This window comes from Rhagoletis zephyria, unplaced genomic scaffold, assembly GCF_001687245.7.
Source record: "Rhagoletis zephyria isolate East Lansing unplaced genomic scaffold, Rhagoletis_zephyria_1.1 Rzeph_scaffold_00111, whole genome shotgun sequence".
In the NCBI taxonomy this organism is placed as follows: domain Eukaryota; kingdom Metazoa; phylum Arthropoda; class Insecta; order Diptera; family Tephritidae; genus Rhagoletis; species Rhagoletis zephyria.
Window position 1 is genome coordinate 63289 of NW_016157195.1, and position 144179 is coordinate 207467.

Consider the following 144179-nt stretch of genomic DNA (forward strand, 5'->3'; position numbering starts at 1 on the left):
GAGGATCAAAATCATTAGACTGGCATTTAATTCCAATCTGTCATTTTTTCCAAATGTTGACAAAGAAAAAAAATTTAAGAAGCAAAAAAAACGAAATCTATCCAATCTGCTTGAAATGATTTCCCTTTTCCTTGCTGCACGCTGCTCGCTGGCATACCCTTGCACCATCAGCAACAGCAGCAGCACCACCATTGGAGGCGCTACCTTTTGATGATGCTAAAATTATTACGGATTTATTATGATTATTATATTAAAAACATACACAGCAGGATCAGATGGCCGGAGTAGCGTGACACATTTTCCTTTTTATTTAGGGACGAGAGAATGAAGACAAAGAATAGCGCACACGCACACAAACGCAGCGAAGATTTGCGTTGTCGTTTGTAGAAAATTGTCGGTGACAATGATGAAATCAAATTAAGTAACAACAACAACAACAACGAAAGCAAAATACAATGGCGGTTACTTGGCGCTGTCACACACGCACACGTACACACACATACACAAACTCGGCGAAGATTTGCGTTGTCGTTTGTAGAAAATTGTCGGTGACAAAGATGAAATCAAATTAAGTAACAACAACAACAACAACGAAAGCAAAATACAATGGCGGTTACTTGGCGCTGTCACACACGCACACGTACACACACATACCTTTCTGGTTTATTTATAATTTTATACGCATATTTGTAAACCTTGAATTACCTTGACATACACACACACATGCATATGTGCATTAGGGTGGTCCAAAAATGCATGTGGAAAAAGTAAAGTCGGAATTTTTTTGCTCTCATCCCCTAGGATTGTTCTATACCTAGAAAATATAACCCTATTTTTTTATTTTGTAAAAATGTTTAGAGGTCGCTCAAAGCGCCCAACGCTTTCCATGTATTTTATATGAAAAAATCAATACTTTTCTATCCGAAAACTCTGTTTATCTGCACAAGATTGCCAGTAAGAATACCAAATTGTTTATTTAACCATTTTTTTATCGCAATTTTAATTTATAGGTCCGCCAAAAATCAAAAAAAAACCCGAAAAATGCAAAAGGGGGACCAATAATAAAATCTTAAGTAATAAAAAAATGGTTAAGTAAATAATTGGGTATTATTATTGAAAGACTCCTGAAGAGAACCAAAAACCAAAAACCGATCGAAAAATATTTGTTTTCAAGAATTCTATACGATTTCTATGAAAAGTTTTTTCCCCCCTACATATATAAAAATGGAAAACTTTGAGCACTTTGAGCGACCTCTAAATATTTGTTGATTTTTAAATAAAAAAAAATTGGGGTATACTTTTTTCGATATCGAACAATCCTAGGGGGTGAGAGCATTACAATTCCGACTTTACTGTTTTTGAACCACCCTAATGTACATGCATACATAGACGCATACGCGTACCTTCATCTTTTCCCTTAAATGGGGTTTTTAAAACATAAATGTCAACGATGCAGAAATATGTACTTATGTCATTAGATCAGTTATGCGCACACACATATTAATTTCGTTTTACGTTTTTTTTTTTTGTTCACAAATATTTTATATTTTCCCGCTTTGCTTTCATGTCGAAATATTATTTTACATATCAATTATTTCATTGTTTCTTGCGGCTTTTTGTATATGCAATTTTCCGCATTGTCTCTTTACAATTCCATTATGAAATGTAAAATAAAATTTGTCGTTTTGAAGATATGGGGTAATTGCATTAAATTGTCGGTTTTGGTTGACAATTTTGGGTTTTTTGCTGTTTCCTCTGCAAGTAGCAGGAGCTCAAATTCGCTATGTAATTATGTACTTAATCTTCATGCCATTTTTGTGGTTGCCATGAAATATGATATTTAGTTTACTAAAAATTTAAGTTATTAATTGAAAGGAGATTAGGATTCGCTGCTCCCACGCAAATACACGTATTGTCTCAGAAGTGGTCTTTTGAAAATGTGGAATTTTTTCGAATTGCGCTCACATAAACTATCGTACACTCAGAAAAAAAAAGATTCCTTGATGCTGGGAAAAAAGTAAATATATTATTGTAAGGAAATATTACCTTGAAATGGCTCCAATGACATGGCTGCCTTAATATGAGTAAACGATTTGACTCAGTTTAAGGAAAACACAATTCCTTAGTTTTTAGGAAAAATTTACTTGCCACATTTCATCCCCGTGAAAGGAATAAGTATGTCATTTGGCTCGTGGCGTTTAAGCAGTGGCAATGGCCGTAAGAGCAAAGCTCTTGAATGCTAGTCGAGAGATGCAAAGTTCGAGTCCCAGACCAGGAAATTTTTTATTCTTAATAATTTTTTATTTTTTATTAATTTTTTTAATTGTAATTTTTAAAAATGTTTTTTAAAAAAAAAGGTATCTAATTTATTTTTTATGGTATTTGAGTATTCAGTTTTTCCATATATAAAATTTATTTTACAATTTGTAATTTATATTTAAATTTAAATAATTGACTTACCTTACTCTAACCACCTCCAACGGGACTCGAACCTGCGATCTCAGAACCAGAAACAGTAGTCTTCACGCGACACCGCGGCCGACATTTGCCAGGAAAGCAATTAACTTTGTCTTAACAGTGGCTCCAAAATAGAATTTACTGTTCAAAAACAGTCCAGCGCATTCATTTTTCAACCGAATTGAAAACCACTATGTCTAGGGCTATCTCAAAACCAAATACATTGCCACACGTAAATTCTTAAATGTTTTAAAAAATATTCAAAATATGTTTTTTTTTACTTTGGAGAAAAATATAGATACGCCATTTTATAACCTACTAAATTTTAATACAATAAAATTTAAGTTAGCGTTGATTTTTGGTGTTTTATTTTTTTTTTTTTGTGACGGTGCAAGGCATTGTCTTTCATATACATTCTTACATAAAAAGTGTGCTCGAAATGTCAAAAAAAAAAAAATATATTAAATTTTATAAATATTTTCTTAAAAATATTCACATTTAACTTGTGCATTTTTTTTGTTTTGGAGTAACCCTATAATTGCTACTTTCTCTGCACTTTGCACTTAAAAATTTAATATAAACAAATATAAATCCAAAAGTCGTGCTCGACAACTCTTTTCTAAATTTTATTAGCATTCTTTATAAAAAAAAAAATCTGGTCAAATCGGTTGAAGAAATGAAGGCTCTGAACTGTTTTGAACAGGAAACTGCAGTTTGGAAATACTGTGCAACAACTCTTCGCCTTCTCACTGGTCATGTCAATCTGTTATATGTGAGGCCGTAGATTGTCAGGACCGTTTACGTAATCATTAGGCAACCTGATATTGGCTCCTTTCATAATTTAGGATATCCGAAAATCTTAGGCTGACTGAGTCTCTCTACTGCTCCACAGTACTTACTGCTTGCTATGTAACCCAATGGGTAATTGTATTTCTCGAGGGAGAATTTGTCAGTGACCTCGTTTCCTTTGTTGCCACAGTGAACCAGCATAGTGTTGCATGCTGCGAAGAGAGCACTCCTTTGACAAACTTGGAGTTGACATTCTGTTTTGTACGGCACTCCGATACCCGCTTGGCCGTCGGAAAAAGTTACTACGAACGCGCCTTTCAAACTGGATTCAAGGCTTGCCTGGCACTGGCTAAGATTGCTCGCACCTGGGGCTAAACGACTGCCCTGCCCATTGCAGTAGAAAGTTTAGTCCATGGTCCATAAACTCAGAAACACCGTCCTTGACCCATCGTCTGAGTACCAATGTATCAATGAACATATCAGAAATCCAAGAGCGGCGATCTACTTGACCATACCTCTCTGTTTTGGATTTTGTATGGAGTTGGAAAACCCGTTAACGTTACTTATTCTTAGGAATAATATTACCAAATACTTGCATTTGCAGCTGTAGCGAAGCTGCTGATATTTGACCCATCTAGACCCGCGCCTGAACAAGTTCCCGTTGATCCTGTGCCCAAGAAAACAGCCAGCCTTTGAAGCTTGTTAAGACGTTGCATGGTAGTTGTCTATAGTGTTTTTGGCCGTCAGACTACGGAGGCTTAAGCGATAAGCGGACGGGCTAGAAAATGCCGTTTCGACGGGATTGGACCAGAGGGAGAGGGGATCTAGCTTAGTAGGCGGGATTGGGCATGTAAAAAGGTGGTTGGTGTAGTGGTGGAATCTACATATGCTGGATACTCATTTGGTATATGGAGGTCGAGTCCGGATAGGAAGGTGTCCAGTAGAGACAGCTACAGCAGCCAGACCATAACTGGGCCAGAGAAACGCGAGTCTCTCTGGGCAGGTGGAGATTGGGCACCTACACTGAGGGAAAAAAATATTAAAATCAAATAGAAACGTAATTGATCTTACTATAGACGTCAACGAAAGTACTGTATATTGGTAAATATTCAATTCAATTACGCGCATATTAAAATGACCGCGTTCGTACTGAAAAAGCATCCGCGAAGTGAATAATCAAGACAAAAACTAAAAAAAAAAAATTATTTAATTTGCATGTTGCCTGCAGTGGAATTCGAACCCGACCATCTCCGGATATCAACAACTTGTGGCAAGCATCTTTGCGCACTCAGCTACACCCAGCCATATAAATTTGCTTTCAAATGTTGAATATCCATCAACACCACAGCACGCGATTCGTACTATGTATGAATGTGTGTGTTGTCGCCGCTCTCAGAGCGGCGCTCTGCATGCTTGGGGTGCGTATGTACACTCATATACATACTCAGATGTGAACAGTCAAATACGTGCGTAATAAATTTTGTATGAAAATATTATTTTTAAATACGAACATTTTTAAACGATAATCAAATATAAAGTATTCATTTTTACTATGCATTATTTCCCTCAGTGTATCATGGCATTCATGAGGCGAGAGTCACAGAAGGTGGTGACGGACTTTCTAAAGCCTGGTTTTCATTAGGTCATATTTGACGCCAAATGTTGTCAATAATGAAAACGGGTTGTCATCTGGTGTCATTTACGTTTGTTGTCATATATCACCACGCACGGTCATATAAAACGACATCCCAATGAAAACGGCTCTCGCCGCTGATGTGGCAGCATTTGACAACCAAAATGTATTTGCCAACATGTTGGCAATCATGATTTCGTTTGCCATGCGAACAGCTGATTCTAGCTACAATACGGACCGTTTAGCTACCAAAAACCAAAAATGCAGATCGATAGAGCTTTTCACGCTGATTTCAACCATACCAAAATTATTTGGGGCAAGTAAAAACCAAAGAAAATATAACAGGTTGAACTTCAACTTTCCTATTTCTTATATGTTAAATATCTCGGAAACGACTTGACCGATTAGAAAAGTATTGAATCCAACTCAAAGATAATTTTAATAGCTTTTCTACGACGTATTTAGTATAACAATTTTTTAAAACAAATTTTTGGTAAACGATATTTAAAGAAAATATATATACTATTTCGATTTTTTCCACTACTTTCGTTAAATTTTGCCCTATAACAAACCTTTCTATATAAGGTAAAAACTTGTACTTTCTAAATAATATAAATTTCTGTGGCATATTATAAGCAATTTTCTTCAAAAAAGGCAATTTAATGAAAAAATTAAATTTTTTTGTTTTTTTGTATTTCTGACTCAAAAATATAAAAAATCAGAAAAATTATGTACATCAACTGAAAGATAAACTAATCATCTTCATTTTGACATCATTAGTTATTTAATCGGTTATGTAGTTCATATGATACTGATATTTCAAAATATCGAAAAATTTAACTTAACCTACTATATCTTCTTAATTTTTTACTTGCGCTAAATAATTTTGGTAAGGTTAAAATCAGCATGAAGAGTTCTATCCAATTACATTTAGGGATGTTGCGATACAAGTAAATACAAGTAGGTACTCGATACTTTCATCTTGAAACCAAGTACTTTTGGCATCGATACTTTCACCAAATACAATAAGTAAGTATCGGATGTAAGTACTTGGTATCGGCAAAAAGTACTCATACATAAACTCCCATCGCTTGTAAAGCAAAAGTACAAATGCCAAAATATAAGGTAGAGCAATAAGTGAGAGCACAATATTCGATCAACTCAAAGCCATTTGAGCAACAGAGCAAACAAAATTTACCGTTGCTATTGTGGTTTGCCATACCTCATTTCATTTGAATTTCATTTTCTTGGTGGTGTTGCTTCAACTGAAAGTTAAGCTTGTAAAAACAGTTCGTAAACAAATCTTTAAAACAAATGTATTTGTCTTTTTATTATTTGTTTGCTTGACGGTTGTTTAATCGTTCGGATAGAGAGATATCATTTTGCACATGCTTTAATTGGATCTTCACGGTTAACCTAAAATTTTTGAGTAAAAGTAGCAAGCTAGCTGGCGGCAAATGAGTAAATAAAAGTACATACTCGATACTTTTTGGTTGGTATCGGCTTGGTATCGATGCCTTTTCAGCAAAATTCTTCCAAGTATAAGTATCGATACTAAAGGTTATTTCCACATCCCTAATTACATTTTTGGTTTGTCTATGGCCAAACGGTCGGTATTCTGCACTTTTTGTAATAATTTAACATCACATTTGACATCAGTAATGAAAACGGAATGTCAATCATCTGACACCGAAATTTGACGACAGTCGTTGACATGCACTGCGGTATCGACATTTGGTCAGTTTTTAAAATGTAATGAAAACCCATTTGACATCAAATGAACAGCTGTCAGATGAAGGCAGTTTTTGATGTCAGTGATCTTGACCTAATGAAAACCAGCCTTAAGAATGTCGTTGATAGCTTGTCTGCACGCCGTCGCTTCCATTGGACATCCGTCCTTTTACTCGAAAAGATATCTTCAGATGTGCTTGAATGAGGCTTATCCTCAAGCAGGGGCCTGTGCAGTTGCTTGCGTCTGTACCTAACTGGTATAGTAAGAGATGCCACCTGTTTAACAAGTTTAAATTAACAGCACTGATCAAATATCGCAATATCGGGGTATCAGATAGAAAAGAGCTCATTGAGAAAATATTTTTGAAGTGGGTTGCCACCCGTTTGAAAAATTAAATTCCACTAGCTTGATTAGACAAAATAATTATTACAATATGTGTGTTAAACTCAAGAGATATAAGAAAGCTAACTATAATGAATACTTTGGAAGAAGGTTGCCAGCCGTTTGAAAAATTAAATTCCATTAACTTGATTAGATAAAAGAAATATGGGTATCGAAGGAAAGAGATTTAAGAAAGCTCACTTTCCAAAATATTTTAAAGAAGGCTGCTACTGGTTTCATTAATTAAATTCGGTCAAATCTGTATATGTATGTATGTATATAAGGGAAAGTTGCTTAAAGTTTTACATCGATAGACTCGGACCACGGGAACAGTCCGATTGTAGATAAACGCAAACCTGTTTCGTCTCGGCAATTAGAATGTTTATATATGAGTTAGAACATGCAAAGAGTTGTCACCTGTTAAAAAATCTAATTCAGTTAAGTTAGATGTCTTAATGCAATATGAGTATCAATCTAAATGGTTTCCAAAAACCTTTATTTCTAAAAGCAATGTGGTAGGGTGGCCACTTATTACAAAAAAAAAACAAATTCAACTTAAATTAAGCGAATTAAATACACAATTTAAATACGTACCGCACTATGGGTGTCAGACGAAATAGGTTTTAGAAGGTTGTGGTTTAAATATAGTTTGAAGAGGGTTGCCATTTGTTTGAAAACTTGAATTTAATTCAATTTTGCACAAGTTATATGAAATATTAAAATATGTTTGTCAAACGAAAAAGCGTTGAGTAATTTAATAAGTTAAATGAAACATTTAAAGAGTGGTATTTAAAAAGTCAAATTCAACCAGAATTAATAAAATTAGGTAATTGAAATGGGTGCCAGATGAAAGAACTTTAGGTATGTGGTAGTTTCAAAATATTTTGAAGAGGGTTGCCACCTGTTTTAAAAGTCGAATTTAATTTAATTTTACACAAGTTATATGAAATATTAAACTATGAGGCTAAGAAAAAATGGGAAAATCTCTATGTTATTCAGTTTTATTTAAATAAATTACATCTAATATACCGCGTAGAAGCTTCATTCACTCGCGAAGTGGATTCTTCATCTTTGATATTGAAATCTCTATGAAGGTCGATACAAATACATGTATGTATGAATGTATTTACATATATCTAGTCTATGGTTTAGAAAACTAGCGCTTTCGTGAAAACAATTTTAACTAAAAGCAAACTGAGTTCAGGAATTTAGGCAAACTAACAAAAAAGTCACACAAATTCCAATAATAATGAAAAGCGCAAGTAAAATTGACTGGACATTCAAATTGTATTCATATAAATAGTAGTTACATTTAGGCTTTAAGAAACTTTAAGCATGCTAACAAAAACAACAGAAGAACACAACACCGGCAGACATGCGATACAACTTTCGCAACCAGACAGTGGTTGTTGTATGTACATATGTTGTATTTGTAATTGCTTCCGTTGCTGCTGATGCTATTGTACTTTGCAGCCTTCATCAGGAAGTAAATACTACATACATATATATATATATGTATATATATATGTACATATATGTTTATGTATGCATTGATATGTAATGGTTGTTGTCTGGTCCATGTGACATGCCAATTGTTGCGTTCACCATTTTCTAAATTTGTGTGTCCAAAAGGGAAAATCGATAATTTCGCAAAGCTATTGGGTACAGAGTGTTAGCAAACGTCCAGAAGTACATAAATAAATAAGATACATATGTATGTAGGTACATACATATGTATGTATGTATAGGTGTATTTATGCAGCTATTCAGCCAGACAAGAGACACAACTAACTCCTCGACTGCACACAGCTGACTGCGAGATTCCTCGACTCATTTGAGTCATTTGGTCGAAACGCGGCATCATGGGAGCTATGTACTCGTATGTATGTACATACATTAGAGTGGTTCAAGAAACACACACTTTTTCGAAATTCATAAACGCTACATCGAAATATTGTTATTTGTGATAAAAAAGAGAAACTCGAATTTTTCTTATTTTGAAATATTTATATGGATATTTATGATTGAATAAAAAGTTATTTAAAAGATTTGGTGCATTTTAGAGTAACAATATGGGAATCAGTTAAAAGGAAAAGTTATGTAGAATTTGAAAAAAGATTTAATTTTTGTTGCGCCAGGACAAATAAATGGTGAAAATGTCCTTTTAAAACTTTATCCTTGAATATCCTTGGAAATTTCCAATATTTATTTTTGAAAAAAATATATGTCACGGACTAATATGTAAACTATCACATCCTCGAATTTCGTCCTTCTCACTTTATTAATTTAAGTAAAAAAAATTTTACACTATCAATATCTTATAAAGAGAAGTGTACATTTTTTTTTAATCTAAAACTAAAGTTAGAAGGACGAGATTCGAGGATGTGGAAGTAAACATATTTTCCTTGACATATATATTTTTTTTAAATAAATATTGGAAATTTCCAAGGATGTTTAAGGATAAAGTTTTAAAAGGACATTTTCAATACTTATTCGTTCTGGTGTACCCAAATATTAATTTTTTTTCTATTCTACAGAATTTTCCTTTTTACCTGATTCCCATATTCTTACTCTACAATGCACCGCATCTTTTGAATAATTTTTTTATTCAATCAAATTCTAGAAATTCCAAAGTCCTTTAAAAAAAATCCAGAGAGAAAAACTAAAAACGCAGTTTTACTATATTTTGCCCCCAGTTTTGTGAATATATTGTTTTTTTCGTGTGTAAAATCGACTGTCGCACGGTGCAATAATAATTTGAGATATGCGTTTCAAAAAATCATCTTTTTTTTTAAACCAGTCTAGTAATGTACATACATATATACATATGTACAGTCTGCCACTTCCACCAGCACAAATTTAATGGCAAGCCATTTAAGTGAATTGGCATAGCGTTTGATATGGGTACTATTGGGGTTTAGTATCGTAGTATATGATACAGATGCGGGTAGTTAACAGCGGTTTATGTACTAAATATCTTTATGTATTCAAGCTTTAGCGTGCTCCCCCATGAAACACATACACATGCTCACAGCGCTATTATAGTTTCAATGTATATATGTATGCACATACATGCACACATACATAGTCCGTACGTAAATACGTCTCCCCTTTTCGTGGCGACTTTCTCTTCGATTTTTCCTTGTTTTATAGTTTTCCAGAGTAGTACTTTTAGATATAGTTAGCCTGTCTGCGGTTACAATAACTAAGTGAAAGTGTACGAATTTTCTGCCTTTAATATTGATTGCCCAATTTTGCTAAAAATTTCTAGATACAATTGCCTTCCTCTTCGTGGAGATTAAAATATTTTTGGGTTCATCAACAAAATCAGCATGCCTACCGGAAGATCCCTACCTCATGCAGAGTTGAGCGTAGCTAGCATATTTTAATTAACTTTTTTGAAGAACTTGTAGAACATCTTTAGGCTAGTCTTTGGGACATAAAATTTTTGTAAGAAGAGTGCCATTATATACTTTATTGAATATTGGGTTCATTGCACGGAAAGGCTATTGATTACATATATGGTGAAGGTTAGTTTAGGTTAGGTTGAACTGGCTGCCAATGATCCCAATAGTACACCCAGGCCCATTAATTTTGGGCCCGTTGTGATATCACGCGAAACGTTAGAACTCTCCTACTTAAACCATCGTCAGGAACCTGCGAAACCCAAAAGTTGCCGTATTTCTACTTCGGTTATATAGGTTAAACATTTCTGAAGCAAAGAACCTTCGTCTTCCTTTGCAAAGTGCGGCACATTCGCGTAGTAGGTGACGCTAGGTTTATAACTTTCCTTCCACTCTGCAGCTTCTGCAGAAGTCGTTTTGGGGTACCCCTAACCTCTCCGCGTGCCTTCCGATGACAACATGACACATTAGCAGGCCCACGGCTGTGACTAAGTATCTTTTGCTCAGCATGAGGAGACCCTCCGACCGCTTCTCCTTGCTTTTTGACCACATAAGTTTTGCATAGATACAAGTGGTGAGACTAGCCCAGCTAACCCCTGAGAATGAGCTTACAGGCAGCGCGCGGCATGCTTGAACTCTTCCAGGATTTTGAGAGTGGATCGGATGTGCCCTGCTCTCTTGCAAGTTCGTCGCCCTTTCGTTACCTGGTACCTGGTGTTCTGGTGCTCCGCCACACATACCAAGTGAAGACCATAACTCTCAGTCATCTCGTTTAGAGATCTGCGGCAATCCGCCAAAGGTCGTGAATTGCATGCGTCAGTGCCGCCTGGCTGTCTGAGTACTAAGATGAATGTCAACCGCCTCCTGTATGGCAGCGACTTTAACTTGAAGGGCGCTGCAATAGTCGGAGAGGCAATATGAGGGCTGAGAATACCACCCTCCTATCATGCTCTCTAGTTTATAGCCATTGGTGTAGAAGTGAAGTGATCCCTTTTCATCAGGAGCCAATACTTTCCAAAATTCTCTAACTGCAATGAAGTGAAGTTTAACCTCGTACGCAGTAATCCATGCACGGTATGTCGCGTAGTTTTGCGGCGCAACTACTGGCTGTTTTCCAAAAATTTCGAATGGCATAATATTGAGTAAAATGCACAGAGTAGTGCGTAGAGTACCGCAGATGCAGATCATCGCAGTTAATTGCACCTTTTCAAGTGCTATTGTAGTAGGTTTGTTGTTGAGACTTGGACACCACGCCAAGAGTCCCTTTAAGCAGCATAGGCCTAACAATCACTGTGTGTAGCCAGTGCATTATGCTGGTGGACAACCCCCAGCTACGTCCAATTTTAACTTCACAGCTGTAGAGGGACTCACAGTCGTTCAGTCCGAAGTGATGCCTGTCCCAGCGAAAACCTTGAAAAGTGTTAGAAAGGCGAAATTATAGTTATATTTCACTACACTCAAGAACGGACTGCGATAGCCCTGGCCAAACAGATGATAATCTCCGAATTCGTTAAGAAGTGCTTTGGCACTCTGATTGCCTCGCTCGATATTTTTATCGATTGGTTATCGAATTTGTAATCGATATTTTTAACTATTTTGTTATCGATATTTTTTATCGATGTTTTTATATATTTTGATATCGAAATTTTTGTCGATTTTGTTATCGATTTCGTTATCAATTTTTTTATCTTTATCGATTTTGCTATCGTTATTTGTATCGATTTTGTTATCGGTATTTATCGATTTTGTTATCGATGTTTATCGATTTTGTTATCGGTATTTATTGATTTTGTTATCGTCATTTATCGATTTTATTATCGATATTTATCGATTTTGTATAAAGATAAAAACGAACGTAAAGGATAACAGAATAACATAAATGTAATTAGAACGAACAGGGGCAGAGGTAGGGATCTAAATAGAAACAAGTAAGAAAGTCTAAGTTCGGGCGGAGCCGAACATTAAATACCCGGCGCAAGTATTAAATATATGTTTTCCACCTTTCCGAAAGCTACCGCTACATGATAAGCCGGGGTGTATACATTTTAAGTAAATTAGCGTCCTTAAATTTCGAAATATTGAAATTTCAAGCATATCTGAAATTTACCGTTATATGAAAAGCGGCCTCAATTTTAGTCCGATTTCAACAATTTTCAACGGTTTGCTTTTATGTGGCAAGCACAATAACCATACCGAGCTTGGTACAAATTGCTAGAACGGTTAGCGAGATACATATATGTGATCACAAGTGGGCGGTGCTACGCCCATTTTCCAAAATTTTGTCATAAACGTATTTCTTGGTAAAGAATTGTTGCAATCATCAATTTTGAATAAATTAGCTTCAATATTTACTGATTTATCGAAGATTTTGTATTTCTCGAAATTACCGTTATATGGGATGTGGGCGTGGTTATTGTCCGATTTTAGAAATTTTCGGCCATTTGGTATGCTGTACCAGGACCAACAACTGTGCCAAGTTTGGAAGAAATTGGTGTAGCGGTTACCAAGATATACACATGTAACCATAAGTGGGCGTGGCTACGCCCATTTTCCAAAAATTTATAATATTCTTATTTTTCGTCTAAAAATTATTGTAAATATCAATTTTGAGTGAATTATCTTCAGTAGTTACTAAAATATCGCAGTTTTCGTATTTCTGAAAATTACCGTTATATGGGAAGTGGGCGTGGTTATTGAGCGATTTTAAAAATTTTCGGCCATTTGGTATGTTATGCGAAGGCCAACAACTGTGCCAAGTTTGGAAGAAATTGGTGCAGCGGTTACCAAGATATACACATGTAACCATAAGTGGGCGTGGCTACGCCCATTTTCCAAAAATTTATAATATTCTTATTTTTCGTCTAAAAATTATTGTAAATATCAATTTTGAGTGAATTATCTTCAGTAGTTACTAAAATATCGCAGTTTTCGTATTTTTAAAAATTACCGTTATATGGGAAGTGGGCGTGGTTANTATCTGAATTTTTACTGGAGTTATCGTGTGCACAGACGGACGGACGGACGGACGGACAGACAGTCACCGCTTAATCGATTTTCCTTTTCATTCTGATCATTTATGTATACATTTGTCTATATCTATCTCGATTCGTTTTGCCTGTTACAAACAACCGTTATGTGAACAAAGTTATTATACCCTTGTGCACAAGTGCGCTCGGGTATAAAAAGACAACAAATATAACCCTAAAGGTGTTCTTACACGATATATATTTGCATCTGCAAATGCGACTTTTTCAATACACATGTAATTGCGTATGACTGTCAAAATCGCAGTCTTTATTTAACTATTTAAAAATGCATCCTTTGAAAACGAAATAAACTAAGCTCAGATGATTCTATCTGTGTGTCAGTGCATCCGCTTTGTACGGAAACAAATCTAATTTGCCTTTACACAATATGTTGCCATTTCCATATGTAAAAAGTGACGTGTACACATGCAAATACATATCGTGTAAGAACACCTTAAGCAAAAGCAGATGTATGTATATAGGATGGCTCTTCAGAATTATAGTCATTTTTAATGTTAAATATAATAATAAACTTTATTCACATTAACCGTTTACATCTTTACTTATTAACTACAACTTAATAGGGTTGAAGCCCGTCTAAGTGGTCCGACTTTTCGTAAACGAATCCCACATGTATGTATGTACATATGTATGTACCGATATTGGTTATGAGACAAAATAGATATGTATGTAACGTAAGTTTCAGTTCTCCAGTGTGGCCCAGGCCCACTTTCGGCTTTCGCATGAACCTATTTCCGTAAGCCTAAGGCTTCTACACCAAGAAAATAAACGGTTTTATAGGGAGGGTAGGGAGGTAAGATACAAATTATCGAGTTCGAGTTGGACCCCAACTTTTAAGACTCTTTCGTCACGAAATGTATCGTTAAAGTCTTTGTAGTAAAACACACTGTATATCCAGGACGTTTTTACATCAACATTGCGCTAATAAAGTAATTAAAGAATCAAAACGCTTAACTTAGAGTTTCACAATATGTACATATGTATGTAGATAACAGCAACAAAAAAAAAAATGAAGCAAGCTACTTGCATTAGTCAGCCTTTTAGACGCCGACGATGAAACAATCCGGGCAGAGGGAAGCCAGTTCAAGTATAGCACCCACTGACGGCAAATTATCAGATAGCTATTCTAGTTGCAACTGAACAAATGTATGTATCTACATATGCACATTATAGTACATACTGGTTCTATGTAATGTAGCTACTTATGTATATAAATATGCGTGGATGTATGGCTCTGTACGGTACAAAAGTACATACATACATATGTACATGTTAAATAATTCATTTGTTGTTGAAAATGTCGAAAAAAGGAATCAACTGCAAAAACAAAAGCCGCCTTTATATACACATGCATCTTATGTACATATATACATATGCACCTATGTATATATTTGTATATATGTACATGCAGCACATGCAGGCTTTGACAATTGGAACATCACACGAGCCAAGTAAATTGAAAATAAAACTGCGGGTATTTTATGTTAATCAGGTCAATGGCATTCGTTGGCGTTGCATATCACACGATATTTAAGTGAGTCTATGTATTTTTGGGGTGAAATTTAAAGAGGCTCAAATTTTGTATGAAATTCAATAGAAATTCACTAACTTTATCGAGTTTATACTTGACGTGAAATTTAGAAATCCTGACAAAGAAATCCTTACAAATAAAGTTTGTGAGTGAGTGAGTATTTTTATGGGCGTAGCCAGGTAGGGGCAGGGGACGCTCAAACCCCNTTTCAAATTTTCCTTATATATATATAAAATAGTACCCTGAAATGCCAGCTTAATAGGGTCGCAATGTCAAACGATAGAGTTTAAGAAAGCTTAATTTCTAAGTTTTTTTTTTGTTATTGGATATGAGCATCAAACGGGAAACAGTTTAAGAAAGCTCTATTTTGAAAAAAATATTTTCAATTTAGTTTATAAGTTAAATTGAATATTTTTACATGGATAGCAACCGAGGGAGCTTTAAGAAAGCTTTATTTCGAAAATGCTTTTAATGAGTGGTGCCACCTGCTTAGGAATTCATAATTAATTTAATTAACAAGTTAAATGAAATATTTCAAAAACTTTTAATTTTCAAATATTTTTTCCTTGTTCGAACATTAGTGCAGGGCATGCTGTGCTCGATAGCTCTCCCAAAATTGTATTAACAATTTGCATAAAAGTTACTAAATGGAACTAAAAAAAATGGAACTATTATTCAATAGCAATAAATAATTTACTTGAATAGAATTATGTAAAATAAGATGTTTCCTTAAAGTTAATTTCATATTCATTTAGTAGATAACTTTTTTTGTGACGAGTTAAACTTTTAGAAGTCTGTAATTCATAAAACTGCCGAAATAATAAATTTACATAAAACTGACACTGACAATTTAATTTATGAGATAATTTTATGCCATTAGTGTATGAATAAAATTTCAAGTATGTGGGCGCAGCGGGTAGCTCACATATGATGCATTCTGAGAGGCCCAATTTCGACCACTTTTTCGAGCTACATATTCACTTATGTGAGCTGTATCTCTCCAATGGTTCGTACAATGTTTTGTTCCAAGGCGTCCAAGGTTTCTGTTTCGTTCAAATAAACCAAAAAGAGGCCTTGACTTTTCACGCAATACGCTCCATAGGGTCTTGTATTAAATGCTTAACAAGCTAATGCCGCGTTGGCTGGCGCCAACATCATCACCTCTCCTGTCCAATCAAATTTTATACGACGTGCTTGAATAGCTCAGCTGGAAGGAAGTCAGCTCCGTTTTTGGCAGCCGCGAAATTATTACATATTCGTACCTCGTCATAGATATTAAGATAGGCAGATGTTCAGTCGAGGACCAGGACCTGCGACCAGGCGATCTAGCAAGAGGGCACTTGCTCCTACCATTGGTTTGACAATCACAGAATATGTATACGTCGCCTACTCGACTGCTAACTAAAATTCATCTTCTGTACCTGTTTCATTTGAGCTGGAGGAAGAAATGTTCCCACTATTTTTTATGTGCACTTTAGTGCACTTTACGGACATGGGCAACTAGGTCGGTGTGATTGTTCTAAAACAGGGATCACACGATTTGTACATTTGTACAGATTTGGCTATATCCTCCGTTACAGAGAGGCGTTGTTTGGAAAGCTTTTACTGAGGTCCTCTCGTTCTCGATAAAAATTTCTAGACAACACCACTCTGTGACTGCCAAATGTACAAATCGTGTGATCCCTGCTTTACAGTAGTTTTTCCTAGTTTTGCAGCCTGCCTTAAGTCGGCATACGATCAGTCAAGCCCAAAACCTTTACCACGCGAGAAGCTTTGCAAAGTTTTTTATACATTTTATTTAGACACGCATAGAGCAAAAGCTCTCTACGGCGCAAGAAGAGGAAACAGTGAATTCTAAAGAACTCTCCTTTAGACAAAAAAAAATATCTACATATATTTCTGCTTTGACACCGAGAGCCATCCAATCTATGGAGATATGTAGTTTCAGCAACACTTGAGTAAACAAATATGTAGCAACAATGTCAACTCAAGCGACAATTGCAACTTGTGAACAAATTAAATATAAAAAATAACAATACCCGTAATATCCCATAAAACAAATATTTTTTCTACTTCTACTAGATATTAAATATTACGGTTAGGGAAGATCATGCTACACAGTTATTGGCTAGCTAGCTGAAACCAATGACACTACCGTTGCCAATAAGAAAAACAAGCATGCAATATCCCTAATAATCCTGGTGACAGTTACATGCTCGTATACAAACATACGCACGCTTGCACAAATATAACTGAGCGTCGCACAGTGGTACAGTGAAAAAAAATAAAATAAAAATTGGAGTCGGCGTAGAATCTCAATTTTCCGTATGCAAGATTAATGGACATAAATAAAGAAAAACATTAAAAATTGGCGTAATCGGTTTATTTTAAAGCACACCTCCCGTATAAACCTAACCTCAAAAACGCCTCGAAAAGGCTACAAAAGGCGGACTGATTAACATATCATTACGAAATTGTCCGCACATATTAGTAATAATATTATACCTAAACATATCAATAATGGGAGTAATTGATTTATTTTAATACTTACCTCCCATGCAAACTTAACCTCAAAAGCACCTTAAAAATATCATAAAGGTAATATATATTAGGCATTATTTTTTTCAAAAATCAAATGAAAATATTCCGATCTTTACTTTTTCTATCCACTTATCACAGATGTATTGTTAGAGGCCTAACTTAAAATATAAAGCAAAGAAAAAATAAAGAGTTGCCACCTGTTTGTAAATTGCAATTCAAGTAAATTGATAACATAAAGTAAATATTGCAATGTGGCTGTCAAGAAACGACGTTTAAAAAAGCTTACCGCCGAAAATATTTTTTTTTTGGATAGTTGCCACCTGTTGAAAAATTTTATTTTAATTTAATTGATAAGATAAATTTAATATTTAAATGTGGGTATGAAACTAAAGAGGTTTAGGAAATTGCCCTGTCGAAAACATTTCTGGGAGGGTTGCCACATGTTTGAAAAATTGTATCAAATTAAATTGATAAAATAAATGAAATATTACAATACGGGTATTAAAATAAAGAATTTTAATAAATTTTACTGGTGGAAATATTTTTTAAGCGTGTTGCCACCTATTTGAAAAAATTTAATTCAAATAAGAAAAGGTAGATATTGAATTAGATCACCTTTGAAGAAAATGCTATATAGACTCGAGTTATAAGACTTTAAATTAGGTTCCCATGAGAAAGTCCATACTTTAGATATTATCAAACCCCCTTCCAAAATATGATTACTAAGACCCACATTATAAATCGATTTCGATTTGTTTGAAAATCTCGCTTCATAAAGCTCTTTAAATCTATTTATTTTTTTTTGAATGAGGACATAAGAGCTTTGGGAGGGCGTAAAAACTCAGTACTTTTAAGAAGGTGTATAAAATTTTAAATTTCGTAGAAAGTTATAATGAATTTTTCTTATTCAAAAATAAATTTATAAGATTAAGTCAGCCAAATATAAAAATTGAATGTTCAAAAAAAAAAGAACTTTTTTTTCCGCCGACATCCCACTGTGCGTCGCACTGCAGGCGCAGTCTAGACTTTCCTTGCCCTCTCTAAGCGTAGCGCCTGCAAGTAAATCGCTGTGCGAAAAAATATTTGAGATAAAATATATATAACACACACACGCACGGGAGGGAAAGAATAAAAATAATTGCAAGAAAAACAACAACATGCAAACAGGAGGAATATATTGTGTAATAACATTGATTGCGACAACATGCGCCGGATTTAAAAACAAATAACAAATCTCAGGCGCACAGATACAAAGTGCGCACAAAATAAAAAAAAAAAAACGATATCAACGTTCGTTGGCAGGACAGGCAGGATACGAAATATTAAAGCATAACAGAATCAACCGCAGTAATACTTTTGCGTACGGCGAGTGTTATGTTGTTGCTAGTGCTGCTGCCGCCGTTGCATTGTCTCACCTAAGTAAACAAAGTGATGTGTGTATGTTTGTCATCCAGGCAGCATTGTCCTTGCTTTGCCGCTGCTGTTGTTCTTATTGTAGTTGCATAGTTCAGTTGTCATCAGTTGCATGCCTCTTTGCCTATTTTAGCGTGCTTGGCTACTGTTTTTTTTTGTTGTTTTTTGGTTTTGTTGTGATTCAATTTTGATTTTGCTGGCATCCGTTTTTTGAATTATTTATTTTCATTTCTGTGTTGACAATTTTGTTGCTGCTACTAAACACAGTCACTCCTCCCTGCCTGCTGCACTTCCCATCCCTGCTTCCCTTTCGGCAGTCGCGTTGTTGTTTTGTTTAGTTTTTTGTTTGTGTGTTTGTGTTTGTGTTTTTTACTTGTACTTGTATTGTCAAGTTTACCTTTGCGCAATTCGCTTTTAATTCAGTTGTCCGCAATATGTACTTAATGTGTATTTGTAAATCTGTGGCATGTTGCATGTTGCATGTATGAATGATTATGTGTTTTTTTTCCGTGATTTTTTGTAATCATTCCCTTATTGAAATACGTGAACACAGGCAGGTATGAATGTTTGTGCCAGCTTGTTTGCTTATAAGTCCGCAAAGATGGCTGAAAACTTGTTTCTCACTGACATCTGCAATCATTTATGAAGCCACCAACCACTTTCAGCGACAAAACGATAAATAAAAATAATAAAAAAAACAATGAGACATATAAATATGTATGTATGTATAAAAATATTGTTGTACATGCTGAAAATTATGGGTGCGACCTTGCAACGGATGCGCCTACCTTTTGTATTATTAATTTTTTTTCGTCGCAGATTTGAAGTGCACTCAAGCGTATGCGATTTAAAATAGAACGAAGCTAGATGCGATTTGTTTTTTTTTCTTTTACTTAATATGAATATTCAAATGGGTGAAATATATATGTAGGTGCATTAGGGCAGAGTAATTTAATTTCGGAAAAAAGTGTATGGCATATTCGAATTCTACGTTCGACTGTAAGCAAAAATAGTGAACAAACTATATACCAAAAATGTCGTTTGATCCTCCCAATTTTTAAATAAAAGAAAAATTAGCGTTATAACTGAACGAAGTTAATTTTTCATTTACAAAGTTTTGTGTTTTCTCCATACAATGTAATGCTTTATTTTTTTGAAAATCGCTATGGTCGAACGCCATTTTTGGTATATAGTTTGTTCGCCATTTTTGCTTAGAATTAATCGAGAATTTGATTTGCTATACCCTTTCTTCGAAAATTGCCCCTCCCTAATGTACATAAAGGATGACATGTTTGTTGCCTTACCATCTTAAATGGGAAGGAATCGCGTGGACTCGTAAATTGTGGAGCAGGAAAACAATTTGTGGCTAATAATGAAGGTAACAAGAAGAAATCAATACACTCACAAAACTATGGACAAAAGTTAAAGTTAGGGAGACTAAATTCAAGGATGAGGTCGAGTGTGTTTTAATCTTTAACACATAATATTAAAAAAATAAGTAATGCGAAATTTCAAGTATATTCCAGAATAAAATTTTTAAATGACATTTTTTATACCGTCCGGCGTAATTTTGCAGAGCTACATAGAAAAGGTTTAATTTTTATATTTTTTCAAAAATTTTATTTTTTCGACTTTTTCGAAAAAAGCATTTTTTCAGCGTAATTTTGCAGAACTTTTTTTCATTTTCAGGAACTCTAAAACTATTGAAAAGCTGCTCAGAACAATTTTTTATTTGCCTTTTTTCCACATGTCGTATGCTGCGTGTATCTGGCAAACTTTATTTCGTTTTCAAGAGCTCCAGAACTATCGAAAAGCTATTTGGAACAGGTCCTGTTTTTTTATTTTTTCGTCATACCGGATGCCAGCTTCACATGAGTGAGGGCATTTAAATTCCGACTTTATTTGTTTTGGCTACCCTAGTGTACATACGAGTATAAATTGCATGGCTTATGGATCATCGCTAGAGATAACTGATGCTAAAGCATCCAGCAATATATTTGTCCATTATTCTAATATTTGAAGTAGTGAAGAGAACCTTATACTTTATTTATTATTGATATCCTGCCATCTAAAATTTTTCTCATGCCTGCCCAGATTGAAAACTAGTTTTGTATTTGATGACGCCGATTTGTCTCCCATGACCACTTCAACTATTCACTCAAAACTACATACATATTTGGTTGTTATTGTCAGTATTTGCCGGATCATTAGAAAGAAGTTCTTCGTTTTTTTTTCGTTTATAATTTCCAAACCAATTTTTTATTTTTTTTTTATTTGATTTTTTTCAGATTTGATACTCTATCAACACAACTCATTAGCCCGGGGGGAAAATCACGCACACTTATGTAAGTAAGTGTATTCTCTTGGATGGATACCCATAAGCAGGATTACATATGTATGTAGCATTATGAAGGTTTTTTTTTTAGTTTTTAAATTTTTATGTACATACATAATACATTATTTTCCAGGCGCTTTCCCTGCCTTCTCTGCCTGTCACCTTCTGTCTCCTTCTAAGCATTTTCACTCAAATTAAGTAAAATGGTACTTCATTTTTTATTACGGATATCATTAAAAGTTTTTAGAATAAATAATTACAAATGCTTATAATATTAATGTATGCATGTCCACATACAAACCCATGCACATAAATACATATCTGCATACATACATACAAATGTATAAATGAAAGTATTTAAGTTTTTTTTTTTTTGAACCCAAACGGATTTTCCGAACGATGAGTGAACTTGAATCGGTTTTTATGGTGCGGCAAATGGTGACATTTTTTTTGGAATTGTTGTTGTTGCTTCTATTTTGTTTATAGATATCATAGCACCGGTGTCAGTGTCAATGTCATTGTCGTGCTAGCCGTTGTGGCCACTATTTTTGGCGTTTAGTTGGATATATCCACCAATGTTCATCCGTACATACATATACATACATATACATATCCAACAAATCTAGTTTGCCAGTGTGTGCGCTCTTTAATATCAGATAACAAACGTGATTCGTTACAATAAAAACAACAACAACAACCAAATCATTTGACATTTAACTATTTAGCATTAGCATTTAATATTGGAAAGGTCAGTCCTAGGTTTGTTGGGATCGTCACCACAACCTACCTACATATCTTCGGCTGATTTGTGTTTATTTGATATTTTCCTGCATTTTTCTCCCTTTCTCCTTGGCTTGCTTTACTTTACTTTCCTGTCTACCGCTTTCGGAAAATGAGTGAATTATAATAAAAAGTCATGAAATAATATAGTCAAAAAGTGTATGCATGTAAATTTAAAAGCGGGTCTTCTTCATTAATTCTTTAATATCAACGAGCGCAGTCATAAAATAGCAAATGCACGTTTCAAAATAATTGACTCGCATGAGAAATAAAATTTAATAGATTTTCATGATTTGGAGCGTAAATTTACGACTAGTCGGCGGCGTAGTTCAACGTCGTTGATTTAAGGTGGTAGACTTGTTTGCTTGCCATAAATAAAGAGGGCTGAAGGTTTTGAGACATTGTTCGGCTGTCATTTGAGGCTATTCATAGTTTTGAATAACTAACTGAATATAAAAGACTGCCACGAACGGCATGGTAGAGATTTAATTTCTTTTGGTAAAACGCGCAAAATATCAAACATCTACAATTTTAACAGGCACTCAGTCGTTTAAAAATCTTACGATGAAGGCTAGTCTAATAGTCAATAATAGTATTTTTTTTTTTTCAAAAAGGCTGTTGCTCAAAGTCAAAGTTTTTCCTTTCGTTCGCGAATACTTTCGAAACCGTAAATATCGCATCTCTCAAGTACAGCTTTACAAGCCACTTTGCAACAACAAACGCTGGCCACATACGAGCATTTGATCGATGAAATACGAAAGGTCAGCAATCAAATGGATTTAAGACCGGGACTAGCTTCTACAAAGGCGAAGAAGGGAATGTGGTAACGGACGTTCAGAGTACACTTGAGATATATGTACATGGTGACGCAAGTGGAGCGCATTTAACAAAGACGAACTTAGACCAATGTATAGAAATGAATCTTCCGTCTCTCCACTAGGCCAAGGCAACGTGAGAACAGCCATAATGCGGCGAAAAATCCCCCGAACCGACGGTTTACCATCTGATTGGATTGGTGTATTAATATAATCTGTCCAACCCATAAAAAAGAGTGGCTCTGCTGTTTTCATACGCCACTTTCCGCGGGGTAAGCTTCCTTAGTATTGCATATGAGGTCAACATACTGAAAGGCGCCTTACAGCATAGACAGACGGCAACGTTGATCCGGAATAACGGCGCAGTTGAACTGACAAAAATTGTACCTTGGAAGACGGCATGCATGTGGTTTATTATGTAATTATAGTTTTTTTTTAGACTTTTTATTAAAATAAAACTTATAGTGGTGGATTGGCTTCTATTGGGACAAAATCTACGTTATTCCTTTTAGGCGGGAGTGTGCACCCAGTAACTTAGATGGCTCGCGACAATATTACTGTAACTGGCCTTGGCTCAGCAAACGCATCAATTTTGGAAGCACGATGCACAAAATGATAATCGCAAGCTCACTAAAAAGCCAACGGTACAAATTCACTGCTTTCTATCGCTGGTTCGCATTTTCCCAGCTGTAGATTTTCATCGTTGCTTTGTTGTTAGCTTAGTGCCAAAATAATAAGTTTTGGGTGAAAGAATTGGTTTCTATTCCGGGAATGATGTTATTGTTATTTTTATTGACTTTTTTTTCCTTCAGTCGAGTAAGTTACATTGGTTTAGCCGGTGTTGATTTAAACCAGGGTTGCTCACACAAAACATGCCCGCAGGCTGGAGTTGTGGAGGCGGTAAAAAAAAATAAAAATTCGCAAGTCGAAGGTGAAACAGAGATAGCTGCAGTGATTCACGCGCTAGGGATTCACCATAGCTTAGGTTAAACTACCTCGATTGTAACTAAGTATAGAGAATGTAAAGAGTCTCACTTCAGATAAGCCCCATTGTGATAAATTAGAGTGACTGGATGTGTACCGCATCTACTTTGCCATGCAAAGGATCCATTTATTTTCTCAAACACAACGGAGAAGGCTGTGAAACCCCAAGGACCCCCCCTGGGCAATCGCTCAGGAGGTACTTCAGATTACATTGTCGTATTAAAGACAAGCCAGAGCAGTGACATAAAAAGTTCTTGATGATCTTTACTTTGTCATCGTTGTCCCAACTGCGGTAGAAGTCACTAGAGGGGAAGCCTCTATGCTCTTCGTATATTTCCATTGATAAAACCAACCGCTGAAGTAATGGAGAGATGATCAAGCAGAACTAGAGCCACAAATCCGTTTTCACAAAGCCCATCGGTAAAAAAAGATTTGAGCTCACGATGTAGAGAACAAAGTTGGCGTCCGTCCCGGAACGCAATACCAAACTCAGTGAATTTTACAGAATCGCTGTTTGTATGACGTCACACTTGTGCAACTTGTTTTCGTTTTTCTTGCAAAATTTCCGCTTCTTCTTGCATCCTTGCTCGCGTTTTGACATTTCTCTCTCACAACTGCACCAGTATAACGTCATACAAAAGTTATGTATTCTCAAAAATCCACTCTTATGGGCACAATCTTGTATTCTATCATTCTAAGCCTTTCGGTCGTTTGAATTTACTGACCACAGATTAGTGTTCTTTCGTGTCATATCGTTCACAATGCGGTTTTCAGGCATTTTTCAATGCCCGTCATGGAACCATTCTTCCTTGAATTGCTATCTTCGAAGAGGTATTGTTACCCTGTATAAATACTATATTAAATCGAAGCCAGGGTTCGTGGTGATGGAGTATTGTGTTACCGGATAGTAGCCTTCTTTATACGACTTGATGACTTAATTCAGTTTGGAAGACATCACAATACTCCGATAGAAACATGCTAATGCTAAGAGTAGTTATTGCGAATAAGGTAAGATCCCCAGCAAAATTAAGGGGTATAAGAAATGTTATGTATGTTTAAGAATGTATACACATCTACTTGCTTGGGTAGAAGGCTATTTTACAGGTAGCAGGTAGGAAAGGTGCACAAAAACGCTGGCCACTTTTGTTAAAGTCGAAGTGCTGGTTTTAAACGCGAAATAGAATGAGTGTTGCTGCCAAATTTAATATTTAGCTTAGAGACATCCCTGAAAATTGAAATGGAACTTGGGTCTAGATTTTTACACTGGACCTTTGGCTTCTGAAGAGGATTCTTTTAGAAACCATATTATCAAAGCACGTAGTCAACATTTTTGCATAGTACCATTTCAGTTAGAGTGAAGTTTGTCACAAAAACAACCGAGTGAACTTGATCTGACTGGATCTTTGCTGGGTGTGGAGCCAAAAGCCCTCGTCATAAGCATCCTTTCCGTTTTGTTGTTAGACGTGTTTTTTCCAGCGTCGGAATTCTGAAGAAAAGAACGAGTCTTGCAGCTGTGTATAGCTGATGGGCCATATTTGGCTACGAGCTATATCTTTTTCCTGTATCCTTTTGAATACTACGATTTCGGTAAATCTCGTAGAATGTTAATACATATACTATACATGTGGTGACTATTCGTACCAATTTTGGCGGCACAGTACTGATTTTGAAAAAATTGTTCAGAAATCGACGGTAAGCCTATTTAAGTTTCTTCCAACTTGCACTTTATTATAATTATTATATAAATTTTATTTGGCTACAATAGATAGTAAGATATATTTTCATAAAAAAAATAATAAAAATTTTTAATTTTTTTTCTCTTTCTTCTGTTTTAAATAAAACCGTATTAAGCCTTTTTATTCTAAAAAAAACAAAATTGTATGTTCGGGTTCGATGCTTCAGAAATGTGCCGATTTTTGGCAACGGAAATCTGGTCACCGTAACTATACATAATACAAATTTGTACTTTATATTTACTTAACTTTACTTTTACTTTATTGACCGACTTCATAAAAAGGAGAAAGTTATCAATACGTCAGAATATTTTTTCTTTTATGTATGTTACCGCATAACTTTGGACCACGTCAACCGATTTCAATAGTTCTAAATAACTAAAATCTGAAAGGTGGTACCTTAAGCGTTGTCCCATACTAATTTCATTTAGATCCGATAATTGCATCATGAAGAAATTATGGGTTGTGTTTTTGCTTAAAAATGACTTGTTTTTATTTATAAAATATGGTCACCGTAATAAAACCACATGCGAGTGGGCAGCATATCTGATTTATTTTGAATACACTTTATTCAACGACTTTGTTTTTAGCCTAAGTAGATAACTTTTTCATTTGGTCTCATGTTTCTTTAACAAAATTTATTTTATTTCATTAATGAGTGCTGTAATAAAATTAACTGCATCAAAGTGACGTATGGAATAGTTATTAATCAAATAGGTAAAAACTCGAAAAGAAAAAAGAAACTAAACTAAGAAAGAAAAAAGTCGGAGAAATAAAAAAGTGACGGGCGCGCGGCACTACGAACGCCTTGTTTTGCTTGCAACACGTGCGTAAGCGGCGGCGGGTAAAAAAAAAATAAAAACAAAAAAGACGCACTTTATAGCACTTTAAAGACTGACATTTAACAGCTGATTTATGTGCGTTGAAATTTAATTTCAATTTTTAGGCGTTTGTTTTTCAAGCAGAGACTTTATTTCGATAAAGTGTAACAAAAAGCGTAGACACACAATTTGGAGCCTAAATTTAATACGCGATTAAACAGAAATATACAAATATACATATATGTACATAAAAGACCTACTACTAGCAACATTAAAGCTCAAAAATTCTTGCCTACGCAATTTTAGGTTACAACTTTAAGGGCAACAATTAATTTTCGATTGAAATTTCTAGTTTTACTAGCTGACCTTGTCTGGAACAAGGACAATTATCGCCTCACCGATATACATACATACATACATACATATGTACTAAATGCGTGTGCATACATACATATATGGCATATAGAGCCTGCCATTTAAATCTATTTTAGTGTCTACATGCAATCTGCCCTGCAGCCAGCAGCAGCTGTGTACAACCAACCATACTGGAATTGTGTTGAGCGCTACGAGACGCAAGTAAATAAGTAAGTGAGCAGTTTAGTATCAATGTTTCGATTAAATTTAATCGATTTCTTTGTAAACTCGAAACCAATGTCAACAGCCCATTTATTTACGTCGCTGTCGCTGGCACCAACACACACGTCGTCGGCTGGTTAGAACACAGGAAAAACAAGCGGAATACATGCCAGCTGATATACATATATAGTTTGGCATACATACATACATACCAACAAATGACAATAACCACAGGCGTTCGCTTCTAGGCCAGGAAGCATGTATGCATGTTGGTATCTACTTATGTATGTAGAAACTGAGCAAGAAGACGCCCAAAAGCCGAAGTAGACTATCAGCAGCCAACGACGAGTCCACCCATTAGCCAGCCAGCCAGCCAGCCGCCGCCAAAGAGTGCGGCAGTCATTTGGTCGGTTCGGGTGCTGGCGTAAAGTCCTTTATTTTGCATTTTTTGGTCTCGCCGCCGTCGGCAACTAAGTCAACGACATGCAGGAACTAACGAAAAGGACATTCAGATACGTATGTAGATACATATGTATGCATGTATGCAAGTAGTTAAGCACATACACAGCGTAGATACATACTTGAAATTCAGTGTAGAGAAGAACAAAAAAAACGAACCAAAACAAAGACAAAAAAAAAACATAAAAACAGCATTGGGGCTGACGCCCTCGTCTGCAGCGGAATTCGACATTTGCTTAAATTGGCGCACTATTTACTTAAGTGCATATAAGGCAGCACACACACATGTGCATGCAACCATTTACATACTCATAGACATATATACAAGTACATTTTGTACATAGCCAAATAAGCAAAGTATATAAGCCAAGAAGGTAGACTGCGACCAGCTACTACAATTTTTCTCTATACTTGTATTTGTGTGAAAGCATGTATGCATATTTCTACAAACACACATATACAAATATAAGTTGATGTACATACATATATCGCCCGACTGAGACTTCTCTGTTTAACTATTTAAAGTTTCGCTTTGCAAAAATTGCTTAGAAATCGAGGGAGAACTAATTGCCGTTGTACTTACTTACTTACTTACTTGGCAAGCGTAGCGTCCGAGTTCGCTCGAGTGTTGTAAACTTTAAGCTTTAGTGTTTAAATGGGCATTTTCAGGCTCATTTGCATAGGGGTGAATGAACTGTATGACTGAATTCTTCAATACAAGTGCGAATGCACATATTTTTCCATGTTAGAAATTTAAAGGGAAATGTTGTACTTTGTACTGTTCTATTATAGGGAAAGCAGACAAAATGTTGCCAAAATTCAGTTAAGAAATTTTAATTTGTAGTGAAAAATATTTTAGAAATGCATATCCGGAAAAAATCGATCAATTATTGTACGAGTTTACATGTACCAAGAATGCGGGAGACTTGGAGGCAAGGAGCGAACATAACAGTTATTCATAAAAACTGTCATTGAAAAATTCACTATGCGGAAAATGCTCTACAACCAAGTGACACATACCATTCGATTTCTTTTTTTCACCGATAATTGTTAAAGAGCGATTTTTATAATAAAAGTTGTAACTTTTACGGTCCCTGTTTGTAAGCAGGATAAAGAAGGTTCAGAAGGCAACGTGGTTGGATTTTTGTGATATCCTCGAAAAAACTTCAGAAGTCGTGTCATTACAAAGATGCCTTTCGCAGAATCCTTTTTAGCTTCTTGTAAAAGCCAGAAAAAAGTCACATTGAAGACTATATTGAAGAATCGAACATCGAATGGATGTCAACTTCACGGTACGTGACAATATATAGCAAACAGCTATTATGACAGCGAGGGCTTTCACTTACTTACTTACTTTGCAATCTTTAAAGCTCAAGTTCTAAACGGGCTCGTACCATCCATGCACTAAATAACATTAGCCACAATAATACTAAGAATTTTCTTTATGAAAGACAGAAACTGAAACATTTTCGGCCCTATCAGTATCTCTTCCTCTCTCCTCGAGCTAATGCTGCGACTTTTGAGTGTACAGATTAGGTGACTCCTTATTTCCGATCCTTAGCACAAATATGATTTGGTCGAAAACAGTCTTGCACGAATTGATTGGGAGTATTTAAACCGTTTGTGATGGCAACCCTTCCGGATCGACAATATTCGACAATATATATATTGTGTAAAAGCAACATCAATGACTCATTGGGAATTGCTTCCAAAAGGAGAATGGCTACCCGAGAGATACTCTTCAAAAAGTCGTTCTGTTATGGAATCCTATTATAAACGATTTTCTGCCTGCCATTACATCGAAAGCCGGGAAGGTTGTTGCGTACGAATATATTCCAGCGAGATACTGCGATTTTGGACCCGCAGCAGTAGTCGGCAGTGCCCCGCTGACTCTAAAATGGGCCATACCAATTGGCATTGTCCACTGCGCTATTACACTAAGAAACACTGGGGTTTCCTTTAACATATCTCTGGACATTTGAAAAAACAACTTAAGACTGTTTTCACGGACAATTCTGCAGAGTAGTCTTTTGACCACTTCAAAATTGGATTTAAACACACATGAGAGCCTTTTATCACATAACTTTTCTGTGCTCGCCAGTCAGCCTTTTTTATCATTAACTCAACGTGATTCAACGAATTGCCTGCTTAATCCTCGGCCTGCACTTAGGGAGAAAGAACTTCATCATAAATATGCTTAAGACCTGTAAAGTAAAACTCTCCCTCTTACTGATGAATCTGTTTGAGGTAAAAACAAGATGGACATTTCAAGATGGACATTTCAAAGGAAAATTTACTTCCTTCCATGTGTTCCTTCGCCAATGTTATTAAAGAGTATTTTCATTATCATAGATCTCGATAGTCATATGCACACGGTCAAAAATTTGGGTTTAATTTTTAAACCGCGCTGGGACTACTGCCTTTTTTAAACTTTTATAGTCTACTTTTTAAACCAGTCAATAGTTTTACGCAATTTTTAATATATTCTGGTTTAAATTTTAGCCCAAAAAGTTCGTGGTTTAAAAATCAAACCAAAATGTTTTAATTCTAGTTTCTAGGTTTCATATATAGAAAATTTGGTTTAAAATCTAAACCGAAATAGAATATGTTTGCACAGCGAATTGTGGTGTTGATTCAAACTCAACATATGAAAGCACATTTACATGCGTGGCTGTAGCTGAGTGTGCAAAGATGCTTGATACAATTGGTTGCTACCAAGGCTGTCCGGGTTCAATCCCAACCAGACGGAGCATGAAATTTAAGATTGTTTTTTTTTTTTTTATTCTTTATTATGAAAATGTTTGGGTTTAACATTTAAACCGAAATGTTTAAATTCTAAACCCAACATATGTGCTCTCTTTTTTTTTAAACTTGGAAGGTTTGTATTTGAAACTGAATTTAGTTTGGTCATATATGTAGTCCAAAAAGTTTAAAATTAAAACCGAAATTTTTAACCGTGCATCATTACGCCAAGTTTAGCTGGAATTGAGTACGTCAAAAGAGTAAGAGTAGTTTTTAGATTTGCGGTTTTTCTGTACAGGTCCCAATCCAACAGTTCCATTCAAAGGAGAGTTGAAAAGAGAGCGAAAAGAAGAGTACGTTAGGAACTTTATGGCTCCTAAAGAGTGAACGTGTTTAGTTAAAACAACTGCCTGAAGATGACAAATGCAATATCACAAAAAAATAACGCTAAATTTAGCTATCTGAAGGGCTAAAAACGGCATTTTTGTAGGTAACATTAAAAATGTGCTGAAATTTGCGCTGGATTCGCGGAAACGACTTTCTTTCGCCAACAAGTTCTAACCTAGCTCAACAGAAGATAAATCAACAATTTTTAGAATTTCTCTGCCTGTCCGTATGGATGGATTGAATGCAGTTTCATTTATTTCTAGAGGTCTAACTTAAAATGCAGAAAGAAAAAAATTACAGAGTTGCCACCTGTGTGAAAACTGCAGTTTAAGTAAATTGATAAGACAAAGTAAATATTGCAATATGGCTGTCGAAAAAAGAAAGAGGTGAAGAAAGCTTATAGCCGAAAAGTTTTTTTGAAGTTTGCCACCTGTTTGAAAATTTTAGTTCAATTTAATTGATTAGATAAGTTTAATATTGCACTATGGGTACAAACTGAAGAGGTTTACGAATGTTTACTGCAGAAAATAATTTTTAGGAGGGTTGCCACCTGTTTTAGAAATTGTATTAAATTAAATTGATAAAATAAATGAAATATTGCAATACGAATATCAAGTATCACAAAAATACTTTTAAGGCGCACCAAACCACACCGGCTATTTGCTAGTAAATAATAAAAACAAAATAGTTTAGAAACTGAAAGTGTGCCAAACTTCAATCGCGATTTCCCAAAAGTCTTCAAATGTGATATATGACATTCATTTATCCAAGCGACAATAAATACATGTACATATGTATGTATGTATGTATGCTTTTAATGTCAATTTTTATTTTTACCGAAATTAATCAAAATTCTCAGTCCTACTCACATGCTTCATTCGTTACCCAAATATATGTAGCAGCATTTTGCATTTCATTAAAATTAATCCAATTGGTTTTTTCTCAACAAATTTTTCACTTTCAATTTGAATCGCAAATGAATATATGTACCCTCACGTACGTAAACATACGAGCCCGATATTTGTGTGTTGGTGCGTATCAATTCTGCGATAGAAACATATTCAAAATGTCGCGTGACATACGCACATTGTCTGTCATTGCCGATGCGAGACATCTGCTCATCTAACTGATCATCAACTAAGTAAGCTCAGCTCGAAGGGCTCAAGCTTAGCGCAACAAATAAGGGTTATCTATGTTTGTTTGTGTGCTCAAATGAAACTACGAAAGTATCAACAGCACCACCACCACCACCACCGCCACCACCACCGCCGCCGCCAAGATCATATTCATCATTTCCATCAACGAGAGCAACAACAACAAAATCGACAACACCATCAGCCACCATTCATACATACAGGGCACACAGCATTGAATCGTTCGTTCAGCAGCCATCAATGGCAATCAGGAGGAGCGCTAGCAACAAAAACAACAATAGTAATAACAACAACAAATACAACAATAGAAGCAGCAGCATTCATTATTTACGCCATTCGTTGTATTTTAATCAAATCAAATCAAAAAAAAAAAAATGTAGTAGCGACATATATTCATTAACTATAATCTATGGGCATATTTATGTACATACATACATATTTGTGTACCATTATGGTATATGTTTGTATGCCATTACACATAAAATCATATCTCGCAAATGATTTCAAAATTCAAAATGGTTACCAAAACACGAAAAAGCGCCGTTGATCTGATATGAATTATATGTATGTAGATATGTACGGCTGGTAGACACAGTTAAGCGGCATTTCAACCCTTTTCTTGGCGGCACAAAGCTGTGAATACTGTTTGGCGGGCATGCATGCATATGAATGTACATACATATGTATGTATTTCTATTACAGATGGAGATGACAATTGTTTCACACTTCAATCTACATACATTGGGATAGAAAAAGTTTGAGGAAATTAGTATTCTGCATGCAGAAGGCATGAAAAATTAAATATGCCAAAGCGGTTGGCTGGAATAAAATGATGGCAAGCTGCAATGCACATACATATGCATGTATGAATGCATGTACATTAGGATGGTACTTTTTTGGGGGGACCTATAAAGAAATAATTGAGATTAAAAAATGGTTAAACAAACAATTGGGTATTGTTATTGGAAGTTTCCTTAAGAGAAACAGTTTTACGATCGAAAAATATTGATTTTCAAGAATGCGAAACCATTTCTCATAGAAACGTGGAAAACTACATGGGCAGTTCCAAATATATATATTTTTTTATTTAGAAAACTCCTAGGGTGAGAGAGCTTAATAATTAAAATTTTTTTTCGTATGTGTTTTTAGACCACCCTAATGTATGTATATGGCAGTCATACTTTTCGCAAATACATATGTATGTAAGTCTGTACATTATACTGATCCAAAAGTTATTTTTTAGCTGCCTAAAACTGAAGAATATCAAAATATGGAGACCCGTATTTTTTATTTTTAGTGTTGCCGGGGCTTCGAAGTCTCCATATATTTTATATCGGGAAAATAAATTTTTTAAAATTGCTATAAAACTGTTAAAAATTAATACTTTTTGATCGCTTAAAAAATACTTCCCTTTAGAAATTTTCATACAATAAAACTTATTATTTTTAACCGACTTCAAAAAAAGAGGAGGTCACCAATTCGTATAAATATTTTTCAATTTTTTTTTTTTATATTTTTACCGCATAGTTTTGAGCCTCGTCAACCGATTAGATACTCCTTTTTTTTTGAAAAGTGTTACCTCAGGGGTGGTCCCATACTAATTTGGTTTCGATTCAATCATTGGATCATGAAGATATTAACGGTACTCCTAAATTTTTGTATGAGAATTTAAGTCGTTGATGATTTTTGCTTAAAAATTACTTGCATGTGTTCGTCACCACATCAGGCACATTTTGAAAAGATAATTAGTTTGCATAAAAATTTTATGGACAAAAGTTTTCTGAAGGAAAATATTTTTATTCGATCAAAAAATAGTTTTTGGTAAAGATTTTATAGCAATTATGTATACGAAAAAATTTATTTTCTTCAAATAAAATAAATAGGTATATGGAAAGCTTCAAAGTCGCGGCGCACAGTGGTTCAGTCCCATATATTTTTTGAAGAAAATTAGTAGGATTAGGCGTAGGGCTTAAATTTTTCGTATGTAACCTCTAAGGACATAAGTAAAGAAAAAACTATAAATTTGCCCATACAAACCTAACCTCTAAAAAATCTTTAAAAGGCCCATTACTTTATTGGCTTAGTTTTCAAAACTGAAATTATATTTGCTAGCAAATCTAGTAAATCCGGATCTCCCAAAGGGTGGAGTATAAGTAAAAATATAAGAGACGAAAAGATCTAATATAATTTTTTCCGCTCATTACTCATTGTGCGGCGGCACGGTTACATATTAACCGATAAAAAAAATTACAAAGAAAATCGGATCTCCTTACTTTCCATTTTCTATAATTCTGGGAGTTGCGAGTAAATAAATTCAAAAAGTTGTTTTTCCTGTGTATTTTAGGACCACCCTCATGCAAATCAGGTAAGCATAATCTGTTCAACCGCCAGTTGTCGGGTATTTCAATAATTTGTAACAATTTGCATATTTCTATTTTATTTATAAACAAAAAAACTTTTGTTGCTATTACTCTATTACTTATGTATGCGTCATTCTAAAGATGTATGCATTATATGGGAATTCTGATTTCTATTGAAAATTCATTTTTTTCTCCCCTTCATGCAGTCGTTAAATAATTCCTCTTCATTTGCATTTAATACGTAATGTGTATGCTGGAATTTTATATTCTCCTATTTATGCAGCAGTTTTAATTTTTCTCTTACGTACTTGCATACTTATTTACATATAAAAAAAAATTTCCAATTCTTCACCGCTGGACCAGCCAAGATGTCTGCGTGGAGTTAGCATTTTATTGGCTTAATATTTTTTTTTTTGGGAAAGAAGTCATTGCATGTCAGCCTAAAACGATAGAATTACTCGCATATATAGGTACATACGGGTTTCAATATAGCATAGCGTAACAGAGCATAGCTATGTTTTACAAAATGGTGGTATAACTACTGCATTCAAATCCTTCACTTGTTACAGCCTGTTTGGTGTAATCGTTTGAAAATCTTACGCTTCTGATGGGTAAACATTTTTTGAGAGAGTCATTAGGATAAAAAAATAAATTATAAATGATTATGATGATACAAAAATATTTGAATTGAAAGCGGAGTCATTGGCACCAAGTTGTCTCTGTCAATTAGTAGCCCAAACGCACCTGAAAGCATTTAAGAATTTCGATTTACAGCTTCTTCTTTTGACTATCCTCAATCGGTCAATAGTGGCTAAGTCGACGTATATTTCCAAGCGTTTTCCTCCTTTGGTGTATGTCATAAGAGTCATCATGCTACATCGTATGATAAATAAATCTACCCATTACTAGAGGAATACAACTTCATATCGATTGCTGAGTGGAAGATCGACCTATCTCGGCAGCCAGTTCGAAAACGACCTATCTCAGAAAACTTTCGTCCTATCTCTGGTCAATCTCATGAGTAAATCAATGCAGAGAACCTCCATTGCTACAGTCACTTTCTATTCACCTGTCAGCAGGGAGCGAAGTTTTTCGAAATCGCCGCTCATCAAAACGTACCTAGGATCTCACTATGCCCCAAGAAAAATTTAACGCTTTAGCTATCTTATCTATCGAAAACGTGATTGTTACTGAAGATTTTGATTATAGTAAAAACTGAATTTTTTTATCTCTACTATTTTTGCAATTGACTATCGTACAATAAAAAGAAAAAGAGGTATTATGCATTACATATTATCAACGCTTCGTTCCATTTACGCCCCGGGCCGTCATTACTTCTAAAGCCAGCCCTGTACCTAGATTAAATATTAGCAATATGAAATGAAATTACATTTGTTGTGCTAGTGTCTTTTCAAATAAATACTTAAGTACAACTTTGTACAACATTTGTACAAATATATACTCTCGTGTTACTTATGTTCGTAGGTATATCCAAAGGAAACAGTTTTTATTTGAAGCATCTATGATTAAGGAAAAATTTTAGCAAACATGTGGTCTACTATTTTGAACTATTTTTTTTTTTGCTCCGTATCCGCTAACCCCACATTAGACAAGCATTTTGAATTTTAAAAATCTGACATCGCCACCTCGAAAACCCCCTCATATAAAAGTTTTTGGTGAAAAGGGGAAAATTATAAAATTTGGTCGCCATATTGGATCGGCAACTTTGAATTCCAATCCAAATCTGACATCATATACGAAATCAGTGACCACAAAGGCCCTCAAACTCCAAGTTTCAAATCAATTTGGATACTCCTGGACTTTTGGCCAGCAAATAGTAGTCGCCAAACCAGAGTGCCAATGATCAGAACGGCGAGCTGAGTCGATTTAGCTATATCCGTCTATCTGTCTGTTTGAACGCAATCTATTCTCTAAGTTTACGAGATATCTGAGTGAAATAGAAAAGTAATTTCTTAGATTTCCCGGGTTGGCGATTTTTATTTTATTTTTTTCAATTGAAATTCGTGGTCGTATAGGGAAAATCTATTCAAATATTTATACCATCAATATGACTTACTGGAGGTTTTTGGGAAGCTTGATTATGAATCAGCAATTCATTTTTAGGTACCAAAAGCTACCGCTGGGTGTGATTTGATGCGCTGTGACGCAAAAAAGAATATTTAGAAACAATGTTTATAAACATTGTGGAGAAACAGTATTTGCACTTTTCCTTCATATGCCTTCTATGATTTTTGCATCATAGCGTAACCAGCAGCCATTTTTGGCAAAAATAAATTAGAAATTCAGATTACTGGGAGCCCAAAACCCCTAGAAAGGCCCTTAGATGGTATACATATTCACATTTAAATTACTTTTAATTATTTTAAACGCTGCTCTACCACCACAAACTTCAAGTTGTAAAAGAGCGCGAAGAATCGCCAACCTGGGAAAACTGAGAAATTACTTTTCTATATATCTACCATCCAGACTTCTAGGAATATTTTTGCCGGGAAAACAGCTTCGTTATGTCCTTTCCTATTATGCGGAACAGAGCAAAAATATGCTGGACTTGATGGACAAAAAAAAAAAATCCAGACATAGCCAAAAGCTTCTCCAAATAAGATGAAGTTTGTCTTGAGGAAAAGTGACTTAATTTTCTATACTTTAAATAGTGTAGGAAACCTAAAAAATATAGTAATTAACATAACATAGATATATTAAAACAGCCCACAAAACCTTTTACCGGATGTACGCCTGAACTATACAAATCAGTTAGATTGAAATTTTATTAACATTTTGAGATGTCAAAATTTCACTTGAAAACAATGTGAGTTGCTGACAAAATTTCACGGCTTAGTGCTCCAAAGTAGAGGTATACGCCGCCGAGCCACGCCGCCGCCGCCGCCGTTTTTTGTCATTACTCACGCGCCGCCGCCGAGTTACGAAAATATCGGCGCGGCGGCGGCGGCGGCGTTCGGCGCCTAAGGAATTTTGTACAAAGTTTTCATGAAACGCATCGCTTGAAGGAACTACTACTACAGAATATATAACAATTTTTTTCAATACCTCAACAATATTCCTTTTTTACAGATTACTACAACAACAAGAAAGTTGTCACACACCAAAAGACTTTAACGATAATATCTCAGAAAGCAGTTTTAACAGAAGTGCCCTTATTGCATCTAAACAAAAACAAATTGATCTTCTTGTGAATTTTTTTCTTTAATAAAGAGTTGAATATTTTTTAAACAGATTTTAAATAAGTAAGTTATTTTATTCCGGGGTCCCACAGACGTATACAAGTCCCATGTGGCTGTGTGAAAACTATGTTAGCATTCACAAGTGGTGGGCAAACCCCAGAAAGGTTTTGCTCCATCGCATCGCAATGTTTTCTACACAGGGTTAAAGTTCCCCCTTCTTGATGGAAATTAGTAGTATTTTTCATTACTTTTGTTTACCCTCGGAAAATTTGGCACTTAAAATTTTAGTGGAAATTTTAACCAGGCCTGTTCTGCTGGGAGTTGATGGATAAANAGTATTTTTCATTACTTTTGTTTACCCTCGGAAAATTTTTCACTTAAAATTTTATTGGAAATTTTAACCAGGCCTGTTCTGCTGGGAGTTGATGGATAAAACCCCCGGAAAATAGTAAACCACCCTAGTTTTCAATCTATAACCCGCAAAAAATCCTAAGAACCCCTTAATTTAACATAACGGTAGATAACGTTATTTCAGAAATTTATTAATAGCGAAATAAATTACTCCAATAACTTAGCTTTAAATTTTTTTTTTATTTCTTTAAATTTAAATAGTACATACGGATCTATAGAGAACATAGAGAACCATGTATGTATGTAGTATATTTCTTTATTTATTTTTTAATTTCAGTCTACAGAACTAGTTTCTTACAGACTAGTGAAGACTCTAGGTGAATATTGTAAACAAATTATTCTTAAATCTATCAATACTTAAGTTAAAATCGATAACACTAGAATATGTATTGCACAATTCAATGATCTAGCAATTGGTTCATTTTTGGCATAATTCGTGGTATGCAGAGCATCAACCAATAGCCTTTTGTTTCTTAAATTACGCGGGGGATTATATAATATGAGCAAATCTGTTAAATAAGCGCAATTTGTGTGCCCATTGATTATTTTATAAATAAATGTAATGAAGAAGTAATCTCTTCTTTCCTTCAAAGACTGGAGACCCAGCAATTTCTGTCTGCCAATATAGGGAGGAACATAACCTTGCCAGGGCAACTTGCAAATAGCGAATTTGGTGAAAATCTTTTGAACTCTTTCTATTTTGATCGAGTCCACTTCATAATATGGACTCCATATTATAGAACAGTATTCCAGACGGCTTCTTACTAAAGGATTTTAAAGTTACTGGATCTCTGAACTCTAGAGTATTTCGCCTAATAAAGCCTATCATTGAGAACGATTTAGATACAATATAGTCAACGTGTTTTGTAAACGCGAGTTTGGAGTCAAAAATAATACCCAAATCTTTTATTTCAGTGCTCCGCTTTATAACGCAACCATCTAATTTACAGTCAAAAGGTATAGATATCACTACTAGACTGCCTCGAGAACGTAACTACGCAACATCTACCTATATTTAGGTTCAAACAGTTTAATGTACACCACTGCTGAAATTCATCTAGATCGAGCTAAAGACGATTACAATCTGAGAGATCACGCACAACTGAAAAAAGTTTAACATCATCTGCAAACATCAGGCAGTTTGCAAAATTAAAACAGTTAGGCAAGTCGTTTATAAATAGAATAAACAACAGTGGTCCACAATGCGTGCCCGGTGGTATGCCCGACCATGCATTAACTGTCACTTGAGATGTTGTGTTGCCCCAATTTGCACAAGTAACTTTCTTTGCGTTAGACCCTCTTCGGTTCGCCTATCCATCAGCGCCAGGCACTCAAAATTTTAATACAAGTAGGAAGTAACAATATTTAAATTTAAAACTAGTTTAATAAGGAAATAAGTAGAATTATAATCTGAATTGACAAGGCGAATGCCTAACGCTGACGAGATGACATGATAAGATTAGTAGCCTCATGGCTCTTATGGGCAGTAGCGCCGGCCTTTACAGACGCGCCGGCCTCGCCGCCGCCGCCGATTATTTTTGAAGTTGACCACGCCGCCGCCGCAAAGCCTGTCGGCGTAAACCTCTACTCCAAAGTGACTTTCTTTTTCTTTTAATAAATTTTTTAATTTTTATTTTTTTTTTGATGTCCTTTTTTCCCTGCCTGAATCCGCCAATTCTATCAGTGATACATATTTACCTATGTCGTTCTAAAGCTAACGATAACTTCGTTTAATTTATTTATTAGAATTTCATCACGCGGTGCGATTTTTTCAAAATAAATACAAATCGCTTCAGCCGTCGGCAAAACTTACAGTGAAAAATCAACATTGATTGGCAAAATATCTAGGTACAAGTTATGTAACTACATATGAGGAATTGTATGTATGTACATAAAATACGAAACTGGCTTAAATATGGCAGGGGGAGAGATGATTTAATCGTATTGATTTATTCGTAGGTACGTAAACCGGTAACTTCCGTATGAAGAAAACCTGCCAAAATTTTCTACTTAAAAATGTAGCATTTCCATTAAGTATAAATTTCTGCAGTAAAACCGTGAGAATATTACTGATTATGGTGGCAAAAAAAGAAAACAGCAACAGCTTTCGTTGCCCAACAACCAGCACCAACCAACTACTCTACTCAACACCCAAGAATAAACCAAACCAGAGACAACAGTGGGTGAGGAGCGCAACCAACTGCCGTCGCGCATTTGATTCGTTCTAAAAAAATATTGAGCCTTCCTCTACACGCGCACACCAAGCATGCGATTTGCCGTCGCTACAACGCATAATGTACCTATGTAGTAGATATTAAAAAGGAAATATGTACATATAACATAAAGAAATTAAAAATGAAGAAAAAAATCCCGCACACACAGCTGCACAAACCCACAGGCAACAAGCCCAAGCGAAGCAACGAAAAAAAAAATCCAACCAACTCAGAATAATTTGATTGAGAAGAAAATTTTTTCGCTCCGCCTAACGTTGTCATAATTTGCTGCTGCTGCTGCTGTTGCTAGTGTGTAGTTGTTGCTGGCCGCTTTAGCTCTTCTCCTTTTTGTGATTATTTATGTACATACATATGTTATTGTTGTTGGTGTTGTTATTATTGTAGCAATATTTTTTATTTTATTTTATTTTATTACACTACCTCTCCGAAAATACCACGCCACTCTTAAAACCACTACAGCCAAACGTGAGCAATAAATAGCTCTCCGTCGTGCACTCACTCTCTGCGCCGACGCAGCGCAAAGCAGCAGCGCCGCGCAGCAATCAAAAGTCACTCAAAGCAACACAAGCGCAATATCGCCAGCGTGTAGTGTAAAAACGCGGGTGTTCTACGCACACCACCACTACCAGTTGCAGAGCAGCTAATATGCACGTACACTAACACAATTGTATTATCATTGGGCTTTTTGTTGCAATTTATTAACGTCAAAGTTATTAAATGCCGCCGGTAAGTTATAATCACTTCCAACCCTGACCATTTTGGTAAGCGTAGTAATGGCGCAAGTGTGAGCAGCCTAGCTATAGTGTATGTAGCATCTGTCATACTGTTTGCTGTTAGCTTTACTGTTATGGAAGTTTTGGCGTTGACTAGAGCTTAACATTGCGTGTGTAACAGTTTTATACGGCTGTTAAGGCAGCGCAACAGTTTTTAGCAAATTCTGCTAATTTGAATTTCTCCAGGCTCAATGTCGTTTTAACATTTCAGCTCTGTAAGTTCATTTGCATGGCTCAGATGGGGTAGTGCTGTTATTAACTTCGAATGTTATAGAATTATTACAGTTCGTATTTCTGTTTAAACAGAAAATGTTAATGAAATTTACTTTCAAGTTTGCAATATCCTGCAAATTATATTCTTCTTCATTTATTTCTTTAAGCGCCGTTTTCTCAAGTATTTTTTTTTTTAAATGTATCTGTTTTTTAAACACAAATTTTGTTCTCATAAAATATGTCCAGATAAATTTTCTAATAGCCACCCTACCCCTTCATCAGTGGCGTTTCGCTTAAGCTCATCCACAGTGTCAAATCCGAATTGGAGCCGGGGTGCTACGGAGCCGTGTTACTGTAACTTTTTTGTAGGATGACGATGATGAATTATCACAGCATTTTATTCTCAGCTATCCGGCTTTTCTAAGACTAAGGTTTAAAAGCATCTAATTTCATCGACAATCCTGACCAACTCTCTCGGTTTACGTCAGTGGCGGATCGTGAGCTCGATTTTGAGGCGGAAGTAAGAATCAAAAATTTTGTATGCCCAGGAATGATAGATAAAGTGAAAGCTCCATCGCTGGTCACCTACTTTTTGTCCGCCTATGAGAGATGTCCGCTTATGGGATATTCGTAATAAAATAAAAATTCGAACTTAAAAAATTTAAATTGCGGGTTTCTAAATTAAAACAATATTTATTCTTCAACAGACAGAAACAGGTTGAATTTAAAATAGATTCAAATTAATGGCGTTTTATTTCCTACCGACAAATCTCATTGCCTGCTTCGCTCCAGCAGCCGGAAGAGGGCAACGAAAAGGCAAACCTTTTTCTAGAACAGTAAATATCTTTGAATATGGACTATGTTCTTGTGTACAGATACATATGTAGAAGCACAAGCGCAACATTTGACTGAAAAAAAAATAAATTGACCGCTTGTTAGAGCTTCGCGTTCTCTTATGGGAGATTTTTTTTTCATAACTGGACATTTTTGCGTGTCTGCGCCTGTTTGTCGGAAAGTCAGTGTATGGGAGAGCATTTTGTATGGAAGAAAAACCAAAAATTGTTCTTTCACAAGAGTGTGTCCGCTTATAGGAGATGCCCGCTTATTTGAGCGTCCGTCTACGAGAACTTTCACTGAATTTTATTTTATTATAGTATATATTGTTTATAAATGCACAGTGTAATTTTTGAAGAATCAATCCTAACCATTTTGTTAACTATTTCAAAGCTCAAAGAAATCTCAAGCGCCAGTGTAGGTGTGGTTCCTAATGCTCCGCTGATTCCTGTTTTATAATTGAAGCCTTCTCTAGTGAGTTCCACCAGACAAGGGCTCCTTGAAACAATAAACGCTTAAATCTGGTTTCCGAGAGCTAATTAACTACATCATTTGGGTGAGAGACCTAACCTTTCGCCGCTAGCACCCCTACAACAGTACACGGCTACCGACACCTTTCTTACCCTTTCCTCAATGTTAGGCTTCCACGACAGCAGCCGTTGATCGCCCACCTAGTTACCAGGTTCAGGTAACCTTGAGCCAGATCAAAAATGATGTCTAGAAATTGCTCTTAACAAAAGTTCCACATCATCTACATAGGCGATTACCAGACAGAGCCCACTTTTTCCAGTTTATCTAAAAGGTCATTTACAACCGCCTTGGAGAGTGCTCCTAATGACTCTGCAATGAGTGCAGGCGCGCACCCCCTCTCCGCCGCGACAGTTATGTCAGCTATAGATAAGCCTTATTAGGTTGGTTTCAACCCCCAGATTATGAATATACTTGACTATTGCATCTGGAGTGACATTTTTGAAGGCCCCCTCGATATCGAAGAAGTCCTCTACTGCATAACCTTTATGCGTGAAGGGTTCCTCTGACCACTTTACCAATGTGAGCAGCGCGGTATTCACCGAACTTTCCTTGCAATAAGCATATTGAACTCTTGAAAGACAGGCACGAGGAATCGCGTTTCTTATGTACAGACAGGTCTATCAGTCTCTCTAGCGTTTTTAGCAAAAACGAAGAGAGACTGATGAGCCTAAAATACCTATGGGAAACATGTGTGCGCCTTTTCCGGCCTTGGGGATGAGCTCAACACTGACTGCCCTCCAAGCCTTGGGGATGTACCCGGTCCTCACGCAATTCACATAAATAGGATCCAACCAATAACACGACACCTTCAGAGTCCTTTGCAGCTGCGCAGGTATAATGCCATCGGTCCGCGGCGACTTTAATGATTTGAACGAATTTATCGCCCAGTCCATGTGACGATCTCCAGAAGATCGGAGAAATACAATGGGATAATTGTGTCAAGGGACTACGACCTATCCAAATCTATTCCCTACCTGAAATTTCCGAATATTGGTTTAGGCCGTGTGGAGTTTCTTAATCTCTCCGCGGAAGATTTTATATATTCTTGCCACAAGAGTTTCATAAGTAGACCTAAAATGTATTATTCCTTAACAAATTATCCAAAAGGTACAAACGGCATAGAGTTGATGGCCTCAGCAGCTAACGCTAGGTGTTAAACATTGGGTTTTCGCAAAAAGTAAAATTTTATGGCGGATTCCGACAGAATACCTATCCAGATATAATATTTGTATGGCAAGAATTTTTATTCAGGCTACAAACCCCTAGAAATGGGCGTGGCAATTGCAGGACTTAAGTTAGAAAAACGCAGATTTTATTGCAGATATCGGCAGAATAGCGCTTCGTTAACAACATTTGTTCCACAACTTTTTCAATCCAAGAATATTCTAGAAATGGGCGTGACTATATCAAAACCAAACTTCAAAAATTTAGACTCTATTGTGGATTTCGCCAGAATATATATATTTTTTACGAAATCTGTCCGACTTTACGAACCATATACGGACCACACTAAAAGCTCCTTTGTCCCGTTGTCCCACCCGTGACAGAGGAATTTCGGATTTTTTGTATAATAAAGCCATCTTTTTTTGTAGTTTTTGCTTTCTTTGTGTTCTTGGTTCTTTGTTTTATTATAAGATATCAAATTCACACAGAAAAGTGAAATAAATTCGCAGAGTTTCCGTAAAATATATCTGCTTCTAAAAGCAGGTTCTTTTTTTTGTTCCACCCGTGACGGAAGAAATAAATCAGATTTTTTTTCCATATAAAAGTAAGCTGGAATTTTTTTCGTATTTTGTAATAACTCCTATAATAGTCAATTAGGTGTAGCTTTATCAAAATGTAGAATTGTTGAGTACTTTACAATTAAATTTAAACAAGAAATAATTTTTTTTTTTTTAAACCATGCTATTATATAGGTATAACACCGACTTTAGCAACACTTTTCCGCCTATTTAAAAAAAAAAAAATACTTTGTTTGCAACGAAAATATTTCATGGCAAAAAAAATCGAGGTATTAAATTCAAAGTGACCACCTGCTTCATATCATACATACATACATATATATGTATGTACATCCGCCCCCATTGATAACATCTCGTTTTAACCAACTCTGTTAGACGTCTTTCAGCTTTAAGTTTTGGACACTGTTATTTCTGTACAACCAATGCTGATTCACTGACTATTCGAACGGTCAGTTGGTAAATGCAAATGCAACTGCCAGCTGCTAGCTGCTAGCTGCTATTGCTCTTTTGCGCTTCTTCCTTTTGCCCACAAAGTAAATGAATTTCTTCAAATTGCGTGGCTCTCCGCGATAAGACGCCGCTTTGGAACTGGTGTTGCACATGTGGCACAAGTAGCAGCCAGCCACAGTCGTCGTCATCTTATGTCGCCGCCAACAGCGTGCGCTAAAAAGCCTGCACGAGTGGTGTCATCGCTATCGTCGTCGTGGTCGTTGCCGTTGTCGTCGTCGTCGTCGTCGTCGCCGCCGTTGCCAGCCACGTTCGGACGGTTTCATGCAAGTAGCTCCTTAGCAGAGCAGGTCCATTCAAAATGCGAATTTTTTACAAGGTCCCGGTTATGCATTTATTCCGCCAACGAAGTATTTGAACGGTGACGGGCTCTCGCAAAGCATCTCAGCGCGGCGCATACATAGACGGACGTGGAGTCAGTCGGACGCGGAGTCGGAATCAAAGTCATTATATCGTCGCGTCAAAGTGTGCGTGAGTGCAGAAAAGTTTGTGTGTGTGTGTTGGTAAGTGCGCGCGCGCGTTGCATTGGTGTATTGGTGACTCTTTGTGCGCGCTGCCAAGCGCTCCAAGTGGCAAGTGGCGCTCATGGCTACTGCTAGTGGTGGTTGTGCTGAAATGGAAGCTCTGCAAATGCAGCTGCTTGGCGCTCAACTCTGCAGTCAAAGTTAGCCGTTACAAACAAATAACAACAACATGTCGAGTCATATTTTATTTTATTAAGTTTACTGGCTGCTTGGCTCCAATTTTGCGCTCTCCTGCCGCTATACACACTTTCCGAGAACCACAAGCCATTTTGAGCGCAGGCAGGCAGGCCAACGAGGAGCGCGCCGCCGTGCGTAGTTTTGCGCTTATTTGCACGCAATGTTGTGCGCACAGTGGCAGCACTGTTCATATCTATGTATGTATGTATGTATGTATGTCGATAGCCCGCCGCCGCTAACTTGAAAGCCACCAGCCAGCAAACCAGCTGCAGCTGCTGCTGCTGCTGCTGCTGCTGCTGTACCGTTTGCTGCCGCTATTGATGTTGCGCTCCGTTTTATATGCGGTATGCTCTAGTTCGCATCTTGGCGTTCGTTTCGTTGCGCCAGGATATCCTGATTTCTAAGAGAAAGAAGCGTATTGGCGTATAGTAGCATACACGTCGACAACGTACCGAAACGAATTTTTTGGTTTTTTGGGCGATTGGAATAGATTTTCGGGCATTGTTAACTGGCAGCCCAACCACTGTACCCTAGTTGCGTATTTGCTTTTTTAAGAGGCACTAAAAAAATTCCAATACGCTCTACAACACAGTTAAGGACCTGTGCGCGACGCGTCACACAGGCAGGACATAAGCGACGCGAAATAAAAACGCAATAAACGCCGACGCAACGGCACGGCATGTTCGCCGCGGTGGTAAAAAGCGTGGCAATGATAGCGCAAATTTTAATATAGTTGATACAGTTAACTGGATGGTAAAAAAACGTATTTGGAAAATGGCGTATTTTTCACGGTGCTGCGTCGACGAATGAGTTGACAGAAAAGAGTTGGAAAAAATTCGTAATTTAATGGAGAAAAAATAGTTTGGTGTGGTTAGTTTTAGATTAAAGTGAATATCTAAATAAGTAATTTAAAAAAAAGAAAAATTTTAAATATTTGGTTGGCACGAATGCGGTTGTTCATTTCTATTCATGTGTATGGCAAAGTAAGGTTTAATAAATGTGCTACATTAGTATGTATGTATGCACATGTACATATGTAATTACATACATACATACACTTTGTAAATAATCAAAAAAAAAACGCCGCTGCAAAAATCAGGAAAAAGTCTCCCGAAATTTAGGAAATTGCTAGTTGTGTGTACGCGAAAAATAATTTCCAAAAAGTGAAAGAAAATTTATTTCGTAATGAAAAATGACAGAAATCGTAAGCACTCAAAATTTAAAAGATAATTAAAATCGTACACAAGTACTTAAATAAATGGATCCATAAAAATTCAACTCAAAAATGATGACAAAGGTTTAAAAAATGGTCAAAAAACAAATTTTGTGTGAAATCGGTGCCATTGGTGAGCTGAATAAACAAATATGTATACCTGGCACATATCTGCGAGATATTCATCAATATTTAAAAAATATGAAAAAAACACCGAAATCACATTTGTAATGAAACTTTCACTGCAGTTTTTAAATGCTCTGTAAAGTAAGTTTCAGTGTTCGCAAACGTGACTCTTAATTCAGATAATATAATTTCAAAAGGATACATTCTAACAATTTGATTTATATATATTTTCTTGGTAACTATTAGTGGTCTAAATCTATAGATGTATTTGTAAATGAAATGCCTGCCGTATGACCGCGTTGCCTAACCAGATGGCTGCACCGATTTCAACTTTGTAAAACGGACTTCTTTGAAATTACTGTGTGGAATATTTTTCGCTAAAGGAAAAGCACAACTTTTTTTGTTGTTAAGTGGGCCGATTTGTTTCATATTTGGAACATACATACATATGCCAGCACCTGGAAAAGAAATATTGTGATCAAACATTTATTAGCTAGGTGGCGCACAGTGGGACGTCCCCATAAAAGCTGCGGCCAAAAATAGTAACCGTACTGAAATTTCGTATATGGGTGTTTCCAGCGGAAGGTCCACCACGACAAAAAAAATAAAAGTTTTATATCTAACGTATTTACGGGCCGATTTGTCTGCTTTTTAAAATATATACTGGCTATGTAAGTAGAATCATGTTTGCATAAAATGGTCTTCCTAGGTGGTGCCAAGGTCGAGATATTTCGAAAAACCGTATTTATGGTCCGATTTGGTTCGAATTTGGCGTATGTGGTTGAAACATAATAAATCATAGATTTCTAATAAATTGACCCTGAATTGGCGCTGAAGTCAAAATATAAAGTATATTCTACATAAAATACATGTTTTATTTGCGTTGAAAATTCATTTAAAAGCAATATTAACAAAAATATAACGATGGAAATTTATGTCACGTGACGCCACGTCACGTCACGTTTCACACTTGGGGTTGTAAAAGAGAATTGAAACAATTTGCATTAATTCAAAAAACTCTAAAAACAACTAGAATTGCTCCAAATCATATTAAAATAAGTTTCATGAAAATAGCCATCCACAATTCGCAGAGTTTTGTGATTTTGTAAGAAAAGAAAAAATCAACTTCCATTTTTTGTCAAGTAACGACCCTCCCTTTAAATTTTTATATTTCAGGACCAAGCAGTTCGATTGATTTCATTTTTCGGTTAAATATAGAGCTAATTATGTGCTATACAATGGCCCAAAAAAGTTAAATAAAACGAATGGTATTCCTTTTTTGTATCACATTGAAATCGTACGACTGTCACGTGCGCCTCCATGGGAATGCCCATATGCGCTATTCGGCATTTAGGAATGAAGAAATGTGGAAAATAGTAAAATTCAATGGGCTACCACGCCCACAGCTCTTGTAGGCGGAAATAGTAAATGTTATCCGATTTTAATGAAATTCAGAGCATATGCTGGTTTTGACGAGAAAAACATCTGAAAGATCATCAAAATCGGTTTACATTATTGTCTAGTAATTCTAGACAAACGAGCGCAAATTAAAAAAAAAAAAATAGCTCTTTTTGATGAAATTCTCTGTGTGCCCTGCTCGTTGAAGCCAAATTTTTCCAACCTGGAAGATAACAAAGGATTTCTTATTACGGCGCCCACCTGCCACACAACTTTTTTGGCTTCAAGTACTAAATTTTATGAATTTTGGAGAAAACGAAGAGGCAGATTTATTTTATTTCTAAAGAAGCTCATATTTCTTCATTTTAAAAGTGACAAAACGAACACATTTACAAATACCTGCATACTATATTATGTGCACGATATGTAGATATTTACACTCAAACTTCCAATTTTACCTACATTTTATAAAACAAAACCTGAGCTAAGGCAAGCAGGACTCTTGCCATCGAAAACGGATCTCGTCCAGAGAAGCGTCCATTTTTGGCTGATTGTTGAATGTGATTAATAGATTGGCGAGTCACTAATAGCTACACCTTTTATAAAAATTTAAAGCGATGCTTGACCAGAGATATATTCGAAAACTGCTCATCAATCAGATTAGAAAAATGAATTCCAAAATATTTGCGACAAAATCAATATTTTTTCCTACAAATTTATTTTTTCGCATTGTTCCTCCTTTAAGCTCGAGTCATGACTGCAAATATGCATTTTTATTAAAAAATTCTTTTTGGTTTGGGTTAGCTGGATATTTTGCTACGCATATGTGTAATTACTTTTTCAGAATTCGCGAATTCGTTTTTACTACTTTTGGCCGCTGTAGTCCCATTTAGTGGCGCTGCGGTCGGGATGCTCCTAAAAACTACAATTACTTGCCGATTTGGCTCATAATTAGAACACATGTTAGCCAATAGAAAATAAATATTTGGATTAAAAAATCACACGATAGGTGGCGCTGTGGCCGAGATATTCCTAAAATTCTTATAGACTGGGGGAAGGATAGATATCTACTATATATGTATTTGTGAAAGAATGTATATACGTATGTGCAAGGTGACAGCCTAAACCGATGGACAGACGCGACGTGAAGATCTATGGTAAATGCGTGTATATTCAAATGTGTTTATACATGAGGGCGTGGCATATCCCTTAGGCGCGCAATTTTTATCCGGCAATAACTTGGGGCGGCGGAGACATTACTAAAAGAGACTCTTATAGTAAATTAAAAATTGATGTGAATTTTCAAGGAGTCTAACTGAAAATATAGAAGAAAAAAAAATTAGAGAGCTGCCACTTGTTTGAAAATCGCAGTTTAAGTAAATTGTTAAGATAAATAAAATGTTGCAATATGGCTGTCAACGAAAAGAGGTTAAAGAAGGCTTATAGCTGAAAATATTTTTGTGGAAGGTTGCCACATGTTTGAAAATTTTAATTTAATTTAAATGATAAGTTATTTGTTTTTGTTATTTTATGGCCTCATAACAATTTTATTCAACAATTCTTATTGAGCTTGAGGCCGGTTTTAATGAAAAACTATTGTGGAAAAGCAACAATAATTTTGGAAAAAAATGGTAGAAGTGATAGCTATTTGGGAAATCAGCACACTTCCTCATCAGACTTCTTTCAGTGGGATTCGATCCAAAGACCCCAGCTGACTCAGCCAGTTGCCTGCGCACCGTGCTAAGTTCGCCCTGAAAATTCTTGTTGCAACAAATACATATATCGTTTTTTACAGCTGCAAATTTTAACAAACGCAATTGCCGTCAAATAATTTGAACAAAGAATATCAAGAAATGTAGCTATTATTATCTATATGAATTACTTTTGTTTTTATATTTATTACGTCGTGTATAATCTTCCGGAAATAAGAAGCTGATGCAATATCGTTGTAAACGTTTTCCTCTTTGCTTTGGTATCCTAATTTGGAGCAGCGTATTTAGATTACAATGATGACTGTGTGAAGGATAAAGCACCAGGGTAGCTAACTCATTTCAGAGATCTCCTCGATTTCGACGATGAAATTCCCCGATTTTGTCCGAAATTCCGTAAAATTGCCCAACCGTAGATAACTCCTGTATATCTCGTATTACTATTTATTTTATTTTTAAATACGTATAATTAATCCATGTATTCATAAATAAAACCAAACTTTTATTTAGTTTGTTAACAAATAAAGAATAAAAAATGTACATATAATATTTACATATGTACATACAGCGGTCGAAAAAAATTTAGTCGCACCAAATTTTGACAAGTTTTCCCAATTTTTTATTTTTTTTGTTTTGTTTTTTAATTTGAGTTATTCTTTTAAAAATATAGTGCATTCTTTAACAAAAACCGTTTAAATCCAAGTTTCAAACTTTGGGCAATATTTAAAAAAAAAATCAACAAATTTTCGTAAAAATTTCGAGCTTTTTAATTAGATTTTCCGGAAAAATTTTGAGAATGCAGTTTTGTAGCCCACTCAATTCTAGCATAAAGAAGTGCAAGTTTCAAGTACCTAAAAATTTTTGTTTTAATTTATTATACTAAAATTGAGCGAACTACAAAACTGCATACGGCTCATTCCAGGGTGACGGGTGAGACATTTCAACTTACATTTCTTTAAATAATTATGAAATTCGTGAAGTAAAAAGAAATTTTTTTTACACCTAATTCCTCACAAAAATAAGTTCATCCCCCGCTTCCCCTTTTTTTAATTCCCCACAAATCGGGAAATTCCCCACGTGTTGGCTTCCCTGATAAGCATTTTGAGCACAATAAAAAAACATTGTTGTTGTAAACAAATGACAGCTCAATGTTACCACCTAGCGCCTAAATGCTTGCTACAGTTTCAGCGTTATAAATAGATTTTTTTCTATAAAAACCACAATGTAATTAGAAAATAAGAATACAAAATTAACTTCACAATGCATCCTTGCTTTCAACTTGCCAGATCAACTCGTTTATTCGGGAGTTAACTGTAGTAGATTCAGTTAAGTCTTAAAGCTTAAACAGACGACAGCGTTGTTCCGGATTAACTCGGACTTAATCCGAACCAACTGCAGTTAATTCCCGAGTTGATGACAAGAGAACGTAGAATAATGAGAGTATGCTAAACTAGCCTGGACATCGTCGAGATATATTAGATATCTGCAAATCAAGTTTCTCCACAAACAAGCAGTTTTGGCCGTACTATAATTTATTGTTTTACCACCACAAAGTTCAATGCATTCCAAAAATTTCTTATTCACTTGCTACTTTTGCAAATGCAATAGAATGCTTTGCGATTTTGAAAAAATGCTTTCATAAACTCTTCAATCATAAGACTTCGTTGCAAAGTTGCCGTGGTTGGGGTGGCCTAAAATAGCCCACAATAGCTGTAATCATTTTAAATGAGTCATTGCTGCTGAATTTATTAGAATACAATCAACGTGAAATGGGAAGAAACTAACTAAAACAAACGTACATTTGCACATACATACATACAGTACAACCAACAACAATGATAGGTAATATGAGTAAAAGAGGAGACGGTGCGAGAAGGCGCAGCAATAAAAGTAAACAGCAAAACAAAAATATTTAGAAACTTAAAAAACATACTACATACATACAACTGAAAAAGGAAAACACAAAGCTTGTGGCAACTAAACTTGCAGCCAATCAGGCCATATAGTGCAACATGCGACAAAACGATAGCACCTCAATATTTCTAAAAGTTTTAACTACTTTTCTTTTGTCTAATTATCTAATGTTCCTTATTTTTTTTTTTTTTATATAGCTCATTACCACATAAGTTTGGCTGTGTTGCATGTACTTGAGTATTTTAACACCGTGTACGTGCTTCTTTTGGGTAAAATTCCATAATTGTGAGCTTGCAGCAAGCTAGCGACATATCTAACCTCTTCCAGGCCGGTGAAGGTGATGCGGAAGTACTCCTTCTTTGCTAGCTCGTGTGCTGCTTTCTCTTTTCCTGGTATGTTACAATGTCCCAGTACCCATACCAGGTCTAAGACGAACTGCTCTGCCATCTCATTTAGGAGTTAGCGGTAGTTCGCTATCGTATCCGAATTTATAGTATCCTAAACGCCGCTTCACTGAATCCTCCACCTACCCTGCTATGAAGCTTGCATTCATCGGTGTAGAACCGAATCAAATTTTTATGCCCCGGGACTCCTTTTGACCATGATTCCCTACGTGGTATCGCTGTGTGATATGTTTTACTGAAAGTAGCGTCGTTTTGGTTACTTAGAATGGTGCTTTCCAGCTTTTTAGTTATTACAGTCTTAGGGCAGCATTGCCTGGCTATTAGATCTACTGGTAGGATATTTAGGATGACATTCATGGCCTCTGTGGGTGTTGTCCGCAAGGCACCACCAGCGCCGTTCTTTGTAGCTTCTGCGGCTTGAGAACGACCGTCTTTTTCTATAGTATTGGCCACCACGCGACTACGCCATATAGAAGTATGGATCTGACTTCTACAGTGCATACCCAGCGTACGGGATATACCCCGCTTTTGGCCAATAGTCTGTCAGCAGCTGTATATCGCTGCTATAGCCTTGCGCACCCCTTCCTGAGTATTCTTCGTCCAAGTCAGCTTCTTATTCGAGAGGAGTAAACCCAGGTACATTGCTGATTCACTTAAATTAGGCATCTTGCTTGCTAACACAGGTGTTTTTAGCTCGGGGACCTTGAACTTCCTGGTAAAAAGTACCACGTCGGTCTTATGTGGATAGACTCCTAATCTGTTCTCTTTGCCCCAAATATAAAATCTCTTAGAATTATATGTATTAAGTCATACAGGCTTTGTTGAAATTTTCAACTTACAGCCAGGGCAAGGTCGTCTGCAATACCATACATACATATAAATACCATCTTTGGTTCTCTCTTTGGTTGGTTGACAACGTTTTGATGATTTTAAGCAGCCAGTTCAATCTGCGCTCTATTGATTTGTGCATTTGAATCGGTGTGATACCATCGGGACGTGGAGTTTTGTATAGTTCAAAGGTCCCTATTGCCCATGTGATCATTTCTAGGGTGATTAGCTTCCTGATAGTAGATTGGCCACTAGGCCCAAGCGGTTTGTCTGGCATACAGGTGGTATCCACTCAAAAGTGGGTACCCAGGAGGAGGTCGAGGACCTCCTCTTTCGTCTCAGTCCACGAACTGTTAGCCCTCATCAAGCAGCTTGGCACTCCGTGTAAGATTCTCCTAAGCGTTTTACCCTCCAAGACAGATTTCACCCCGCTGCAGAAGTCCTTCCAGTTGCATATCTCCGATCTTCTTGTACTCCGTTAGGAGTTCTTTGTATAGTAACCGATCTCTCTCTCGCTCCTCACCGCCCGAGGCAGTGCAGTCTAGTAGAATTTTTCAAAACTTATAAAAAGTTTCACATTCGGTTTTAAACGGTTTGGTTAGATAATAAGCTATACTTTTATTAAAAACTAATTAATTAATTAACTAATTTTCTTAAAATTTCAGAAGTTTTACTTAAATTTTTTTGAATAAATCGAGTAAAAGTTCCGAAATTTTAAGAAAAATTTTTAGTTTTTATTCATAGCGCCCATTAAAAAAAAAAAAACAAACATAGTCAAAAGTGGTCAAAATATTGAGGTGCCACATTTTGTCGGGGGCTGCACTACACCAAATCAGCCATAGAGCCCACACGACCAGCCGCATTGCCCATCGGTTGCCCGCTTAGCTCAAACATGCAATTGCATACCGATTTCTTGCTGAGTTCATGCATATATATGTATGTACATATGTACTTACAGATGTGCATTGTGCGTTGTTTGTCCGCTGTTTGTGCAAACCAAAGAACAACTCCTTGCTGTGTTCAAGCGCTGCGCTCTCCATGTTTGTTCGTCTATCCGTCTGTCCTACTGTCTGACTATGCGTTTTATTTGTTGGCACCCTGTTTTTTACTGTCCATTTCTGACATATGTACCATGTCTTGTTGCTGCAACTGCAATTGCAATGGCAATAGTGCGCGTTTGGCTTGGCAGCTATGTATGTATGTGTGTGTGTGTGTGTGTGTGTGTGCGCTAGTGCGTGCGCCTAATGAGGCAGTTAAAAGAGCTGTACAACAACGTTACAACAACGACATGAATGTGAATAGGTGAAGCTTTGCAAAAGGGGTGGATAAAAATAAATCATCATCTGACATTACTTCTGCTCTTTCAATTATTGTGTTTACACACTTTTACGCAGCGTGTGATTTTGTAATATTTTTTGTTTTTTTTTCTGGACATTACTCTATTTGCTGCATCATCAAATCTAATCAATTCACTGCATTGGTAGTAGTTAGTAGCGCTGCTCGAAATTATAAGTGAGTGACAAAAAAAAGTGACTGATAATAATAAAAAAAACAAGAATGATAAAGTAAACAACTAAAAAAATGCGTATTTGTTTTGAAAGCTCTAAAAAAAATCTAAAAATCTTCCTCATATTGCACCGTGCGACAAAAACAAAAAAAAAAAAATCAAAACACACAAAACAATGGGCCAAATTTAGTAAAGTTGTGTTTTTAGTTTTTCATTCTGACGTCCGGATTTTTTGGAAGGACTTTAAAATTTTAGAGATATGATTAATTCAAAAAAATATTTCAAACAAATCAGTGGAATGTAAAATAACAATATGGGCACCAAATGAAAGAGAAATTTCTGTAGAATTGAAAAAATTAAAGTTTTTTTCGTCTACAAGGACGAGTAACACTATGTAACAAGGTTTTTGTCCCTGGGTTGTAATTGTTATTTCCTAGTCAGTTAGGTCCCAAAAGTATAGAAAACAGCTATTGTCGCAAGATAACTTTGCTTTTGTGACCATGGCAGCGCATGGCATGGGTCTTATAAAGCAATTCGTCAACGCTCTCGACAAAAATTCTTCAGCGTTCAAGTACCTACAAGACTTGTTCCCTAAGCTCTCTGAGGCGAAAGTTACAGCCGGTATCTTCGTTGGACCACAAATAAAGAAAATCTTCGAGTCTGAGGAATTCCCCAAGAAGCTCACTCGTCAAAGTCACATGTCAGAGGAAGCGTCACGAAAGCAAAGTTTCCGAGGAATATTAGGTGGTTTCCATACTTTTAAGGCATAACAGACTAGGAAATAACAATCACATCCCAAGGACTGAGAAATTTTTTTTTTTGTTACTTAGTGTAATTAATTAATTTTATTTTTTTAAGTTAATAAAATTAGGAGGGTGAAATTCGAGGATGTGGTCGCGTGTATATTAGTTCTTAATATATACTGTTTTTTCAAAAATAAATATGTATTTAAAATTTTCAAGGATAAAATTTTAAAACGAGATTTTCCATACCCATTCGTCATTATGCACCAAAAATTTTAATTTAACATTCTTTTAATTCTACAGTATTTTCTCTTTAATTTGATACGCACATTGTTAATCTACATTGCACTGAAATTTTTTAATAATTTTTTGAATTGATCACATTTTTGAATTTTTAAAGTCCTTTAAAAAATCCTGACGTCACAGTGAAAAAATTAAAAAAACCACTTTTACTATATTTTTTCGCATATTTTCGCGAATATATTAATTTTTGTACCTGTAAAATTAACTATCGCACGGTGTTATTAGTTGCAAATAACTATAACCGATCCGATTAACATACACAAAATTAAACGAAATTTGTGTAAAACAGCAAAACTCGTTGCTAAAATTTTAATTGAAAAATAAGAAATAACAAAAAATTAAAAAAAAAATTCACAGAAAAAAGTTGCACAAAATTTGCAAAAATAGCTGTAAATAAATCAACACTGCACTAGCCGAGTAAACGCATTCTAATCAAAATTCTCGTCGCCTTACCAACAAACAGCATACATACATACAAAAAAACAACAATAACAAACAAATTCCAAGCAGCAGAAACATCAGAAATAGCTCAACTTGATTGCACCGCATTTTGTTGCAACGACGACATTAGACTACTGGCTACACTCGCCACAATGCCGTCGGCTGTGCAACATATCAGCTGAAAGCGTAAAACGTTTCGTGTAACGGGCCGGCATTCCAGTTTGTTTTTTTTTCTCTGCTTTGCCGCACTTGCATTGCAATAACTGCGCGCTCCTGTGATTAATTACGATTGAGGTGAGTTGATGAAAAGCTACATTTGTTTTGTATATACATGACTGCATTTACATACATACATACATACATACATACAAACACATCTGTCATACAGCTAGTTTAAGAATTTCAATTGAAAAGCGTCACAGCAATGTTGTCAACAACATATTTAGTGATATGAGCAACATTGCATTCGTTAAATTTGCAAATTGAGTTTATTAACTTTTTTTGTTTTGTTTTTTTTTTGATAAGAAATGTTTGCAATTACATACATATTTAAATGATTTGGTAAGAAATAACGAGTTTGCGACAGATTCTTGATAAATAATTAAATTCCTGAGCAATTTCAGCAATTTAAGTAAAAAATGTTTTTTTTTCTTATTTGAATTTAATAGAAAAACTGACAGAAGGATTAAAATCAGTGATGGTATATACTTAAGAGGAAAATTCTCCCTCAACAAAAATAAAATCTCCACTTTTAGCTAGGCTTTCGAAAATTTTTCCCCACAAAATTACCTACAATTTGTATCTAATAATTCATTATAACAATGAAAGAATACCAAAAAAAATGTATCTACTATATAAGACACGAAAGGTTCAATGTTTAGAAAATTTATTATAATAACAAATATAATACATATACATAATATGTACCCTCAAAAAAATTTTAGTTGATTTTCTATACTTTTTGAAAAACCTCTAAATTTTTAATAATGGATCATATTTATTTCTAGTGGTATCTACTCAACTTAATTAAACTGTGGACAATTTCTAATATGTATTGTGAAAATTGGTTTCGAAAATATGAACATTTTTTATTTATATTACAAGTTAAGCATTTTTCGAATAATGGGTAAAGGTCGGTAAACCTGATGGAAATGTTCACCTCTTTAGCTTTCTTAAGCCAAAATTTAAGCTGCACGCTGTTAATAAATCTGCTGAAAGAGGTATGAAGTGACAAGTGCTTTCTTTATAACTTGTCTAAACGCTCTAGTTATTTAAAAACATTTTACATATCGTCGTTTAAAGTACAAAACCGCGTAAGTGACATTTGCTGCCAAAAACTGGATTTGCTCACACGTCCTGAAATATACTATCCAGAAATGCGATTGCTTTATAATAAAGAGAACCATTTTGAAAAATGAGTGTTTTTACAATTAAGAAAATAATTTATGCAATCTCACATACGCGGTTTTGTACTTTAAACGACGATATATAAAAATAACTTAAAAATATACTTATATGAATGCGGGAAGATGTTCGCGGAGATCGAATTTGTGGCAGACGAGTAAAGAGCAATCCTTAATTGTATATCCTGCTATTTTCAAAGTTCTTGGAAGATCCCTCGAAGGACTTTAAATTTGGACACTAATGTTATGTACTCAGCTTCGCCTAGAAAATATTATTCTGTAGGTTAGGGGCTTTTAACAAATTGATGGCCAGACTTATTATTATAAACCAAGGGATACCTAGTAATTACACGATGACAACTGTCCGATTTACAACAAAATGACTATAAAACTAATCAAGTAAAATACTTGTTTGTTTCTCAAAAAAATACAATTTTCACGCAACAAAAGTATACCGTTTGCATAAATCACTTTTTCGCATTGGTGTTGGAAAATGTAGCTTTCCGAATTTTAGCAACCGAAAAATTTTGCAAAAGTCGCAATAATTCACACACACAAGATCCAGTCTGAAAAAACGGATGGTATATGGGAAATCAGCACCTTAATTATGCCTTAAAACGATTCATAAATAATTTTGTCCACCTAGCTTGTTCTACATGGCACACGTCTAATCCTTACTTCTTACTTTGGTTGGGTTAGAGACATGAGCCCTTAACAGGATTGAGGTTTGTTTTTTGGGTTTGAGTTGTGTCGTTATTCCAGAGGACTACCAATACAAAATTAAAAAAAAAAATACATTTTATTTAACTTTTATATTCGGCTTTATCAACATTCTGGAATGGACAGCAGCTGCCTGCTGAGTTTTATTTTGACCATCCAGCGCTTTTTCTAACAACTTCATATGGATTACCTGCAGTTGCCGTTCTAAGAAAATTCGTTTAAGTGTTAAGATGTTCGGTACGACGGCCGCTGTGATTAGAGGTGCATTCGTATAACTTCGTCGGAACTGGGTTAAATTTTTGGTCCCTGCAACATCTAACTTAGAACAAGTTTTTCTAAAAGCGATCGGCAGGCAATGGTGAACTTGTGAGTGCATTTTTGTCATAAAAAAGGTTAGGTTAGATTATTTTGGCTGGCTGACCTCTCCACACATAAACCAATAGGTCCCTAGTGATGCCAGATGGAAATGGAGTTTCATTTAAGTATATTCGAAGTAGAATTGCAGCAGTTTATGAAGCCCAAATGTTGTTACGTCTCCAAGATTATAAAACTCTAGAAACCTGGAGATATTTCAATTGTGTTTTTGGTACAACGGGACATGGGATGGGTCTCCCTTGATCCCGTCCCCATGCATTTCCTGCAAACTTCACTAAAAACTATCCCCATTCTGCCTGTGGATTCCGCTCTTGGCAATCTCATCCACAATTTTGTTACCTGTAATGCTCTTGTGGCCGGCCCTATTTATGGCTTCCCTGCTTCGTAGCGCATTTTGTGACGTAAATTGGTATGAGCGTATAGCCTTAATCGCTGCTTGACTATCTACGTTTATGTTAACTATAGAGTTGTTTTCAGCCATTGAGTAGGCTAGTTCAGCGTCTTTTCCCACTGTGAAAACCTCTGCCCGGAATATACTGCAGTGATCCAGCAGCTTGCTGAGCAGTACTTTCCCGCTCCTAATCCATCATTCATTTTTGAGCCATGGGTGAAAAAGTTAAATATATTCCGGCTAGGCTTCATGCCCCTACGACATCCCTTTTCTCCGATAGTAGCCCGAAACTGCTTATCCCAGTTATAGCAGGGTATCATGTAGTCCGTGATGGCTAATTGCCCTTTGGCTATTGAGCTGTGAGCCAGTGTTTCTTTGCTTGAACTTGCCTGTTGCAATCAGTATTCCCGCGGAGCAGCAAGGCTCTTTGCCGCAAGGTCGATAGATGTTACATTGACAGTTTTTTCCAGTCCAGCCGTTGGAGTTGTTCTCAGTGCTCATGTTGTACCCAATAGAGAGAGACGCTGAACACTCTCCATTGTCTTGAGATAAGTGATCCTTTCTGTAGCGGCCCCAGAGCGCCATAGAGTAGTATTGGCCTCACTACTGCTGTGTAGCACCAATGCATTAGGGCAGGGGATAGGCCCCCAAGTAATACCTAGCATCTTTTTGCATGCGTAGAGGGAATTGCTCGCTTTCTTCACTCTGTCCTTCACATTGTACCACACAGCAGTTTGCAGTCAAGGATTACTCCAATGTACTTGGTGCGGTTCTTTGGTTTGATTTCAGTGCCGTTCAGTTTGGGGAACTTCAACGCAGGAATCTAGTACTGTCTTATAAAAAGTAGTATGTCCGTTTTATCTGCATTGATCCCTAAACCTGCGCGAGTAGTCCATTGGTGTATATGTAGTATTGAGAGCTCCATTCATTATATCACTTGTGTATCTGGGTATTTTTCGGTCACAATTACTGCAATGTCATCAGCCTATGCAACTAGTTCGGGTGCCCTCCCTTCAAAGTTATTTAGCAGGTCATTTACGACAAGCAGAGCGGTGAGAGCAACCCTCCCTGTGGTGTGCCCTTCACCGCCTGCTTAGTTAGACTGGTTTTACCCCATTCTGCCCTAATTCATCTACAGCCTAAAAGGTTTTTTATCCATAGAATATTAGCAGGTTTCACGATGTTTGCTTGTAGGCTACCTAGAATAGCTTCTCTTGATACGTTGTTAAAAGCTCTGCCGATGTCCAAGAGCACACCTAAAGCGGGATTCTTGTATTCCAGCGATTTATTTTTTCTACGTTCTTTACTAGAGCATGCAATTCAGTCTCTGTCGAACTTCCTTTTGTTTTTTCAGCATATATTATGGCTATTTTATCATTCGCAGTAGCGGACAACTTCGTCGATCTTCTTTCACCATAGGCAATTTACACATCCTTAGTCCGCACCTATATCCTTATCCATTATTTTCTACCATTAGACCTATGAGTTTCCGATCATTTACTATCGCAGCTAAGTATTAAGTTCGGGTTCCGTGTGTTTTGGCCATTTTGGTGCCGAAATCCAAGCTTAGCCTTAACAATAACTTATTTCGCCTTGATAAAAAATCCTCGTGATTGATAGAGCGGCGATGATCGGCATTTCGGGCTTGGGAGATGTGGTCTTAGAGGTGTGCTCTTTGGCGTTTTATCGTCACTTGCAGCTAGCTCAACAGACGCTGCTTACTGGGTGGGAATTTAGTAGTACTGGAGGGCATATTGCACTCGATGCTTACACTGCGAAAAAACGGCTACTTTTGCAAATTTTGTTGATGGGTGCGGTTGCCTCTGCTCTGTGCCTTCGTTGTACGGTTTTTGTGGCATATGAAAGCTTGGTGGAGCGATAGCTCAACTAAAGGCGGAAATTGTTGCTTGTGCTGTCCTGTTTTTCTTCGGTTCCCATAATTGCTCGCACTAGAGGCGGAGAAAGACACAATAATTGGAAAAAAAAAATTCTTTTAAAACGCTTATAATTCAATAGGATATTCAAATTCTGCAATTGCAAAAGTAAACGAAGCCTTTAACCAAGCACGCAATGCAAAGGAAAGTGTGCTGAAACTAAATTCGCATAAAAGTCAATATAAACAAAAAAAAAAAATAGTTTAATGCCTCAACGCGACATTATGCAGCCGATGAGGAAAAGGCGCTTCGATGAGTGAGTGGCGTGTACAACAAAACTGACAACACTAATTTTTGACACACGCATAAACAATAAAATGTGCCCAAGAAACGACAAACATGAATGTACATGCATGTACATGCATAGACATACATAAACATTTGACGACTGGTAAAAGGCTGTGCTGTGCTTGCGTGCAAAATGTGAAAGATACACGCGAGCTGCCAACATTGAAATTGAAATTTTCGGCCACATATGTATGTAGCAAAATGAATTTAAATAAACAACAACAAAATATTAGCCAAGTGGACAGGCAGTAGTAGCAGTGCCAACGCGGGCAATAGCATGGTCGGTGGGGGAACTACTACAAGGATCAAATACGAAAGATGACAGGTGTCAGAGCGCTTAGAGCGACAAAAAATATAAATATAAAATATATACATACATAAATATACGTACTTGTATACATACATATATTATTATCTGTACCTATATATACCATTGTGTGTACATACAAGGGCAGTTTGGTGGGTCAGTGACATTTTAAATGATTTTTTTTCCCGGTAGTCCGCAACGCTGCGCTCAGAAAAAAACCCTAATTTTATAAGCTTAAACATCCTAGGCCCAACCTTTAATCTCCTTATAGGAAAAAAACCTGAGCTTTCGTTAAAATAAGAAAATCAAAATAACTCAATTTTATTTTATCTCTTAATTTTTTAGATATGATGTATTCCGTCATTCCTTGTCAAATTTGGTTTGGAGACAAACCGGTTTCGGCGTTGTGCCATCTGCAGTGCCATTTTTCGTTCTCCATACATACATACATCTGCCGTTGCTTAAGGTTATATTTTTTGTATTTTGTTCGTTCTAATTACATTTATGTTATTCTGTTTTCCTTTATCCTCATTTTTATCTTTATACTCTATCGATAACAAAATCGATAGTAACAACCAATAAAATGTCGATAAAAACCGATAAAAATGTCGATAACAAAATCGATAATATTAGTAGCAAAATCTATTAGAAACTCGAAAAGAATATCCATAAATAATCGATAACAAAAATAGCTTAGAAGTTCGATAAAGATATCGATAACAAAATCGATAGATAATCGATAACAAAATTGATAACAGGATCGATAACAAAATCGATAAAAATATCGATAACAAAACCGATAAAAATATCGATTATTATATCGACAATTCCCGAGAATCCCGAAAATTTCTAAAATCCCAAAATTGTTCAAAATCAAAATATTTTTTTTATTTTAAAATTAAAAAAAAACAGTGATAAAGTTTTTTTGATATAGAACAAATCTAGGAGGTGGGAGCATTGAAATTTCGACCCTACTTTTTCATATGCATTTTTGGACCACACTAATATAGACACATATCAAGCCCTAACCGCCAAAATAACGTAAGCGACATTTTTTTCAAAATTTTCTTTTTGATGCAGAAATATTCCTAGAGCATCTAGATACATTTCTGCATCCATCAAAAAGAAAATTTTGAAAAGTGTCGCTTACGTTATTTTGGCGGTTAGGGCTCGATATGCCTAATGGACGCCAGAAAATGGTAAAGTGTGGTGTGTTATTATATGTAAATATTCCAGAGTAGGAGTCCTAGTACTGAACACTGCCAAATACTAACTGTCACCTTGCATTCCCTGGTGCTCTTATAACAAAATAATTGGCTATTAATCTGGACAGCGACAAACATCAAGATGAAGAAGTGGACGCGGACATTTCGTAATATTACCGGTTAGAGGAATGTGCCACCTCTCTGGACTTACTGATGATATTGTCAGTAGGAAAATTTGCCTTTGAGGTGCGTATTTTGATCTCGGTAGAGCCCAGGTCCAATTCCTGGTCCGAGCAATACTCAAAAATGAAATCTTATTCCTAATAGCGTTCGCACCTCTGTAGGACTAGGATCTTTGTCGAAAGCTTCTCATACGAGTAGAAGCTATTTTCCATTGACACTCTAGGACAAAAGTCTAAGAACTTAACGTTAGGATTGAGAGAGGCGTCTACATGTTGGCATGGAAAATCGTTAATTTTATTATTCAAACATTTCAAACAAATGGAACGCTATGAGAAAAATGTTGCTCCGAAAGTATTGTTCGTATTTTGTTCTCTTTGGAAATGTTCCACAAGGTTTTTTTCTTATCTAATTCTCGTTGAGAACGTTTTCGACAGTATTGCTCTCACTTTCGATCTTGCGAAAACATTCCCACAGGTTTTGTTCTCATTTCGGTTTGGGTTTTTAAGCGTTCCTGAGAACAAAACTACGAGAACGATATTTAGTTTCGATTTCGTACCTTTTGTTCTCAGTGCCTGTTTTAACCCTAGAACACTAACTAACTAGTGTTAACGTATTAAAAATATGTCTAGTGTTCCAGGGTTAAAGTAAACATAGAAAGAAAATAAATTTTCACCACAAAAATTATCGTCTATATTTGTTGTTATGAGCCATTTAAATTTAAAGAGGTGGTGATTTTGGTGACTTTTCAAGATTTATTCATACCTTTTCGTGATTTGTTTGTGTTAATGAACCAGAACTCACACCACGACGAAATATGTTTTTCTACAAATCAAGCTTGACAGAAGAAGTCAGAAATTCGTTAAAGAATATCTTATGCTTTCGGAATTTATTAGGCCTCATATTTTTGGGACCTTTCAGGATGCTATGGGACCACGGATTTTTCTTTGTAATTTATTTATTTTTTTGAATAATTCAGGGATTTTTTGGGGTCGTTCCTACTTAAGATTTTGGGAACTACCACCATCTTTCGAAATTCTTGTTTTTTGTTTTACTGAATAGTCCATTCCCCTGATCACTTTGTTGCTGGAACGAAGCTATCTACACCACTGAAGTCTATCGCTTCCCTATCCAAATTTGATTAGTGATTGAACGAAATCAGATTCACTGATATGAAAGCTCAAATTTTTACTATATGGCGCCTAATGCAACATACTTACTACTACTTTTATTACATAAGATCGCAGCGAAAATTCCACTATGAGTTTTTAGAATTTCAAAATAAATACTTATGTAGGCTCACCAATGATGCCTCGGGTGTTGCAGCACAGCATGTTGCGCTATGAAAATATTTGTGTAAATATTTTGACAGCCCGAACAAAGTGGCAACATTCATGAGCTTACATAAATAACTGTATACATACATACAAATGTAAATACTTAAATAAGTAGTACTTATGCTTATGATAAAAACGGCGGCATAAAGCAAAATGTGCGACCCATATTGCACACATTGTTGTCATAGCTGAACATTTTTTGAGTTAGACAATTTTTCAGAAAATATTTTCATTTTCAATAGCAAACACTTCACACTGCATATTTTAAATTGTGGGATCAAAATAAAGAGAAAAGAAATAATCACAAAAAATTGTGCATTTGAGGATTTTCGAAATTCAATAAAGTAAATAAATATTTATGTAGTAAAATTTGAAAAACAAAAAACTAAATAAAATGCGAGGGAAATATTATGGGCGCGTAATTTTGATAAAATTTCAGATAGACAGTGGCTGACAGTGAGGCATGCCATAGCGTTAAGTGAGTAAAAGTAGGCAATGAGGCGCAGCAAGGGGACTACAAATATGTGCTTATACAGTGGAAACGGGGTAAATGAGGCAAGTAAATGATGCCACAAGCGGCAAGGCACACAGCTGGGCTGCGCAATGCAAGTGCGAGTAACAGTGCAATTCTGGCTCAGATAGTTGAAAGTGTTTTGTAGGATAATTGTTTATTCTCGCACGAAAGTTTTATCAAAAAAGCTCCCTTGCCAAATTTTTTGGTGAAAAGCTCTTTTGACAGAATCCGTATCATTTTTTTGGCGCTGTTCCAACAGTTGCAATGGATTTTACTTAATTTTTTTTTATATTTAAATCTCTTTTAATTTTTAGATTTGGTTTTTTTTTAAAAAGCAAAATATATCTATATAAATTTTTAATATTGTTATTTTCATTTTTACAAACTTATTTAATTTTTTTTTATATTTTGTTTATTTTTTATTTTATTTTCAACATTTTATGGCTTTAAAAAAATATATATATTTTGTCGATTTCATTTAATTTTTAGAAAGATACTTTTCTCGTTTATTTTTTAATCATTTTTTTCTTTTTTTGATTCTATTTTCTTTCGCTTTTGGTTTTTTAGTGTTTTATCGAAAAATATTTATTTTAAGTTTTATTTTTGTTAATATTTACTTTCCTTTTATATTACATTTTCTTTTTATTTTAGTATCATATTATTTTAAAAGAAAAATACAGTTTTGATTTCATTTGATATTTAGAAGCTTATTTTATTTATTTTTTGTATTACATAATTTTTAAGAATTTTTTTTTTAATCTGTAGATTTTATTGCTATAAAAAGAACGAGTTTTTAATATCATATAATTTTTAGGAACTTATATAAATTTTTCCATTTTTAACTTTCTTTTAATGTATAGATTTTATTGTTCTAAAAAATTTTAAATACCATTCAATTTTTATAGACTTATTTTATTAGTTTTCTCTTTTACTAAATAATTTTTTCTTTATTAGTTTAATATTCTTCTAATTCATAGTTTTTATTGTTTTATAAAGAAAATTATATAATTCATTTTTTTCATTTAATTTTTAGGATCTTAATAAATATTTGTGTTTAACCTTGTTTATCTCTTAATTTAATTTTTAAGTTTTACCTACTGCTTTAGAAAGAAAAACATATTTTTTTTTTTAAATTTAATTTAATATCATTTAGGTTTTAGGAACTTATTTTTTCTTCTTTATTAATTGTTTTGTTTTATTTAATTTTTTTCAGGTTTTATATTAGGTATACCTATTATTAAAAAAAAATTATCGATTTTTATTTCATTTAGTTTTTAGAAACTTATTTTGTTTATTTTATTTTGTTTTTTAAGTATTTTTTCATCTTTAGATTTTATTGTTTGGATTTGTTTTAATTTCATTTAATTTTTAGAAATTTATTTTATACATTTTAAATTTTCTTCCAATTTTTAGGTTTAAGTAAAATTTTTTTTAATTCTCAGTTTTTTTATTGCTTTAAATAGAAAATATATATTTTTTAGTTTCATTTAATTTTAAGAAACTTATTGCTAACAGACAAAAACCGAGTAATGCTAAGACCTGCTTTAAAAGAGAGAAAAAAGCTTTCAATATAGTTGCCAGAATTGAGAATTGTCTTACTAAAGACTTTTGTCTTGCGAAAGACTGTGATGAGTTGAAAGACAGTTGCCAGAATGGCCTTGTTAGTCATTGTCAAGGAAGAAAAAGAAAAAGGCTCCTGAGTTGAAGTGAATATCAAGCAACAAACAGCCATCAGCGACATGCACCAGCAGCGAGCAAAGCATCGACAATTGCAAATGTTGTTGCCACAATTGACTACAACAAATGCATCGTAATAATAGCATGAAATAATAGCAGCAACAATCACTGCTGGCCACCAATGCGGGTATCGCGCCTGGCAGCGTCAGCAGCAACGCGCACCATCAACAATCATTTGCCGTCTATCATAGGCAACAACAACAACAGCGAGAATACAACTGAAAACCTACACACTAGGGATGTTAATTTTTTCGCTGTTTACGATCCCGGGATTTTCGGTATGTCGTTATTACAATCTCGGGATCCCGGGATTAGTCCCGGAATTAAGATATTCATTACTTTCCAACAACTTAAATTGCTTCTATCTCTGCTACCATAAAATAAATAATAAATAAATGGGTTTGAAACCTACTTTTTTAATTTAAAGTGGCGTTTTAATTTTTTCTCTCTGACGTCAGGATTCGTTTTGGGGACTTTGTAATTTCAAAGATAGGGTTAATTTCAAAAATTATTTAAAAAATTCAATGCAATGTAGAATAAAAATATGGGTACCAAATGAAAGAGGTAATTTCTTTAGAGTTTAAAAAATTGAATTTTTTTGGATTCACAAGGGCGAATAGGTAATTTGTTAAGCTGGTAAAGTTAGAAGAATGTAATTCGAGGCTGTTATCCAGTTTATATAAGTCCTTAACATATAGCTTTTTAAAAGGAAATTTTCAATAATTACCAGTCCTTATGCACCAAAGAATTGAATCTGATTTAACTCTGCAGAATTTCCTCTTTAATTTGATACCCGTTCTACTTCTGTAAGCACATTTCACTGAATTTTTAAAATCATTTTTGAATTACTGACGTCAGAGTGAAAAACTAAAAACGGAATTTTACTATGTTTGGCCAATGGTTTCGCGAATATATTGATATTTGTGTTTAGAACTTACTACCGCGCGGTTTTGTACGTATATTGAGCTAGACATATATATAAAAAAATATAAATTATTAAATTAAATAAAAAAACAGAAATATAGCCAATACTGGTCAGGAAAAGGTGTTTCTATTATTGCCATCAGTGCAAAATACAAATCCAGAGATTATTTGCCTAGAATCGCGGGATTATCGGGATTAACATCCCTAGTACACACTTATGTACATAAATGCATATGAGTAAATTGCCGTCCGTTTGTCCGTTCGTCCATCTGTTTGGTGCCTGATTGTTGCCTACTCGCAGCAGCAATTGACTGACTGGCTGCCTCGCCGTTTGGCCAAATGTGCGTTTCGACGTTCTACTGATTTGCGCGCTCATAAATTAATTGAAACCAAAATGTGATCGGTGAATTTTTGAATTTTGTTTTTTATTTTTGTCTTCGTCTATGTAGCCACGTGTGTTTGTGTCGCAGTAATGACGCAGCGGTCACGCTATTCACCAGCGCAAACAGCAGACAGGCGATACGAAGTGACATTTTGAATGTTTTATTTGCTATATGTATATCGTTTTAATTATTTATGTTTATTTTATTGTTGTCTTCAATTTTTTCAGCTGTACTTATTGTCTCTTCGTCATCTTGACGGCATTGTCATATATGCACATATATTTCCGATAGGGCTTTATCATATGACAGCTTTTGTGGGCAGCGCTTACCGCAGCTACTATTGTCGAAGAGATACAAATGTGTTTATGTATCTGCGATATCCTAGCACTTATAGCAGATAAATACATATGTGTGCCCATATGTATTTGTTTGGTAAAACAAAAATCATACAAAAATCACTTGGAAATTTTGTTTATCGCTCGATAGAGTGTAGGCTAATATGAAAGTATTTTTTATGTAGTTTCATGCTTTTGTTGACTTTTGGTTGTGGAAATTATTCCTTATTCGTGCGTCATTCAATCAGTGGAATAACATAAAAAAATAAAAAAAGTGAGTGCGCGGGAGAAATAAAACTTTGTAGAAAAAATTCCAGAAAGGGCAGAAATTTGCAATCTATTTTCTAATAAACCCAGTGTCAAAATTATAAGCGCACCACCTACTGATAAGTTTTAACAAATAATTTTTTTGTTATTTAATTTTAGTTATTTGTGTAGATGCTTTTACAATATTTGAGCGATATTTAAAAAAAAAAATCAACAAACTTTCTTAAAAATTATAATATAATTTTTTTTTAGAAATATGCATATTGTAAAATTGAAGTAGCTAGGACTCACCGTTGAGTTTTGGCGATTTTTTTTTTCTGGTGACGGTGTTTTTAGTTGAAAATGGGAGCACACTTATCTCAGATAATGCACTATCTTCCGTTTTGCATAAAGAACAAGATTCCATCGCGAATTGTATTTAAATGAATACTTAAAAAATATATACAAATAAAAAAAGTAAAAGTAGTAACTCGTGCCACACTCTAAAAAAAAAAAAAATCGGCTAAATTTCCCAGCTAAAAGGTAGGTTACTGATTTCCTACATTTTTATTCGCGAAATTACATGCTCGATTATTCAACGAATAGTTTGTTTAAATTTCGGCCTTTTTAGAGTGTAATATAGCTGCTGTGGTGTGCGTAAATCTACTACGAAAGCGTGTACAAGCTACAAAATACACATCTGCTGTTTTATTTCACCCATAGAATTGTGTAAAGCCGCTAACAGAAAGGATTTTTACACGCGACATGTGTGTAAACGAGAACAATACATATTCATCGTGTAAATTTACCAAAAAATTTAAAAAAATAAACAAAAATATACTCGATTTATAGTCGCATTTTTAAACAGATTTTTTAGAGTGCATATACCCGTAGTTGTGTATGTAACGTATACGCCCCGTAGCACCATACACAGTCAGTTAACCATGTTTACTCACACGCCTTAACTTAAAAGTCATATAATTCAAAAAGTAATTAAATATTGGGGTGGACGAATTTTACACAGTATTCCTTATGCACATATATATTACATTTTGCATATATATTATAAAAATTTGAGAATGAATTTCAAATATGCCAATAAAAATTGTAAAAAATTGAATTTTAGTTCCTCAAATCATAATGGAATTTTTTAATTTGGTAGCACACTAGTTTTATAACACTAGATTCGTTCGTTTTGGCAAGTAGAATATTATCACTGTGTAATTTAACATTTTGAAGTATCTTAAATTATTAAGATCAAAACAGGTCGTAAAATTTCAAAAATTACAAAATAGGTACGACGGATATTCTGCATGCTGGCATTTTTTATAATTTAGCGGCACACTTTTGAAACTTCACAGATACGTTGTATTGGGTGCGAACGTCCATTACCTCTAATATGAATATTCTGTTTGAAAACTTATATTCTATTTTGCAAAAAAGTTATTAAAGAAAAACAAATTTTCCAGCAACAACGGAAAAATATTAAAAGAAATAATGAATAATTTCGGTACTTTTTCGCCTAAATAAAGGTTTTAAATCTAAAATTGTTAAAATACTTGATTTATTTTTTATGGTTTCTGGAACTCCATTGATTGAAATATATACAAGAAGAATGCTTCACCGTTTTTTTCTGACACGAGAAGGAGTGCCACACTAAAAAAAAACGCAACTCGTGAGATTTGCTCATACAATTCGACGATTGTTTTATACTCGGCATAATGACAAAGCAGCCGTAGTTACACAGCGCGACTCATGAGTCATTACTCAATTGTGTCACCTCACCGAGTTGACCCACTAAGGTGAGTAATTAAGTGAAAGGACACGCTCAGCCAACATTTATTGATAGATTATATTGTTCGTGGCGCGCGTTACAGTGTTTAGGGTCGACGAACTCGAGACCGCTGCTCTAAATCAATTTCAACGAAGTTGGTCGGCTGCCAACTTTTGATTCAACTAATCGCCTCTAAAATGGACTGTAAAATCGCCTCATGTAAACCCCATATTAGCGAAGTCAGCTGTCAACTGCTATTGGCGCAGTGGGTTCAATGAAATTCTGCCAAATAAAGGCTCTGAACTTTCTGCTCGATCTATTACTAATAGACTTTTTTTATGTATATAAAATACGGAGGCTTCCAGTGCAATCAGACTGCAGACTTTAGGTTACTGGAAAGATAGGCTGTTCGGGCACAGTGGATTTCTGAGTAGATTTCCCTAGAAATAGGTTGCCTGCTAAATATGGAATACCAAAAACATGGGCCGAAACCCCGCACAAAGCTCCCAGGACCTAGGAGGGGTTAGGTTAATGGTGGCCGTGGCTATATTTACAGATAGTATGAAGCTAACCTTTTTTTTGCCTAACGTATCATGCAAGCATTTTTCAGGTGGAAACGTGCGCAATTAATTAGGCGGTAAGATACAGTTAGATGAGCGAGCGACATCCGATTCTGCATAAAAATTGTGCGACGCAGTGGACTTCGGCGCCCTGTTTGGGAGACCAATAGCAGCATTACCGGAATTCTCCATTCGAAAGCTAAGCAGATGTGGAGCTGTACAGGATCGTGCAAGTTTACCAGACAGATCTGGGAAAACCTGCGGCCTACTTTAAGCCAGGGCTGTGTTAAGATTGAGTAATGGAAAATATGTACCTGCAAAATCACTGCTACCTTCATAGGACTCTGGGCGAAGTTGAAACTTTCTAATTTTTATGGAAAGTACGAATGTCCATGTTGTGTGGCTTCATTCCAGGCCCATTGTTCAGTCAGATTGTATATGGGTTTTTTAACCTTACTCTCGAGTACTTTGCTCCTCTATCTGTTATGATGATGAGCTTGCTGTCTGTTTATATGTATTCATTTTCGGACTACCACCTCTCATAAATTTGTAGTATGTAAGTATGTCGGTAGTAGTTTCCCTTCAGATGAGTGCTTTTGTAATCGAAGTTTTTCTGGGCATGACATGATACATATGAAAGCAATTAACTTCTTTTTATAACAAAAAACATAACCCACCCTCGTTTTAGCCACTTAAGCAGCCATTGTTGTTGACTTCATTTAACATTTCTTGCATTTGGTTAACGATCATAAATCTGCATGCAACAGCACACGCACTCACCAGAGAAACAGCCAAGTAAATACATTTTCGTTGGTCTTATTAAATATGTACATATGTGCAGCTCCGGCCCGCCATATTCAAGTAGCCGGAAAGAGATAAGAGAGCAAAATATAGACTTGCAAATGAAAAAGGCTACAGCAAATGCAATAAGAAAATACACGTCAACGCGCTACAAAATGACGGCAAACAATTTATGAAGCAAAGCGTCACAGGCAACAACAACAACAACAGCAAATGCATAACTGAGAAAATTTTTATATGAGTCGCTTTTGTATAATTTTCATATAATTTTTGCAAATGTAGACGGCAAGTGCTATAACAAAAAACAAAAAAAATAAAACGAAGTAAAACAAAGGAAATATCAGCAGCAAAGGCAAGCAGAACTTTAAGCAGTTGCCGGAGCGAGGCTTACCGCCAGTATTTGTATGCATTTATGTTTGTGATAACTGACATGACTTAAGCAATAGGAGGGAATAACGCAATGGCAGGAGGCGCCATCGGAAATCGCGACGTGGAATGAGCAAAAGTGGACAATGGCTGGTGTAATGGTCAAATGGGGGAATATGGGAACACCGGGGAGTGAAAAGGCAAAGCATATGCTATTTAGCCATATGCAAATAGGCTTCCAGCTAGAAAATGGACAAACACAACATACACACATACGGACATGCATTCATAAATCCTTACCCACACTGGCGGTCAAAACTGGTTGAATGGTGTTTTTCTTTATATTTAAAATTTTTCTGTATGTTTTTTTAACGGCTATATAGATAAAATCGAACTTTCAATCTTTATACAGAATTTAGAAAAATTCAACAAATTTTCAAAATTTCAAAATTAAAAAAAAAAAAATTTCAAACCGGTTTCCTCCGGTTTTTTGGACTACTGTAGGCGATTTTAAACACGTCTAAGCACTCGGCTACGTCGGCAAGAGCGGTACTTTAATCCGAAAAAAAGTCAGAAAAAACTTTATAATATAATGTTAAAATAAGACCAAACGTGAATTTTCCACTGATTTTAATTTTTTTTAATTTTTATCTAAAAAACCTAAACTTATTTTGCTTTGCTCTTTTCTAAATAAAAGCTAACTTTATCTTAATAGTTGTAGTCTAATTTTTGGTCATGGATTCACACCAACATAAGCATTTTCACTGTATGAAAACTATGTAAAATAAAACCGGTTTATCCCGTTTTTTTCTTAATTCCAAAATCGAGAATCGACTTTTTTCAAATTACAATTTTTCGAATAACTCGAAAACTGGTTTTGGTAAAGACCCGAATAGTCGAACACCCCAGTATGCAGTTACACAGCTTATGAAATTTTGATATAATAACTGCTAGTTTGGAGCGGCTAGGAAATCGCATTGATTTTTAATATATTTTTTTTCTTGTTGACGGTGTTTTGAATTTTTTTCCATATATGAAAATATGAATTTCGTGTGACAGAAAATGCGCAAGACGATTTGCAACAGCTGCCAGGCAAAAAAAAAATGCTAAAAATCTACACGATTTTTCAGCCGTTAAAAAATGAAAAAGTAAATTTTTCATAAGCCTTGTAACTGCATGCTTACAAATTTTGTAAATTTCACATCAAAAAGCTCAAAATTTCGATGAAAACTTGCTGAATTTTTCTAAATTCTGCGTAAATTTTGAAGGTTTAATTTATAAATATTGTTGTGCCTAAAACATGAACTATATTTTTATAAAAAAATAACAAAAAAAATTTTAGCTGGTAAAACATTGTAAATATTAAAAGCAAAGCACCATTCATTCAATTTTGATCGCCAGTGTATGCATGGAAATAAATGTACAAAAGCAAAACTTGCTTCAATATAAAAAAGGGGCTCAAGCTCCCGGAACACAATTTCATTTTGCTTTTTTTTAATTTTTTTTTGTTGCAATCTTTGTCATTTTTTGCTATTCGTGCAGCAAAAGATTGTTGTCTTTATTGTTATTAATATTTTATGTAAGTGTGTGTGCGTGGGGATATGTCTTTTATGCGGCAATTGTTTGAGCCTGAATAGGCGCTTTTGTGGTTCATTTTTACTGGCTGGCCATTGTAAAGGTTTTACGTCTATAATATACATACAGGAGTGAACATACATACATACACATACTTACATACATACGTATGTACTTATATTTTGCATGATATTGCCTTTATCGTTTTACTCCTGTAATTTTACTTTTATTTATGATGATCGCAGCCTTAGTACACAGGGTTTTTGCACACACTGTCCCGCGCTGCTCCTTTTGTTCTCATTTGTGTTTGTTGTTCTTTTTTTCGGGAAATTTTTTTTCTTATTGTTTTTGCATATTGTACGCCATTGTTTTTGCGTATTGTTTACCATTTTTCGAGTATATGTATGAACACTAGGGTGCAGCACTCTCCAAACAACAAAAATTGTTACTGTTTCACCAACGGAATTATAAAATTTATTATATTTAAAAACTTCCACAAAAAATATTTGGGATAAATATTAAGGTTTACGTGCGCTGAGCCGATTTGAAAATAATTCCAAAAATATGTATCATTTTTTTGATTCAGTTGATAAAATGTTCAAACATTTTTATGCAGATTTTTTAAGCTTTAACTTTTCTATCATCTGAGATGATTGCTTGGAAGAAATACATGTTTTTAACAACTAATTTTATTAAAAAAAAAAAAACAATTTTTGAAGCTCTTTTCAAATCGGGCCAGTACATCTAAATTTTAATATTTTGTTGGAAGTCTCTAAATATACAGTGCCTCAAACAAATGAGCACGGTTTAAAATTTAATAGACAATTTAGGAAAATTAAAAAAATTTTCACCAAAATTTCAGTATTTTACTTTGAATGTGTAGAAAATTTTGAATATGCAGTTTTATAGCGTATACAATTCTAGTCTAATGAGGTGCAAGTTTCAACCGGCTAAAGGATCCCGTCGATTGTTGAGATTTTTTTTAAGACTACTTTTTATTTTTTTTTTAATATAACAATTTAAATTTACAAAAACGGGCGTTGATTTTTTAAAATTTTCTTGCTTACGGTTTTATTTCATAAGAAATTCACACTTCTCTGGAAAAAGTGCAAAAATCTGTCACCGCAAAAAATTGATTTATATGGTTTTTATTAAAGCTTGGCCGGTATTTTTATAGAAAAATAACAAATAATCAACACGTGGTCATTTGTTTGAATCGCTGTATGTGTAATAAACTTCAAAAATCCGGTGGAAAAACCGCAATTCTTTTTTCTGGGGCGCCCTAATGAACATAAGTATGTACATATATATGTAAGTACGTATTTGTTGTTGTGAGTCGTTGTCGTACCGCAAAGTATTATGTTAACTTGGTGGCCATTGCAAACAATTAAAATGATATGAAATGTATATAAATTATTCATGTCTTAATCTTAAGTGGACAATCTATGCAAAATGAGAACAAAAGTAATTGTACATTGTATGTTTGTATGCATTGTGTGTCTATACGTATATACATATATATTTCAGTGCGTATGCGCTATATTTTGTCTACATGTGTATGTACGTAAATATGTAAACGCCACTCGATCCATATAAATAATTACGAACCTTATAATTTTTCTCAAGAACAAAAATATTTTCACTAAATTTTGAATATTATGTCTACTGGATCATGGTTAAAGCATTTAAAAAAAAAACCGGGACTATCGACGGACATTTTAGACGAAATAACGACGTTAAAGGTTCATCCCAGCTATTTGGCGTCAATTTTACTCGGACGGATTTACTATGTGATCCTGGATCTCCATTTTGGAACAAACTTCGAAGCCACTATAGAGGTCTAAGGGTGGCGTGACGGCATGAGGAGTACTGGCTCGGTGAATTTCTATACACAGGGATGGAAGATGGAGAAGGGCGTTGGGGCGGCAGTCGTATGCGTAGAGCTCAGCCTAAAAAATCCTATAAGCTGCCGAACTACTGCAGCAGTTTCCAGGCGAAGGCATTGGCCATAAGGAGGGCGGCGGAGCTACTGAATGGAAATCTAGATAATAAGCTGGTAAATCTCTATATCGTCAGTTAGGCTGCGATAGAGGCGCTACCACCGCGTGGAACGAGGAAGCCAAACGGCTTGCCAATGAGGACGCTTTGTCGGAAACCATACTGATAGAGCAGGTGTCGATTTCTCTACGAGCCATTAAACGGAACTCGTGGAACAAAACGCAAGGCTGCAAAGTGTCTAGGGTTATGTGCTGAGCGTATGACATGAAGCTCACGCAGTTTCTCCATTCCGACAAGAGGGAGGACGCTAGGCTACTGGTGGGTGTTCTAACGGGGCATTGCCTGCTGGAATCGACCGCCTTTACACTCGCTCTGACCAATTATAAGATCCGTAGAAGATGCATAACGAAAAGGAGGCAGTGGAGCAAAAACATTGGCATTGAGCGATCGGCAGTAATTGAAAACTTTGACGGAACGAATCCTTCTCTACACGCATGTCTCTGAGGGGTCAAAGTTGGACGCCAAAGTTGGAGGGGGTTTGTGTGTTGTTAGGAATTCTCCATAAACCTTATGTATAGGCTTCTGTGTTGAATTCTGTAGCGTGACTAATGCAATCTTGGTCGCCATTAAAGAGACAACAAACTGGCTACAGCAGTGTATTACCGATAAGAAGGGCAAATATTTATTCTACTAGCCAAGCGGCAATCAGGGCTCTAGAAGAGCTTATGATACGACCATAACTGGGAGGGGAATTACCTAACCTCTCTCTCACTATTGACTCGGATTTCGTCCAAGTCCAGTTGATTTAGGTTCCAGGAAACTACATGACCGATTAATTGGCTTGCCATGTTACCCGCGAGATTATCCCTCCGGACAGGGCGGGCATAAGAGTTCCTATCGCAATATGTGGACTTACTACTGGACGTACGGGCTTATTTATATATGTGGAGCGCTGGGCAGAAAGTAATCTATGCAGTGCCGTTGACAAAGCGCCAAATCTTGACCGGGTATCAAATATAAGCCCTTGGGTTACGACTCAATATCGCCCCGGAAACTTACTATCGCAGCTGATTGGATAATGACATGGTTGAATCGATTCAGCATTTGCGTCACAGCTTCTCTCATTAGGTAGGTTGTTGTGGAACATTTTTAGGCCACCAATCGAAGGTTCGTTGTGATACCACGACTAAGAGTTTTGTCACACCCCTTGCTGAACTATTTTGAATCCATCACGAAACTCATCAGGCATCTAAGGTTTATATCTCACTATTCGTCAAGGTCACTAAAGAAAGCAGTTCTCAGAAAGCGCAATCTGCTCATGGATATTGCCGAAGAGTTACAGAGAAAATGGAGAAGTGTCTTTGTTTATATAGAGAATATAAATTTCGAGACACTTTTCAATACAACCTACGCCAAGTTATTCTGGATATTCGACAGGTCGTAGTTTGCATCCATCTCTTGCTTGCCCTTGAACGGATAAATTCTCTTCCTCTCTGAGAAATTTGTTGCAGAATGATGGCATCTGGTAAGTATATCAAGGTCCCCAAGGATTCGCTGCATGGATTAGACTAATCTACACACAGAAGAATCAAAGTTTTTATTTTATTTTTATTTTTTTTAAGTAAAAATAACACCGTGCGACAGTAAATATATAAACAAATAGAAAATAATACCAGTATCATGTAACCGCATTGGGTATTGTACTACAAGAAAGCGCTGAAGAGAAAAACAACTACATAGATACTTTTTCATTTGATATTCAATACAAAATCAATTTTAATCAAGCAACTGCTTGAATTGCTCTTAAAAACCACTTAGTATGTACATATGTAGATATGTAAGCATGAACTTCCATGAGTAATTTTTCTACAAACATTTCCTGTCAGCAGGTGTTCCACTGCCGCATCGCACATCCAAGCGCCAATTCATATTTCCGCTTCAAACACTTAGCCATCCACGTCTCTGTGTCCATTTACAATATTTAAATATGTATGTATGTAAATGTATGCGTGTTCTTCTAGTCAACCACTTGAAAGCTAATCTACAACTCCTATCAAACACCTTCACACGAGGCCATAGACTGACTGTTCGCAAGTGCGTCTATCTACATACTTATAGCACATTTCGAAGCGACAGCGCCTCCGCGATTAGTAGGTTTCGTCGGTTGGCGCTCGCACATTCGTAAATATTTGTAGAAGACCAAAACATAAGTCAATCATTTGTACGACTTGTAAATTATGCATATTTTGTAGCATTTCCAAATAAAAATTGTAAATCTCTTCCATCACACCAGCCATCCAATGTTAATTATGCCAACAGGCGGGTGTGTGGGTGCTTCATGGTGGGTGATCAATGGTTGATTGAGGACTACTTTTCCGCATTTTGGGACGAGCTCCGGACTATTCTATGAACATTTTGGAACTAGTTCGGGATCATTTTGGGTCTAATAGGGAATCATTTCAGCCCGTTTCAATATTTGTGCGCGATAATTTTGGTACTATGTCAGGCCTAGTTCGGGCCTAGTTCGGGACCTGTTCAGAACTATTTCAGGCTCAATTTGAGACAATTTCGCTACTATTTCAACACCATTTTGGTACTAGTTTTGCAGCATTTGAGATAAGTTATGGATAGAGCTATTCGAGACTACTTCAAGACCATTTCCGGAAAGTTCACGACTATTTCAAGACCATTTAGGACTATTTCAGGAGCATTTCGGGGCTAGTTCGGGATCATTTTTTGATTAGCAAGACCTGCTCGAAATCATTTCGAGACGAGTTCACGACTTTTTCACAACCACTTCAAGACAATGTTATGACTAGTTCGGAATAGTTCGTAACTTGTCGCGAAACGCATCCGAAACGGTCCCGTTCACAGTCGTTTACACACCCTTCAATGGGTACCTAGTACTCAGGCCTTTTTTTTCTTCCGAAGGCCTCTCTTATCAAAGCAGATTTTTTTCCTACAGACCCCTGAACTTTCGAATCGTATTCCTCTATTGCGGATATTGATCAAAATTCTATGCAATTTTCATGATTGATTGATGGAAATGTTTTGTTTCTCAATTAATCTTACACTTGGAGGTACATAAGAGGCAATGATGAGCAGAGGAAAAAGCTTCCTCCACACCTGTTATCCAAGAGTTCAATTGGTATGAAATGTATGTAAGTTCGGGTGTTTGCTGCCCACTGGCGCACGTCAGTTGCCTGAATTGGCATTTGGACGTAAATTAATTCGTTGTTTTATGAACGCAGCGATCGTTTGGATGTGTTAGTGTTTGTCAGCAGCTAATTCACACTTCCTTATTTTTAATATTTTCAACCATATAACTCTTTGCCCGTAGGAGAAGCTACGTATTTTTATTATTTTTGGATTTTTGTTTTTTTACGCTTTCTAGTCGCCTGTCTGCCGTCTGGCCCCAAACAATTTTTTTTTTTTTTAAATTTAGAATTCACACTTGCATTGGGTAATAAGTAGGTACTTGTTGTATCGCATTTGAGATTTATTACTTTTTAAAAGGCCTGTCTACATACAGTCCGATGCGCAAGTATTTAAAAAACACTTTTGTTGAAGTGTTGCACTCTTTGTTTACTTACGAAATTCATGAATGAAGTGTAGCAACAGTGGATCAAAAATTTTCTTCAATGAATTAATGAACTGGTTGAAGGATTGCGTGCGATGGACGTGAAGTTTGTTTTTTCGGAAGGAAAAATGCAGTTATTCAAAGTGCAGGAAATTAATTTTACGAATGACTCAGTTGGTAAGGGTGTTTAGGATTTTTTTTTTAACTTTTCGTTTTTTGTTTTGAAGCGCTAATGAGATGAAAGTGAGCTTAAAGTCGAGGAATATTAAGTAATTTTGTAAATAGATTTTGAAGCGAATTTCCTATTAAATGCCAAACTTCATCTAAAGAGTAGACATACTTATGTCATAATGGTCATTTCAAATCTGGACATAAATTTTTGGGTCAATTAAAAACTAAGAAATGTTGTTTCCGATTTAAAAATTTGACATAAATTTTAGGCCATTTAAAAACTGTACATAAATGTTGGACCATTTAAAACTGGACATGAAGTTTTTGTGATCCAAAAACTATCTATAGAGCTGACACTGAGAAGCTGGTTATAGTAATATTAAGTATTTTTAATTTAGACATTAATTATTCGCCACTCAAAAATTTGAACTAAACTAGTAATCATTAAAAATTCGGACATAAATTAAGAGCTTTAACAATCCGGACATTAATTTAAGAGCTTTAGAACAATTTTTTTAATTGAAAAATTGGACATAAATATTTGGTCGCCTGAATGCTGGACATAAATTGATTTTATTTCAAAGCTGGCATTAAATATCTGTTAATTTAAAAATTGGAAACACCTTTTTTGCTCATTTACAATCTGGACATAAATTCTTGGCCAATTAAAAAGTTGCATTTAAGATCTATATATAATATGCACACTGCAAAGTTGGGTATAATCTTAAATCTTAAAAAATGCGCTCACTTTCCATTATAAAATATTTGATCAACCTGCATGTCTTTCTCTAGAACGAAATATCAAACCAAAACGATCATTTTGTGATAGACAGAAGACATAAATTTACCACGCAATTGTGTTATTTTTTTATACAAGAAATTTGCGTGCAGTCCTAAGATGTTCAAAAGCCTTTGTACAGTTTTTAAGTAACAAAAAAATAATGCCAAATACTTTATTTATGAACAGTTTTTTATTACCATACAATTATGTCCAACTAAATTAAATTTTTATATTCCAAAATAAATCCAGTTCTAAAATTAATATTATTATTGAATTATTATTATTATTGTTATTAAAAACAGTTATGCCTAGTTTTAAATCAACACAAAAATATGTTCACCTTTTATACTACCATAAAATTATGTCCAATTTTTTTATTCCCAAAAATTTTAAACTTTCAAAAATATACATACATAGATATTTAAAATTTTTAATTTGCAAAAATTTTATGTCCAGTTTAAGACCGCCAAACACGTGCATAAGTATGCCCAATTTTTATATTCTAAACAAATTATGTCGAGCTTTAAATCGCTACAAGATAACGTCCAATTTTGTGAATACTATTAAATTATGTCTAAATTTTAAATTAGGTCCTGATATTCTGTAACCAACAACTGATGGCCAACATTTTCATTAAAATTTATGTCCGAAATCCCAGCCTGGGATAAACCTAAATTGGGGGAGACCTCTCTTCAACCAAAACCTTGGAATAGTTTGGGCAGCAAACTGTCGGGGAAACTTAAAATGGAGGAGCGCGGGTGAGGAAGGCCTCGACAGCAGTGTATATATGTAAGAGATGTTGGGCTGCACTTGGGGACTTGCTCCTGCTCTTTTGCACTGGAGGTTTTCACGGCAATCGTTAAGCCAGTACTATTTTACGGGGTATTGGTATGGTGGACAGCAACGGAAAAGAAGACCTACTTTAAAAGACTGGAGGGAGAGTGTTTACAGGATCTCAATGATCAGTATAACGGCTGCCTTGAGGACAACGCCTACGACGACACTCCACGCAATCTTACACATGCCACCAGCGGACTTGGTAGCCAAGAACATAGCTTGTAAACGCTTCTGCGGGACTTTATGCCGCTGGACAGCTTGGATTCAGAACGTATGTATGGTCACAGTAGTATAACGGGCGAATAGACTAAGAAGTTGACGGTTGGACGGTTGGACGTAGGGAGGAAAGAGAATGCAATGCACGTCTACCCAGAAGGTTCTAGATATGACGAAGTGGTAGGGTTTGTGCAGCGTATCGCACAGAACCGGTAATAGGCTACCAGAAGACTGCAGTATCTATCAAGCGGAGCTCCTTGCTTGAAAAGAGGCGGCAGAAATAAACTAGTCAGTCGACCATATTTGATGAAGTTTTGCAGATTTTTCTTTAATTTTGCACAAGGTTTGGAACTTTGATTTTTGGGTTTTGTGCTGTAGAATTAACTATATTTTTATAAAAAATTAGCGAAAAATAAAATATTTAAAAAATAGTTGCCCGCATTGTAGAAAATTCGCTGTACCTAAATTTTATTGACTGACTGTAGGTAAAAATTTTCATTTATTTAGTATTTATTTACTCTTTTGAAGAAATTTATATATTTACTGCAAGAAAAGGAATTCAACTAGTAAATGGCCATACATAGGCATAGCAAGAATCTGCCAGTCGATTGATTAAATCACCGCCTATGCAAATTATTTGTATTACATACATACATTTATATATGTATGTATATGTGTATATATAGGATATTGGCGATACTGTGTATGTATGTGACTGTGTGTGGTTTTTGTGCGTTTAGAACATTCTTATGCCAATAAATTCGCTTAATTGAAAGGAAATAATCATAAAGCAATCCGTTCTAAGTCAGTGGTCAAAGTAAACTTATATATATAGTATACACAAAAAATATATATATATGTTTGTATGTATCTACATATGTAAGAATGCCCATATTCTTAAATTTACTTTACCCAATGGCCATATGAAGACATCAACTTCGTACGCACTCATGGATATTTATTGAGAAGGAAAAAATCTTATAAATAGAGGCAGAACAAAATCCAATATAAAATAGATAAGAAATGTTTTTTATTTGGAGTTGAGTATCTGTTTAGTTGATGTTCTATCGCAGATATATTAGCAGTGATTTTGTAGCGATAAAATAAATTCTATTAACTAAATGGCTTGGACTTGGAAAATATTGAAAGAATTTCGTCGATTCCAAAATTAACTTTATAGATTTATAGCTCTTTCGCCGAAAATCGATTAATAAATATTCCAGCCGTCTCCGCTTTTAATAGAGATTAGCTAAAAAATACTCGCGTATGTTGAAATTTTCATAATGTATACATACATACATACATATGTACATTTATACCTACATATATTTGTTTAAATATATCTATCATGAACAAATTCAACCATAAATCTTTTGCAGTAAAAGATAGACTAAATAATAATAAATAAATATCTTGCCATGTAAACTTACAAAAAGTTGCCGGCGCGCCGCTGAACTTTCCAAAAATTACAACACGAAAAATTAATTGCAATGATTGTATGTATTAAAAAAAGCTTGTAAAAAAAATAGTACGCCGACAAGGCCACAGCCACCAAAAAGCATGCAAATACATTAATCGCAACTAAAGATGAATTGAGCGGCGGCGCGGAGATATAAGAATGCTGGCTAGGCTAGGAAGCGCGCATTGCAACCGGAATCAGTGGTGCAACATTGGAGCTGTAGCGAAGCTATGCATTTACGAGTAAGAATACTGGTTTGTGTAGATTCAATGACAAGGCGATTGCGGCATTTCAACTTATTTTCATACTTACATACGTATGTATGCACATATGTATGTATTTGTAGTAGGGTACTGGTGGCAAGCATGTAAGCGAGCGCGAGCCTCGCATAATTAATGCTAAAAATAATGCACGCAAATACTGGCAATAATTTTCACACAGCAACAACCAGCCATACATAGCATGCAATATTCGTCGTATCAGGCATTACTGCTCAATGTGACAGCGATGTGGATAGCAGAAGCGAAGCAGTAGCTATGTACAAGGTATTGGCGAAGAAGGTCCAGGCTTGTAAAGCTGATACAGCTAAAAGCTAGCCACGTACTTGTTATGAACTTGGAAGTTGAAAAATGCTTATATTAATTAATGTTGAAGAGATTAACTGTATACTTAGAATGCAAACTTATCGGAGTCTGTGCGAGGTTGCAACAATGCTTAGTAGAGCAAGTAAGTACGTTGTATATAGCGCACGCTTGTGTATGTACAAAGCAATACATACACATTTATTTGCGAATTTTGTGTTTATTATCTGAAAATGAAATACTTTCAGCAACGAAAAAAATAATGGTAATTGTGCTGCGTAGAAATTAATGGCAGTGTTAGTGAAATGGTATAGGATACTGGTAGATATTAGTAATGGTAATTGTAATGAAAGTGATAATGGTAATGATAACGGTATTAGTAATGGTAATAATAACAGTATTAGTAATGGTAACTGAAGTGAAAATTTAATTAATTTAATTTTTAGGATAATTTCTTTTTTGAATAATTTTTTAGTCTTTTGGTTAAACTTTTTTTTATTTTAAGTTTTATAGTGTAGAAAAAAAATTCTGTTTTAGAAATTTATTTTATATATAGATATACTTTTCTTTGTTCAATTTAAATTGTTATTATTATGTTAATTTCATATTTTTAAACATTTTTTTTTGCTTTAAAAATTTTTTTTTTTTTTATGTCATTTATTTTTAAGAAATCTATTTTATTAATTTTCTCCTGTTTTAATTTTAGTTATTCTTTTGTTAGTTTAATTTTTTTATTTTATTGTTTTAAAAATAAATTTTTTTTTGTCATTTAATTTTTATGATCTTATTCATTTTTTTAATTTTTTTGTCTTTTTTTAATAAAAATATTTTTAATATAATTTAATTTTTAATTAAATTTTTTTTCCTTTTCTAACTTACTTTCCTTTTGATTATTAATTTATGCTATTATTCATTTTTGCACACATATATGTATGTACATAACTAAGTAAATATTCACAGAGTATAAAGTAAATTATATATTGGTATGTTATTTACATAATATTTGTAAGCTACATAAATCTACCGCTGTTATGAGAAGTCACTAAACTTTGTTGTCCTTTTGAACTGTCTAACTCTCATTCACTTGAAATTAAAGCAGTAATGGTCTACATATACCCAATGCAATTTGCCTGCATAATACTAGACGATATTTTAGCCTATTGACTATTGCGTTTGATTTTGTAATGTAAATAAAATAATCGCTACTACCGGCATGCGATCAAAAATCGCAAATCTAAAAAACTTAATATATACATTAAACATTTATGCACTCATTCTAATCGGTATGAAGTAACACAAGTAGATACGACGTACGTATGTTTTTACACGTACATACAAACATACCCACATATGCACGCAGTTACGTACGCACATACCACAGCCTAAGCGGCAGCGCACACTGGGACAGAAGACCTTCATAACTGTCATCAAGTAAACTAAAGCTTTTAGATCTGCTAAAGTGGATTGAATATGTTCCTAGACATAAGTAGCTACTATTAGAAAAACACTGTTTTGGTGAGGAAATTTCTTTTTGTTAATAAAAAAAAATATGTAAAAAAAATTTTTTTCAAAAATCAGCAGTAAGTCCTACCTTCATCAAACTTGCACTCTATTACATTAAAATTTAAAGGGCTATAAAACTGCATACTCAACATCTGACTAAAGAATCGAATAAAAAATTTTTAATTTTTACGAAACTTTGTTTATTTTTTTTTTTATATTGCACCCAGTACTATTTACTTAAGTAATTAGGATGTTACTAAATATCGAGTCTGATAGTAATTACTAATTTTCACAGCACTAACTACTTGGTCTAAAAGAACTTAGTTAGTTTCACTTAATACATCACTGCGTACAGAAGGACTCGGAGACTTTGGCTTCACTAAATACTGGATACAAAATTATTTAGTATTTATAGCTTCAATACTTAATACATGCTATTTAAAGAGAGTGAAAATAAAGAATTTCAAAATTTTCTAAACTATTTCAGATTTTTCGAGACTGCTTCGGGATGTCAGGATTTTCGAGACTATGAAGAGATTTTAGAGCCTATTTCGGCATTATCGGGACTACTTCGGCGTTTTTGGGACCTTCCCAGGATTTTCGAGACTACTTCGGTATTTTTAAGATTAACGGGATAGTGGGGAGTCGTTCTGGATTCTCGGGTATATTTAGAGATTTTCAAGACTACTTCGGGTTTTTAACACTTTCGGGATTTCAGAGTTTTCGGGACCACTTCGGGCTTTTTGGGATTCTAGGTACTATTTCGGGGTCCTCGGGACTTACTTGGAGGTTTCTAGAATTTTTGGGGGTCTCAGTAATATTTCGAGATTTTCGAGCTTGCCTTGAAATTTTTAAGATTCTTGGTATTATTTCGGGGTTTTCGAGACTAGCCCCCCCCCGATTCTGTGCACTTGACAAATTGTCCAGCTTGACTATTTGTCAATAAATTTGCGCCTAAACTATGCTGCAAACATTTAATTTAATAATTTTTGAAAATGCCCAACAAATTTAGCAAATGCAGACAAATCTAAGCGGCATAGTTTTAGGCGCAAATGTATTAACAAATTGTTTGAAAATTTTTCAAGTGCACAGAATTTGGGGGTAAATATATCGATAAATAACTATAAGTATATCGATAAATATACAGATAAAAATATTTTCTACATCAAAACTACTTCGAGGTTTTCCCAAATTTTCAGGATTTCGACTAGGATTAGAGACTATTTCCGGATTTCGAGATGTTCGAGCATGCCTTGAAATTTTTAAGATTCATGGGACTAGTTCGGGGTTTTCGATCCTAAATATATCGATAAATATCCATAAGTATATAGATAAATATACAAATAAAAATATTGACTATGTCGGGACTATTTAGGGATTTTCGAGACTACTTCGGGTTTTTAGGACTTTCGGAATTTCCGAGACTTCTTCGGAGTCTTCGAAAATACTTCGGGATTTTTGCAACTATATCAGAATTTTCCGGATTCTAGGGACTACTGCGGGGTCTTCGGGGTCTTCGGGACTATTTCGAGATTTCTTCGAGGTTTCTAGAAGTTTTGGGGTTCTCGGTACTATTTCGAGTTTTTCGAGCTTCCCTTAAAATTTTTAAGATTCTAGGGACTATTTCCGGGTTTTCGAAACTAAATATATCGATAAATATTTATAACTATATCGATAAATATACAGATAAAAATATTGACTATATCGGGACTATTAAGGGGTTTTCGAGACTACTTCGGGGTTTGAGTATTTTCAGGACTATTTCGGGATTTCCGAGACTTCGTCGAAGATTCAAGACTACTTCAGGATTTTCGACTATTTCGTGATTTTCGGGTTTCTGGAGACAATTTCGGCGTTTTCGGGAGTATTTCGAGATTACTTCGAGGTATTCTAGAATTTTTGGGGTTCCTGATACTATTTCGAGCTTTTCGAGCTTCCCTTGAAATTTTTAAAATTCTAGGAATTTTTACGGGGCTTCGAGACTAAATATGTCGAAAATATCCATAAGGATATCAATAAAAATATAGTTAAAACTATCGATAAATATATCTATATTATATCTATAAATAAACATATAGATAAATATATGGATAAAAATATCGGTGCAAATACCGATATACATCTCGATAAAAAATACCGGTAAATGTACCGAGAAATATATAGAAAATCACGAAATGGTCCCGGGAATCTAGAAGTAGTCTCGAAAATCTCGAAACAGTTCCGAGAATTACGAATTAGTCTCGAGAAATATTCTTGCAAATCCTGATTTAATCCCGAGTCCCAAACTGGTACTTTAAGCACAAGGGTACTAGGTGTGCCCATCACTCTTATGCACAATAGCTAAAATAATAATTTGTTAAAACTTCTCAACATGTTGCGTTATCTTCTGACTCATTTAGGGATGCAGCTTTAGGCAAATGTACTTAAATAATGCTTGTCCACTTTACTACCAATCCTCGTCGGCAGATGTCGCAACACTCACTACACATTCACGAACACATTCTTGCACCAGTGTGCACAAGGCACTTTGACATTTAACTTCTTTATCCACCACCTTTGTATACACCTAACACTTCTAATATGTACACCTACACATGCACACATCTAAGACAAATGTCATTCTATTTATGTTAGTTTTTAAAAAAAGTACAATTGTTGCGATCATTCCTGCGAGTGGACGTGTCCGATCGGGCCCCCCGATTTTGTCAATAAAACCTTATACATATATTGTACTTTCAAAAAAGAAGTTTCTAGTGTATTCTTTTAATATAAAGTGGAAAGTGAAGTTGCAAGTGGTAGGGGAAAATAAAAGCCCATAGTGCTCTAAAAATTGAAAAAAATTTGGGTTTTTGGTTTACAGTCTACAAAAGAGACCAAACCTTGTGGACAGCTGATTAAGTTAAGTGATATTTTAAACAGTTTTGGCTGTTTGCCTTTTGTTTACTAAGAGTTCATACTTTTTTTTATAAAAGTCTAGCAACCTTACATAACCAGCACTACATAACTACTACATTTCAATATTCGTACAAAAATTCAACAAACTTTAACAATTACATCCAAAAATTTTAAACTTTAAAAATCTAAGTGCTAAAGCAACCCTGTGATCTTCGAAAAATACCACGATTCGAATATGGTTTAATGAGAGAAAATGGCAACATTGCATTTTCGCGTAAAAATTTGGGAGCAGCGTTTTAATGGTCGCCGATCGAGATTTTATCTATTATTTGACATTATTTGGATATAAAAAAGTCACGCAAATCCAACATCAACAGGGATCGAAATAAAAAACAAAAAAATCGTACATACATATCGCGCACGATCTTCAAAGGAGACACAAAACAAAATTACAAGTTTGTGAGAAAATGCGAAAAATTATTTTACCTTAAGTTTTTTGAAAAGTTAATAAAAGCTCTGTGTACATTTTTAGCGCATAATTTCAAAAATTATTCAATTATTGAATTATGTCGCTTTTGGAGATCGAGTGCAATACATTAGGGTGGTCAAAAAAAAAAAGTAAAGTCGGAGGTCGCAACCCTAAAAACCTCAAAAGGGTCCCCCATTGCATTTTCAAGGGGTCTTATTACTGGGAGTCTTCTGAAGAGAAACAGTTTTCCAATCGAAAAATATTGATTTTCAACAAATCTGTACCATTTCTATGAAAAGTTGTTTTTTCCCCATAAAGCGTCCATGTTAAGGACTTCCAACTTTACGAAGGATTATGCGGCCATCTTTTTTGCTTTACAACAAAGGCAGTACACCTCGAGCTATGTTCTGATGTGACAACTGCGACATTTCTTGCGGCATTTGCTCGCTTCGTCGGACGGCGAGTATTTCCCTTCAAAATAATGAGTGACAATGGAAAAACCTTTGTCGGAGGCAAAACAGCCACTGAAAAAATACGCACCCCAAGGCATTGATTGGCAATTCATGCCATCAAGTGCTTCCCATATGGATGGTTACCGCACACAAATTCACCACAAGTGATCCTACCACACCTAAATTCACCAAACTTTAGCTCACCACATCCGAACCCATTACGACCGTTCTCACCACACCTCACTTAAATTCACAAACCTCAAGTTGGGAGCTATTCCGCGATTTTAGAGAATCTCGGAACTAAATCAGTATGTTTAAGACCATTACGGGATTCTAGGAATTCCCGGGACTATTTGGGGGAATTTTGAGACTCTCGGGACTATTTTTGGTGTATTACTCGATTTTAATATCGATAAATTTATGGCTTTATTAACCGATTTTTCGATATTTTTATCGATATATTATTCGAAATTGTTATCGATACATATATCGATACTTTTAAGAAATTATTTTTCGATATTGTTATCGATTTATTTTTTGATATATTTATCAGCGTTGTTATCGAATATTGCATCCATATTTTTATCGATGCAGTAACCAGTATTGTTATCGATATAACAATCGATATTGTTATCGATATGATAATCGCTACTTTCAATGATAATTTATCGATAAATTTAGTCTGGAAAAGCCCAAAATAGTTCCTAGAATACTAAAAATCGAAACAGGCTCAAAAATTTAGAAAGAGTCCCGGGAACACCAAAAATTCTAGAAACCTCGAAGTAGTCTCGAAATAATCCCCATAATCATGAAATAGTCCCTATAGTCCCGAAAATTCTGAACTAGTCCCGAAAACTCCGACTAAGTTTGTGGGATATCCCGAAATAGTCACAAGTGTTCTAAAAATCCCGAAGTAATCTCGAAAATCCTGAAATAGTCCTAAGAATTCGGAAATAGTCGCAACAATCCCGAAAATCCTAAAAACGTCGAAGTAGCCTCGAAAATGCCGAAATAGTGCTGGCAATCCAGAAATAGTCGCAACAATCCCGAAAATCCTAAAAACCTCGGAGTAGTCTCCAAAATCCCGAAATAGTCCCTTAATTACCGAAAATCCTGAAATAATCCCAAAAGTGAAAGAAAAATTTTCTAAAATCTCGATATTGCCTCGAAAATTTTAGACATCCCAAGCCGTCTCGAAAATTTGGAAATAGTCTCGAAATTCTTTACTTTTACACTGAGTAAATAGCAAGTATTTAGTATTTAATCAAGTCAAAAGAACTAAGTGGTTTTGTGTCCAGTATTTAGTGAAGCCAAAGTCTCCAAGTCCTTCTGTGCGCGGTGAGGCATTAAGTGAAACCAAATAAGTAAATACTTACATACTCGGTAATTAGTAATGTCCAAAATACTTAAGTAAATAGTACTTTGGTATTTACTACAACTGAACACTTAATACTTAGTAAATGTTGCCCATCACTGCCTTGACATTTAATTTCTATATCCACCACCTTTGTTTACACCCCACACTTTTAATACGCCAACACATACAAACAAGTAGACAGCTATGACAAATGTCATACTTTGTTCGTTTTGAAAAACTACAATTATTTCGATCATTCCTGCGAGTGGACGTGACCGCCCAATTTTGTCGGTAAAAAATATATATATATATATTGCACAAGCAAAGTTTCCAGTGCCTTCTTTTAGTATAAAGTGGAAAGTGAAGTTGCAAGTGATAAGGAAAAAAAGGATCATAGTCCTCTAATGTTTTTTCTATTTAACTAGATTCGTCTAGGCTACATCAAACGTAAGTTTGCTTAACTTTAACAACGAATTGGACTTTTAAGGATCATTTAAATTCTGAAAAAAGAGTACCTTGATTAATATTTTAACTAAGCAATATGGTGAAATTATCCTGAAATAATTATTGATTTTTTTTTGATTTTCGGCAGCTTTTAAGGCTATCTGCCCCATTGTGCAACGCTTCATTCCGTCACAAATCTACATAGTCTTATCCTGCCGATTTATGACTGCCACCAGCGGCATACAACTAACCGCATTGCTGCAGTGTGGGTGGCGGCAGTCGTGTATTTAGAATGCTATTTAGAAATACAAATACAAATACAAATACATATAAATAGATATGTGTATAGAAATATAAATGCTTCTCATTATATATTCGCTGATAGGCGAGCGACGAAAATCCGCGACAATTATTCCAAAGTTGCCACAGAGGCGGCACCGCGGTGCACCGGTGGCAGCCGCAGCTGCAGCAGCGGCAGCTAACGCACAGATATCGCTGAGTTATTCCTTGCAATATATCAATAAATTACTGTCATCAACAATAGCGACAATTGCTTCGAGATTGCTGCTCAAAAAAATAAAAAATAAATTAGAAATGAAAATAAGAAATATATGAGGAAAAGTGAACGCCTATCGAATTGGTACTTATTGCAAATGAAAAGTAGAAAAGTACCATTTACGAAATAACATTTATCGTACCCGGAAAAAACGGAAGGGTTTGGCAGGCAAGTAGCTAGTTGATTTAGACGATTTGTCACTCTGAAATATGATAAAATTTAAATTACTGAGAGAGGTCTGGCAAAGAGACATAGCACAGTGAAGATGCACATTTGATGAGGCTAAGATTTTGGAAAAATTTTATTTCAATCAAATGGCTGGCAGATAAAATTAAAATTAATTATTTACAGGGCCGTATGAATAAAAACTAAGCAATTGTTTTTTTCTTAAAATTTCAAAGCTTTTACTTAAATTTTTAGAGCAACAGAAGCCAAATCAACAATTTTTAGAAATTTTGTCTGTCTGTTTGAGAGTTGCCACCTGTTTGAAAATTTCGGCTTACGTAAATTGATAAGATATAGTAATTATAGTAATGTTTGTAGCTGTCAAAAGAAAGAGGTTTAAGAAGACTTGAAGTTGAAAATATTTTGTTGGAAGGTTGCCACCTGTTTGAAAACTTTAATTTAATTTAATTGATAAGATAACCTAAATATTGCAATATGGGTATCAAATGAAGAGGTTTAGAAAAGTTTACTGCCTTTGAGGAGGGTTGCCACCTGTTTGTAAAATGTATGAAAAATAAGGTAAATATTGAATTGATACACCTTTAAGGAATGTGCGCGATATATAGACTCGAGTTATAAGTATATAAATAAAATTTCCAAATTTCTAAATATCTACCTTGGAAAGTATATTAACTAACACCCATATTCATAAAAAATAAAGAATGCTACATACACAGAAAATTGGTTCGAAAATCTCACTTCATAAAGCTTTTTAAATCTATTTTATTTTTTATGAATGTTGCCATAAGAGTTTTGGGAGGGAGTAAAAACCCAAAAATACTTTTAAAACGCAGTGAGCACGTCAAGTATTTGCTAAATAATAAATAAAATGTTAAAATACCAAAGTAGCGGTACGTCTGACGGCGCCACCTTTGTTCGTGGCATCGTGCCTACCAACAAACCTTCAATAGTTCTAGTGTTCCTGAAAAGAAAACAGAAAGTTTCGCAAAATTACGCCGAAAAAACATTTATTTCAAAAAAGTCGAAAAGTAAAATTTTTGAAAAAAAAATTAAAACTAAGACTGTTCTGAGTAGCTTTTCAAAAGTTCTAGAGTTTCCAAGAAGGAAAAGGAAAGTTCTGCAAAATTACGCCGAAAAAAAATTTATTTCAAAAAAGTCGAGAAAAAGTTGAAAAAAAATTTTAAATAAAACTGTTCTGAGTAGCTATTCAAAAATTCTAGAGTTCCTGAGAAGGAAAAAGAAGGTTCTGCAAAATTACGCCGAAAAATGAATTTTTTCATAAATCTCAAAAAAGTAAAACTTTTGAAAAAAAAATTAAAATTAAAACTGTTCTGAGTAGCTTTTCAATAATTCTAGAGTTCCTGAGGAGGAAAAAGAAAGTTCTGTAAAATTACGCCCCAAAATCATTTATAAATCTCGAAAAAGTTAAATTTTTGAGAGAGATAAAAATTAAAACTGTTCTGAGTACTTTTCAATAATTCTAGAGTTCCTGAGAAGGAAAAAGAATATTCCGCAAAATCAGGACGAAAAAATATTTGTTTCAAAAAACTCGAAAAAGTAAAATTTTTGCAAAAAAAATTTATTTACCCTTTTGTCACATGTGAATCTGGCATACTACATAAATTTTTGAAACTGTTTTTTTTTTCCTCTTCAAGAACAAATTCAAATTTGCACTGAAACCTTGATTACTAAGAAAGCGAGTGGACATAAACGCCGTAGATATTAAAGTGTTTGGCCGATGTTGACAGTTCGCCATTTTCTTTACTTGGTGTAAAAGCAGCAAATAGATGATATTCGGAAACCTCTAGATACGGATCAATGAAATTATATTCCCAATCGCCTAATTTTATGCAATATGTTAAATTATTCCGTGTAAAAGCAGGAAAGAGATTTTCGGAATCCTCTGCATACAAATAAATTAAATTATATTCAATATGTTCAATTATTCCGATCATACGCAAACTAGTTATTCATACAATTCATTTAAAATGGAATAAATGACTTATCATAAAGTCTGCCGTTATTTCACCATCGATTACATGTAAATATAATTTAGAATGAATCATGCCTTTGTTGCGAGAAAAAGCGACGTTGATTTATCGGAAGCTGCCACCATTTACGATGCCAAGACGCAGATTGAGGGCAAGCGAGCAAGGAAAAATAAAAATATAATAGCAGAAACATGGGCGTAGCCAGAACGAAATTTAGGGGGGGTTACCGCCAAAGCGATTTTGGCCGAGTTCAATAAAGCACGCCAGTCGCGAACGCGTAAAGGCCCGTAAATCTTGCGCACAATCTTTCACTCGAATACTCCAGCAGCCACCTCATCATCCATGCTTCTGCGCCATATACCAGCACGAGCATGATGAGTGACTTATAGAGTGTGGTTTTAGTAATTCGAAAGAGGACTTTACTCCTAAATTGGGATACTTCGTCTTGTCCTCGTTTACCACCAAACCTATTCGCTTTGCTTCCTTGTCCAACTTGGAAAAGGCAGAATAGACTTCGCGGTTACCGATGATTTCAGTGTCAGCCAGCAATTGTACGCTCTTGTAGTAAATTGTTCCTGAGTGGTTCACTTCTCCAACATCAGATTAAAAAAGTCACATGAAAGCAAGTCACCCTCTCTGAAAATCTGTTTGGTGGCGTTTCTGGAGAACGTAATTTTACACAGCCGTATGAGCCTTTTAGTGCTGTTGGTAACGCCTTTAAAGTCGACAAATAGGTGGTGACTGTCCATCCTTTTCTCACGGCTCTTTTACAAGATGTGGCGTATTGTGAATACTTGGTCTATGATGGATTTGCTGGTCTAGAACCTTACTGATAAGGCCCAATCAGTTCATTGATGGTGGTATTCAATATTTCACACAATACATTCGATAAGACCTTGCAACCTATGCTTAGAAGGCTGATCCTGCGGTAGTTGGCACGCATGGTGGGGTCGCCTTTCTTGTGGATTGGGCAGAGCGCACTTGAATTCCAGTTGTCGGGCTTGCATCTTATTAGCTCCTTGCCACCGTAATTGAATAGCTCAGCTGACAGGCAGTCAGCTCAAGCAGCTTTGTTACTTTTCATCAGCATAAGCACTATTCGTACCTTGTCATAGTCAGGCGCTGGAATATCGACTCCATCGGCATCGAATGGGGACTCGGGTTCGTCTTCTGCACTCCTCCAAAGGGTCGAAAAGTGCTCCCTCCACAATTGAGTACGTTCTGGACATCGGTCACTAGGTCGCCTTGGTTGTTCCTACAGGAGTCTTGAAACCTTCCGTAAGTTGCTCAACTCTCTGCTAAAAATTTCGGGTGTTTTGACGTAAAATAAGTCTTACGTTTCGATATGTAGCTGCAATATTTAGCACTTTACGAAAACGCTTAGTGCTTGAGAAATAGTGAAGTTTGAAGAACAAAGTGCGGTGTTTTAGAGATATAATTCCAAACTTATCGACAAATTCATTTTTGTAAGCAACCAATTCGGTTTCTGTCGTAGAAACAACGTTAAATATTGTCTTATTTTGGGGTCAATTTTGTGCCTTTAATGTGCTCTAGCAACTTGCGATTTGCAGGTTAAACTTTCATTTTTGGGATATAGGTTCTTTGGGGCAATATAAATATTATCGTCTACAAATTTTGTAAAAGTTCAACAAATATTGAGCATTTTAATGCTTGAAAGCCGCTCGAATGATTTTCTTTTTGTTTTCCTACTAAAACATTCAAGGATTTTCCTTTCATTGGGTATACGGGAAGTATTGGTTGATTTCTTCTTAGTATGTTTATTTGATTCAAATATATGGGCATAAATAATTTTCCATACAAAATCACTTCGTCCTCATTTTGCAAACACGTGCATGCGCTGGGAGAAGTGAGAGAAGGAGACAAAAAGTATGTGGGTGTAGGTATTTCGGCTTTTGAATAACAGATGGCGCAATATTTATAAAAGGCAAAGGCGAAGGGGAATATGTCGATGAGGACTATGATACACATAAAAGTAAAAACAAATATAAATATAAAAAAAGGAATGTGAGAATGAGGATACCGATAAAATTAAAGATGATGATAGAGGAAGAAAGATTAAAATAAAGGTAATTTTAGAGAAAAGGATATAGACAGAGATTCGGGATTTTAGAGCTTTTCGGAATTCTCGGGTCTTATCGATATAATAATCGATATTTTATCGGTCTTGTTATCGATATTTTTCATCGATTTTGTTATCGAAATTTTTATCGATATTGTTATTGATTTTGCTATGGATGTTTTCGAAACCTATCGATATAATAAACGATATTTTTTATCGATTTTGTTATAGATTTTGTAATCGATTTTGTTATCGCTATTTTTATCGATTTTGTTATCGATTTTGATATCAATTTTGCTATCGATATTGCTATCGATTTTGTTATCGATATTTTTACCGATTTTGTTATCTTTAAAACAGATTTTTTATCGATATTTTTGTTCTTAGTGTGTGCTTTCGTTTTTGACTTCGATGTGCTCTTAACAATACCACGTATTCTACGTTTAAATTTAGCAGCTGTGTCTCCGATACAGCCTGCAGACCAGGACGCTCTAAGCTAAGAGAGCCTTGGATGCCTCGTCCTTCTCTTCCAACGGGACATTGGCACATATGAGCGAGATGTTGAAGAATCTCTCTTTGATGCGTACTGTGGCTAGACAGACGCTCGACCGCTAGAGTGAACTGTAGTAGACGTCGCCAGGCATCACGCTTACCTGGCTACGCGCATACCTAGCTACGCCCATGAGCAAAAATCATACAAGAATTCTGTTGAGTTAAACATTCATTCAAAAAATAAACATATTATTGATGTACATAAATAGCCAGAGATAGTTTTTAAATTTATTGACGATATTTGAGTTGTTGACAAATTTTCTTGTATATGTTTAGCCCAATAAGCAAAGCTGATATTCAATTTAATTTTTTTTTTATTCTTATTTTCATTTCAGCTAAAATTCGCGTGTTGTTCTCGGCTATGCAAACAGCTTAAACCAGGCCACACCACCAGCGACCACACGCAACAAATGCCGGCAGGAAAAGGTGTCTCCACTTCTAGCTTGATTGAGATTTTCGACTGGATGCTTGACAAGCTGCTGTGCGCCGGTCACTGGTACATTTCAACGCCCAGAGAATGTGCTCCATTTTTCATAATCGCATAAATTATCGCGGCCTACGCAGCAATTCGAGTGGCAGCAATAGTAGTAGCGGTAGCAGCGGCGGCCGCGGCAGTGGCAGTAACATCAGCGCCAGCATTAGCAACTCAACCAAAGAACTGGACGCCGATCGCAACAATAATGGCGGAGGCGTGGCGGCGAACAACAATGAGCTCAACGGCGGAGAGGTGACATATCAGCACGATGGCAAAACGGAGCAAGCATTACCTGTGGTGAAAAGCGCCACCTCCACACCGGATAGCGCCGCAGATGAGAACATCGATCCACAGTGCAATATGCGACTAGGGAGCGACGAGTTGACTGAGCGGCGTAGTAGCGAAGAGCAGGACGATGACGATGGTGAAGAAGAGCTCGAAGCGACAGGCGATAGCAATGAAGCGTTGGATTTGTCAGTGCTGCCGGGCAATCGATTGCCGGCTAGTGGACATGTGGCATTGGAGGCTTTACAACACACCAAAGTGGCAGTGGCACAATTCGCCGCCTCAGCGCTAAGTGGCGCACATAATTATGGCGAAGCGATGAACGAGTTGGCAATGGTGCAGTCGACGATATTGAATGTGCAGCGACAACATCTGATGCAATTACAGCTTATACAGCACCTGCAGAGTCAGCTGAAGCGCGCCAGTGATCTAACCGAAGACACCGATGAACAGCCGGATGAGCAGCAGGCTGAGGAGATAGAGTCGCAGCACTCCGAGCCTAAGAAACGGCTGTTGCAGTCGCCACCAGAAGCGCCGACGGCAGCGGAGGAGCAGCGCAGTGAGGGCGTGGTGCAAGCAAGCGTGGAGCGCAAGCGGCAGACGGACAATTCAAGCCCGAGTAGTGAAAAGGCAGATGTCGGCACGCGGCCAATGCCTGCGTCAAATGAGGAGAATACAAAGACTGAAGAATCAATAAGTGCAATCGGCGGATTAGGCGTGGTTGAGCTGAGGAAGAATGCTAAGTTAGAGAAGCATGCCATAGGCAGTGCAGGTCATGATGCGGGGGTCACACTGCTGCCTAGCACCAGTATCAGCACCAGCACCAGCGCCAGCGCCAGCACCAGCGCCAGCAGCAATAGCAATTACAATAATTACCAGCCCTTGATGTGTGACATTAGCTCGTCGCTCGCCTCTAGCATTATAACCAATCACGACCCGCCACCAGCGCCCAATGAGCCCAACTGCTTGGAGATGCTGCAACGTCGCACGGAAGAGGTGCTTGACTCGGCCTCGCAGAGTCTACATGCCTCACATCTGCAGGACGAGTATGAGTACGCGCAGAAGGATGCGCAGGGCAGAGGTGAAATATTCAAACATCGCTGCAAGTATTGTGGTAAGATTTTCGGCTCCTTTTCGGCGCTGCAGATTCATCTGCGTTCACATACTGGCGAGCGGCCGTTCCACTGCAACGTCTGCGGCAGTAAGTTTACAACAAAAGGCAATCTCAAGGTGCACTATCAACGGCATACGCAAATCTTTCCGCCGATGCTACTGGCGCCTGGTCCGGGTGGCACTGTAGTGGAACATTATCCAACATACGGCGCGCCTGTAGCCGTTAGTGGGCCACTGATGCCAGCAGGTGTGGCGCCAGTCCGATTACACGCCGCAAGCGAGCCGAAGCCAGTAGGTGGTGAGGAGTCGGTGCTGTGCGCACAAAAAGAAAAACACGAGGAGCTGCCGCGCCAGCCAACACCGAAGCCTGCCATCACACGACCCGAAGCGGCAAACTCCCCCGCCGAGGCGCCGCAAGACCTAAGCAAGCCACATCACTCACCTGTCAGACAAGAAGCTCCCATAACTACTGAATCTAGCTTGTCGCCAAAGCTGCCACCAGTAGTAAAGCAAGTGACAGAGAGTAAATTGGATAAACCAGAGCGTCCACCAAGTCAACACCACCACCACCCGCCACATCCACATCCACATCATACGCCGAAACGCAGTAGTAGTTCACGTAAACGCAGCTCCCGCGCCAACACGCCGCATGCCAGCGCCAGCAGTGAGTCACGCAAGTCGCATGCACACGAAGAGCGTGAGCGCGAACGGCTGATGGAAAGCGGCGGCGAATTCACGCCCAAGTCCGCATCGTCGCTACGCCGCTCGTCGCTGAGTCGTAACTCAAGCAACAGCGGACTCGAGCCGCACATCTCCTCCGAATACTCGCTGGCGCAAATGGAACGCATTATCGACAAGTCGTGGGAGGATCTGATCGAGATCGACACAACCTCGGAGACGTCGAAGCTGCAGCAGCTCGTCGACAACATCGAGAATAAGTTGACCGATCCGAATCAGTGCATCTTCTGCCACAAAGTGATGTCCTGCCGCAGCTCGCTACAAATGCACATACGCACGCATACCGGCGAGCGTCCATTTCGTTGTAAAATCTGCGGACGTGCCTTCGCCACCAAGGGGAACCTGAAGGCGCACATGAGCATACACAAAATCAAGCCGCCAATGCGTAGTCAATTCAAGTGCCCCGTCTGCCATCAGAAGTTCTCGAATGGCGTCATACTCCAACAACACATACGCATACACACCATAGACGATGGAAGTGGCGCGCTGGGCGGCTTGCCTGGTGTCGCGCTGAATGGTAGCGTGCTCGGCGCATTTTCGCTACCGCTGGGTACATTACCCGGCTCCGTTGGTGCGGCAGAAGCGATAGCGGAGCATAATGCACGAATGAAGGCGCATATGGATGCGGCAATTGAGGACCAGAATTCGAATAAGTCAATGGGCACCTCGGATAACTTCGATTTCTCGACAACCTCCGATTATTCGGGTCAACGTTCGGAGTCATCGCAGGGCGATTACGACGATTTCATGACCATGGATAGCACGGATGATTCGCGTGAGAACACAAATTCGATGACGCCCTTCGATCGACGGCTGGCCGATGAGTATGCGGATGAGCGTGTGCTTGACGCTGATGGCGAACGAGGCGAGTGTGGTGGTGAATTGCCAAACCCTGTGGCGGCTATGGCCGCTGCGGCTGCGATGGATCTCTCGGCGCGCGGTTTTCCTGCGAATGGCGTGTCACAGAAAGCATTGGAACATCTGCCTATGTTGGGTATGTCACCGAACTTCCTGCTGATGGCGGCAGCGCGCGAGGAGATGCAAATGTTGGGCGCGCAAGCAAAGTTTCCGCTGTTGCCTTTTGGACCGCTTGGATTTATGGGTAAGTGAGAGGAAGGTCGACGAGGGTGTGAGGGTAGCATAAATGAAGAGTTTACTATGGGCGAAAGAAGAAGAAGCATTGCATATTTAATGCGTAATTGACGAGTGTAAAAACGCAAAAAGTCAAAACATTTAATTTCAATGCCATTGCTCGATTCGCTTGCAAAGATATAAAGCGCTTTGTAGTCAAAGAAGGTCAGTCGGCGCTGAACTGCCGCTGTCGTAGAACAAGGAAAAGCAGTGTTCTTAATTAATGAGCGCGCGCGCACTTAATTCTATAGACTTCTGCGACTTCCTTCTTCCACTTCTATTAAAGAAATATATTTGCTTGTGGTATCCAACATCTTCCTCTTATAATCCGCTCTGTGGTTCACGCTGTCACTTCATTTCATTTCGATTGTACTTCGCTTTGCCGCCGCTAGCTCGTATTTCTTGTCAATGTGTCATTTAGGCGCTCATGTCACATCTGCGCGAAAATGACAAAGACTTTTCGTCTGTGTCCTCTGACCTTGTCAGCGGCGCGCTCGCTCAGCAAGTGCCTAGTCTAGTTCTTTTCCGCGCGCTTTTCTGGCATAATTCGATTTATGGTCGCGCGCAAATAGCTTTGTGTGCAGGAAATCACTTTATTGTGCGAAGAGAAAGAGCGCGTGAAAGTGCGTAGTGGCGCGGTAGAAGAAGGGGTGCGTTCGCAGCTCGCCCAGCTACGTTAGTTAGCGCTGACGCATGATGAATCAATCGCTGCTTGCTGCATTGCCGCTATTTCGATTTCTTGTTTTCTTTTTTCATTTAACCAAACTAAGAAGAATCATGCAAGATCTGTTGCTAAAGTGTAGGGCTATATTAAATTTAAATATAAATAAGAACATATGTACCAGTATATACTAGGCGTGTAAGCATTCGCACGCTCATCCCATTTCCAATTGTTGCCTTGGTGGTTTGTTGTATTTGCCAGATTCCATGTCACTACTCTTTTTTGTTGAAAAAAATTTATGATCATTGAAATTATATTGATGGTAAAATTATATGTAGCTTAAGAAATCTTCAATTGAAAAAATACTATGCTGCCTTTGGTAATTTAAGTGAAAATTAACAGCACTGGAGTATGGAAACATTTTTCATGGTGAAGAAAATTATATAGCTACATAAATTGTTCAAAATAGTTACTCGCCTTTTAATGCCTCTGGTAACCAATACTATTGGCGCGGAGTGGTAATTATTTACGAAAAAGCGCACAGACCGATCTATTGGCCGTTGTAGCCATCAAAATTGAACTTTTCGCCGAAGAAATCTGCCATTTTCTAGCTGTTCTTCCCAGGCATGGGAGTGGCACAAAATTCCAGTCATGATTTTCAACGTTGTATAGTGACCACACACAACTTTGGACCACGCTAACCGATTTCGATAATTTTTCATCGGGAATGTGGTACCCAAGGGTGGTCCCATACTATTACAAAAAATTAACGATAATCTTAAGTTTTTTTATATGAGCATTGAAGTCAGTTTTGTTTTTTGCTTAAAAATTACTTGTTCATTTATCACATTTCTCCTCTCCGCTCAGGTTTACATCCGCAAACGCATTTGTGTAATGTCTGCTTCAAGATATTCCCCAATCCAGCGGCACTGGAGCGCCACGCACAAAGCGAACATACCAAAGATGTTGCTAATAATATAATAACAACAGAAGCACAAACGATAGCAACCACTTCAGCGATTACAATAACATCTGCCAGCAACAACAGCAGCAGCAACAGCAACAATAGCAACAAAAGCGAAACAGCGGCGACAAGTGGCGTTGTTACAGCAAATAATACAAGCCATTCTACGAATTGTGATAGAACATCACCGTACAATGCGAAGGTAAGTGTGGGTAAATGTGGCTAGAAATGGAGCTGGGGAGCAACAACATAATTACAATACATAGTACATACTATTAATGCGTGTGCAAGTATGTGTGTCAGGTTATTATGTTAAGGTGTATGGAGCCGAGTGCAATTGGGGTCCAACTAATGTAACTAATAAATTTCGCAATATTTCATACTAATTACACCCAAGATATTCTACATATATGTATGTAAAGTTATAATGATTTAGCTACTTACGCAATATGTGTGTGCATATGCATATGGCCTTATAGACGCAATGGTTTTGGCTTTATTACAATACGTTTGCATTCATTCGCATATAATTCATGTGAATATTAACAAATGACAGCTGACATCAAGCCGGCCTAACGTCATTATTTCTAAGCATATTTGTACTCCGGCCAACTCTATTGCCGAAATTTTTTTTGTGCATCATGAAAATTTTTTTCTGCTTTTTGCTTCACACATACATAATAAACTTTAATTAAAATGTTTTATTCGCCATGTAGAAATACACAAGAGGGGTTTGGCGTTGAGAGAATTGGGCCGAATGAAGACTTTATCACAGAACACAAACATCTAGAGCCCTGAGGAAACTTATTATTTGAAAAGCATTGAGCTAAAAGAGGAGAATATTAAGCACTTTTATATCGCAAAAATTTAAAAGTTATTGTTATTGTAAATTTGTAATTAAAAACAAGTAAGTGCACTAATATATGTACGTATGTACATATATACATACATACATACATACATCTGCTTTTGCCTAAGGTTATATTTTTTCTCTTTTTAACCGACTTCCAAAAAAGGAGGAGGTTATCAGTTCGTCGGAATATTTTTTTTATTTTTTATTTATTTTATTTTTTTATGTATGTTACCGCATAACTTTGGACCACGTCAACCGATTTTGCATCGGAAAGGTAGTGCCTCAGAGGTGGTCCCATGAGATATATATATATATATATATATATATATATATATATATATATATATATATATATATATATATGTATATATATTTTTTTATATGAGAGTTGAAGTCGGTTTTTTTTGCTAAAAATTACTTGTTTCTATTTAGATCCCTACCTCTACCCCTGTTCGTTCTAGTATTATTATATTATTATTCTGTTTTCCTTTATCTTCATTTTTATCTTTATACTCTATCGATAACAAAATATCGATCAAAATACCTGTGAAAAATTCCTTACACATTTCGATAACGAAATCGATAAATAATTGATAACAAAAACGATAAAAAAACCAATAAATATTCGATAGAAAAGTCGATAACAATATCGATAAAAATAGCGATAACAAATTCGATAAAAATATTGATAACAAAATCGATAAATAATCGACAACAAAACCGGTAAATAATTGATCAAAAAATCGATAAGTAATCCAAAACAAAATCGATAACAATATCGATAACAAAATCGATAAACAATCGATAATAAAATCTATAGTAAAGTCTATAAAAATATCGATAAAAAAACCCAAAAAATTTCGACTACAACAATATCGTTTAAAATATCGGTTAAAAAATCGATAACAAAATCGAAAAATATTTGCATTGCAAAATCGATAAAAATATCGCTTATCATATCGGCAAGTTCTTAAAATATCGATAGCAAAACCGATAAAAATATTGAGAATTATACCGCTAGGTCCCAAAAATCTCGAAAATCTCTAAAATTCCAAAACAGTTCCCAGATTGAGTCTCTATCTATATCTTTTGTCTATAAATACCTTTATTTTAATCATTCTTCCTCTATCTTCATCTTTACTTTTTTTCGGTATCCTTATCCTCATCTTTTTCTTTATATTTATCTTTGTTTTACTTTTATTTTTCTTTGTTTTTGATTTTATTTTTACCTTTGCCTTTATCCTTTTCTTTATCTATGTACGTACGCACCTTGGCTTTCATTCTTGTATTGCCTTTTTCTGAGTGTTATTCATTAACCTTTTATTAACAAGTTCTTGTTAAATTAATACCATGTGCATACACTCAAGAAGCACTTGTTTCAGCCCCAACCATTTCCGATGCACCATTTCCGTGTGCAATTTCCGTCGAATTTGCCAGTTTACTCCCATCCAACCAGTTGTAGTAGTAGTTTTTTGTGCGGAATATGAAAATTTTTGTGTGGAAATTGGTTCTGTATACATACATACATACATACCGTTACCTTAATTCACAAAATCCCGAAAAATCATTTTTTTTTATTTTACGGGAGAAGTAAGAAACATTACAAAAAGAGTATCAAAAACAGGTAGGTCGTTTTAAAAAGTGGCATGTAACTCCGTTGTTTTTAGTAATAATACTTTAAAATTTGTATTGAAGGTGTACATACCAAAATCTATGAAAAACGCAGTTTCGAAAAAACAGTGTTGGTTAAAGTAACGATATGTTTAATTGTTTTGTGATTAAGACCAAACTCTTTTGTAATTACACAAACATACATATATGTATATGTACATACATACATACATGTGCATGTTGATATTCGCGTACGGGCTGGGAAAACACTTAGCTAGAATAAATAATTTTGAAATATATGTAATTCATTCAAAAAAACGCAAGAAATAAAATTAAAATGTCTAGGCACTTGCTCAGCGAACGGAGCGATGTACTATAGACTCATGGGTGCATTCCATGCAAAATCGGACATCATTTGCCTTTTACCTCTTGAGAGAGGCTTTCTAGATTTTTTTTACTTTTTGACGTCCGGCCGTTTACGAGATATCGATTTAAGAAAGTAAATATCCCTGCTTTTGAATGCTCATAACTTCAAAAAAGTGGGCTGATTTGGATCCCTTTTTATTATTATTTTTTTTTTTTCAAAACACTTTTGGAATATAAAATCGAAAAAATTTTCAACTATTCAGTATTTCTATAAAATTTTAAAATTTTTAGTTTAAAATGTTGATTTAAAAAAAATGCGTACTAACAGATTTTCTTGCAGATTTTTTCTAAAGTACTGTCACTCATTCCGCAACTTTTTATGCCTGGTACGATAATGGGACAAAAATGGGATATATTTTTCAGAAATTTTTAAAATTAGATGTTTCAGCTATCAGAGCGAAGTGTTAATAATAAGTTTTCTTTCAGGTCCACCAGCGATAGTTAATAGATATATCTGAATAAGTTAATGGATTAAGACCGTTTATTTTTATATTTTACTGATGCATTTTTGAAAAAAGCTGGCATAAATTATTTAAAGAATACAGTGTCGACAAGCAAATCGATCAGTATTTTTTTTTTGTTTTTTGGAAACTTTAGAAATGCGGTTTTAAAGTTTTTTTTTTTATTTTACATATATTCCAAAACTATTTTGAAAAGGAAAAAATAAAAAAGTTCCAAACGGCCTATTTTTCTCAAAGTTATGCGCATTTTGGAAAAAAGAAACGTTCACTACAAACAACATAAAAAATTAAGAACAAAACGGTGTCCGATTTGGCGTGCAATGTCCCGTACGTACATTAGGGTGGGCCACAAAAAACAGCTAAGTCGAAATTTTAATACTCTCAACCCCTTGGGATTGTTCTACGCCGAAAAATTACAGCCCTTTTTAATTTTTGAATCAAAAAATATCTGGAGGTCGTTTAAAGCGCTTAAAGTTTTCCATGTAAAATTTTATGTGGGGAAAAACAATTTTCCTATAAAAATAGTTAGTATTAAAAAGTGGTGAAATTAACAATTGGGTTTTATTATTGGAAGTCTGCTGGAGAGAAACATAGTTTTCCGATCAAAAATTTAATTTTTTAAGAATTTAAGAGTATACATATATTTTCTAATATGGCACAATTTTAGGAGGTGAGAGCATTGAAATTTGAACTTTAATTTTACACAAGTATTTTTGGACCACCCTAATGCACATGCATACATACATACATGGCTATTCGTGAACGCCGTTTTTGATTTATTATTTCGCATTTAAAATATTTACTTTGTGGCGAATCTTATTAATCAAAACAACTGACAGCAATTATTCAAAATGTTTGCAACCAAAAAATATAATTTTATATTACAACTAAATAGAAATGCATAGAGTTTTGCATTTCAACACAAAAATCCCTTGAAATATTTTAACTGTGACATATTTTTGTGTATAAATATGTACATAGATATGTACTCAAGCACTACAATTTTCGAATGAATCAACCAGAACTGAAATTTCTTATTACTTCTAGGCAGTAAATGAAAAAAAAAAATTATCTGCAATAAAAACTTTGCCAGATAAAAAATAACGAAAATGTGCAAAAATGTTCCTAGTTCCAAAGGGCACTTGCACTTAACAAAAATGTATGCAAAATTGTTTTGCTTTTACCATTTTACATAAGAAAAATGATATATTCATGATCATTTGTTGTAACAACACCATTTCGCAGACGAGTTCAAGGAGGGGCCGGAATGGGGGGCGAGGGGCGGGGCGATACAGAGAGTGTAAAAAGGTAGACACGCAGTGTAAAGTTTGTTGTAAGTATAAAAAGTTTTAATTGCATTTTAAATGGAGAACAATGCGAATGTTAATGTCGAGACGCCACATTATTGCAACAACAACAAGAAAAACAACACGCATCTTTGTGTTGGAACTAAAACAGGAACGTGGTTGCTACTTGCAATCAAGTACACAAATAGTAGGTATGTACAATGTATGTATGTTCATGCATATTTAATGCAATTGAAGCCAACAACAACAATGCAGCAATTCAGCTAGTGAAACACTTTATATGGCGTGTGGCAAGTACGAGTGAAAGTGATTTATTTGCATTGCACTCATAAATTCTTAAAATAAAAATGATGCTTTCACAACGAAACGTAACTATGAATAATGCGTAGCAAGTGTCGAGCGGGATGCAAGCGGGCGGGCGCAATTTTCATATTGTTTTAAGGATGAGACATCGTTTGTATTAATGGGGGGAAGAATTTAGTTGGCGCATAGCAAATAGAATGTGCTAAAGCATTGGAGGCAAAACAAAATATTTATTAAATTCAAATAAAGTGCGCCGCACGGTGTTCCATTTTGGAAAAAATTGAGAAAAATCAAATAAATCAAATTTAAAGATTTTGAGATGGATTATTTTGACTTTAATAAACAGCATCAAATATATGTACATAGAAGGTTTTAAATATTTTTATTTTTTATCTGAAATCAGTGTGCAATGTTTAAGAGTTTTAAATACATTTTTCTGTTGTTCTTGCTCCAAGGAATGCATTTCCGTCGTCCAAAGAATCGAAAACGCTTTTTACGCTCTGTTGAGGGTGATAATAAGTTCCCTTTGCTTAGGGCGAGATGCTATTTTTCTCTCTCTGAGGTCAGCCGATTTCTTATTTTTGAGCTTTCGTACGGCGAATTCGATTTCTTCTACTTCGACGAGTGTTGATTCTTCAGTCATTCGTCGTTATCTGAGAGTTGCACTGACTTTTCCTCCAACAGAGCTTGTAAATTTTAGCTAAGAGTTCTGCTTTGTGTGCTCCTTTTACTGATTTTTCGACTATAAGTCATTACTTACCCAAGTCAATTACCCCGAAATCGTTCACTATTTGTTGCGCCCGCCATTCTCTCTGTGACCAAATTTGTGTCGGGAATTACTTCCTCGCATTCAGGTCTTCGGGGATTTGGTTCTCGGCCAATGTGGGTAACTATTAATCGCAGCCACCAGATATGCCAAGCACTCGCCGTCCTGCGGAGTTAGTGCTTGAGATCCTCAATTCGATTGCCTCCGAAAGTCTTCTGTGCTGACACGTGTGTAACAATGTGAGTTGGCTAAATAGCGCAAAAGAGAATCCTCACCTTTCCATGACAGCTAGTGCATAGATATATTGCTTCCTGGGGGCAGCCATAGATAGATAGCTTTGTTAGATGATATGTATAGACCTTAGGTCTACTGTGCCGTCAGAGCATATCATAACACATCTTCCAGCCCTAGTGCTGTAATGCATCCAAACAGTTTCGAGAGCGATAGAGAGTGAATATCCGTAGCCTCTGGCCACATTATTCCCTGGTGTGGTAGCCTTCTTCTCGCAACCGCATCGCATTCTAAAAGGAAATGCAGTGGCGTGCCTATCATGGTGTACATCCACCTTTTGTGGCTTTTGTGACAGCGTTTTCAACGTGCTTTTTCCAAAAATACTTTGCAGTCGAAAATGACCCCCCGATATTTTAATTCGTTGCACATTTCTATCTCTATACCTCCAAGTGTTATAGGATGCATGCCTTGAAGGTTCTTTCTCTTAGTAAACGGGATGATTGCAGCTTTGGATGGGTTGATCTTAAGACCCACCGTACCACACCATCTTTTGGTAAGGACAACTGCTCTTTGCACAATGTCACAGAGGGTGTTTTAAAATTTTCCCTCGCCATGATTGCCTTGGCACACTATGCCATTCTTGGATAGTAACTAAAGTAATTCATCTACTTCTTAATATGCTCCATAGCAGAGGGGACAGTGCACCCTCTTCAGGGCAGATGATGACAGGCTGTATAAGTATGAGAATGGGTTTGCAATCAAACGGTTATTGTGGAGCATTATCTATGCCACTGTTCCGCTTTGGCGAGGGCTCGTCGAAGCTCGTTCCTCCACTATTCTTTTGAGTGTTTAGCTGAATTGGACTCTACGATTTTGTGCATTTCATTAGAGCTAAAAATTGGTTCCACATCTAAGGTAAGAGGAGAGACACAAGGAGGTTTTAATATGGCATCACAATGGGCCCATGGTGGTCTAAGTGACCCTTTTCCTGTAGGCAGCCAATACAACCTTACCTAACCTAGCCATGTTGCCGACAGTGTAACGGCAATGACATAAGGTTGGTAGTTATATGGTTGTTAAGAATTCTCTACGTTTAAAATTTCGTCTCCGAGTAGTCTTTTTTACCTATATTGAGTACGAATTTGACACTGAAGCTAATGTCTGAGTTATTTCTTCCGTCATCTCAGGTCAGGTGCTCAGATATTGACACAAAAAATGGCATGATTCGTTAGATCAGATTCCCGGTTTGTATAATCGACTTCTTTTGAACCAATTCTCGGTAAGAATTCCGAAGACTTTTGTTATTCTAGTGCAATTGCCCCATTGAGATATCGCACTGACTGACTGATATGCGAAGTTCTTAATCTAATAAGAACGTTGCTGAACATATAATCCAGTTCCAAACCGCGCAATTAATGACATTTTTATTCAGCTGCAATTTTTGGGCGCAAATTTTCATTTTCTAACCTCTCTCTACTTCCAGCTAACAGTTAGTACCAATCTTTTCGCTAAGCAAACCAGCAGCGAATCAGATAGAGAGCGAACACCAACGCATAACACATCGACAACAGATAATCAAAATAATATACCAAATTTTCACAGCGCCCACACAGTGGCGCGCAAAAGTCCAGCGGAGCAGGAGCATAACAGCGAGCCAACGCTACGCGACCGCATTAAACAAGAACCCGATGCAGAGGCTGAACTCGAGCCGCAACAGCTAAAAGGCGATCTTTCGAGATCCTCCCAAGCTATTGCATTAGCGAGCACTCCAACGCCGACTCTAACGCCATCACCGCTGCCCCCAACACCTACGTTATCTGTTGCAGCGGGTGCGACCGCATGCGCCCCACCACCAAATGCAACGCCAAGCAATCCACTGGAGCTTCAGAATGCGCCACCTGCAACGCATTCACCTTTTGAACTCTCCGGTCATCCACATCTGGCATTGTCACACAACAATGCCGAACAATCGTTGATGCAAATGCAATTACGTAAGTTTTATTAGCTACTTGATGAACTCCACAAACAACCGCTTCATTCTGCCGCACTCTTATTTGTCCTATCTTCTTGTGCCGCTTTGCACAATTCTTATTATTTCTTTTTCTTTTTTTTTGTATTGTACTCCTTTATATTCCTTCCTGTGATTCTAACGCGTTTAGTATCCTCACTTCCGCATGATACCATGCAAACCATGCAACTGCACTACGGACACGCCCAACATTATCATCACCAACAACATCTACAACATCAACAACAACAACAACACTCGTCATCGCATCCCCATCAACAATTGTCGTCACATTGTAAATCTTTACTGCCCGCAGATGCACATCGCTTTCCCGCTAGCCCACTGGACTTTCAACAGGCTCTGATGTCCGTCGGTCCGCCTAGCTTGAGCGTCGATCCCGCTGCCGCTGCGAATCAGAAACACTTCTGTCATGTTTGTCGTCGTAATTTCAGTTCGAGCTCAGCGCTGCAGATCCATATGCGTACCCATACAGGGGATAAGCCTTTCCAATGTAATGTGTGTCAAAAGGCATTCACCACCAAAGGGAATTTGAAGGTAAGTGTATCAAATGAAGGGGTTGGGTTACTTTAGTTAGAAATAAATGGAAATCTTTGCCGTGGCAGTTATATTTATAGTGCAATCAAGACCCCGGAAATACATATGTGGATACATGGGACTACCCTTCTTTTTCCTAAAACTTACTTCGAATTATTTTTGATCGGCTTTTATTTACGGTTGCCAAGTGATCAAGAAAGAATTCGGCTATAATGACTTACGATGACCAGAAACCCGCTTTTGCGTAGTTCTAGAGTTACTGAAAATTAAAAAAATCTACAAAATTAAAAGTTTAATTCTAAACTTAAATTGTTCTGAATAGCTCTTAAATAGTTCTAAAATTGCTGTAAAGGAAACAAAATTTCTACAAAATTATTAAAAAAATAAGAATGTTTTTGAAAAAATCGAAAAAATTAATGTTTCGGAAAATAAAATATTTAACACCGTTCTGAGTAGCTTCTCAATAGTTCTGGAGTTCTGAAAAATTATGCCCAAAAAAAATAAATTGATTCAAAAAATTCTAAAAATATGTTATGTTTGACAAAAAAAATATTAAAACTGTTCTGAGTAGCGTTTCAATAGTTCTAGGGTTCCTGAAAAGGAAAAAAAAGTTCTGCAAAACTACGCCGAAAAAAATCTTTTTTTCAAAAAATGCGAAAAGTTTAACATTTGATAAAAAAAATAAAACTTTTTTGAGTAGATTTTCAATAGAACAACAAAATTACACCGAAAAAAATGGTTTCAAAAAAGTCGAAGAAATTTGATGTTTGAAAAAAAAATAAAAATTTAAACTGTTCTGATTCGCGTTTCAATAGTTCTAGGGTTATCCACTGAAAATTTCTACAAAATTATGCAGAAAAAAAAATTTTTTCAAAGAGTCGAAAAATTTTTTTGTTTGAAAAAATAAAAATTTAAACAGTTCTGAGTAGCTTTTCAATAGAGTTTCTAAAAAAAAATGACTCCCTTTTTGAAAAAATGTTTGATTCGGCGTAATTTTCCAGAAATTTTTTCTTCCTTTTCAGGATATCTAGAACTATCGAAAAGCTACTTTAGTTTTATTTTTTGTTTGCCGACCTAAAAGTTCATTTAAGTCCCGGATTTGTTTTCATTAATGCTCTAAAATTAAGACCCAAAAATAATGCTAAAAAATATCAAGCAATCTTTGCAATTTCTTTTTTTTACAGTAAAATAAATCTGGTATAATGACTAACATAAATCTGCCAGCATTGAGTCCGACCCCACCAAAACCAACTCATATATTCAATCTGTAGTGCCGGTGCTTCATACATATTTAGCTCTAAAAGTATTCATAGCCATTCAAGCCACTTTCTTTCTTTTCCCTTATTATTTAATATTTCAACAGGTCCACATGGGCACGCATATGTGGACGAATCCCACATCGCGACGTGGTAGACGCATGTCACTTGAGTTACCACTACATCGGCCGGGCAGTATCCCACCGGAGACGGATTTTATGCAACGACGTCCAGAGATATTTTTCCCATATTTGCCGCCATTTTTCAATGGACTGCCGCCTAAGGTAAGATCACAAGAAAGTTAGATTTTACTAGGTCAAGGGAGAGAATTGCGCAGATTATATGATTGCTGTGGATAATGTAGGGCATCAAGAAATAGCATGTATACTGTAACGGTTGTAAAGATGAGGTCTAAATTTCAAGAATATTTGAACAAAATTTGCGTCTAAAGAGCAGATAAATTTTAAAAGGTACTCGAGAAAACGGATCTAGGGACTGTAAAAAAAACTTTGCGTACATACAAATAAAAAAATATTTCTGTACGCACTGAAACATCGGCTCTCGCCCTCATCTGAATTCCAACACCCCACTTATTAGCCTTCTCCATACATTTCTTTCTCCACTTTCTCAACTTAGCCCAGTGAACTGAGCCCTGGCGCCTTTCCCAACCTAACGCCGCCACATTTTCCGAATGGCGCGAATGCTGGTAAATATCCACCTGGACTGCTAGGACTGCCACCATTTCTGGCACCGCCTTATAACTTTGCCGGCATGACGCCACAGCCACACGGCGAGCATGCGCAAGCGGATAGTAAATCACCAACACCACCAACAAGAGAAGACATCAAACGCGGAGAGAGCCCAACGCGTGGCACGGCGCTAGAAGTTACAGCGCCTTGGCATATGCTAGGAAAAATTAAAACGGAGAACAATCAAAATGAAGAACGGCGATCCGTAACGCCGCCGACGATGAGTAGTCAAATGGTGGATGAGAGGCGAGGCGACGCGCAGCGTTTAGTAGAGTGAGATAGATGATATCGGGCGAACTATTTAAAAATAATTTTGAATTTGAAATTAGTTTTAAGCGGATAGTGAAACTGAAAACATGGTTTTTGTGGAGTACATATCGTAAAATGGTAAAAATGCTTAAAAAAATTATTGCTAAACTATGAAAGAACATAAATATTACATATATGATTAAATGATATTTTAATGGAAGTAGTAGACTTAAGTGTCTAAAATAAAATATAAGTATGTAAGCAGAAACAGAAATTATGTAGGCAAAATGCGTAAAATAAGAAGCGTAGAATAGAATTCAAAGCAAGCGTAGTAGAGTTAGGTTCCGAAAAACAACAAAACAAAAAAACAAAACAAAAAAAAAAACAATAATTATTTAGTATGGAACGCATATATGCATTTAAGTGGCATTAAATTAGTGTACAGTTAGAAAGTAATAGCTTTATAAATAGCATTAGAAAGAAAAATAGTTATACATAAATACTTACTAAATATGTAACTAGTATATTCATGAGAGCGTTTAATTTATTTAGTCTAGAAAAAAGTGGCAATTAACGGCAACGATTGAGTGGCTAAGCAAAATTTTACGTCTAGGTACATATGTGCATGTATGTGTATATATTGTGCATATATATGTATGTATGTATGTAAGTGCATGAGACAGGTGTGCAATGTAATGTATTGTAATATAAATCAAATTAATAAATTGAAAACATAAATTATTAACTGCGCTGTATGATTACTGAAGCTTTTTATTAAAAAAAAAAAAAACAAATTACTTAGATCGAACAATTTGGTTAGTAAAAAATAAAGTTGAACGATTACACTGGTTTACAGCAAAAATGTTCCAATGGATGCCACAATGCAATGCCTATGTAGAATCGCCCTCTGCAATTTACCGTTATTCAGCTTAAACTAAAAAATAGTTGCACTTAATCACGTATACATATCTTACGAATCAAATCTAACAATCGTAATATGAAGTACGGCAACTGAAAGCCAACAAAATTCTCCATAAAACGTATATACACCACTTTTCTATAGGCCTGGTGGTTTCTGAGAAATTAATAAATCACTCCAGATTTTTTTTTTTTTTTTGTATGCAAAAATTTAAACAAGTTCAAACTGTAACCGGCGAAAAATAAAAAAATAACGTTTTTTTTGCAAATTTTTTATTTTGTATGAATTCCCGTTGCTTTACAAAAAAGTGAAGCTACCAATGAGGAAAATGGATGGATAAATAAAAAATGAATGAGTGGTAAAATGAAAATGAGCAAGGATGTATTGTATGATATATTAAGGGAAAAGAGAGTTACTCAGGTGTACAAGGCGTATGAGTGACATTCTTTCGTGCTCATTTTTCAAACAAAAAAATCTTTGCGCGTTTTCATTTGACCTTTCATTACTGCGTTATTTATCCATGGATTTTCTTCATTAGTAACTTGATTTTTCTTGTTGAAACACAACTGCAAAAAATTTACACAGAATCTGTATATTTTAAAATTTTTGCTGCTGTTAAAGTTTAATAATTTTTTGTAGTTTTTCATCAAAATACAAAAAAATCTGGAATTATTTTTTTTAAGCTGAATAACGCTAAAGTGAAAAACTTATCCATATAATAAAAAATTAACTCGATTTTCGGAATCAGCGGGCGATTCTAATACATGGGGAATGGATAGGCGCATTCGTAGAGCAAAAAAAAAACACTAATTTGTGATCCAGTGTTATAGGAAATGGGAAACACTTTAACGGGTAGTTTACTGGCTTGGTTTGAATATGACTAGCGGGGTGATTGGAAGAAGGATATATGCAAGTGGTAACACCACAAAAAAACACTCTACGATTCGAAATCACAGCTAAAAATGTTTTGAATGATTTCATTGCACCTACGTATATCCGTAAGCCAATTTGCTTATTTTAAGTTTTTTGGTATGTTGAATAGAAAAATTTCTTCTCATCGATTTTCATTATAAAAATTTAGAGGCAACTGCCGAGCGAGAGTTAACTCACATTGTGAAAACGGCCGCAAGGGTAGCCGCCTTCGTACCGACCATTTAACCAAGATTTTAGATGTGCAAACATACTTAAAGAAAATTTTTGACTGTTTCTAGTGTGTACAAGTGAGTATTTTCAAACTAGTTCACTGCTATTTCAGGGCCATTCCGAAACTAGTTCAGGCTCATTTTTGAACTAGTTTGAAACGTGTTCGATATCATTTCAGCGCAACTTCACGACGTTTTCGACCGTTTGGGGGCCTGTTCAGGACTATTTCAGGTCCACTTCGGGACTAATCCGAAATAATGTTAGGACCATTTTAGGGCCGATTCGCGACAACTTCAGGTCCATTGCGCGATTATTTCGCGACTATTTTAGGACAATTTGAAACCATTTCTGGACTGGGCTCCGGATCATTTATGCATAGTCCACTAGTAGGCTATTTGAGGCCCATTCCGGGACTAGTTCAGGTCTATTTCAGCAACATTTCGGAACTAGTTCGATATCATTTTGACCGCTCTAGGAGCATTTTGACCCAGTTTAGGAGCATTTCGGGACTAGTGAGTGATCATTTGGCGACTAGTAAGGACCCATTTGTAGGACGTTTCAAGTCTGCTTTGAGATCATTTCGTGAAAAGTTCAGAAAAGTCTTTTCAGGACAATTTTGTTACTAAGCTGGGATCATTTCGGGGTAGTTCGAAACTAGTTATTGTTGTTGTTGTTGTAGCAGCGTACAAGTTCCCAAAGGGTTTTTGGGGAGTGTTGCTGGAGTGAAACTATTTAATAAGTTAAATGAATTAGATATTACAATATGGGTATCAATTGAAATGGTTTCGAAAATGCTTTGCTTCTAAATGACACGTAGAAGGGTTGCCACATGTTTAAAAAATCAATCTCACTTTAATTAAGGGAATAAGGCTTCGGAAATATGTATATGTAAAAACATTCCAGAGTTAATTTAAAAGTAAAGTAATTTAAAAGAAATGTAATCAGAAGAAATCACTGATTGACAATGTATGTATTTGTATTGAAATAACAACTACGAAGTCGTAAACCTTTGGTTTGACACGACAATTATTTTAAACCTTACCAATTAAATTTGACCTTACAAACAGGTGGCAACACTCTTTATAATAGTTGCCAGCTAAAACCTTTTTAAACCTCTTTCGTCTGACTCCCATATGGTAATATATATCTATTCAATTACCTAATTCCTTTAAATCAAATGGAATTTGAGTTTTTAAACAGGTGGCAACCCTCTATATGTAGTTAAGAAATCAACACGTTTCATACACATTTCTATTGATACCAATCTCTTAATAATTCATTTAACTTATTAAAAAATTTTAATTTAATTTTTTAACAGGTGGCAACTCTTAAAAAAAATTAACCTCGCTTGTCTACAGGTCAAGCTTTTTCATTTGACACTTCATTTTTGAAAATAGAACGAATCGTGCAGATTTATAGCACTGACAAAAAATTAAAAAATGATTTCATGCATTAGTAAAAAATGCATTACTTCAAAAAATGTAAAGAATGAGCAGGTTAAGAACCCGTATTATTTATTAAATTTTTTTATTAATTTCATTAAACTTTACCATTTTTTGAAATTTCGATAAAAAGAATTGTTTTTTTGGAATACCGCAGGGACACCCTGTGTTTCATTTTATTCCAAAATGTTTGTTTCTGCAGTTCTCTACTATCTATATGGAAATAAAAAACGTGAAACCAACATTTAATTTCAAAGAATGTATTTTTGAAATTTTATTTCCGCGTAGAGCTTACGCATGGCTATGGCTCTTATGAAAATTCTTAGCATAAAATTTGTCGATTTTATTTTATAGGGAAATTTAGGTTGAATTCTTTTTGTGGTGGATAAATTACCTTTAGAAAAATACCAAACACTTTTTTCACATTGCTGAAAGGAATTTTTCGATTTTTGCCCACTTAGGCGGCGCTGTGGGACGTCTGGTCTGGGACACCCTTTATAATTCTTTCTTGTTTCTAATTTTTGTTTTAACATAATCACTGCACACAGAACTTTAAGCAACCACACAAATGCAAACACCCTAATGTAAATCAATAGAGATGACTGGCAAGTGCTGGATCTACCAATTAAACGATAAATATTTGTAATTTAAGAAAATTATGCGGAGATAGTGAAGAAGAATGTGAATAAATAATAAAGAAATGATAATTTATTGTGCAAAATCGAGTAATAATTTGAGTTTCACTTAAACACAACCAGAGTCAGTGGCAAGTAGGTATATACGTAGATAGCAATGGAATGGGCACAAGCTGGGGAGCATAAATCTTGCAACGGACAATCGAATGAAGTTCAATGGATTTATGAGTGGCACGCACCAAGTGGGTAAGTAGCAATATTACTACGCTAACATATGTACACTTACATATTGGATCAAACACATGCTGTAAGTGCCACATGTTGCAATTAACATACGGTATGCAAGTATGTAGCTACATATCTATGCATTTATGTTGCTTGCATTTGTGACACAAATTATAAGTTGCATTACATATGTACATATGTATGTACTCATATGATTGCGCGCCCCATTTGTTGTGTAATGAATATTCCAAAAATTTCGTCTGCACTTTAGCGCGTCTGGCTGCGTACGGCCCAGCGCAAGCACGCGCCCCAACAAACGCCCGCTTTGCTGTGACAATTCATTACGCTATAACGCTATATGTAGTGGGTAGCAAGTTGCCACAGTTGGTTGCATATGTCGCACATACATATGTACATGCCGCCGCATGTAGATCATCTTCAGCAACTATTAAGCGCGACATTCCAAACACTTCATAATGACAATGCTGAGTACACGCGCGCCGCCTTCGCCGCTCGCACTCGCCTTCACCCAACGCGCCGAAACAAAATCTTTGCTTTTGTTACTTTTTTTCTTTCTTTCTTTGTTCTTGTTTTTTTTTTTTGCATCTGCACTCAGCGTATTTGTTAAATATTTTACGCATTTGCCACCCAAAAATCGCGCACCAACACTTCACACCACCAGCTGGCCCAACGCTTCGTCGCGTCGCTGGCACATGCCTCAGCTTTTGTCGCAGCGCTTCATCGTTGCTGCTGCTGCCACTGCCATCGCCACCATTGCCACCATTGCCACCATACCGCATAACAGATGTGCTAAGTGCCGCGGAATTTTATTTAATTTTAATTTTTTCCTGCTTTCTCAGCTCTGCAGAAATTTGTGCGTTTTTATTTTTGGCTTTGCTGTCAGTGGCATTCGCGCTCGTTCCCTTAGTACTACTACTACTACTCTATGTATGTATGTATGTACTTGCTCACCACTGTTTTTTTTTTTGTTGTGCTGCTGCCTGCCGGCTGATCTCTGGGTGAGCGCACTGAATAAATTATAATTTCTAGACCGAGACATCTTCATGTCTGCGTAAATTAAAAACCAAAAAAATGAATTTTCATAGCTCTTGCTGCGGCTGCTGCTGCTGCTGATTCTATGCATAAATGTGATTGTTTATTGTTGTTGTTGTTGTTGTAATCTGTGTAAATGTTAGCAAATACTTGAATTATTTGCTGGCATAGTCGGAAATTTAATTTGCATGCAAGTGTGAAATAAATTTGTTAAATATCTACTTGTGCTGCTATGTGCATTAGGGTGGTCCTTAAATGTAGGAAGCGAATTTTTACATCAGATTTCCTAAGTCTCAACCCCTACGTCGATGCTGCTATAGTCGAAAGTATCACATATATATTTTGGTCCCGATTGGAGACGGTTAAGGCGTGGCACGCGCAGAGGTCAAAAATCAGATTACCCTATGAAAACGCCTTACCCTTTTCCAATCGGGACCAAAATTTATTTGTGATATCTTCGACTGCGTTAGTATCGATTTTGAGTATGAGTTGAAAATAAATTAATTTAAATTTTTTGAGGCTCTATAGAAAAATCTGAACTTTCGCGCCTGCGCGACACGTCTTACCCTTATCCAATCGGGACCAAAATTTATTTGTGATATCTGTGAGCGTGGTATTACCGATTGAAGGGATGAGAATGAAAAACTCGCTTGTTTGATTTTTTATGGACCACCCTAATGTACATACATATTTAAGAAGATATATTTTTAAGTAGTTAAATAACTCAAAGAACCCGAAATATTTAATTGAAATTTGATTTCAATTATAATAGAATAATTGAAAGTCATGGGTGGAAAAAATAATTTAGAAATGAGTACAAGCTGCTATTTAAATGCGGAAGAGTATTTAAAGGCACCGAGTAAATGAATTGCGTTGTTTTAAGGCATTTTGTAAAGCCTAAGATACATTTAATAAGATCAGCAAGTACTAAAGTACTATCCGCGACCTCGATGATCTGTTGTATCCCTATGATGGTTCCTAACCCTGGCGGCCAAAGATGTTATTAGCCTACCTTATAAAAGCTAAAAGTTTCTTAGTAGACAATTTCCTAACCTTAAAGGCATCGACTGTGAAATAACTGAAATATTGCAGTTTTAGTCTGGCAACCACACATAATGCGCACCGACGTCTATTCGCCTTCAGGACATAGACTGCCGTCTCTGTGGAAAAAGCCGATCCGGTGCATGTGAGAGCGTAACTCGATGTTGGTTCTGCCCAAGAGATTTATATCTGTCCTAGCAAAAGGATAACCTGGCCTGTCTAAGGCCTCCCACCTCTCCACAGTACTTACTGCATTCTGAGTTTACCTAAGCTTCAGTTATGAGCCTCTAACTACACCAACAGAGTCCACAAAATGGTTCCAACCCCGCAAGTAAAGACGACGAGCCTTGACTTGCCAATTCGTCGGCAGTGTCATTACGCACCCAGCTCTTATGGCCGCCAGGCTATCTGAAAATATAACTAGAAACACGCCTTTTAAACCCTTCTCACGGTGCAGCTCTGCCCTGCCCTCATCTATGATCCGGTAGAAATGTGATTCTGAGCACTGATCGCGGCCTGAATCTTCTCGTTGCTGGGCTGGAGGCTCTGGGGCAAATATCTTCGGATTACGTGAGTTCGAGGGACCTCCTTTTCCTCCATTAGGTTCAAATACAGAACACACTCATACACAGACCACGTCCACTGTAGGGACGCACATTTCGAACTCGGGCTTTACGTCGACCCTCGAGTTCTAAGTCGCGAAGTTTGTTATCGCCTTATGCAGCAGTATCCGTTGCTCTGCTGTTAAAGAATTGTTGACTGTGTCAATCGGAGCAAAACCCAATTCCACGCTATGAGCAGGTATGGATTGGTTTGTGAATGCTTTTCAACTTCCCAATGGTCGCTGACGTACTTTAGGCCATATTTAGAGCTTGCTTCCTGGACAGCCGTCCCGGCCCTTGCAAACAGGAATATGAAATCCAAACTGGTTAGAGACTGATTTGACACGCTACAAATTTTGGCAACTGTGCTGGCTACCAGGCCATTGTGGAATCGAAGGCAATGAGGTCGCCGACCAGTTGGCACGAGAAGGATTGTTAACTGCTTTTTCGGGACCTGAACCATTCTGTGGTCTTAATAACTGGTCACAACCAATTGCGATTCCACTTGCACAGAATGGGTGTGATCACAGAAGCGGCATACCGGCTCTGACTTGAGTATGATGAAGCTTCGGTGCATATTCTCTGCCAATGTCCGGCCTTGGCCAGATAAAGAGAGATTTATTTTAAATCTCCAATAGTCGAACCCTATGCTATAAGGAATTCGCCTACCAAGGCCTTTTTAGAATTCATTAGGGAAGCCCAAGTTATCTTAGCCATCCTGGGTTAGCGACTCTCTCTTTAAGAGATACAAAAGATCTTTCAGATCGCGGGGTCTCTTGTTCTGTTACACCCAAAAAACTAACTAACTAACTGCTGGTATATAAAACCAAACACTAGATGAAAATCCGGTATTCGAATTCCATTTATAGAAGTCACGAAGGCCGGGGTGGTAAGGTTAAACAACCAGCTCATTAAAAACTTCTCAAGTCCCTAGGGAGCTTTTCGACCATTTCAGGGTTTAAGAGATGTTTCGCTTCCCAGTGCGCGCAGAGGAAAGTCGCACTTATTTGTTATGCTCACAAAAAAATTTCTTCACTCGTACAGACATATTTATAGAAAATAAACTAAAATTTACTCACAAACTCCTCGCCCTTTACTACCGCTACTCCACTTGCAACAATCTGATATGTTCGTCATTTGCTACAACAGATATAAACAACAAATAATATACGTGCACCTTTAACGGTTAACACGAATATTCCATTTCGAGCGCACATGCCACTACCAATAGAGTACTCCACCAGCAAAGTAAAAGTAGTAGTAGTAGTAGTAATAATACTAAAAAGTGAGTACTACCTTCAATATATGTGTAGTGTGAGTAGGTGCTGCTAGTCGCATGTGAATCACGGTCATGCGGCAAGTGGCAAGTGGCAAGTAGCGCGCAAATAGGCGTAGACGACACGTGATGTCTAGGACGTACGAGTACGTAGAAGTGGCGAGCGTAAATACCTCGTCCCGTGTACTGTTAAAAGGAGGCAAGCAGGAAGGTGGGTTAGCTGGTTAGCTAACAGGCCATATGAGTGTTTTTTTGGTTGCACGTTGCAAGCTGATTGAAGATTCCAATTGTGAAACAAACGAGCAGAGTAATTGAGGCAGAAATTGAAACGACAAGCGACCGAAGGTGTAACGCGCATATGTGGATGCAATGCCAACATATTTATATACATAAGTAGGTAAGCATGTTTGTATGTATGACGGTAGTATCACGTATGTAGGTGCGGCTGCTAAGGACAAAATCCGAGTGTGATGCACCTAAATGTTGCCATGGAGTACTGATCGCAATGATATACAGGTTGCAAGTGTCTGCTTGCTGCCATGTTGCATGTGTTGCAAGTTGTCTTTTTCTGCACAATTTTTAATTTTTTTTGTTTGGCATTTTTCTACAATCAGATAGTTGGCACACAAATAAACAAAAAATAGCAAACTCCACTTGCTTGCCACTTGCCACTTGCAACTTGCAACAATTAGTGTAAAATTTGTGATATCAATAAAATTTCATTTGTCGCGTATATTTTTTGTTTTGTCTGAAAAAATCGTAGAAAAACCTCACAAATCAGCAACATGCAACATGCAACAACACTTGCAGTTTGTGTGTGTGTGTGTATTTGTCGCAAAGTGGCCTTTGCTGCTTTCGCACAATTATCGGCAAATGCGCCATGCCGCTTGCCACAAATGACTTCATCTGCCAAGCAGCTTTTCTGCCTAGCTTCTTAACTTTTTTCTCACTTTCCACAAACTGAAAATTGATGCCAAATTAATTTCATCCAATTACAGACAACTAGGCGCCACCATCCAGCCAATTATGCCACATGCCGCAACATCAAAGCGCGCTGCGCATACATCAAATGTGCCAAAAGTGGCAGCTAAGCAGTGGCTGCGGCGGCGGTGGCGGCGGCGGTGGCGGCTGTGTCGGCATGTTGCAACACACATATTTTTCATAAGCGCTACATTTTTTGCGCGCATTTCATAATTCTTCGCCATAGGCGTCGACCCTGCTCTCCACCCTAGCCCTTTGCACGCTCCTCCACTGCTCAGCTCATTTGCTATTCGACACTGAATTTTGTTAGATTTGCCGCTTTCAGTTCTCTTCGTTCTATAGCCTACAGCCTACCTCAGTCGCAAACCGCCAGACTGTTAATTAGTCATAAAGATCAAACAAATTGCATGCCACATGTATTAAATGCAACAAATGGCTGTGCTGCGCGACATATTAGAAAACGTATATCAAAAAATACTAAGGAAAATGTGCGCCAACAACACTAAAAATTATGCATAAATTTTTGCCACCTCTCGCGTTCGGACTCGCTCTCTGTCTGCCGTCTGGCCAGCCATCCAACCATGTCCCAGCTGCTGACTTGCCGCCTGCCGCTTCGTCGCTTTTTTTTTTTTTGTTGTCTGTCTGGTGTCACTACGCGCCGGGAGGTAGTCTCTAAGTACCAGCTTTCTCGCCGCTTCCCTACCCTGCAGCTGCCTATTGGCAACCGCATCCACCACATCTTTGTTGCCCTCCTCCACCTTACACTCCGTTGCTTCGTAATCGCCTGTGTCAACGACAAGCGGCAATTATGATTGCATATCTGTTCGCTGTGTCTTGTGTTGCCCCCCTTAGCTTTCTCACAGCTTCCCAGCTCCAATCTGTAGACTGACGTTGACACACTCAGCCTTCTTGCTGTTCTCCACGCTTATGAAATATGACGCAGAAATAAATTATTTTTCTCGGGAAAAATGCAACTTGGTGGAAAATCGAAAATTATCATGAGACAGATGTGCCACAGCAGCCAGCAGCCAACAGTGACGGCAGACATGTAATGTGCATTTGCAACATTTATTTCTTAATTTTTAATTTGTCTCTTTCTTGCGGTTTCTTTTCCATTTGCATCGGAAATTTATAATAAAACGCGTCGTGTTAAATTTTGCGACGCATTATGGCCAATAATGTATGGTTGGTGTGCAGATTATGGCAGAGGGGGAGTTGAGTGTTGACAGTAGAGTAGCAGGCTTTTAAAGTGATTTTTTTTAGTCTTATTCAAAAAAAAAAAATTGTGTTCGCTATAGCCCAAAAGAATTGGGTTTTTTCGATTTAAAAAGATGCGAAAGGTCTTTAAGGTAAAACATACAGGAGCTCTGGTTTATTGCAACACTCAATCCCGTGCAGGACTCCTGGTCCAGACGAGTTCACAGCCAGCGATGTTACACCCTCCTTTAAAATAAAGCTGATGGAACAGATTATAGAGTTTTGTTTTACGGAGAAGGTCGCAACTAGTCGCAGCTGTAGGCTGGAGGATAGAGAATAAAGTATCCAGCATTTCCTCTGTAAATGGTCAGACACTGCTGCTTGTTAATTATTAGGTGCTAGAGCTAGCCGGACACGCCAAACCATGAGGTAGGTCTGTGTTTCTGTGCTGAAAGTACCGTACGAAATCCATTAAATTAAAGTTTGTTGCAAAATGTTTAACCCCTGGTTCTTCCAAGTAGAGGGTTAAATTTCTTGATAGTAATTTGTTTTTTTTTACCTCCAATTAAGTAAGTGCAACAGTAAAATATTGAAGGTTAAGTATAAAATAGGTAAATAGGTAGGTGACGATATTTCATAAACAGAAAAAACCCAACGCCAAATCCTGAAAATTGTCTGCCTTTGTAACATGCGTGCCATACTGTGGTGGTGACCCCGAACGAAATTATTTATGTTAAAAAGTTAATTGATCAATCATGGAATTTTTTGGAAGCTTACGTTTTTATTATTTCTTACATTTTTAGGAGTAGCTTTTTCAATAAATTTTGTTTCGTAAGCATTTTATAGTTTGTATTTCAAGTCTGCTTACTCAAACCCTAAGTATAAAAATTAATATCGGTGGCAGACCTTTTACGCATATCAATAGAAATTTCAGCTCTACTTTTGAAACTTCCTCCAAACTTCTCGAATTGGTGGGCTCATAAGCAAATTAATCGTGTTTTTGACAGTGCATGACAACGGCCTTTTCCAAGTTGGATCAGGAAGCAAAGCGAATGGGTCTGTATCACGACACTTTTTGCACCTGTTGGCGCTGGTGAAAGCCATTTTTTATGCACTCCGCCCTAAGCTTTCTCCATTGGCCCGAGGTATGGGGACTTTTTTGCGGCATTCCACCAAACCAAAGCGTCTTTAAGCTGTATTGGCAGGGGACAGACTCCAAGTGACTCCCAGCATTCTTATACATGCATAAAGGGCGTAACTCACCTTATCCTCCCTTTCCTCAACATTGCGCTTTCACATCAGCTTACTATCCAAGACTGCTCCCAATTGACAGCTCGATGCTACCCAGCCTTGGGGTCTCTACACTGAGACCTTACATCTTCTTGTGGCTACACCACTTACCCATTCAAATTGACAAAAAACTGCGTTGTGCTGGCGAAGCTTGTAAAAATATAGGACGAGTAGCCTATGTAAAATGTGATGTGGGTTTATGTTTAAAATGGTTTGCTACTTTTCATACCAAAAGTTTACTTCTACATCCGATTTTAATGTAGAATATGCATGCATAAATGGCTTAAAACTTGTAAATAATGTTTTTCTTATTTCGTATTTATATTTTAACCAATTACTATCTTCTAAAAATCCATTTGGAATACGCCCCATGTTGCCATATGGCAACTGCCGATATCGGACGAACCATACTACTCCCAAAGTTTTAGTTATATTTTTTCCTTTACTTTCAAGCTACCTGTATAACCCTGTATATATAAAAAAGCCAAACAAAATATAAAATTTTTGGGTTAAATTTGTATTGTTGCAAATTTAAATAAATATATTGGATGGATATAGGCGAGGCAATTTAACCCCTAATTTCCATGGTAAGAAGTCGGTGGATGATATCTAAATTGCGGGTCAGTCACTTGGCCTAAAAAACCTAAAGCTTAGGCTGCATGTTCATAATATTCTGGTATTCATATTCGTTTGTTTGTTTTAGTTCACAATTTCAACTATTTTTATTTAGCCCTTACTTCACCACTTATTTACTTGCATAAATAGTAGGTGATGTGGTGTATAATTGCATATTTATATGTACACATAAAGGGTGGTCTATGTACCACCCAATGAACAACAAGTAATTCTTAGGCAAAAAATAAAACGGACTTCAATTATTTTATGAAAAATTTTTTAGAGGATTGCTTATTTCTTCTTCAAAGATGGGACCACCTCTGGGGTATCACCAAAAAAATATAATTATAAAAATCGGTTGACGTGGTCCAAAGCTAATTTTTTTGAGGTCGGTTAAAAGTAAAGTAGTTTCTGTATATATTTATTATCGGTTTATTCGCAAGAGCAAACATTCCCATTATTTATGGAACACGAATTTCATTCATGTGGCTACCTCGGGTGACTTCGCAGTAGCGCATCCTGTTAACTCAGTATTTCAATACCTTTATGACGGTTTCTATTCGTCCTAAGGGCCTGAACCGGTAATGAATTGTGCGCACAACAGAGGTTCTACACGGCACCGCTCAACAAAAATCGAACGGCGTCAAATCGCAACTCCGAGGTGGCCAATTGACATCGCAGAGGTGGCTATTACCGAACTTGACGCGAAAACATCGATTGTGGCATGGCGCACCATCCTGGCGGAACCAAAGATCCTAAAAGTCTATGGCTTCAATTTCCTTGCACAAAAAAACGTTGTCGGTGCCTTTGTAGCGCTTACCGTTGAACGAAATGGCGTTTGCAGCAGCGTTTTTAAAGAAAAATGGGCCAAAGATACCACCAATCCAAAATCCGCACCAGACTATTACTCTCTGAGGATGCATTGGCTTCTCGGCGATCACGTGCGGCTTTTCCGATACCCAGATGCGGCGCTTCGTCAGAAACGAGAATTTTTCGAGCAAAATCGCTGTCCATTTCCAGTTTCTCTAAGATCCAAACTGAGAAGCGTTTAATGCGAGATCTTTGTGCAAAAATCGCATCACGCTACTGCGTGAAATGATATATATTTAATTAAAAATAAAATCGCTGTATCTATGGACCACCCTGTACTCACTTGCTTTCTTGCACTACTATATGGGGCAAACCATTGCTAGCCACAACACTGGCAACCTGCAACAAGGCCACGCAAATAGATAAACTCGCACAAGTTAAAGATTTCGTTTGAGCTAAAAGAAAAAAAAAATGAAGCCACAAAATAAAAAGAAAATATTGCCTACAAAGACCAAGGTCCAAGCGCTTAGTACTCTACAAAGGCGTGCATCTGTACATATGTATGCATGTAAGTATATATAAATGTAATATAAATACCTCAATTCATATGTAGCTTGAATTCGTATGCGGATAGTTGGTTTTTGCCACAATTGTTCAAACACGAAGCTTGGTTTACTTGCAAAGTAAGAACTGTAGATGAAGAAGACAAAAAGAAAACTTACTCTACTCGGCAGTGGCTGTGTGCATTTTGTTTGAGGATGTGATACATTTTGGGACGTCTGCGTGCACTTGCCGCCACAAACGAATGGGTGCAGCAGCTGATAAGGTCACTAACAAATTCTTAACATGTCTTAATTCAGCAATCAAATGCAGGTATGGAATTGAGTGAATGCGATTTGTGCAACACTGAAAGTGGAAGAGAACGAAAAAAGGCAAACTAAAAAGGGGGGCGAAAAATCAATTTGAAAAGCATTGCATTTTTCTTTGTTTTTTTTTTGAGTGCCACTACTTATCCACCCATACAACTATTCGACAATTACTTTCCAATCAACTTAACACCACCTAAGGAGTAGCAGCACCAGCAGCAGCATAACAGTAAATAACTTCATTCATAACTTAAATCCTTAAAGTCTCAAAGGATAATAACTTGTTGTATGAGCATAACTGCCATGGTGGCAAAAGTTCGAATGAGCAAGGCCATTGCGTCCGAAGGGGCTCATAATTTCTACAAAACTATCCCTAGCACTTAGCTATGCACACACATGTACATACATACATGCACGCCAAATAAATGAGCAAACAATAAACTTTCGCATAAATCCCAATTTCATATCATATTCCAATCAGCAAGGCTCATAAAACCAGCTGGTCAGCGGCAGGAGCTTACAACAAATTGCTGCAGCAATAAGCAGTAAGCAATATTGATGCTGCATACACACAAGGCTATCAAGACGCGCAGATGATACAAATGCATATGACCCAGCGCATAACAACAGCAACAACAAAGAAGTAGCACGAAAAAATTTGCTTGCTTTTACCTTCAGCGAAGCGCGCCGGCACTGATGAAGGTGGTGGTGTGTGTGTGTGTGTGTGTTAAAGTGAGCTCAATAACTTTTATAACTATTGATATTTTTATCAGCTAGCCAAAGGTAGTAGTAGGTCGACGTGGGCTACCAAGGCAGCAAGTGGTGCGCCTTTATCTTGGGGTTGTGCGCTGCTGTTGAAATAATGTGCACGCAGCACTCCCCTGGGAGGTGGGTAGACGATTGGTGTGGGGCTTCATGTGAGCAATTCTTGCGGAAAAGGTCAATAATAATTTTTTTTTTTTTTGTTATAAAAGTGTGGAAAATTGCTGTAGATAGATGCTTTCAATATTCTTTGAGGAGCATGAAAATTTTTCTTAAGTTTTTCCCCCTTTAAAGCTTCACTTTCGTTTGCGAAAGGACATGTATGTATATTGTTCAGGTTATGTAGAGAAAAAGTGACCATTTGTGGCTGGTAAATCAAATAATTATTCCTTGTAGTAATCGCAATAATAACAGCATACAGCTTTGCATATTGGAAAAGGGGTTGCAAGTGCGCAAATTTTGGATTCTGTTTGAATTTTCTATATATTTTATTATTTCACACTTTTATGCGAATGTTCTATATCTTCTATGGACTACATTGTCCATAATTTCATTTTTATCTCTTGCACTGACATCTTCATTACGCGACGAAAATCGAAGATGCATAAAATTATGCGCAAGTAAGGCAGGCATGACATATCCCCAGTTGATAATAAAAAGCAACAATAGGCAAACCAGTAATTTTAGATATTTGCAAAAAAAAAACAAAATAGAACTATTGTGGGGCTTGATTAAAGGCGATTTTGAGTGGGTTGAAAGGAGCAGAAAATAAGTGTGCGTATCAATAAGGATATCAATGTATTTGGCTATGCTGACTATTAAATTATAGACTTTAATAAAAAAATATCACTAATGGCCATGGTAACGGTAATACTAACGGCAAAGTTAATGGTCATAGTTATATTAATTTTAATAGCAATAGTAATGATAATGGTATTACATTTTGTAATGGAAGTGATAATTGTAATGGTAATGGTTCATTTTGAGACATGAAAATGGTAATAGTAATATTGATTTTAATGGGATGGCAATGTTAATGGTATTTGATATGGTAATGGTTACGGTAATGGTAATGGAGTACTGGTAAAGGTAATTGTGATGGTAACGGTAATTGTATTGGTAATAGTTATCATAACTGTATATCCTGCTAATGAGATGGTATAAATATCTATCACAAAGAGATATGTGTGTATCACATAAGTTTTACAGAGGTGATATAACTCAGGTATTTTTAACAGGTGCAGCCGCAAAAGGGCCCTTATACTGATGGAATCAATAATGTGGAAGCAAACCAACTACGGCCACGCAGCGGCCTTGAACGTAATTAATAGTGGATGGCGTAACGGAATCAAGGCCGACTAATAGCGTTTTCTTTTCTCGAAATAATGCTGAATTTATTCTGCCCTGCGCTAGGGCTGTCAAGTTTTCGTGTTCTTTTCTCAGCATCTTCACATGCAGAAGTATGTGCCATCATAGATAGCATTTAAAATAGGAAAATTTGCCTCCGATTGAAAGTATGTGTCATTCGTACGTGTCTTCGTAAACTAATCTAACCTAAATAGAGGTTTAGAGGATTTGAAACCATAGCCAACTATTTTTTAATAGCATGGAATTTTATAATATGGCTTTTATAGTACCTTACGAACCACCTAAGGGTTATAGTTATATAAATACCCCGATTCATTTTTTTTTTTAATAAGCACTATCCTCCAGACCTGACAATCTAGCATATCCTGGTAGACCATTTAATGGAGTCTACCTAAGTTATCCATGTTCACAAACTCGTGGTCGCCACAAATTTGAGGCGCTTTCTTCGGAGGCTGGGGCATTAACACAGGAATCTCTTCAACTTTTTAGCTTCTATGAAAATTTGTATGCAGGCCTAACAACTTTCGATTTTTTGAACCTTTGCAAATTTTAAGCTCTTTTCTCACCGAGCAGTGGCCAATATGAGCGCGATAGAGTGCATATTGAGACCTTAATTCAAAAAAATTTTTAATTTTACAGGAGAAGCAAAAAACATTATAAAAATAATATCAAAAAGGAGGTGGGGCTTTTAAAAGGGGCTCTTATAACTCCGTTGTTTTTGGTACTAGCACTTCACAATTTTTTAGTGAAGGTGTATCTTAATATATCCTACCAAAATCTGTGAAAAACGCAGTTTCGAAAAATTCTTGGTTAGGACCTTCCTTTGTGAATTAAACGTGCATGCGTTGAACCGCTGTTCCTAATCCTGTATTAGATCCTTTACTCGCGAATTCGTCTGCTTTCTCATTTCCCTGTTCAACAATAGACTAAATTGCACACGTATTCATAGAATTCTCTCTACATACTGTCGAACAAATTTTATGGATCTTTAGCAATCTTGAACCTCATATCGATTTAGTCGTGATCGAATCAAGATCTTTACCGAAGTTTGAGTATCCACAACGAAGGCATGTTTTAAGAGAGATTGGTTGATCATGACGCCCCCTTTGCCGCCATGTCTGTTGCATATTTCGCATCTTCAAATACACTGCAGGCATCTAGGTGTGCCCATGTGCTTCTTTTTTAGGTCTGGTGAAGAACCTGTGGGCTTTTGCCGTGAATTTACCCAGATTAGTATTCCATCATGAAGTCTATCTGTTTTTAACTTTTTAGCTTGGTGACATTAGGACAGTATTTATGATAGAAGTTCACAATGCCCGAGGTCAGACCTTGTCGTGGAAAATCCAAAATGGTACTGCACTAGGCTTAAACAGGTTCCAAAAAACGGTCCCGAAATGGCCTTGAACTAGTCCAGGAATTTTTTTCTACGCACAAGAAGCAATAACATATTTTCTGCTGGGTTAACGCAAATTTTTCCCATACGGGGAGCTAAGCTGTTTACGTAGTAAAAAGTAATAGCCCAGTGCGAGCCTAAATGAACACTAAATATGAACTTTTTCGGGTTAGGCGTTAGCAAAAATATTACTGGTTGTATAATCAAATATGCCTACACTTAATATAAAAATGAGCAATATTGCGTTACATCTTGATTTTCTCCAACCAAAATATGCTCCACCACCACCCATCATTTATGACAAGCAACGTCAGCGCTGTCAGTCAGTGCCGCGATGAGCAGCTCATTAAACGTTTGCCAAGCATAAGCATGAAATATCTTTGTGGTAATTATTTGTGGCAGTCAAAAGGCAACCAAGCTACCCAACCAGCCAACACCCAGCCGCAAACCGTCAACTAGAGCGCAAATAAAGCAATAAAGCCGGCGGTGCAGAGCGGCACAACAACCATCAACACTTTGTCAGGAGAATGCCATCGAATGCCACCGAATGCCTGCGGAGCCAACAAGATGAAGTTTGTGGAAAGGCGAACGCGCGCGGCACACCACACCCAGCCATGCTCCGTTGTGGTTGGCCATCCCATTGCGCGACTGTCTGCGACGTACATCGCACATTCATCATCGCGGCGCATAGCCTAATCTCTCCAGACCATTTTGACAACTTATCATTTAAATGCAACAAATTTCACTATTTGTCTGTCATAACTCGACGGTGAGGTTGAGGTGCTATGTACATGGAGTGGCAATAGCAGCAGTAAGAACATTTCTGTGTTCAAGTGCTGGATGCCACACGCAAAGGTGGCATGCCACAAGGCAGCAGACCGCGTTTAACTTGATGTTCCCTATCGATTGCTGTTGTTGTTGTTTTTGTTGGTGTTAGAGTTGGTTATTAGACTACTTTAGCCTTTCCGAGCTGCATTTATCACATGCCACCAGCTACAACTACACTTATGTACCACCAAATATGTGGTGGTGTTGCAACGTATCGCACGTATGTTTGTATGTTTGCATATTTATATAGTTATGCCGCATAGTTGTGCATGTTGCATGCCACTGCAGCCGATGTGCGCCGCTGATCGTCTCGCAGTGCGCCCAGACGACAAGTGTATTTATGTTATGATCTCAATTAATAACATTAAGTGGCAGGTTGTTGATAGTTCTTGCCACTTCAAGTGTGTTTGGATTGTTGCACAAAGTTCTACTTACAATTGTGTGGTGGTTATTGTTGTTGCTGCTATTGTTGCCGCAGAAAATCTAAACATTGTTGTGAATATGAAAATTGTATGTATTTCAACAGCTTAATTAGGCGCCGAATAGTTTTGAAATAATTTGAGGAGAAAACGCTAAAAATTTTTTAGATTAGTCGAATTTTTTGATTTCGATCAAGAATGTTGCATCATTAAATTTTCGAAAAGGCAACTTGTTTTATTAAAATTTTTGTGTATATGAAGCATTTCCATCTTTAGTGGTATGAAATATTAGAAAAATAAATAAGCAGCGAATGCAGCTTTGATTTAGAAATTAAATTCATACCGACTTCGGTAACGAAAATGGCAAATAGTCAGAATAAAGATAAGATTGGTAATAGCAGTAGCGATAACGATACTAGAAGAAATCCAATTCATTTGTTCGACGGATCAGCTGAGAGCCATCCAAAAAGTCATCATGACGGCCCTCGTCAGGAACAGTCGGAATAGTGTCCTAATGGGGTGGATAAGGATGACAGTCCCAAAGATTTCCGCATGAAAAGAAGAAAATATGAAGGAGGAGGTGAATTTAGAGATTGCTTGCCGCATTATCCTTGTAATGTTTTTTCCGAGCTAGAAAGTTTCACAAATGACGACACGCTACTCTTCCTCTGGTCACAAACTGAGGCGCTGATAGAAATTGATTGGCTGATATTGAACTTATAGCTACCACGCCGCTAACTTTAGACACACACAAGCACAACCAGCAATCGCAACAGTCTGAAAGGACAAAAGGTGTCGATTGAGCTGCCCTAATACCGAGAAAATTTGCCAACGGCTCCGCAACTGCATAGCAGCCACTTCATGGCCGACGAGGCCCAACAATGAAATAAATTACGGCAACTGAGCAAATTATGTTTCTTATGCCAGTTTCGCTGATATTGTGTTGCGAATGTTTCCACGCGAGTTAAGGACTGCTTCGATCCGAATGAGGAGCGTGGGGAATTTCTCAAATGTTAGTTTGTGGCTTCCAGTAACTTCACTGAAAACGTATTCAAAGCTTTCTACGGCGGCTTCCCCCAGTCCGCCCATGTACGGGGCGTATGGCGGTATGAATAGCCAAGAGAGCCCATGTATCGCATATCTTTCAGCAACATCGGAGGCTGCCTCTTTAAGGAATAAAACAAAATCGCGTTGGATAGCCTGTTGTGATCTCATACACGCTTTCCCATTATCAGACAAAATTTTGCGAGGCAGTCCCCGCCGACCGATGAATCAATTGAACGCCCGTCTGAAAGCTCCGGTAGTTAAGACTCCGGTCGTACGGGGGATGTTTTCACCATAAATGGCCCAGTGAAATCAACGCCGGTTATGTGAAATGGCACCGAGTAAGTTACACGCTCGGTGAGCAATGCTGCCATTATATGTGATCGCGTTCGCTGTATATAAATAGTGCATGTGTTGCATTGAAAGATGCAATTCTTCAATTTTTGTTTGAGTCTGGGCATGCAGTAGGTACTCTCGCAACACCATATTCTGTGTAGAAAATGTAGCAAAAGGAGCAGAATTTGGAGCCATATGGGACGATTATGGGGTGTCGTTCACCATAGCTTAAGACGGCATGAGATACACGACCATTTACTCGCATGATCCCAGCTTTATCGAGCCTATGGTTTAAAGTTAGTAGTGAGCTTTTTTTGTTAATGGGCTTTGAGGTCTCGAATGCACGAATTTTTTCTACAAAATGGTGGCGCTGAGTTATTACGATCAGTTAAATTTTTGCACGATTTAGCTGTGAGTAAGAGCTAATTAGGTGGAAATCGGGAATTTTTGTGAACTGCGGAAAAAGCGATTCATAGAGGCAATAACTGTTAAGGCTCGTGGAAATGAGGAGAAGCGTTCAGGGATATCCGTACAATCAAAGGGATTCTATTTTTCTCTGATGGTTTAGAGCGGCACTCTGGTCCATTCCACCACAAGGAACAATCAGCTAGATTTTGAGGTTGGCATCGACATGTTTCTAAGTCTGCTGGGTTGTCATCGCAAGGGTACGCGGCGCCAAGTGATGTTGCTGACGTTTTGCAGAATTTGAGTGGTTCAGTTGACCGTACATCTGTGCGATATTCGGATTTTCGAAAAAATCAATTAAATTTTGTTTGCATACAATGTATATGCGTTATTCTCTAGTTTTGAATAACTCCTTGTAAAGCGTAATGCTCTCCCCGTAGACATCCACCTGCACTTGCCTCAGCAATAGCAACAAACAAAACATACTCCATTTCTGCCAATGAAATGTCATTTCACATAGCTTATTAATGCACTTAAAAAAGTCAATAAAGGATGTCACAACTACGTAAGTATTCGCTGGAAAGCTGCTGCTCGCACAGCCGCTGCTACTTACTTGCAACATGTCATACAGTTAGCAATGCAGTGAGTTTGATAGGCGGATGAGCATGTCGTCGGTGTGTGTCATCGTCGACGACATCGAAGCAAAAAAAAAAAATGGCTGCTTACAGGCGAGCATCTTGCAAACGATCGCCGTTCAATGCACAACAAAAAACTTATTTAGTTTTTTTTTGCATTCAGTTCGCAGTGCGCTCTGCGTATTTGAGCTACTAATATGGATTGTTATTCGATTGCAACAATTGTTAACTCGTTTGCTGATTTTTTTTTTCTTGCTCGATATGCAAAGTTTGCTTTCGCTTTATCGCGCTCGCCGATCGCCAGCACACAGATCCATCGATCGGTAAATAAAATGCGAATGAGCGAAAAGCAAATGAATGAATGTTTGAATGACAACAAATGACGAGCAGATAATGATGTTGCTACTACTGCTGCAGTTTTCTGATTGCTGCCGATCAGCTGCCGATCGTTCGATCAGCTATTGTTGCGAATGATGATCCTCGACGAGCAACTTGTTTCTGCAACATATTTTGTTTAATATTTTTTCACATCGAATGAGAAGAAATGCAGCTAGTATTGTTAGTAGCCAGCTGTCAGTTCGATGCACATCAAATTATAAAAAAGTATTCATGTTTTGTTGTGGCAGGAAGAATACAAAAAAGCACATTTGACTACTATAACTATGTGTGTAGCTGCGACGACTGCTGTCCGCTTGAGTGTTCGATATAAATATATACCAGGATGCATACCTCGATCGGATTTATTTTATGGATTCGCATGATTTTTTTAACGTAAATAAACATACATATATACATCCCATACTCATACCCATTTACTCACGTTTATATATGTACACTTGTCTCACAATTTTTTCCAAACATTTTTTTTTTATACTTGCTGCTTGTTATATTAGCATTCATTTATTTTTTTGCTAGTTACTTTTCTTACTTATTTCTTGCTGTTCTACCAACTAGCAGACATTATTTTTAAGCCATTTATGGCGGGAGTAGCATTGCATTGGCTGCTTGCTTGGCCTGCCCGTCAGCCCCCCCCCCCCCCCCCCCNCCCCCCCATTCTTGTTAACCCAGCTTTAAGCTGCAGCTCTAGCAGCCTGCCGACCTACCTGCCACCGTACCTGCCAATATCCGGCGTAATTTATTGGCTTAATTTAATTTGAATTGAATTGAGCTGTGTGTGCAGGTTGTCTCCGATACGAGTGGCTAGGAAACTAAGTTCGCATGCCCGGCTGTTGGCTGTTGCTGTTGGCTGGTGGCTGTTCAATGGCCAGCCATGCAATTGTGCGCGCATGCGCATGCTCAGCAACTGCCAGAAATGCTACAGACTACATACAGCAGCGTGTCGCTTATCGCTAAATCGCGATCGGCTAGGTGACTTAGTGGCGGCGGTGGACTTGTTTTGCCACCGGCTGATTCGATGACCTTGCCAAAATTGAGGAAATAGCAAGCTTTCATAGTGCTTAAAAATTGATTAGTTAATAATTTACTTTAAGAATTGATACACTTTTCAGGCTCGTGGTATAATTTAAAATACAACTGCATTTAGATATAGTTTAGGTTAGGTTATAGTGGAGCGAGCCAAAATGTTTCCATCTTAGCCTTAGCTAACACCACATCATCTTCTTGACATCTAATACAAATGAGATCAGTTAAGATTCCTAAACTTATCGCTTCAATACCAATCACACAATAGAGTGTCTGAATCCCACCAAGCAGAAATAGTTCCTATGACTGATTTGTCGGTTTTTGCCTTACCGATTTCGAGCTCAACATCGGGCCCTGATAGCCGCCTGGCTGCCAGAGTATATGGTTGTCTCCCTTACTGAGGCCAACTTCTTCAGCAGAGATCTACTGCTTCTCTGATGGCAGGATGAGAGAGCCCCTCACTTCGATAATTCTTTCAAATTTGACCTCAGCACATAGACTGATAGCATAGACTTCCTTTCGGAAAATGCTTGGTATGGTTCCCAGGTACAACGACAGCTATGTTCGGGGACCATATGCACCTTCTCTAATACGATCAGGGGTCTTAGAGCCACCAATGTAGTGTGCTCGCCTGAATATATCTCTCCAAAACGGAAGTCTTCCTTGCGTATGTATCAACCTTAAACTTTCTTATGAAAACTAATACTCTATGCATTTCATCTCTGGGGAGCAGAAATTGAGGGACCTGGGGCTTAAGATTTTTCCTGGTTCATAAGTCCTTACCTTTGTCAAAGACCTCTCTCGCGAAAATCAGGAGAGTTCGCTTTGCAGGCTGTTCAACTCAGAGATATAGTGACGCGAGTTCCACAATTACCTCCAGCGCCGCAATTGGACGTTCTTGGACACCCTTTCTGTGTTTGTCGAACTGGGGCACAAAAAAGTTTCCATCCTGTTTTAATTTAGTTTCTAATGAAGTAGAACTTTATAATCCGACTATAGGAGTTCATGAGGAAGTGGACGTTAAAAATGTCAGTTAGGAGGTGGGAAAGTTTTCCTTCGGCTGAAATTTTGCGTTCTTACTTAATAACAAAAGTAAAGCTGATGATTTTAGATTTATTTCGGGGCTTCATAACAACAAGCTCCAATATAGCGATTTCTTCAAAGCTTGTAATGGAATATTTCTAAATTCTTCAACTACCGACACAGAAAACTCGGAAACACGTGCTGGGAAATGGATCACTTCGGAGAGCCTTATGAAATAAGCTCACTGGCGAATTGGCGAGAGAATGATGTTCTTTTGGGACTCAATAAACACTGGGCTTATAGGCGGCATACACGGTGCGTCTGACTCGCGAATCATTTGTGTACGTGTTGACTCGCCTTCGACTACACATAGTTGAATCATTCAGAGTCATTTCAGGAGTCATGTCGGTGTAACTAACACATTTATTTATTTTCACAAATACATCCAAACCGACTCGCGAGTCAGACGCACTGTGTGTGCCGCCTATTAGACAATTCGGAAATGATTGGAAAACAAATCTTTTTTTCCAGTCTCAACTTCGATAATGAATGTGGAATAGACTAGTATTCGATTCAAGAACTAGGCCATACTCCAGCCAAACCTTTCCCATTGTTATCCAGCCTACCTATTTTCCCTTCGTTACGAAATTGCTTTTGGGTAGGTACATATTTATGTATGAAAAAAATTTGCCTTTTTACGATATCATTTTGAATGTTGCTTTTTTCATTGTTCTTCGTCTTTTTTTTTGCTTTTAGGTGCTGCTGTTGCTTTCGCTGTTAAATTACTTAAAGTTTTTGTTGTTATTGTTGCCACTTTTATGCTCCAATCAACGCAAACGATGGCTGGGTTGTCGAAAGACCGCCCCAATGAAGATGATCCACGAAAATAGGCGAAGGGTAAGTGCAGTGCGGTGCTATGTAATGGATGGAAATCGTTGCAACATTGGCCAGAGAATGCGGGCATCTCGCGATTCACAACTGCCAGATACGAATTCAATAATTTTCATACCAACACGTTTACGTCGTCAAAATAATAATGAAACTCATTTTGTGCGTTATTCGCCAATGCGTACGGTGACCATCCGTCCTGTATTATTTATTTATTGTCCTGGTAATTTATTTATTTTATACGGGACGCCAAATGTTCTGTTTTTCTTATAGTGTTCGGTATTTGGGCCGTATTCGGTGGTGTTTCGACGCCTTAAAACCTCATTAAAAGGGCATGCCTATGAACGAGTTTTAAGTGATTTTGGTGTATGATCGTTAGTTTTCTCCCTAAACAGTTATTATTTTCTAATCTGAATGCCTGTCATTCCAATTGGGGAATACATACAGTGGCCTTAATAGAAATTTGCGCTCGACATTTTAGTAAGTTTTGGCTATTTTTCCTTAGTTTATTTAATGTTTATTATTTATTTTACGAAAAAAAGCTCGTTTTCTAACAAACACTATATAATACCAAATTTCCAACTTTGTACAAAAAACTATAAAAATTACTTCTGCTATGTTTCACCAAAATTTCAAACTTTTTAATAAGCATCTTTAGAAAAATTATTTGGTTTACAGTTTTTTTACCTACTCATTAATATTGAGTATAATAAAGTGCGAGTGGAAAGTGCTGCTCATTTCCTTCCCTACTTTGTATGACAAAAATGCGTACCACCGTCAACAAAAAAAAATAAAAATAAAAATGCCAAAAATTAATGGTAAGCCTTAGCGAGTTCAATATTTTACTTTATTATACTAAAATTTAAAATTTTTTTTTTGACAAATTTTACGGGGCAAAAATCTCGAGAAAATTATCCTTCAAATTTCTGATGTTACTATAAGCATACTGTTTCAGGGCTAATACATCTAGGATCATTGAAGAAGGCTTTACGATCTACTTATAAGCTTTTGTGGAAAAATTTGCAAAATTATTGATTGTCCCGTATTCGCGGTCCCGTAAATATGGTCACCGTACCGATGCTACAATAACAAATTTTCATAACTACATATAGTACACACATATGTACGTACATATAATTATGTATGTATGTCTATTTGACATAGCTACAGCCATGTTGTACTTGAAAGTGTTGTATCTGTTGCCAACATGGCGAATGGGGAAATGATAATATGTGTGAATACGTAAATATGGAAATAGGTATGTTTAAGGAAACCTACATACATATGTGCATATAGTATAGAGTAGGGTGATAAGTTTTGATGCCTGACCAGTAAAGGACTCATATACACCAAAAGAACGCTCGTAGTGTTGCCAGATACATTTGCGACCTAAGAATTGTCTCGCTCATGAATCTAAGCAATGGTTCTATACTTTACATACTTTCCCTTTAGTGAATTATTGAAGACATTTTGACCCTTTGCCGGACTTCGCCAAGTAGTGGGAGACTTTGCTTGCAAAGTAAGTATGAACTGTTTCTTTAGAATAGTAGTGACTGTTGGCAGTCGTACCAGAAGTCTTAAGTCTACTTTTCTCAGTGATGGAAATAAATTTGTAAGATTTCTATTGTACGATCTACGCATAGTTTTCTCAATCCTGGTATTTTAGTAGTTCTCCCAGTTTTACCAAGTTCTGAATCGTCTCCTGCCAGGCGAAGGAAACGAACGTGCCGTCCTAGCATCCTGTGGCAGCAACCAAAAAAAATCTGCGGCATTCTAAACGGCTACTCCTTTTATAGTACGGATGTATGTATAAGGCTCAGCATGGTGCATGGGACGCCCCACATAACTAATATTACAGCAACATTGTGTGTTTAAGCATTGCCCATGTGGCCTTCATATTTTCCTTATGTCTCTATTTTATCATCATCTCCGCCGGATATTGTGAGGAAAAGCCCTATGCTTGCCCACCTCGTTCGCACCTTGTCCGTACTCATATTCTCTGGTGGAATTAGGGAGCTTCAAAAGTTTAGGCGTGATTCGAAGAAGCTCTTAAACTAATAAATAGATAACACTAGTCGAAAAGAAAGCCGACCTGTGTAGTTGACAATAATTTCTTATGTAAAAGTTTTCACATCTCTAATAACTAAATATTGCTATATCTCAAAAATTATTTTTTAAACTTCGACTTCATATTCGGTTTCAGCAGAAAATTTTACTTTAGAAATGATGGTCAAGTGTCACAGGTCGGTCGGGTTTCTTGCCGACTAATGTTATCTATTCGAACAAAATTAAATTTCTGCAAACTTGTGCAATTTAACATCACAAAAAGGAAGGCATTATCGTTTCTGCTACAATGGATAGCAATTATAAGTTTAAGGGTAAGCAATGCTTGAATTCAATTTGTAAACATTTTAATTTACACATAGTATGTATTATTAAATACGAAATTGTTTCAAAATTCATATATTTACTTATGCTAACTGCTAACATTATTGCAAGTTATAAACCAAATAAAGGCGTATGCATAAATTATTTTTAGTTAAGTATAAAGTCGTTAAACTCATATTTGCCAACAAATGGTTAGATAAAATATATATACAGATATACTTACGTATATATTTATGCATATATGCATGTGTGTTTCTATATTAGACTGTGTCAAATAAAACTAAAAATTTTTTTTCGGTCCCATATAAAAATTTCGTTGTCTGTAAAAAAAAAATAAATAAATGTTGCCAAATTTCAGCCCCCTATCTTCATTTTTCATTTCGAAATAATACGAATTTTTAATGAAACCAAATTTTTCCGGTACTTTTTTTTAAATCAAGAATCAAACATAATAAATAAAATAAACTACCTTGTAGACCATTCAATGTAATAAGTAATCGATAAATAATCGATAAAAATGTCAATAATAAATTCGATAAAAAAATCGATAACAAAACCAATAACAATATCACAAAAACAAAATCGATAAGATTATCAATTACAAAATCGATAACAAAATCCATCAAATATCGATAAGATTATTATATCGATAGGTTCCAAAAATATCGATAGCAAAATCGAAAAAAATATTGTTAAAAATTTCGATAACAAAATCGATAAAAATATCGGTAAAAATTTCGATAACAAAATCGATAAAAATATCGATAACAAAACTGATAAAATTATCCATTATTATATCGATAAGTCCCGAGAATCCTGTGATCTAATGATTGAGTCTGTTTCTCTATCTATGTATAGCCTTTTCTCTATAATTCTGTGGTCATAAGCAATAACCGCCTAAAGCTAAGTGTACACGGCAGAGAAAAAACGCGAGATTTAAACAAAAATCTCGCTAAAGAGGTGTAAACACTCAATAGAGCTCTACGAGAGACTCACCTATAAAGTCTACGTAAGAGTTATTTAGCGAGAATTTTTCGCCGTGTACACAGTCCAACGCAGCTAGATCGAAAACTCTACGAGAACTCTACGCTCTATTTAGCAAGCAAAATAGACTTTTTGCTCTTTGTTTCTTCGATAAAAGCACATCATTTTAGGTACATCTAGAACGTAGCCAAATAATGTATCGGGAATCATACTCTTATTTTCATTGGCATTTCAACGGCTTTTATAAAAGCCTCCTTCCTTTGCAAAGGGGCATTATTATTGGTTAAAACATAAAGGGGTATTCACAAATTGAGCAGGTGGTCTGGCACTCTGGCAACAGTCGTTGCTTGAGTTATCTGCTGTCAGCCCTTTCACACTGCCAGGCCACTTGCCCAACTTGGTGAATACCTACATATACATAGTAGTTCGGCTGGAACTTCTCGGGGAAACTACTTTCAAGGCAATTTTAAATATTAAAGATTGTTTAATGTGAGTCGAAAAGTACTCATAGTACCGAAGATAGAGGTAGCCATGTTTAATTTGTCTCTAGGTAGAGTGAGTATCTCCTAGAGTTGCTCTACCGTGTAAACTTAATCGAGCGAGGGGATTTTTATTTCAGTAAAACTCTAGAGAGATTTCTCTACAGAGCGTCGAGCAAAGCGTCGATTTCAAATGCATATATATATATATGCATATTTAATTGCTCATTAAATAAAAGAAGCAGAAAAATATATTTTCCATTAAAAATTCTCATTTCTGTGAGCGTTAATCCAATAACAGAGATAGAAGGCTGAAATTTTGCCATAAATATTTTTTGTGACCGACAGCGAAATCTTCATAAGCGGCCGAAAGAAATAAAATATTCATTTTATTTGATACAGTCTAATGTACATATATGTATATCTGCTTGTATTTAAATATGTCTGTAGTTTTCACATATTTGCCTACACATGAGCCACCACTTATCTAAATACTGCGTATGCAAATTGATGGCTGGCAATAGTAGATACTATGTTGGCTTAGTGCAAATAATGAGCAATTCGTATTTTAATATGCGGCATTGGCAAGAATATGTATTAATATACATACATATGTTAATATAGATATAAATTTTCATTTCGCTCGTTTTCCTCGCTCATCATACCCACTAGTTTACTTTGCTGCTGCTATGCAGCTGCTGCTTTAGTACGTTTACTAATTGCATAAAGTGTAGCATAATATTATTATCTGCTACACACCACCAATGCTGCCTTCCATGCTGCTGATGCTGTCCAATTAAAATAATAATTACATTTCTAATGCAGTTGAATTTACATTTGGTGCAACACTAAAATCGCATAAATATTGATGATGGGTTTTTGGCGGACATCTGTGGGTAAACGTATTTAAATATTAGTACAGTTATGAATAAATTTACATACTATACCTATGTATCTATATTATGCGGAATTCACACAAAAAGGCACATATCTATCTGATGGGCGAAATTGTATTTATTAATGCATACTTGCAATTTTTTTGTAATAAAAAAAAAACCTACCCACTTTACAATACTACGGTATTAACTAATATATGTTGTGAGAGAGAGTAACGAAACACAAATACTTTGAGGGCTTTCTAAAAGCTTTCGTTTGATTCCGATATTGTAATATTTATTGACCTTATCTTATCAATTCAATTGAATAAAAAAAATTTAAACAGGTGGCAACCCTCAAAAATATTTTCCACAGTAATCTTTCCTAAGTTTCTTTAGTTTGAAACCCATATTCAAATATTTCATTTACCTTCTCAATTAAAGTATATACAAATTTTAAACAGATGGCAACCTTCCACGAAAATATTTTCTGCTGTAAGCCGTCGTAAACCTAATTCTTTTGGCAGCCATATTATAATATTTGCTATATCTTATCAATTTACTTAAACTGAAATTTTCAAACAACTCTCTAAGGGCCCGGTAACATATTTAATCACACTACATGAAAGCCGATAGGACAATGATCTGTCAGAATACCTACTAGAATCGCGAGATCCGGATTCGCGATACTCAGCTAGAGTGACCTCGCCGTAGCACATGCCCTGATTTTCCTCCAGCGTTCGCTGAGTTGACCCCGAGGCCCATCTTTAAAACACAGAAGTCCAGAAATAGTTAGGGCAACTCCCACCATCTCTCTTCTTGGCGCAAGCATCTCAAGGGTGCCACTTTAGGCCCGTGAACAAAGTAATATTCAGACCCTATCGAAAGTAAATTAAGGCATTCCCCAATAAGCTTCGAGAGCGCATGGCTCCGATTCCCGCTTGGCTATCTGATTAGATGTTTAACACCCTAACCGCGCCATTCCGCCTAATAGCAAACAATCGACTGCTTATTTAATAGCAGCAACCTCCGCCTGAAAAACACTACAGTGATCTGGAAGCTTAAATTTAAAGTTGATGCAGAACTCCTTGGAAAGGTCGCCTCCACTGACCCTTCCGTCAAGCTTCGACCCATTCGTGTAAAAATTCGCCGGTGCTATCCTGAAATCACTGCCCACCAACTATTTATTCCTAGATGGGATATGCGTTAAGAAAGATCTAGCTGGTGCCAGGCTAGGCACGCAATGACCCGTGTTACCCAGAATGAAATCGAAGTTCGGATAATACTACCGTCTCCAGACCCGAGTCCGTCTGACAACCAGTTCCTCTAAGCCTAACCGCCGCCTTTCTGTAGGCGATTTACCGGCTATTTCGCAGGTGCTATGTCAAACATGACTTTAAGGGCCAGAATGGGAATGGTCCTATTCGTCCTCGCTCCAACCTGATGACTAACGTACCCTTCTCCAGTGTACTTCACTAGACACTCGCTTTCATTCTCGGACTAGTTGCGATTAGTTTTCGACTAAGCTCATACTTGTTCGCCATTCCAAAATCGGGGTAAGGCAGCGCACCTTCCCGCCCTAAAAAGGGCACTTTCGTGATTGCCTTAGGGGAGACCTCAGAATTTCACCCGCAGTTTTATGGTGTGGCCTAGCACCAAGAAAGTCGCAGCAATAATACTGGAAACGACAAATCAATCTGTGGCCAAGTCAGTATCTACAAAGGCAGGTGTCTAACAAACTGGCTTCAGTAGGGAAAAGCAACTAACGACAAGTAAAGACAAATCCGAGGAAATGTCTGCTATTTCCCCATAATGTAGAAGTTGGTCGGCCCCCACAAGCTGAAAAGCGCTAGTTCGCTAAAACGCTCAAACCGACGACGAGCCGTTGTACCAGAGTGGCAAAGAGGAGGTGAATATGGTGAAATCCCTACTACCTAACTTCAATGACACTTTCGGGGTTTCGGTAGACTACCGAGCATTCTCGTGAAAAAAATAGAGGTCAGTACAAGAACAGCTAACTGTACCTAAGCGATACGATTGAGTATTCAGGCCCATATTCGCTGAACTTGCTAGGTATACGATCCTCTTTACGGTTCTTGACCGCACAACGAGCTCGTTTCCATTCCTTGGGGTCATTGGAGCTCGGATAAGACAAGTCTTTAGCGAATGTCCGTTTTGAAGTAAATTTGAAAGCCATGCGTCTAGAGATGCCGGCTGCTACCAGCGCAACAATTAGATGGTAGCATGTGAGGTCGAATGCTGTCTACCCTTGGACAAACCTAGAATAGGTTGATTTGAGGGATATTCCGGTCAGACCTAATGCAAAGGTTTGGGTGGCGCTGACCTCTTCGGCAGCGGAAAGGATACTCAATATGATTCAGATGATGAACTCGACTAGCTACTGGAGGACCATATAGGTTGAGAATCTGGATGGCCCTTCAATGTAGGTGAGGTGGTCCTATATTTGAACAAGCCGTGTTTTGAGCTCCGAGATAACAGGCATGCCCGGGTGGTCTATCACCTCAACACCACAGTGGATTTGGACATTAAGGCTACAGAACCAGAGGTAGAGCTCTCTAAGGTGGGGAACAGCACCTGCATTATTGTTAAATTTATTTTTACGTTTACAATAATGAAAATAAACGGAAACTCTCCTTGAGAATTGCTACTCCACTTTTTAATTATAACAATATTTTATTCTTGCCTCCTTCGTTCAATATTCCATTTATTTACATCCCAATTTCGCCTTCCACCACCATTCCACAAATATATTTTCTCTAAAAAAAAAAAAAAAAAACAGAAAAGTATTTTAATAAAAACCGTCACGTAGCCGAAGTAACGTTGTTTTGCGTGAAGTGCGCATTCGTGTACACCATAAATTCCGTGTTGTTAACATGGGTCCACACCAGAAACCCATCGTCAGCCGAGCGCGCAAACTCAGACGCACACACGTACGAAGGCAAGCTTTTAAAACTTTTAAAACAATATGAAGGCTGCAGGGACACAAAGCAAAACAGAGCAAAGGACCAGTGCAGTCAGTAACTAAACTAAACAAACCAACAATAAGGCAACACAGTGCTAAAATGGGAGTACAAACAAAAAGGCAAGTTTGTATGTATATCGGTTGGTGGCAGAGTTACAGCATCCACGAATAAGTGTAAACAGAAGAGTGGCATCGCCCAAGACAAACAGAAATTATGGCTGCTAGTCATAACGACAACGAATTGGCGCAAAGGAAACGCCTTATACAAACATACATATATCGAAAGGTAGCGAGGTAGGTGGATTTAGAGAAATTGCAAAAGTGATGCGGGGAGACCACTTGGTACAAGAGTTAGTACAAGAGGCCCACTTAAATCTGAAATGCTTTGACATCCACAATACATCGAATCGCAACTGCTAATCTATTGGCGATGGGTTATAA

The 144179-nt window shown here is 36.6% G+C and overlaps 1 protein-coding gene across 2 annotated transcripts; it reads left to right on the plus strand.

The window, feature by feature from the left end:
* The first annotated feature begins 31344 nt into the window (after positions 1-31344).
* On the plus strand, positions 31345-111757 carry salr (spalt-related). 2 transcript variants are annotated; one of them, XM_017634076.1, is made up of 9 exons: positions 31345-31366; positions 50953-50960; positions 55937-56100; positions 95605-98982; positions 100540-100838; positions 108078-108585; positions 108754-109157; positions 110521-110697; positions 111050-111757. In XM_017634076.1, exons 4-9 carry the CDS (start codon positions 95787-95789, stop codon positions 111437-111439), a joined length of 4974 nt encoding a protein of 1657 aa, XP_017489565.1. In that variant the 5' UTR covers positions 31345-31366; positions 50953-50960; positions 55937-56100; positions 95605-95786; the 3' UTR covers positions 111440-111757. The 2 variants fall into 2 exon arrangements, with proteins under 2 accessions (XP_017489565.1, XP_017489575.1); XM_017634086.1 differs by lacking the exons at positions 31345-31366; positions 50953-50960; positions 55937-56100 and adding an exon at positions 89729-89907.
* Positions 111758-144179: the final 32422 nt, after the last annotated feature.

What these genes read in the sequence shown, in the direction of transcription:
- salr (XM_017634076.1), top strand. Translation starts at nt 95,787, where the DNA reads ATGTGCTCCATTTTTCATAATCGCATAAATTATCGCGGCCTACGCAGC. An exon ending in CATCACCGTACAATGCGAAG is followed by an intron (nt 100,839 to 108,077) that starts GTAAGTGTGGGT and finishes CTCTACTTCCAG; the next exon opens with CTAACAGTTAGTACCAATCT. An exon ending in GTTGATGCAAATGCAATTAC is followed by an intron (nt 108,586 to 108,753) that starts GTAAGTTTTATT and finishes TAACGCGTTTAG; the next exon opens with TATCCTCACTTCCGCATGAT.